This window comes from Apteryx mantelli, chromosome 22 (assembly GCF_036417845.1).
Source record: "Apteryx mantelli isolate bAptMan1 chromosome 22, bAptMan1.hap1, whole genome shotgun sequence".
NCBI lineage: Eukaryota > Metazoa > Chordata > Aves > Apterygiformes > Apterygidae > Apteryx > Apteryx mantelli.
Genome location: NC_089999.1, coordinates 7968057 through 8112235, shown reverse-complemented (window position 1 = coordinate 8112235; position 144179 = coordinate 7968057).

The window sequence follows — 144179 nt, the reverse complement described above, 5'->3', positions numbered from 1 at the left end:
TCCTCCCTTAGAGCATTTTTTTGCTCACATTGGTTAACTTGGTTCATTCACTATTATGCACTAATTGCTGTCACAAGCTCCAGCCTTTTTTCCCCAGGTAAATTTTTCCCCAGATAAATTGTTCTGATAGCTCCAATCCAGGGAGAGGGGAAAGGGGGAGCGGGAAATGTGATGGTGATCGATGGTAAAAGGGTCACTGTCGGATGGCGAGGGTCCCTTGGGAGCATGCTCCCCCATGGCTGTGGCTGGGATGGGTGCTGACCTGGGGCTGAGCGAGGAGAGAGCAGCTGAGATCTTTACTGGTAGCCATGGCCAAGAGGCTATGGCCAACTCAAAGGGAATTGGGAGCTAGGATGCAGCAGAGCCTGGGTCCAGACAGAGCCTGTAGCATTAGGACAAGATACAGGATCACCTGGAGGGTCTGGGGGCTGGATCCACTCCTGAAACATGAAGTGATCTCAAGAGTTCGGGCTCTTCACGGCTGTGAACAAAGCTACATCTAATATCTTTGGGGGAACACAGCCAGCCACAGCCCGAGTGTCTCTGGGCTGCAATAATTAGTGATGCAGGTAATTACACCTTTCGTTTGCACACGCAGAGCATTAGCCTAATGATGTATCTCAGAAATGACTGCATCTCCTTGGACCACCAGCTCACACGAAGGCAGGTCCCAGCCCCACCTTGAAACACCAGCGAGGGGCCACTGCCACCCCCAGATGAGGCAGGCTGCTGTGGAGGTGACCGACCAGGGTTGACCATTTTGCCTAATTTAGTCTCCTCTCCACCCTCTGCATAGCTTTCATTTCCCATGAGCCTCATTGTTCCTCGCCTGCGACGTCACTGCTAGGACCACAGAAGCCATCCTGGGGCAAAATGACAACAACTGAGCTGACTTGTTAGCAGCAACGTGATGTCTTTAGGTAGGACAAGGTTTAAATGGAGATTAGACTTTTTTTAAGTCAGAAAAACAGGGATGGAAGTGGGAGGCAAGTAAAGGTCTCCATTCACACCTTTTCCACAGAAAGCTTCCCCAGACACACCAATAAAAGATAAATTTGAGACTGTAAATAGGTGAAAAGAAAGATATTTGTTTCACTCTGAATTTCTTCTGGAGTTTAAGTTTTTCCTGTGAGAAATAGCACTTGTCTGTCATTCAGTGGTTTGAGGCAGTTTGCAATAGCCAGGTCTCAGCTCAGAGCTAAGGCTTTTGGTGGGGAACAATCTCGTGGTCTCTAAGCTGCGGAGTTGGAGGTGATGCTGAGAGAGGCCATGGGAAAGGGCAGAGATGAAGATGGTGCTGAGACACCACATTGGCAGGTACGTGTTGTTTCTGCTGTTCCCAGTCTAGAGCCCCTGGGCTTTTCCTGCCATGAAAAGGTGTCCGTCAGATCAGCAATCAGACCCCTGCCACCACTGCCTTCTTATTTCTGATGGAACTTGACCAGCAACATCTCATGCCCTGCACTTGGTTCATTTAAACAGAGGCTGAGGAGACTAATAAAAGGAGTGTGCTACTTCCCCTTTCCTGTCAAGGAGAGATCGAATCTAAGAATCAGCCCTTGTTCTTTCCCTTTGTTGGACCATTGTGAATGAGGACTTGCAAACTGCTTTTTAATTTGCTTTGATGTAGCAGTGCAAGGCCGGGACCACGGGTTGTGGGACTCATTCCTGTGGGAATCACTCTTGTGATTTTTCAAAGTGAGCTCCATTTGCTCTTGCATGAAAAGGCCCCGCTTGAAAAGTCTGCTTCTGCCTTGGAAGAAGGTGCTCTCTTTAAAATTAAAAAAATAAAAAAAAAAAGAGAGAGAAAAAGAAAAAGAAAAAATAAAGGACCCAGACAGCTTCTAAATTTGGTAGAACGTCCCAGGAGCCCTCAAAAATCAGTGACAATAAAATAGCAGGGGTGGTGCTCATAGACTGCAAAGTGCACTGGGAAGGACTGAAGAGGGTCTTTCGTACCTGGCTGGAGATTTAACATATTTTGATTTTTTACCTCATACTGATAGGGACTGAAAAGGAATTGTGAAGAAGCTGATTATTCATGAAGGGGAAAATTCTGTCCTTTCAGTCAGCGCTGGAAATTGGAGTCCATTCGAGAGCATGGAGTAGTAACATGGTGTATAAGAGCAACTCAAAAAAAACAAAACCGTAACAACATTTCTTCCCTACATGTTTGATGGCAAATTTCCTTCCAGCTCCATGAGATAACAGAGCACATGCATTTGCATAGGGAAGAGAATCATGGCCTTAACCCAATGTGTAAAGAAGATTTCCAAGAGCTACAAAACAAAGAGGAACAAATGGAGATGTCAGCCCCGCTCCTAGCACCATTTATCACATGGCATGTGGCAGAAGATGCCTCCCAGAACACCCTGGCTTGGCAGATGCTGACTGGCTTCTGACATCGCTCTTCCACCCATCTCTCCCTCACCATATGGCTCTCGCACGCTGGGTCCCAGGAGGCCCTTTCCAACAGCTGCTCTGCTAATGACTCCTTATTAATAGCAAGACTCTGGAAGGGCACCAATGATGCCCCTCTTGAAGGTGAACCTTTTAGGAGTGGATTTGGCTTAGGATCTTCACCTTTACACAGCCCAAACGACCTCTGCTGCCAGCAGCGATGGTTTGGGTTGCATTAGTCAGCATGTGCTGAACGGCTGGCATTTAGTGGCCAATGAATATGTCATTTTCCAGCTTTCCTGGGCCTCATGTATCTTGGTTGCTGATATTCCAGTGAAACTGGAGCTAGCCCAAAAAAGGCTAGCCACCAACCAGGAGTAACATTTTGGTGTCTTCTCCTTCCACACCACCAGCCTGCATCCCTGCATTGTCCCCGGCTGGGAGAGAGCTTGGGATGAAAATTGCTGGGACTGTTCACTTTGCTAAGTCATTGGCTCAGGTTTCAGACTTTACAAAACTCTTCTATATCTGTACAACATCTTCCTTTGCTCACAGAGATATACAGACAGAGCTGGGATGGGGAGTCGTATTCCCGTCCAAGGAGCGTGTTGTGTGGGTGATCGGTCAAAGTGAAAGAAGTGCTGGGCAATACTTGACTCTGTCCAGGACAGAGCAGGGAGAAACCCTCAGGGAGTGGTCAAAAGGACCATTCACAAAGCTTTAGTGCTCAGCTGATCTCAGAAGATCCCAACTGAAAAGAATGAGCACCAGCACCATGCCCAGCAAGCCCCAAGCAGCATGGGCTAATCATAGCCCCACACTCAGAGAAGGAGGCGTGGGAAGCCATGCTATAATGAACTTGCCCCATAGTATTGATTAAATCCTCAGGCAGCTGGGGATAGGTGCAAGCAGATTGCAAAGTGACGAAAAAGCCCACTGTCATCTCAAGAGATGCTGTGTACAGTACCTACAGCATTGGCAGTTTTGTAAGCCCAGGATTTGGGGGATACTTTGGCATTTTTGGAGGATTGTTGGGAGAACATTCCCAAGGCTTACAGGATTGACTGGTGTCAAGACCAGTGGGACAGGGGATGAAGGAAGGGAAGCTGAACCAACATCAGGGATTCAGTTAACCTTTATACAAGCAAATCCCAGCAGCTGGGCAGAGGTAGGACAGCATCATGGGACAGGGTCCCACTGGTCTGGACCGGGATGCAGAGAATGGCAATCATGTCCTTTGAGAGCCCTGGCAATCAGAGCATCCTGGAGGGAGCATCTCTCCTCCCAGTGGCTTCCCCATATGGTAGTGGCCCACCTGGGGCACCTTTGCCACCCGCTCACCCTGTTCTCACTCACCTGCGGTGGCCCTTGCTGGCCACGCCAACCTGCTTCCCGCACGGCCTCACTGCAGGCAGACAGCGCAGAGGAGAGAACGGCGCGTAGGTGTTGGGGGGGGGAGGGAAACGTGTCTCCATGAGAAACACTAGCATATGGTGACTCTGTTCCTGGAGGCACCAAAAGCCACAGCCATTAATCTCTATAAATAATTTTAGCCGTGAAGCCTTCAACGGCTGTTCCCCCCAACCCCGCGCATGCGCAAAAAAAAAAAAAGCTTTGTAAAACATTAGCGTTCATGAAACAGCAGAACAGCCCTCCCTCATCTCAAAGAGACCAGAGGACTGGAGAGCAATTAAGCGAAGCAGCTAATTGTTAACAAGCAATAGTGTTTCTCTGATGGGGCCACGGGGGCTTTCTCTGCAGGAGGAGCGCTGCCAGCAAGCTGGCTAGATGACAAACTGGGGATCTCAACCTGGAACCAATTTCCTACAGATGGGGTTGGGCACTGCAGGTATGCCGTTCCTTGGAGAGGTGCCTGCAGGAGCATCCTGCCTTGCAGGTGAAAGGAGGGTGGAGGCGGTTGTTCATCTGGTGGGGTTTGGAAAGTGAGTTGGAGAAGGTCTGGAAAGGCCCAGACTGGGGGGCAGTCACCCAAGGCTGTCAAGGGGACCGTCTCTCAAGGGAATGGAGGCAGGAGGCAATGTGTTGTCTGTTGGGAAGCAAGGTCCCACAGCTAGCGTATCTTCACAACAGCACCTTACTCACCCTAGAGCACTTGTACTGTGCTGTTACACTGCTACAGCCCATGCTTGACTCTGCCATTCCCCAGGGACGTCCAGAGCGATGGTCCCACGTGCCTTCCCAGTGGCTACTGCGGGCCCAGCCATTCCTGCAGAGCAGCCGGGCCAGCCCCTCACCAGGGGCTTTGGCTCATGTCCTCTGCCCATGTCTCTGGAGATGGCCACCACTCCAGGATTGCCCTTTTGGGACACTAGAGGCTGGCAGTGCCTCGAGGCAGATCAAGCCACAGCAGGACCAGCCCCTTCCTCCACTGCAACCTTTGCTCTGCCTGCTCCAGGAGGATGAGGGCCATTATCCAATGACCCCTTCTCTCATTGCTGGGTGCCCATCCCTGCTAAGTGACCATCACATTGTCACCTGAGCAGAGCAGGGGAGGACAGGGTACATGCCCTTCTGGGAGGGATGCTCGGAGAGCAAGCTGGGAGTGGAGATGGCAGTATCTGTCATGCATAACACCCTTTCCAAACTGAAGTACCCACTCAGTGAACGTCTGGGTTGCAGACACCTTTCTGCACGGCTGATACCAGAGGTGAGCGCTGGAGAGAGGCTGAGTGGGAATACAGGCGATGCACACGGGACGCAGCCAGCCCAGCGTGCAGCCATGAAGGGAGGTCAGTATGACTGTGTGGGCCTCTGGGGACATGGTGACAAGGTCATTAAGCGCAGAGAGAGGTGTGGGTATTTTTGGAAGACAGCTGACTGATTTTTCTTTTTTCACCCCTCTCCTCTTTCATGACTTCTGACAACTGCAAGGCAAAAACCGAACACCCTGATTCAGACAGCCCCGGGGCTGCGTGGGAGCAGGCCTGGCACAACAGCGGCCAGGAGATCTCCAGGCTCTGCCCCAAGCAACGTCTGAGCAGACAGCGAGGGTCCCCAGTCCAGACGCGGCGGGGACAGTCCCCAGGAGACCTGGCCACGTCAGGCACGACAGATGCACTCTGGCCTTTCAGAGCTATGTTGCAAGCTTGGACCCTTTAGTGCCCCAACCAGAGAGGGCAAGAGGAAGCACCCATAAATAAATGCCAGCTGAGCGACCCGTGCCCTTGCGCACAGAGCTGTTAAATATCACACACAGGGAGGGAAAGAGGGAGAGGGAATGCATCACCCTTATCACTTCCCCAGTCAATTACTGCCTCTGCCTTTGCCCGGCTCTGTCATTCCTCTTGTCAAGACTGTGACTGCGAGAGAGAAGTGTTTGAGTTAATCACAACTCTTCTCCATGCATAGATCAAGGCAACAGCGAGCACTAATGGCACTTGTCTGCGGCGCGTCCCAACGCCTGCCTTGATGGGGAAGAAGGATGGCAGGTTCTGGCCCTGCTCCGTTTCTCGAAGACGCTCCCTGAAGGCAGCAAGAGTGGCCAAGCTGCCCCCCGGCACGGGCAGGGGGTTGCTGGATTTGTACAGCAGCTGGCACGGTTCTGACCCCAGCTGCCAATTTGCACCCACGTAAGCCAACATATACCTGTTAAAATCAACGGTTCAGAGCTAATTCACCTTAGCAGAAAATCTGGCCCAGCATCTCCAGGATAACTGGGAAACAGCAGCTGTAGCACTGGACCTCGGTGCCAGGCATCCCTTGCACACCTGGGACCTGGATCCCTGGATGACCCCTCTCTCACCCACCCCAGCGCAGGGGCAGCGTTGCTCCGGGAGCAGCTCTCCCCTCGAAGGGTTAACACAGGAGCCACCCAGGGTGATGGAGTAACAAATTTCACTTTGCTCCTATTTGTAGTTAAAAAAAGCACTAATTCATTCTAAATCTGCCTCAAAGAACCTTAAGTGGTAATACGCCGATAAGACGACTTTATTTGGCTTAGCATTTAGGAAGTTTTATGCGTGTAAATGGGTGAGGATATCGCAAAGGCTCATTTTCTCTCTCTCTTTTAAAGCAGGGAGCTGTTTGGCTTCCCTTCTGCTCTGCTGCCGCCAGCATTTATACAGTATCCCACCGTTTCCCCCAGACACCGGCACTACCGTTTCCTCTTTGGCGGGGATTTATTGCTCAATTCAGGACAGGCACCTGGCGTGGGTGCCAGACAGGCTCACAACTCAGGTCGAAATGAGAAAGGGTTTTTCTTCCCTCCTCTCAGGAAAGGTGCTGCCCAGATGTAATAAAAGGTGAAGGGCCAGGCTGAGTGTGAATTTTGGGTCTGGAGCTGTGCTGCTTGGTGACAGCTGGGAAATAATGAGCTGCTCTGTGCCTACGTGTGTCTTTGTGCGCACGTGTCCCTGGGGATGAACAGGGTGGGCCAACGTCCCGGTGGGACGCGGGTAGTGAAGGGGTGCCTATGTTTGTAAGCGTGCCCCACGCAGGGTGTTCAACCGCAAGGTGCACGATCACCCCCCAAACTGCCCCTGCCACGCAGGTTCCCGCGTGCCAGCCCCGTAGCCCTGGGAAGAGGCGCCCCTTCGGCATCCCTGTCCCCATCCTCGTCCCTCAGCCTCCAGCTGCAGGGTGCAGTCGCCGTCTAGTTCTCCACGGCACCGCTAGCCTTTGGCCTTTAATTAGTGCTAATCACCTTGATGGGGCTGGGAATCTGATTTCATCTAGCTTGAGTCACCAGAAAGCCATCTGACAGCAGCGCCTTTACCAACCTGGCCATGCTCTCCTGCTTCTTCCGGGCAAACTTTCCACACCAGAGCCAAATCTCGTGCAAAACTACCCATTATGCACAGAGATTTCTCCTCCTGCTCCCTTCGTTTACTTACTGGGGCATGGTCCAACTTCCCAGCAGTTAATAAGGCTCATGAAGTGTTCTTGTCAAAGGTTAGCATGACTGTGAAGAGACTGATCATTAGGAATAGGAAGCTGGCTAAAGGAGAATAAACACCGCCGAGTGGTACTTGGGCCTTGCGAGATTTGGCACATTTCAAAAAGGTCAGTTATCAAATAAATGAGAGGAGATGAGAAATTTCAGCAAAATGTCCCCGCTTCTTGGAAACGTCTGAACGAGCAAAAGGCTCGATGGGTTCTAAAATGGGCTCTGTTATCTTTTGTCTGTCAGTGTCTGGCGTTAATTTCTGCTCTCTGAATATGAACATGCCGGCAGAATTGAGAGCATGTGCCTTCATGTGCTAGGTCTTTGCCAACATACAGACGTTATTGTGCAGCCTTAACACTTACTTCTATAGAGTTCATTCAGCAGGTAACAGTAGTAATGATTTGTAGTTAACCGGAGTCCGTTAAATCAGTGCAAACAGCTGTTTGAATGCTTGTATCAATGCAAGAGTCATTTATTCCAGTATTAAATAGTATTAACTGGTGAATGTCCAACAGAGGTGACAATTAGGGGAGTTCAGCTTCAGCAAGTTTCACTAGAAATGCACAGCAATGTTTCTGGGAGAAGCTGAAACGTTTTATTTTGATGCTTTCAAAATAAGGTATTTCACTTCAGGACACTCAGACTGTTCCCTTTAGATCATTTTTAAGAGAATTGTTTTGACTTCTTCTTAATGGAAGGCTTTTTTAATAAAAATTGTCTGACTTTAAAGAAAAAAAAGATAAATGCGCCCAAAAATGATGTTTACTGGGGGTAAAAAAAACCCTTTCCCACTGATCCACAGTGACATTTTTCATGTTCTTCCCTTCACATACTCCCCAGACACCCCACACCTAGAAAAATTGCTATTTCGGGTTGACATCAGCCAAATAAAACAGATCAGCTGAGCACGTCTTTATTCCTACAGCAACCCGAAAAGACGACAGACGTACGTGAGCAGAATGAAGCCGGAGCGTTTGCCTCGAGATGCCGCCGGGATGTCACGCAGCATAAACCGCGCGGGGCTGAAGCATCCCGAGCAGGAGCACCTCCGTCTGCAGGTGACCCGGCCCTGACGCGGCTTGTGGCCACCAGTCCGGCTGCTCGGGCAGCACGGAGCAGCTTGGTTTATAGGGAATTACTTCTAAAACATGTAGTCATCCCATCCGACCCTGAAAAATTTGGGTAAAGCTCCCAGTGGACACTAGCATGTTAGCTAGCGCTTGGGGAGTGAAAGTACTTCCTGGCTGCCATCAGGGATTTCCTTAAACTGCTTTATTGGGATTGCAAGCACGATCCTGAGGGCATATTTGCAGCTTGAAGGGTCTGTCAGTCTTCGGATGAGTTGACCAGAGCATCAGAGTGAGCTGGGGGCTTAATAAAACGCACAAAATGCAAAACAGAGCTGAGCTGAGACACGGTGAGCAGAGTTTCATGCCTGCCCTGAACCAGTTCTGACAGCCCAGGAGGAATTTGGACGGCTACCGTTTGGTTTGAGCATTATTCCTATTCCATTGAGCTAAATAAATACAAGCCGGGTTTAAACTAATTTAATCATGTGCATGCAACCAACTTGCACAGCTTACAGCAAATCATAATTTTTATTGAACTGGTGCAACTGTCTGCTACAGGATGAATTTTCAGAGGACTTTCTACCCCCTTCAAAAGGGCCAGTGACTAACGACCTAATGCAGGGAAATGACAGGAAGGACCAGAAAAGAAGGGTAGCAGTGCAGCCAGTTTTCCAGGAGCTGCCTAAATCCACAGGTATCTTGGGCTGGCATTAGTGTCTTTTCAATAGACTTGTTGGATTTGTCTGCCTTTGGGATTTTTCTAAAAAATGTTCAAAATAAAAAAACAAATAATTATTTAAACAGCAATAATGTGTCGGTATTAGTTGGATAACTAAACAGATCAATATATAGAAGTGACTGAATATTTGTATTTGCTGAAATTCCCTTGCTCCCCCACTCAAGGCCACCCTAAGGCAGACACTTGGCAGGGAAACCTTCATCCTGAGTGGTTCAGGTTTGGCGAAGACGCGAGCGGCCGGTCTGGTCCGGCGGTGCAAGCAGGCAGCCCACGAAGCCGCGGCGTGGCCGCCAGCGCTTGCTGTAATAATCCGGCGCTAACTTGATTACTTGCCACACTGTTACTCACATTTGTTTACTGCGGGAAATTTGTCTTTCCGGCTCATGCTGGGGATTAATTAATGGTTATGGCTTCTGTGACCCTGTGATTAACTCATTTTCACATAATTGCTTTAAGACAAAACAACGTATTTGTAGCTTTTCTCCCCCCCCCATTCCCACCTGCTATGGCCTCAGTCAGGAAGAACTTGTTTTTTCTTTCCCGTTTTCTGCTTTTCCCTACTTTCTGCACATCCAAAAGGGACCCAGAAGAAGAAAGTTGGTGAGAACTGGGGTTGAGAGCAGTTGGCCTTTGGCTGGGCACAGAGATCTTCACAAGGATCTCCATGACGAAAGCTGGCCAGATTTTTAAGGTTTTCTATCAAAGGGTCCTGTTGCCTAAAGGAAAAGGGTTGGCACTGCCATAAGACTGCTGCAACCCGGAGCAGGACTGCAGATCTGCAAGACACCTTTGCAGTCTCCTGATGACAGGGAGCGTTATTGCCCTCCATGTTTCGGTCACCTGCAAGCCAGGTCACCTGCAGAAGGCAAGGATCAAACCTTCCTCCTCCATCACAAGGCAGCACCTTAGCCACCGGGTGCAGGGGCTGAGAAAGCTTGGTGGCAGAGAGATGGGGAGACAGAGGGGTAGTGTGTGCATGGGATTCATCTCCCTTTGCATTAGTTTTCTACTGGACACCTTCCAGCAAATGCCAGGGAGCAATTCCTCATATCCATCTCATGTAGCTCTCTCATGAAGACCCAAATCCCCTCTACATGCCCCTCTTTCCCTCCCTGGGCACACCGGGGAGCCTGGGGTGATTACCTTGGTTCTCCCCCCATCCAGACCCCTGTGTCTATGGTCCAAGCTGATGAAGAGTGCAAACCCCATTTGGGATGCAGGGCTGGAGCCCGGGCTGTGCGGGGGGGAGAGGATGGATGGATGTAGGCAGTGCTGCCGACACTGTCACTCCACTCACCACCTGTTTGAAGGGAAAAGCAGCAGAGACAGAAGGAGAAGTTGCAGGGGGACCTGCTCTTGCTAACAAGCCTGGGCTGTAGGCAAGGGGACTGCGTGCAAATCCTCCCTTGGGGAGCGTTCTGAGATAGCACGTCATGCTTAGGAACCACTCTTAATTGAAATCAGGACGGAAGAACTGCTTTGGTGTCAGGACAGAGTTTATCGCTGTGCACAGAGGAGTGGGGTAACCCCTTGTCTACCCGGCAGGACAAATAAACGCCGCTGAGATCACGCAGGTGTGCTTGTGCCAGATCCCTCAGCGACACAGAAAAGGCTTCCTTCTGGGACACGGTGTGAACCACCACTGCCAGAGGATTTAGTGCAGGACCTACAGAAACCCCACTGTCCCCTGTGCCCACAGCAGCGCTCACAACCCCGGTGCCCATCCCAGGGGTGCCGTGGTCCTCGTGCCTGCCAGAGGGCATGAAGCCGCCACTGGGAGCCTTCACTTCCCGAGCACTGGGGACGCCCAAGACACAGGGCAATGCTGGGAGAGAGCAGACCCATCGCGGGATGACCCCCTTCACCCGTCTCCCAGCCGAACCCGGGCTGAGGCTCCCTCCCCTCCAGGTCTGCAAGATTGTTTTTCAAAATCTATCGAGAGGCTGAAATTCGTGGACTCTTTGCCTAATCCAAGCTCCTGCGGGAGCAGCCGCCTCGCCTCTCGCCGCTCCCTCCTCTCCCGTAAAACCATTTCAATCTGAGATTACTGAGTTAAAACACTCAGCTGACAGAAATAATAAGCACTGTGCAGGCAGCCGGGAGCTCGGCTGGGCTTCCCTCTTCCCACGCCCTTAATCTGTTTTTCAGGGAGAGTCTTTAAGCAATTTAAGCCTTCCCTTCAAAGCCGGGGAGCTTTAAACTTAGACACCAGAGTTGTCCCTGCCCATTTCCTGTCCCTCTGGCTCTCAGCTCTGCTCCGCTCCTGCTCGCCAGCTCAGGAGAGCCAGGGCAGGAGGGAGAGACAGCGCAGGAGGGAAGAGCTGTGATTTCATTTCGGAGCAAGGTGGGACAATCAGAGAGAAGGAAGCAGGGGTCAGACTGCGAGAGAAGCAGACGGTGGCGATGCACACGTGGAAAATGTGACTATGAGGATTATGGGGCTAAATCCCAGCTTCTTGCATCAAGAACAGCTGCAGGACATTGAAAGGCAGCAGACTAAGGAAAAGGCTCCTCGCACTGGGGGAAACAGCCCTGACGGCTCCCCAGACCCCACCGTCTCAGACCGCAGAGCAGGAAAACCAGATTAAACCACTTATCTCCCTCCTCTGATGGAAGGGAGGAGCACTGGAAATGTGGTTTCGATCCACACAGCCCACCATACGTGGGCCCAGCACACATGAGGGAGAGAATAAAGAAATGTGAGAAATGAGATTAAAGAAAGCAGAAATGAGAATAAAGTTTAAACCAAGCAATTATTTCCTAATTTCTCTTAAGCTTCAAATGGCTCAAATAATTGCCAGAGGGTGTTTTGTGTTTTGTTTTTGTTTTGTTTTGTTTTTTCCTTTTTTCCTCCTGCTTTTCCTCTCCCTCTTTACTGGTTCTAATTGTGTCATTAGTAATTAATGACTTTGGAGGGAGACATTTTAATTAAAGGAAGAAAAAGAGGAAAGCTCTAGCGATACGCACACATCATTCCACCCCTTGACGTGGCCAGGATTTTACTGAAGCAGTTTTTCTCTTTTGCAGCCACAAGAGCCAGGGAAGGGGCCAGGACCAGTCTGGAGACATCTCTACCATGTCGGTGTACCGTGGCCTGGAGAGCTTGTTTCCCCCTTCCTCCTCTTCCATGGCAGGGAGCTCTTTTGTGCTTTCGTCAAAGTAAGCTGGAGGGTAAATTTTAGCTCCAGGAGAGAGATGTGTGCAGGTTCACACACAGAAGCCAGGCTGGACAGTGCAAGACCTGCTCCAGATGTGGCTTTTCCCCACGGAGACCACAGAGAAGACTGCAGGCTCACTGGGTCCCCTCCAAACCTCTGGAGAACTTTCTGGGAGCTCATCCCTCCTCCCATCCCACTGAGGAGCCACTATCTGGACCACAGCAATGCCACGATGTCCCCACTGCTGGCAGTGGACCCTTTCCTCAGCTGCAGCAGCAGAACGTGGCTACCCTGGAGCCCCCCAAAGCATCGCTTGTGGACGTATCTTCAGTGGGGTTGGCCCCTCTCATCTCAGCCCCTGCTCCATGGCGGGGATCATCTCTGCCCCTGCTCCCCACTGACATGAGCTGTCCAGCTCCCGGGAAGGAGGTGCATGAAAAAGCACGTCCTATCTCATCTGGCAAATGGGTAATTATTCCTGCTGCCGATGCTTGCTGCTCCGTCCAAGTCGATGCAGTGCTCCATTTGTCATTGTTTGCGAGAGCAGCGAGGGAGGCCATGGCGCTGAATGGGAATTGATTGCTTGGATGCTGGCCGGGCTGGGCAGGCAGCCTGGGCTCCTGGTAATTGCAAATTATTCCTTTAGCTTTGGTAGGTGGGAGAGACGTGCGCCGGGGTCCCGACCGCCCTGCCTCTGCGTTGAGCAGCTCCAGAGCCCCTGGGAGGAGCCGGTAGGAGCTTGGCCCGCATCCTAGCACCCTACAATATCAGGCCATTCCTCAGGGAAAAAATGCCCCAGTGACTGCAGGGACTGAATCACGCTCCAGGATCTCCCCACACCTTCTCACACCATCACCAGGCTACAGTGTTATGGAGAAAGCTGAGGAGAAGCTTCTGGTCGCACAGCACGACCAGCACCCCAGCTCCTCCGGAGTGGCACCTTGCAGAGCTCATGTTCTAGATAAACCAATTTTCCACCGGATCAAGAAGGCCACATCCTGCCGATGTGATTCCCCTTGCCTCCCTTCCACCTCTCTTTCTTTTCTGCCAATTTTTTATTTTTGAAACTCTCCGGGAACCTCACATTAACTGCAGCTTGGAGAAAGTAATCAAGCTATTTCTAGGCAGAGAACTAATTTAATGCATGGATGACTTTAGCTCAAAAGAAGAAATAAGGACAATCAGGCATCCTAAGGGAGCAGAATAATAGGGTAATTTTCACAAGATGAGGAGAAAGGGGGAAAAAAAAGAGCCACTAGTTCTTTTGCATAATCTTCTTTATAAATCTTCTTCTTTCCCCTTTTTGCTGGTTACCACTACAGAATTTCCCAGGCTCTTAGCACTCAGGTGTGCTGTGTCACGAATGGTGACAGAGTTTTGCGCTTTCATAAGGCTGAGAGCTGAATTTAGCAAAACGCAATTTCTGGGACAGTTCTCACCTGGGTGGGAGGTGGCTGAGAACCAGCGCGGTTTTGTAGCTATCCTGGAGTGCAAGGCGAGCGCAGCGATGCTCCAGCCCACCCCGGAGGCAAGGCAGAGGGAAGGGAAGGGAAGGGAAGGGAAGGGAAGGGAAGGGAAGGGAAGGGAAGGGAAGGGAAGGGAAGGGAAGGGAAGGGAAGGGAAGGGAAGGGAAGGGAGGACTCAGCTCAGTCAAAATGTTTCCTTCTGACGGTGAGACTCTCTAATATTTGGAACCGTCTGATTAGATGGAACAAGAGAAATGTCAGGATGAAAATCATTTGAAAGTGAAAAATTGAAGCTTTCCCTTCCAAACATGTGGGAACAAGGATGTTTTCATGTTACCAAACGTGACATATTCTTCCCTTCCCTTCACTCTCCTAAGCAAAATTTGATTGAAAGCAACACTTTCCCATGGGGAGCTTCCATTTTGAGAAAACAGCCATTCTTGTCAATAAAATCATTCCCACTGAGGATTTTCAAGGAGCATGTGAATCTACAGGGATGGTCAAGTGTGGTGAACAATGAAGTCAGCGTGGCAGGGTCGCGTGGGGAAACGAGCCCCTGTTACTGGGCTGGACAGTGGCCCGGAAAGGCATGGACCCATCCAACCCTGCTGGAGCTGGAGACCCTGGTACACCAGGAGACACCCTGGAGACACCAACCAGAGCCGATCCATGGTGCATGGCGAAATGTGATGCTCTAATGGCTACGGGAGACTTTTTCACCTCTAGCTTGGACATGGCAAGTTCTTCCATGAAAGGAGATGATTTTTTTTCCCCATCCTTGCTTTTCTGCTGGATCAGTTCCCTTCTCGGAGCAGGTTCCTGGTCTGCTACATCTTTCGGCAGCCCTATGTATATGGCACACCTGTGCCTGAAGGATGCTGGCTGATGCAAAGTCCTTCCTGGCTTTCTCTTGGCAACCTTCACCTGAAAGCGAAAGGAACACGTTCCCTTTGCCAACAACTGCGGTCTCAGGATGGCATGAAAATCATTGACAGACTTCTCTCGGGCAATGCAAGCCTGGCCAGCAGACTGTGCAGAGCAAATATCACAGTGTTTGGGGATTTCCTGCACTGGTGGCAGGACAGATCTCCTCTTGATGGCTGTCTGAAGTGCCAAAGAGCCCTCTCGATCCCAGGTAGCATGTCGGGGTGGCAGAGCTCAGGGAGCAGGAGTTTCACGGTGGCTCTTGTAGTTGCTTGTAGACAGCGCAGGATCCACTGCAAGGAGGAAAAAGCCCATCATCCCCCTGCTCCAAGGAGCTCCAAGGAGCCAGGCCCAGGTTCTCGCTATTGACCTGTCTCCCTTCACCTCTGCCTTGCTGTCTGCGTGTGGCCTGCCCCACTCCATCCACATTGCATTGACTGAAAAAAAGAAAGTAGGTCAGAGCCCCATTTGTCAGTTATTCTGCACTGGGTGGAGTGACTGGAACCGGCAGCTTAATGGATAGATCTCACTTGTGAAATTATCCGGCACAGAAACGTGTACCTGCAGGGCAGAGGCTTGGTCACACAGGGAAGAGAGGAGTTTTGATCCCTTCACCACCAAAGAATGAAAGAAAAGAGCATATTTCTTTCCTCCTTGCTCTTATTTTCCTCTCCTCTGTGTCCAGGGCCATAGGCTGCATGGGGAAAGCTCTCTGGCTGTGTTTCCAGACATGCTTTCTCCTCTCTGATTGTGCCATAAGGAAGCAGGAGACAGCCTGGGCTCACCCAGGGATGGGATTGAGTCTTCCAAGTTTTACTCTGCTGGGCCGGTGGTTGGATTTACAGCCAGCCCAGGGATGCTCTCTCTAGGGGCAGCTGCAGCTATTTGGATTGGGGGGCTGTGCATGTGTGTGATGACAGTTTATTCATTAATTAATTTCTTGCCCCTTTATCAACTGAAAGCGGGTGGAGAGATGGAGTGCATACGGGTGAAGCATCTTTACTGTCTGTGAGCTCAGCCCATGCCGGGGCAGCAAGCTTCTCAGGGCTGCTGGGGATGAATGCAAGAGCTGGCGTTGGTGCCGGCGCCGCAGGATGGTGCGAGTTGCCGTAGCTCGTCTTCAGCTCCGTCCAGTGATCTGGAGTGCCTGCAGGACGCAGTTCCCAGGCTGAGCTTCCCCAGATGAGATGCACAGGGAATTCATGAGGCTACTGAGGACAGTGGTCCTGTTGTAGTCCCATCCTTCTCCAGATCCCTCTCTGTAGCATGGGCGAAGATGTGAGCCAGGGAATCTTCCCCGTCTCAGGTGAGGAACCACAACTACAGATGGGACAATCCTGACCTGGCCTCTCCGAGCTGACCAAAGAGCCTGGTGGGAGGCAACATTGCTGGGCAGGACCTCAGGGGCCTGGAGAAGGGAGCATCCAAACACAGGGCTTGTAACAAGCCCTGCTAAGGTGGGCCGGGGAAAGGCCCCTGTGAAGGGAAAGTGAGAACGCAGCAAAATAAATGTAGCATCTTATTAGTAAAGGACATCTGAGCCTCTAATTAAAATTTGCCTAATGACCTGGCTTCTTCATCATTTTCACTATTGGAGACATTAATTTAAAGTGACAGGTACTTAGGCAAAGACAAAATTAATTTCTCCTTTAATAAAAATTAAAGGGGCAGAGCATCCGCTCGGTGGTACCCCCAACCGAGCATCCAGCTGATGGAGGAGGTCGATGCCGGCGTTGCAGCGGGTGCAGCCCCATTGGGTTGGTGCTTACAAAAGGCCCTTGCAGGCGGCTGAGGAGGAACGGAAGGGCGAGCTGAATGGGCCTGGGGGCCACACAGATGCAGCCCTTGGGGGCACCAAGAGGGATGGAAGCACCTCACCTTGCATTTCGGTGAAGGGAAGATGAGGAGGAAGAGGAGGGAAGAGTCCTTAAAAAGGGCCCCAAAGGGGCCCAGTTGATGGGGCAGTACTTCCATGGAGACAGAGCAGAGGGCCCAGCCCCACCTTGATGGGTCTGCTGATGTTTGGGTAAGGGTTGTCTTAGTGTTGCCTGTGAAATGACCCCTCCAGCAAAACACACACAGGTAGTAGTGTTTTTTCTTAGTGGGTTTTTCTCAGGGGAAAAAATAATGACTCACAATCTTTCCTCCAAACTTCTCACACCTGCTCTGCTCCTATTCTCTACCTTTCCACTCCAAACAGGACGTTTCAGGTTTTTCAACTACAGCCCAAGGTCTTGACAAACCCCAAGCCAGTTCGCCTTCTCTCCTTCTTGCCACCAATTTCATTTGCAAACAGAACCTCATTTTAAACAACCAAACCCAGCTCAGCAAACTCCGTTTCCATTCCCTTGTGTTGCCCAGCCTGATCTACACTGGCAGGAAGAAATCCAGAAATTAACCTAATGGGCTCCCAGTGGTCCCCTTTTATCATCCTCAGACTGAGGCTGTTCCTCTGTGCTCCTCACAGACACCGACCCATGCACATATCCCTGCGCACAGCTACGGAGCCCTCTCGGCACCCCCAGGCACTGCAAGCCCTCTGGCTCTGCCCACACTCTTCCAGCTGTGGACCCATCTGCCATAGCGTGGCTGAGCTGCTAAGATCTCTGAAGATCTCCCGTCTCCACGTTGCAGCCCTGCCCACAGGCCGGTGATGTTCACTCGTTCCCAGTCCACCTCCTGCCTCGAGCAGCAGCAAAGCCAAGGCTGGCTCAGCCTTGGAAATCACACATTGCAATATTCCTCTCCATCCCTCTCTCTCTGTTAAATCAGAGGCTCCGGTGGATTTAGTGTTCAGCGTTTGTAGTCCATACCTCATCGTTCATGCCACATTGATTCTCAATTCCAGCCCTGTAGGTTATTTAATTGGGCAGATATCCCTTCAATTTTCTCCTCCAGCGATATTATTGATGGCTGAAGTCTATCCATTTCTTTGCACAGGGCTTCAAAAGGAGCCTGTTAACAATTATAACAATAGTCAAACACTTTGCTTTCGATTGTACTCCACAGGCCCAAATCTCAAACAATCCATTAAACCCATCTTGGAGGTATTAATTGTCCCAGGTTCAGTCCAGAGATAGCTTGTAGTGCCCTTCTGGCTGAAATCATTACTCTTCCCCCTCCATCACCCTCAACCAACTGCTTTTTGAGTTGTGAGCCAGACTGGAGGACTGTGCCCCCATGTAAATCTTCCGGCAGGAGCTCACAGCACAGGGCCGTTGTGGTCAGCAGTGGGCCCAGACTACTGCTCGCATAAATCAAAACAGCCCTGCTGCACCCAACTCGCCGGATGGACCGTGGGGGCAGGCGTAACACAGTGCTGCTGAAGGCAACGGGACAGATCCACAGCTAAATCAACACCGTGCTGTTCAAGTCCATGTAAATCTGCACAGGATCATTGAAATCAATAGGCCAAACACACAGAATAAATCACTGCTGTAGCACTGAAATCACTGAGCCATGGCCAGAGATGGTGAAGAGAAACAGTGAAATGTCCCAAATTAAATGAGCAGGGATCCAGGAGGGTCAGTTTGTCTACTGTCATGCTTTCTGGCTTCTTTCCCTCGCCAGGCTCTAGCCAAATCGCTGCATGGGAATAATATTTCCTGGGCATCCTGCATCCTGAAGTTATAGCAGTGGAGGGGGACGTGAGAGACCCAAGCTTGAACCCCCCCGATCATGCTGCCCATTCAGCCAGGCAGGACAGACCATAACCCTCCTCTGGGGGCCGAGGGATGAAGACGGATTCAGGCTCATGGAGAACAGGGCTATCAGGAAGAGACTTCTGCTACCAGGGCAACTCTGCTACTCCCCAGCTTCCTGCAGAAGGACCCCAGGGAAGAAGGGTTTTCTCTTCAGCCAGAGGCTGTTCTAGCCTGCGGGGTATGAAAGTGGGGAATCAGTCCTCTAGGCTTGCTTGTAAGGGGTTTTATTTGGAGCACGTCTTGTTTTGTGCGTGAGTAAAAGATACACCCCTGTGCCATGTTGGTCCCAACTTCATCTGTGCACAGGATGGTCATGCTTCCGCAGGAGCAGCTGTCTCTCCCCACCCAGGTCCCAGAGCCAAAGTCCTCTCCTGGCTCCAGGAGCACTGAGGCCCATCCAGAGAGGCCTAGCTCTCCTCCAACACTGCAAGAGGAGCTCTACTGCTTGGGTCCTTCGTCATTGGAGGGCTTCTGTGCAGAGCTGGGATTTGAACCCAGAACGTTTGAGGTCCCTGACCACTGGAGAGAGATCATTTAAAAAAGAATTTTTTTTTCCTAAAAGCAAATTGCAATCAATCATTTTGACTCTCTTCTTCCACTTCTCTGACGCTTGATGTCTTCAAGGGGAAGAAACATTTTATTTCAAGCTTTATCTTTTTTTCTTAATTTTTGATGGATGCAGTTTCAACCTTTATATTATCTGAAAATGAATATTTTACTATAGTATAAAAGCTGAAATTACATGAATTAATTGTATTTAAATATTACACTGAATATTTGATTTGCAGGGTGGAATAGCTGGTGTTGGATGGGAATGTTTAGGCTGTGCCTGTGTGAAGTTAGTCCACGTTTCCAAGCTGAACTCTCAGGTCGGAGCTTCTTGCACTTGACTTTCCCCTTCCCCTCAGCTTCCAGGTTGGGATCTCCTGCCCAGCCAGTTCTCAAACTTCAGCTCAAGTAAGGACAAGACTTTTTTCCCCAGGAAAGACAAAACCCTGGAGACATCAATATCTGCAATGGAGACCCCAGCAAATGTGATCAGTAGATGTTATTCCTTGACAGCTTCCATTTCTCTCATCCTTTGCTACCTCTTTCCACATCTTCCTGCAGATGCCTGGAGAGCAGCAGGTCTGTGGCTCCCTCAGGCTCCTACTCCTTCCCTGTGCTGTAATTTCACCCAAGTTAAAATCCCAAACCCCACCAGCTCTCACGCAGCTATCTCACCAGTCCCATGGTACTGTTTCATTCCCAACATGATGTCCCCATGGCCACATGCAGTGGGCAGGGGACGCAGCTCTCTGGGGCTGCCACGCGGCTGAAGAGCGCATGCCTTGGCAAGTGACACACCACAGAGAACATTCCTATTTCTGCAACTAATTATTTTCCGGCTGCTGGCCGTGCAACGTCTCGTTAATCACCCAGAGGTCACAGCAGTGATTCTTCTCATATGAAAGCTGCACCAGTAATTTCGTGTTTTAAATCAACTCTGGGAGCACACTGCAAGTCAGTCTTTGCCGGGGAATAGAGTGTAATACATATAATTAAGCACGACGTGGACGGTCTGACAAGAGAATGATGAGGCACTAAGGACAGATCGCTGGTCATTTCAGACACCCGGAGGGATTCCCTTCTCCTCGAGGGTTTTGGAGAGGGAGCGAGGAGATTTGCTGGCACAGCACAGTGAAGGACGCCGTTGTCACCTGCACACCGCGGGGAAAAAACGCAGCGCTGCTCCGAACGCTCGCCAGCCTTGGCAGGGTGTCCTGGTTCAAATAAATCCACATATACCGTGTGGGATTATCGAATGTGGGAGGGAAGGGAGAGCTGGAACAGCAAAGGGACACGGGTAGCAAGGAGCCCCCAGCTTCTCACCATGTGCATGCACTGGCTCCATCCATTGCTCCATGCTACCTCTGAATGCGTCTGACCGTTTGCACAAGAACGGGTGCTGGTTAATAAATCGTTGTGGCCTCACACTGCCAGCCACCTCCTGCCAAGACCTGCTGTAAGAGCTGAGAATGGGGGCGGTGAGTGAGTGAAGGTATTAGCTGAAGAGGAGGAGAAAGGGGGGAGCCTAGGACTGCAATAACCTCGAGGTGACTCAAGACGGAGGTGTTTTTACAGGGAACACAGCGTGAGAAGCTTGTTTGCCATCTGCTCCCGATTGCCCTGCATCCAGCGAACCAGTGTGTTGCTCTCTTTCCTACACGCTAAAAATACCCCCTTAAAAAAAAGAACAAAAATGGAAAAAGATGGGAAAATGAGAGGAGTATAAACAAAGAATCCATGGAGACCAGAGGCCTAATCGAGCTCTTCCCACCGCATCAGCCCCCTTCTCCCCCTTCCCCTCATTCGCTCTGGGTCTCTCTAACATTTCAGGGCACAAATATGCTATTAATGGTTTCCTATAATCCTGGGAGCAAACGCACACATGTACACATGCACACAGACCATCCGCGCTGTTCTTTAATGGAGCTTAGAAAACCGAGCCGTCCCTCTGGCTTCTCGGCAGCGAAGCTGCTGGGAGGGACAGGAGGCAGCTCCAAGGGGACTGAATCAATCCACGGCAAGAGGTGTGGGAGGGGATGCAAATCCAGGGCTTTTTTTCTTAAAAGGGAAGGAGGAAAGAGCCCTGGGGAGGGATGTGTTACGCGCTGGAGCTGCGTTGTCATGAGCAGGATGATGGGGACCGACCAGTGCCACCTGCCAGTGCAGCCAGAGGCTCCCCACTTGCAGCGTTGCTACTGCCCCGGCTCCTCTGCCCACACAGCACCTGGCACAGCGATGCCGGAGAGCAAGACTAGGGCCTTTGGCTCTACCACGATGCCAGCAGTGAGCCCCAGAGCACCCATGGCCCCCCAGGCCTACTGAGCGCAGACCTCCTCCCCTCCCAGGGCACTCGGGAGCAGAGATGTGGGTGCCCTAGGAAGGGAGCTGCTCCCCCACAGCAGCAGATCCCCAGATCTGAGGGCTCTTGCCTGAAGTGCAACCAAAGGCCCCTGCAAACCAATTTGGGACCATAACGAAAGCCAACGGGTAGTGCAATAGGCTATGACTAGGGCACTCAACCCTCTTCCCTCTTCTGCCACGAACTGGGGCAACGGGCTTTTGGCTGTCTGAGTCCCTGCTTCCCTTCCCATCCTGTGCTTGCGCTCTCCAAAGTAATGACCGCCTTTTACAGGGCTGATGGACAGCACAGAGCACCCACAGGCCCCAGCTGCAGCACCTCGACTCTGTGTGCCACCACATCACTCCAAGTGCCCAGCAACCACGTGGGGAGGCTGAGAAAATCCTGCTGGAACGATGTGCACGCTGGCTCTAAGCTATGGAAATTCTTCCTCCTTGGGCAGAGAGAAGTGAGAGAGGCAGAGGAAAGGGAAGGAGGGAAAAAAAAAGATGAAAAAAGCTCTTTCTGGGGAAATTAAATTGGACTTCAAATTTACAGGGTCTTCATTTTGTTCTGGTGATAATGAATAAAGCTCTTGCTGGCAGTTATATTGCTGCAGAAATAAGTACTGGTTAAAAGCACTTTTGGAAACTATGACTTTCATTTTAAAGCTGCCACAATTTACATTTAATTCATTCATTAATTCATTTATTTATGCTGCTCAGGTACAAGCCTCCTATCTCTTTCCTTTCCCAGGATTCACTGAACTGTCATTCCGACCCAAGACAAGTTTCCACGAGGACATGGAGGCAGGTGCAGGACACATTTGCCTGTGAATGTCTTGGCTCAGCATCACACATTCCGCTCCAGGAAATCTGGCTTGGAACCACTTTACCAAACCTCCCCTGCTTCCCAGGCCTGAGGACATGTGCAGAGGTACAAGGCCTATGGTGGAGTCAGCAGGGACCACCTCTGACAACCACGGGGGAGATGCTGCATCTGTTAGCCCTCCTAAAAGCACTTCACTTCAGATGATCTAGGAAATGGATGCTTCCCCTGCACGACAGGAGGAAAATCCCAGTGACCCTATTAATCTTCTGGATCTCTCTCTTGCTAAGGATCTCCCTGTTGATGTGGAGCAAGCCCATGCCAGCGGTGTGCATCCATGGCCACTGAGCACACGGGGCTGAAAGAGCTGGATAGGAGTTTCCAGTAACTCTGAAAGCAGGCAACCAAAATCTTACTGCTTTCAAGAATAGACTGACCAGCGAAGTTTGGCCAGTGTCTATGCTGGAAGGCACCTGCTCTTCAGGGTTATGTTTCTCTCCCGACCCTTCCCAGCCCTATTCGTTGATGGCCTTGAAAGGATGAAGGATTGAACAGGAGCCAAGAGCTGGAGGTGAATGGCCCATTACCTTGATTAACCAGAGAGACAGAAAATGCTGTGGCTTGCAACAATTTTACCTCCTCTAGGTGCCCCTCGCCCCCCACCTTGCATGATTGAATATAAACCCCATCGCCCTTCCCCATACACGCAACCCTTGTTTTTCACAGCCCCTCTCACTGCTAAATTGCAAATGTTTCATTTCTCCCTGCATCCAAGCTTCCTTCATAAGAGCCTCTGAAAGGTTACTGCTCTGCAACATGTGTGTACGGAGAGTTTAGCAGGGTCATGCTGGCCAAGTCAGGCTTTCAGGAACCAAACTGGACTCTTGTGTTACCAATAACGCTTATCATCTTCCCTCTCTACTCTTCAGGGAAACCGCTGGCCCAGCATAAAGCCAGCTTTCCCTCTGTTGTTTCTTGCCAAGAGGCTAAATCCATCTCTGTTTTTATCCCTCCCTGTGAGGGAGAGCAAAACAGCTGTTTTTTAACCTTTTTCCTCTCCCCCAGGATACCACTGGCTTAGAATAGCTCCCCAAACCTACTAAAAGTTTCCTAATTTTCTGACTTTGCCTGGATCTCTCCTACATTCAAATCAAGGAATGGCTGCTTGGGACAATTAGAGCTTCACCCAGCACCTTGTGGTCAGCATGAGCATGCAGGCTGCGGGGACGCAGCTGCATGGCAACACGCAGGCACGTTACGGGAGTGCTGTGCTTGCTTCATCTAGCTCATCTGGGCAGCCAGACTAGGGGCACCCGGGCTGCAGTGCACGCTCACAACTCGAGCGTGTTGCAAGGTTTGCTCCTGCTTCCAAGGCATGGGCAAGCCCCACCGCCCACTGCTGCCACGGTACCTGGTGCCGGTCAGGCTGAGAGCACCTAAACACGCTGCCGTGCATGGCCATCACACCTGCGTCATGAGTACGGCCCTCACAGCAAGTGGCAGCAAGGTCCCATCCCGGCGCCGGATGGGGACACGGCGTCCTGCTAGCACCGCGTGTGCACATGGCCCATGGTGACTCCACAGGCACAGGCAGAGCTCTGCAAAACAGCATCAGGCTGGCAGCCGAACCCAGAGCCTTGGGGAGGTTTTAATCCAGTCTGTGTGCTGCAAGCTGGGAGCAGGATCACTCATTTCGCCGCTCCTGCTGATTCCAGCACACATAAAAGCTCCGTAATTCCTCCTTTGTCTCAGAGTAACTTGACTAGCTCACTCTGTCAGAACAGATTACACCTACATGCCAGGAGGGACCTCGCCAAGCCTAGGGCCCGGGAGCAGCAGGGGACTCCGCCTGGCCATGGCAGCAGCAGAGGGGGAAAAAATATCTGGCTCGACGAAAAGGCCTGCCAGCCCCTTTCTCCCGCGGTGCTGCTGATGCTACAGGTCAGTAAAGCCCCACTCCAACAGGCCAGGTCAGCGACGTTTCTGCAGGAGGCACTCGCCCAGCTCTGCAGCAGACGAGGCTCCACCTTCGGAGCATGTTAACTGCTCTGGTTTCAGCAGACCCATTCCCATTTCCACCTGCCGCTAGCACGACTTTGCGACCCGTCTCCTCCTCGCTCCTCGGCGGGCGTCTCCAGATAGACGCCAGCTCCATTAGAGGCCGCGGAGCTGCTGCGCTCATGCCTGCAGTAGGGATCCAAATGCTCCCGTAATTTATATGGCAGTTTTCATTACTTCCCTTCTCCAAAGACTTGTTCAATAAATTACCAGTTTATGAATTCCAAAGTGCTCTGTGCAGCACTGAACAAAAGGGAAGGAAAAAAAAAATACAGTCCAGACCAGCTCTAATGGCAGAGCTTTTCATCCTGAAAAGAAAGCAGTTACTAAAATGATATCCCTTTTCCCCCATGTGGATCACACTGCTTTTATGAGCTGGAGGATAACAACACCCTCAGTGTTACTGTCGTGCCTAGAAGTACCAATAAGATCAGGGTATAGGAGCTCCCCTGTCCCCACAGTGCTGCATGGTCAGAGCACAAAGATGACACCTCACTTGAAGAGCTGACCACCCCAAGAGCCAAGGGCTGTGAAGAGAAAGTCTTAAGAAAAGGTTAAGCACACCCATAGAGCTGTGGGGTTTTGCACCCTCCAGGGGGCTGGATTTGCTTTAGCAGCATTCCTCTTGTCCATAGGAGACTGGGGCCCTGGTATCCCCCCGGCGCGGCTGCGAACCACAAGGGATGGAGAGTGTTCCCTGCGATCAGCACCCACGCAGTGCAAGCTTCTGGCCTCTGCCTACCTGTCCATAGCTGTCCCTCTTCTGGATGAAGCCTAAACTAACTAATTCTTGTAAATCACAGTGCGTGCAAACTGGGAGTGGTGGTGGAGAGAGAGAAGAGAAGAAGAAATGGGGATTGATTCTGTGATTAGAAGACTGTGAAGAGCTTGGGAGGAATAGCAACAGGGTGGGAGAAAGTGGCTGGCTGGAAGAGGGACGGTGGCAGGGTGGAGGTAGCTCTCTGGAGATGCTGAGGAGGAGATGTGACTTCGGCCAGAGCTGCCGTCTGCCCTTTTTTATCCCCAGCCCATCCATAGCTCTGCCTCCAGACCTGATCTCCCCCTCAGGCTCAAAGGCAGCCCCGGGCAACGCACAGCTGGGTTCAGGCGCAGGAGGCCACATGGACGGACTTTGTTGATGCTGCCACCCACGAGCACCGTCCTCCTGCAAAGCAACAACAAGGAGCGGGGAGGAAAGGCAGGCGAGCAGTCTAGCTGAGAGAACGGCCCCCACAACACTGCCTCTGGAGCCTTTCCACTCAGCAGGATGGCAAATGGGGGGGGGGGTGAAAAATCAATAACTGCCACCCGTTGTGTCTCCATCTGTCATTGATTTATGGCCCTGCTGAAAGGCCTTGTTGTCCACAATTATTGGGCAGTCAGCTCCTATTTGCCATGATTTCCTTGCCCCTCCTTTCCACTCGGCGTCCCCAGCAGGCCCTGTCCTGCAATGGGCCTGCGCGCGGGGCTGCGAGCGGCTCCTGCGTGCCCGAGGGCTGGCTCCCTACTATGCCCAGGGCCACGGTGGGACTGCGATCGCTTGTCAGGCCCAAATCTGACCCTCCAAAGCATGGGCCAGGGATGGCGAGTACAGTCCGGAGGTGGAGAGTAGGGATGGGGGCATCTCAGCGGACACAGAGCAGCAAGGGGGAAAAGAGCAGTCAGGCGAACTGTAAGTAAAGCCAACCAGAAAATTACATTTTGCCCTGAGCTGCCAAAAAGTCAGTTTATCTCACAAGAAACCATAAGCTGACCATGGGAAGATTTCCTTTCCAGCCTTCTTGAAAAACTTTTCAGCTCAATTTTGCTCTTTTGGACATTTCTATCACAGGTCATACTGATCCAAAAGGTCAAATTGATCCAGTCAGCCAAACCTAGTGAGAGCAAGAGCTTGTTGGATGAGTTCCCCAAGATATGTGTTTCAGTTTCATTATATCAGCATTTCCCCAGTGGAAAAAAGGTTGTGTCAGAAAATAATCAAGTATCCTAAGAGTCTGCAGTCTGGTGCCTCGATCTGCAAAGTCCAACTCGGCCACCTTCTGCCACCCTGCGCTGAACTGTGGGCACCTCCATTGGATTAAAGAGCCCTGCCTAATTAGAGTCACCCACCTGGCATGTGTTTGCTGGTCTCTTGCCCATGTTCTGGTTCCCCAACACTAGATCTCAGATAGTTGGCCCTGAGAATTGAGCAATTTGTGTTGTCTTTCCAAGGAGATGTTTGTGTTTGGCTAAGGGGACCCTGTGCTTGGCAGGCAGGGCTCAGACAAGGAGGCACAGGGCGAAGGGAATTGTCCAAGTACTGGCTCAGCTCAGTGAGGACAGAAAAGGATGGATAACCTGGATCAATTGGGCTTAAGTACAGAGTAGTCTGAAGTCTGTGATAACTATTAAGAGCTGCTTTGCTCCAGTGGGGTTGCACTACAGAAGCTGGGGCCTATGGAAAGCTTAATTGCTCCCAGTGACAACCCTATTTCACCGGAAATATGGAGGGGAGAGCGCAGAGCAGCTGAGGAACCCCTGGAGGTCAAGGCAAGTCATAAAGACTCCTTTAACTGTCAGTGTTGCAGGGCCACAGTGGAACTGAGAGTCCTGTGCTCAAATGGAATAATGTCAGGTTGCAGTGCAACACAAGTGGTGCAGGTCTTCTCCTCCAAAGACTCCCTTCACAAAAATGCTCTGGAGGGGATGCACGTAGGGGGTAAGTAAACAACCCAAAGGGATGCGAGGAGGAAAGAAGTGGTTTCAACAGCCAGGATAAGGTAATTCTCCTTGTAAGAAATGCTAGGAAGAGGGGGACCAAGTCATGACATCTTCACAGAGCAAACCTCCCCTTCTGGAGAGGAAGCAGCAATAATTTCTGGGTGACCTCAGCAGTTTCTAGGCTGATTTAAAAGGAGAGCTCCTGGCAGACAGCCACCAAGGGTTCTCCGCAGCCTGCCCAAAGCAGTCCTGTAGCATCCTCTCCTGCCAGCAGGGAGGCCGTTTCACAGCTGCCGAGGGCTGCCGGACATCATCTGTTCTGCCTCAGTGATGCCAGAAAGAGCTGCTGAGAACTGAAGTGAGAACAGCTGCCAGTCCTCAGGATGAAGGCACTGGGCAGCTGACAGAGAGCCTCCTGTCCCCTTCCCCTCCATGCCTGCCTGGCTGATCCAAGAACACCCTTCGGAGGACAAAGAGGTCTTCACACCAGCTGTTCAGCCCTTACAGCACAGTCAGGTTGACCCTAGGGACTCACTCCACCAGCTGGAGACCCTAAAGCCATCACTTCCATGTGCCAAGCTGAATATCTAAATATTTAATATCTAATATAGCTAAACTCAGGGGTGGATTCTCCAAGGCGGCACATATGATCCTGGAAGGATATCCAATAACCCTTTCACTCGGGATGTAAGAATGGATGTTTCATAGGGGACCTGCCCCCTGTAGCAGGCAACAGCTGATGCTCCAGGAAGTGCTTTCAAACAAGTTAGGCATATGGTAACGTTTCCCCAAGACACTTTCCCATGACTAAAAGCTCAGGGATTTTCTGAGCCGGATATGCTTTCTTTGTGTTTAATAGCCTTCAATGAGTATTTCTTCCATTATTTTTTCTAATCACATAGAATCTGTGTGACCATTTCACAACCACAGCGTCCTGCAGCAAGGAGCTCCTACAGCTTCCTACAAGCTGTGTGAAGAACCACTTCCTTCTGCTTGTTTTGAACCTGCCAACTTCCAGCTTTGTTTGATGCCTCCTAGTAATAAAAGAGATTGCTTCTGATTCACATTCTTCAGGATTTTATACAATTCTTCCCTATTCCTCCTTCTCCCCAGCTTTTTTCCAGACTGAAGAGTCCTGGTCTATTTAATGATTTCCCCCTGTGGAAACCATCTCACAGCTCTGGTCATTCTGCTTGCCTTTCTTTGTACCCCAGTGGCTAAGGCTTTGTCCTGTAAAGATGATCTTTTGGAACAACCAGATCTACATGGTCCCATGGCCCATCCATTAGCCAGGGGTGATTTGCAGGTCTTCTCCTCCTATCTGTGTTCCTGGTACAACAGAGATAAACGCAATCTGTTTCCTCACTTCCATGGTATCCAGACATCAATCATTCCTCTGTATGAGGCTCCAAAAATGCAGGAGATGGATATACTCCATGCAGACATGACAATTCCCAGGTCAGGGAGTCTGGAGAACAAATGCTGCTTGCAGCAGTGGAGCAGACGAACCTGGATGTGAGAGCTGGCAAGTTTTATCTTGAACCAGTGAGTCTATGCTTAGTTTTGGTAAAAAAGAAGGATATTATGGAGAACTGATTGCAGAAAACAGCCTTGAATTAAGTATTTTAACCTCAATCAATTTGTGATTAAGTGAATGAACAAATGAACATAAGTCTGCAACTGAGGATCTTGATTCCAAGAGCAGATACTGAAAAACAAAAGGAATTGTTTAGTGAAGTCAGCTTGATACGGGTCATGGACATGAATATTCAGGATGCCTGGAATTACATCAAGCAAAAAGGTGGAAGAACTGCAAGAAATCCCAAGCAAAAAGAACAGAAAAATAAAAATAAAAGCTTGCAGAGGAGAGCTTCCAAGGCAATGGGGTGAGCAGTCACTATAAAAAAGGTGGTAGGAAGAAGCAGAGACCCCGCACAGGCTGGAAGAGAGGAGTCCTGCAATCAAGGTTATGGAGGCCACAAAGTTTTCAACAAAGTGGAAATAGCACAAAGTTAAGCTGAGTTAGACTTTACAAAAAGGTATTGAAACAAATAGCCAGTTATATAGCTCCAGAACCTTTCTGGCTTAAAGCAAGAAATAACAAAGGCTGCTATGTGAGGAGAATGGGGAATGATTAAAGGATAACTCAGGGCACATCCCGGCACTACTTGGCCTCCATTTTCTCCCAGGATGAGGTTGCCCATGGAGCCAGAAGTAGTATGGTTATGAGGAGAGCAAGGTCTGAAACTTGAAATTACATCCAAAGGTAAAAGAGACATATGAGGAGGTGGAGTAGGGAAGTGAGAGAGACAGGAGTGAGCAATTCCCTGGAGTGCTGAAGAACAAGCACAAGGGAAAGCATTTCTGCTAGCAATTCATTTTATTGCCTCGAGACATTATTGGTTTGGAGTACAGCATATGTGGGGGCTGTATTTAAACAGAAGATACAAGCCCATTAATCTGATCTGATAGAGGATGAGATTTCACAGCAGATTCAGACGGCAAGACTAATCGTGGGCAAGAGTATATAGGGTATAACGTTACAAGGGCTTACCAACGGGAGATCACGCCACGAAGTGGATTACTATATCCCTTTGCCTGCAGGATGAACTGTTCTCATCCATCTGGGCAGAATTAAAGCACCTGAAGATGAAGACTACAGGAATACATAGAAGAAATGTTAGGTGGGCTAGGATAGAGAAAAGAGAGGGAGACAGAAACAGCAGAAAAGATCAGCCACGAACTGGCCTCCAGAAGGGATCTGAGAGGCAAGGCAGTTCAAAACTCCCCCAAAAGTGGCTTTCCCAGAAACAGGTAAAATGTCATTCAAAACCTTAACTACCCAACAGGTGGAGTAAATAAACAGAGCAATACTGATAAGACATCTGTATTTCACATGTGGCAGTAATATGGAACATCTGAAATTAATGTTTACATGGATAGTAAACAAGGAAAGAATATATCTATAAAAGGGAAGGAGTGAACGTCTAGTTTCCAAACTGAGTTTTGCTTTAAGAAAGTAATATCCAAACATTTAGGGAAGACACTTCATGGACTTGACATCAGATACCGCTTCTCAAAGAAGGTTTCAAAACAGCTGCAGATGGGAGCCTCCCCATAACCATGGCACTACCAGAGGACCATTGCCTCCATGTAGAAAGCCTTCTTTTATTTGATCACTAAAATAAAATCCTCTTAATGTGCCTAAGACATACAGTGAGACCAAATCTGCTCAGCACTTTTAATACAGCCCTTGTCCCCTGGGGGAAAATTCAGATGAGACTGGTTACAAAGTAGGAAAATGGGATATTGCACTGCAATACTTGAGTACCCTAGAAGTGGAATGAAATTCTAGTATAACAGTACAAGGTGTAAGGCCAGGTACTTGGATTAATAATATTCTTCTCTGCATTTTTGCCACTCCCTCAGAAAAAGGGCCTGGCTGATCAAAGGAGGATTATGAGACAGCTGTGCCATATGGCTGTGAATGAGACCAGTGCAGTCTGGATGCACGGAGGTGAGCAGCAAGTCCAGCATGGAGGGTGAGGATTAATGCCACTGTATGGAGGAGGCATAACCTGGGATCTGGCCACCTATGTTCAGGGAAGAGGGAGACCATGACGAAGGGAGCCTTCATTAGCAAAACAAAATCCAAGAGGGACTATCACTGTCAGCTATAAATACATCAGGGTCTAAATACACAGAAGGGAGAAAAGCTGTTTAAGCCAGAAGACAATGTTGGCATGAGAACAAATGGGCAGAAACTGGCTGTGAATAACTGTAGAAGGAAGCATCTAATTGTTCCAGCAATCTGGCTTTGTGGTATTGCTTGCAGAGACTCTGCCCGGAAGAGCCAGCTCGTGTCTGCACACTGCTGTTGAGGGCAGGGAGGGTGCGAGGATGGGGCAGGCAGGGCACAGGGTGAGCAGCCACTCTGGGTTAGGGCAGCAGATGCTCTCCTCCCCAGAGCAGAGGGGCAGGGCGGCAGCAGGTCCTCAGCGCCGCCGAGTGCACCGGGTGTCACCCAAGGTGCCCCCGTTCTCCCTCTGGCACACGTGCCCCAGGCTCCCAGTCCCAATCCAGCAGGCAGGCTGCTGTGCGCAGTGGTCCCTCCATTCTCTCTCTGCTGTTCCTAATAGGATTAGAAGGGTAAAACCAGCATTTTCTGGAGCAGGCAGAGCTGAGACTGTGCTCTTTAACAAGGCTGAACACTCCTGGCAGAGGGCATGAACACGAGGCTCTCTTTTCTCTCCTGCTCTAATCCTTGCAAGCCAGCCTGAGACCTCATATTTCCTTGTGCCTACTCCAATTGGATTCCCACAGAATTGCTAATAGCCTTTCACTAAAATGCATTTCACGGTGTGAAAAAGCTCTCTTTGGAGTGGCCAAGAAGTGGCCTAGCACCTAGAAATCCTGAGTGACTTTGGGTGCTACTCTGAGCACAGGGTTACCCAGCGGTGAAGACTGCCAAGGAGCAGGTCTGTGGCTCTGACGTGGTACTCTACAGACAGGGTACTGCCTCCAAAACTTCTGGCTGGCTGGAAGGAAGGAAAACAAGTCAAGGCAGGGGGGTTGTTTCTCCCTATGTTAAATCTTCACAGGAAATCTGCTCGGCAAAGGCCAGCGCTCGCTGTGCATTGGTCAGAGCAGGGGGGACGCTGTGTGCCGAGCAGGCCAGGAGTTACGAATGAGACATGGGAAGGACATCAAGGAATGGAGGGGAAGCCTGAGCCATCTTTTTAAAGGTTCTCAACAATGTTCGGTCAAGCAGCACCGAAGCTTTCAGAGCCAGGTTTCCTGAGTCCCTCTACTACAGGTCTAAAGGTCCGCCAAGGTCACTTGACTGCTTCTTGCTTGTCCTCCTGCATTCACGCTCACCGCTGCACCCTCCCCGTGCCCATGGAAGAAGAAGCTCCTGTATCATTTACACACCCAGCCGCAACAACGCACCCGTGCCCGCACGCACCGGGCATGCACACCCACAGGAAGCTTTCGTGCACGTGCCTTTCACCACGGCTGCAGCTCCATTAAAAGCAACATCTGCTTGGCTTCAATCTCCCCTCCGTGCTCCTGCTCAGGCAGACGTAGCTATGGAAACGCAGCGGCCGGAGGGAGGTGGGAGACAGGTTGCTTGGCAACGTGAACACCGGGCTGGACCGCGCTGCTGACCCCAGGCCCAGCAACCGGAGAGGGCGACCGGTGCTCACGGCAATGCTCCACCACCCAGGGTCCGAAGAGGATCACGGGAGAGTGAACCTACCCCACCGGGAGGCAACGGGGTGACCGGCTTCCACGGGTGCCCCAGCGGCGACACACTGGAGGTGTCTCTCCAGGGATGCTTCACTTGCCCGAAAGCAGCTTGATCCCTCTGCTCCCGTTCCTGGGCCTTGCCCTTCCCGGGCAAGAGACCCAGGGAAGCGACCCTGCTGATGCCTCAGGCTCTGCTCGTACACCGAGGGGCTAGAAACGGGGTGTGTAGAAACGGGGTGTGTTCGAAAGGCCTCGCAGAGTAAAAAGCCCGTCACATTCACCCCGTTGTCTCCTGTGTGCCCCACCATTCCTGGGGGCAAGTGGGGAGAAATGAACCCAAACCAAAGCCACGTGCCCCATGGGGCCAGAAGCACAGGCGAAGTGTGGCTTTCACCCAGAAGTAAGGGGGAAATACCAGAAGAGAGGAAGACCCAAAGACTTTGACCTGGAAGGGCTGTTTGGAATGGGATGAAGTGGGAAGTGGAAACAGGAATTCTGTACGTGGGACCCAGAGCACCTCAGCACCCAGAAATTCACTCCTGCAAATACCTTGGCTTTTTTCCTCATGTGTGTGGTGTGGATTGAGACATTATGAGAAATCTGCAGACACTGTCTGAGCTACCGCAACCTTCCCCTGCCTCTGCCCGCCTGCCCTGATCTCACCAGCACAACCCTCTCCCCACACACAATCCCCTCTCCCCATCCCCGGCGCACAGAAAAGTTTTCCGTGAGAAAACGCGGGGCCCTGCTGAACCGAGCAGCGAGCAAACCAGTTACAGCTGATAATGCAGGTAACTGTCAGATGCGTATCCTTCAGTGCACAGTCTAATCTCAACCAGATGAAACGCAAAAAGGATAATCACTATGGTAAGAGAAGTTAGCATTTGCAAAAGCCATCTGAAGAACGAGACTATCCAAGAGTGCCAAGGGAACTGATAAAAGCAGTAATTACAACCCGCCAATATGTGCATGTGATGGAAACAAAGATACGGCCAGCAGATAGATACACACACACACAGAGAAAACCACCTGCAGAATCCAGCAAAGGCTTTGTGATAGGTGTGGAATACATCATACAAAGTTAGATGAGGCCTGGGGATATCACACAAACTAGGATAGAGAAAATAATTTTGCATGAGCATGCACAAAAGAACAGGGTGCACACTGCATGCAGCCGGAGAACTTAGCAACATTGACTCTGAGGCCTTTTTGGCTCTGGTACAAGGCAAGAAAAATACAAATAAAAAAGGATGTGATAAAGCATGCATAACTCTTACTAGGGTCAGCAGAAACACAGAGAAATGCAGAGCTGACAAAGCAGGCTCAGGTGAAACTACATTTCAGGAACAGAATATGGAGGGAGAAGAGGCGCTGTCATCACAGGCAGCAGGATATGAAAGGCAGGTTTACATGCTGGTGAGATCAGGGAATGGTAGGTTTTGCTATGGCTATAAACACGCCAGCCCAACCAAAACACTGCATCTGCAAGTTTTAGAATCACTCGAGTAGACAGAAATCCTGATGGCAGGGAATCCATAACGACATTTCTCAGAGCGGAAGAAAATAAGAGATTTCCTAATGTTTTTGGAGACAGAGGATGTCTAAAGAAATCATCCAAACAAAAGCAAGTCAGCTGAAACCATCTCATTTTCTGGCCCAGCAGCACGAGTGCCAAGTAGCAGCAAAGCCCAACTTGAGGGGAGAACTGCAGCATGCGGGGACTGAGTGACCAGGGGGAAGCTGGTTTGGACTTCAGGTGCTGCCCTACAGTCAAGGGTGTCCCATGGCACCTTGTGCTGCTGGGCTAGAGCTGCGCGCTTGCTTGGCACGGCCACAGAGCCCAGGAGTTGCTGGATCTGGGGTGTCTCCTCTGAGTGCCGTGAGACTGACTCCTCGGGGTTAGCTGGGGGCTGCTGCAGAGACAAGCTGCTGTTGCAACCCATGGACCACAGGGCATTTCCAAACCCACTGGGAAGAGGAGGAATTACCTGCCTGGCAACCAGCAAGCTTGTTTCTTCTGCAGTTCTGCATCCTAGCTCTGGCCCTTCCCCAACGCTCCTTCTCTTCCACAGGGAGGGAAAGGGCACATCCCACTCTCTCCTCTTCCACCGACACCTCAGAGCAGCCCGGGGCTGCCTGCTGTTGCTCGATGGCAGACCTCACTCTCGATGCATGCACAGATGCAGAATCAGAGATTGCCACCCCCAGGAAAGCATGCCTGACAAATTTCCAGCTTCCTCCCCATCAAGTATGCTGCAGCTGATTTTAAAAGCTGCGAGATGGAAGTGGAACATAGGCCTGGTGAAGAAACTCTCGGAGCAGACTCCTCTGAAGCAATTTTAAGAGGGGACAAAGCAAAACAGGCTCAGAAGATGCTCTAACTCTGCAGTGAATTACACAGAGACCTTTTCAGAGAAAGCAATCACGATGAATTGCACAACCCAAGTAACAGGCTCCTCTGGCTATGAGAAACTTTGGAACAAGCGGTAAAAAAGAGCTGACCCCAGAAACTGGATTGATATTGAATGGAGGAAAGAAAGAGTGAGGCCAAAGACAATGCATCTGAAAGTGCTGGGAATTATATGAAACTCTAGCAGGGACTTTCAGTGTGGTATTGTATGGCAGAGAGGTTATTGCCCCTTAAAATGAGAGCATAAACAGACAGGATCAAGACAGCTGTATAAATGTGAAGCACCAGAGGCAGAACTGTGAAGGACCTCTGCTCATCTGTAATCCATCCAGGAGGGCCAGCCCACAGCAGACAGACGAACTGCTCAGACACCGAGGAAACCGTGGCCTGTGAACAGCTGATTATTACTGTCCTTTTTTTCACAGATGACTTTGGAGTGCACGTTAGCCAGCACTGCGATGAGTCACGTCGTGACACTGTTCTCCAGGTACAACATTACTGACGAACTAATCCCAGAGAGTGGACAACAATACAGAAGACACATAGCGCGGGGCAGCTATATTACTTACAGGCCACTGGACTCGCTTAAATAGACTAATAGCTGGGCAGCGACTAACCAAGGCGGGTAAAGACACCAGTTGTGCAAATTCAGTGAAACTCCACAAGCCCCTGGTAGGGCCCTGCCAGTTACAAGCCACAAGCAAAACCAAGTGACTGCACGGGAAAAGACAGGGATGCTGCGAGGGCAGAAATGCCAGCATTGCTGCTTCTCACAGGAGACGTCCCTTTAACGATACCTGGGCAGCTACAGGCGTGCGAAGTGAACCAGCAGAACGGGCTGGATCGGGCATAACACAGGCAAGGAAAAGAGACAGTTCAGGTCAAAATCAGATGGCGAGAATCATTTATTCACGCAGCCTGGGACCGGCAAGCCTGAACACCCTGAAATGCAATCAGTTATTTAGCCTGGGGACCCAGCTTCACTGCGGCATATCCAAAAACCCAGGTGAGACCTCTGCTTGCCTTTGCAGAGGGTGCCGTGCATGTGTACAGACAGACAGCCCAGACCCCCGCTCTCCTCGAGGAGCACAGGAATGGGCTCCGCGATCCGGCTCCCAGAGGCTGAGAGCGGCACCTTAACCTCAACAGCCTTGTTAGCAAAAGCCCAGGTGAATTTGCTCTCTCCTGGTTTCTGTTCCACATAGCAGTCCATAAAAATATAACAGAAGTATGGGACATGGCAGGGTCGGCAGGAGCGATCAATAATACATTCAGAGAGCAAGGGTGACTCGGGGAAGAAGCATGCCAACGAACAGCAGAATGCTGCTCTCCAAGGAAAGTCACTCATTTCCAAATCCCCCCCTGCCGCATACTTGGGCTTTCAAAAGTCACTCAGATGTTTCAAGAGGGGAGTTTTCCCCTGCTAAAACCATTTAGGTTTAGAGTATAGCTTTCTGATTCTTTTCCTTTAGAAAACCTGAACACTTAGTGAAATGCTTTTTTTTGGAAAAAAGATTGCTAAAGAGTTGATTAGCGACATTCTCCCCGCAACACATGAAGATGGGGAAGTGCTTCTTGCAACACTTCTCTTTGAAAAAAAAAATAAATAAAAGGAAAGAGCAACAACAGCTGCTCAGAGTGTTGGGTTTTTTCCCTCTCAGAAAAGCCTTCCGATGAAGTACTGGTGGGATGAGGATACACAGGCATGGTACGAGGAGATCTTAAAGACAGACAAAAAGGCAGCCACCCCCCCTCAAGAAAGTAGTTTAAATAAGCAGCTCTGGATGCCTGGCTGGGAGAAGTTAGCCAGCTTCCCCCGTGGCTTGTGGACCCTGACCCAGTTGGCTGAAATCAGCTTTTTGGAGACCATCTTTGCGTGCGCAATTGCTCAGTGCAGAAGGGCCTTGATCTAATTTAACCACCTCAAGTGAGTGGTAGTGCGGGAATACTGCGCTCAGAAAAGTCTTTGGGGAATCCAGTCCAAAGGGTCACCAGTGGATTTCTGGGGAAAAGCTGCATATGTTTTATTTATTTGCGTCGCAAAAAGAGTTCTTTTGTGGAGGTAAGCAGCTAACTGAGTTCAGGTTCTTCAGCTAATGAAGAAACGAGCTGAATAATTAATTATTTGCAAGTAAATTATTCATGGCTGGTTGTGATTTCAGTGTGGGAACAGGGGGCTTGGAGGGTTATTTATTTGTTTTCATCTTAAAAAAGAATAATGCACGTAATTCTGCGCTGCCCAGCCCCTCTGAATTACGGCTGTGATGAGAGACAGGCGACTCCGATATAGATCAGCCCATTTGCTACCGGGACCGCTTCCCGGGGGCACGGGAACAGCTGCTGTCAGATCCAAATTTCTGGGGCCAAGGCCTGTCCTCTGGGCTAGCCTTTCTCCAGAAGCCACGCAGACCTTAAAGCTCCCTGTCCCCCCCCCCCACACATTGCATGACGGAGACACAGACAATTTGCTCTGTCCCTGTTGTTCTGATCTCCTGCTTTTCACATGTTGCTCCCAGGCCTGACCTTGCAGCTTGTTGGAACAATTCACTTGACCTGCTACCGCACTGGATAATGAGCCATTAACCATGACGATCATTACACATAATGCTTATTGCAGTTAACAGACATGCCTATTGTGGAAACCTCCCCGTAGCCCATGTAGAGGCTCAAATCCAGGGCATTGAACTTTCCTGTTGCCCTCCCACTGAGGCCATCACCTGCTGGTGTCTCCCTGAGGCAGGAGCATGGAGAGAGTCCGTTCCCAGGACAGTAATCCACAGCCAGCTTTCTAATGAGTGTCAGCAGTGTGGAGACTGTATTTTCTTTCCTTTCCTGGAAAAACTGACATGTTCCAAGTTCCCAAGGCCTCTTCTGCACTGGGGAACTGACTGGGGAGAGCACCTCAATGAGCCCTGCCTATCCCCTAGCCCCCACGAGGCCGAAGAGCATGAGGTCCTCACCAGCGTGACTTGGTCAGTCAGTCTTTCCGACTGTCAAATTAAGTAGGCAGTACAGAAAGGGATATTCGAGAAGAGCCTGGTAGACAACTGGGAAGGGGGACATCTGGCTCATTTCAGACCCCTAAGCCACTCCATGTGGCGGCCCATTCCCAGTCATGGTCTAATTCTGATAATTCAGAGAAAAAGGCTATGTCCTCCCTTTTCCTGCTTTTTCCAGAATAATTAATTCTTTAAACCAGTTATTTGGGTAAGGGGACACATGCAGGCAACTGGGTGGTTAATTAAAATCTCTATTTCCATTACAATCATCTTAATGTCACCTTGGGTTTCTGCCTTGGTCTCTTCACAAGCTGTGAAGGAACAGGTCAAGGAGAAGTCAAGGTTCACAGCCCCCAAGACACCCGGCTGTGTTATACCTTGATCCACTCATTCTCATGAGAGAACTTTCTCTACGAACAGGATTTGAATCATCTCTTTGGAAAGCACGTGTAACCTCACTGAAAGCCTTGAAGCAATAGCAAATCCACCCCTTCCCCAGGAACGGTATCTGAGGATTCAAATCACCCATTCCTCCATGGGAATGCCCCTTCCACCCCATTCTGTGCACCACCTGCAGTGTACCAGCAGAGATTTTATTTTTGATTGATCAAGATATTAAATGACATTGAACCAAGAAGAGATCCATGGGAGATCCTGACAGAAACAGAAACATTCATCAATTCCCCATTAATAGTTTCATTTTGAAAGCCACCAATGAACCACCCAGCAAACAAGGACCCTTTAATGTTCCACAATATGTTTAAAGGAAACAAGAGCCCAAAGCCAAAGGTCTTGAAGAAATCCTAATACTTCCCAGCCATGAGGATGCCTCAAGACCAGAGACAAGAAAGACCCCACTCTTGTTTGATCTGTCCTTCACCAAACCAAGCTAACTTGCACCAAAGGTATTCCCAGCTTCTGCTCCTTCACAGATAGCTTTCCTAATTAACTGCCATATAACATTGCCTCAGGATGACCCAATTTCTTTCTGAAGTAGTGTGATGACACTTCAGCCCCTGGAAATTTCCCACTTTTCAAAGATCTGGGAGGAGAAGGAAGCAGCAATCTGGTGAACCGCTTGGCTGGTTCTTTTAGGACTCTACACTTTAAGTTGACAAATGTTAGATATTCTCCAGGCTGCTGCACAGCCTACTTTGTTACAAATGGCAGGTTTTATATTCCAGCCACAGCATTGTCGCTGGTAAATACATCCTCCTGCCTCATTTCTTCTGTATTTGGAATATCTATGGAGCGTTTCTACCTTTTCCACTCTGCTATTTACAGTTTTACCATCTGTCTCTAGCAACAGAGCCATTTTTGACACAGAAATAAATTCCTCGGTATATTTAAGTGCTTCCTTATTGTCTATGACCCTTGTGGTCATTCACAGTCCATTACTTTCTTTGACTTCCACCAACTACCTGCATTTTTAGGCAACATGTCCCTTTTTTAGCATTCACTAACATTTATTTGTCTTCTTCCTCCTCCCTACATCTGTGCACTATTGAGGATTCAATAAAAAAGCCCAATTTCACCACACTTTGAGTACATAACATTGGTTAGTGCCTTGTCCTGTCATCCTGGCAGATCCCACAAGGTAGGCAGGGGTTGTAATCAAATTATGCTCACTCTTACTTCAGGCAGCCACTTTTTTTTCCAGCCAGCAATTAATGTTTCTCTGTCTGTCAGGAAGAGGTTTATTAGTGAGATCTGCTGTGGTGGGTGCAGGCCCTACGCATTATGAAATCATCCATTATTTCAATTCAGTTCCAAGTTGTTTTGTTCTTGATGACATGAAGCGTTCCTGAAGTCACTCCTCTTTCTCCCCCAACTCTTGAATCATCTTCCTAAAGCTCACAAACAGATGGTTCAGCAATATATCCTGTTCTCCAGCAAAATCTGATAGCATTTAAAGATTAATTCTTACCCATTCCTCAACTTTTTAGACCCTAAGCCTCCAGACCTTTGGGCTCCTGCAGGTCTGCACACCTCCAAGGTCTCACCCTCTACCACTTTCCCCTCCTGTTCTGCTGCCACAGGGTAAGTTGCAGTCATTCCTTTTAACACACTAATAAACACAGGAGACATTCAGTCAATTTTCACTGCTAGTACTTCTCATGACCAAACATGAAGAGCTACGATGGTCCTCATATTTAAGCAAATTGAAGTTCTCCTTCTGTGCCCCATTTCTGTTTGAATCCAGACCCTGAGAAGGGCTTGTGCATCTGTGTATTGATAGTCCTGGTTAATATAAAATCCTCCTACAGTTAACTCAGGAGATTAATACTTCTTCTAGAAGATGGAGGCCACCAGAACAGCATGCTCCAATCACCTCTGTGTAGAGAAGAGGCAGGATGGAGCTAGGATGCATAGCTGGAAAGATTTATAAGCTGCAGGACACAGAAAGAAAACTATACCTCTATTTACTCTCCATCACTACTCTGAAGAGGTAAATGAGCACAGCAATTGTTCAAGCTCCATGTATTTCCCACATTCCTCCCCTAGCATCAAGGCAAAAGCCCTCTCGCAGAAAAGTCAGGCAATTCTTTTTCCCTGTTGTGTCAACAGTCTTTTGCAGGGAGCAGGAGAGAGAGGACTATTGTAAATTATACTTGATGGAAGAGTCTGGGAGTGGAGAGGCCGATTTAGGATTTGCCACTGACAAGCAAACCAGAGGCAAAGTTCATAGTTCTCTCTGGGGACATTCAGTGACATCCCTTAACCATGCAGTAGGTAAGAGCAGCTGTCTAGTTAGAAACCCCCCAAAGACTCCCAGGGTCTGAAGAGGCAGAAGAGCTCAGGTTTTGCAATGCGACTTGCCAGGCATCTGCATCAAGACAGATTTATCACCAAGAAGCAATCCAAGCTCCTAATCCAGCCCAGCATGAACCTAAAGCAGACAGGGCAGGCAAATCTAGTCTAAAAGGACCATGATGGAGGGCTTCCTTGCAAAGAACAAAATTAGAAGCATCTAATGGTTAATGCTCTCATCTCTTGTTAGAAAGGCTGTGAGATCCAGAAAGTGGCCACACAGCCAGAGGTCATCTCAGGCATAGGTCTGAGAAGTGCAAGCAGAAAGAGGAAAATCAAGAGTAGCAGGAGAGCTCCGGAGACAGAGCAAAACCACAGAGAAAGGAGATGGTGATGAGAGAAAAGAGGGAAAGTAGCAGAGGAGCACAGACGGGAGGGGAAGCAGAAGCCTAAGTAGCAGCGTACTGTAATGGATCCAGGCTCACATCGTGTCAGTGCTCCAGCAGCAAGGGCTGGCACTGAATTAACATTGCCAAGCTCCCCAGGAAGGGTCTGTCAGCACCAGCTGCTGAACCGTTACTGTGTTGAAATCATTTGACAGAAGGAGGGGGAAAAAAAATGCTGAGGGAGATCAAAACATGCAAAGTCTGCGTGCTCCTGCCAGCTCTCCCAGGGGGGAAAGAAAATATCCTGGTCCTGTTTCCTCATCTCGCACAGCAAGGTGGCACGAGGGACTATATGCTCTGGGACTGGCCACTCTGTATTGGGAATGGAGGGACAGCGTGCGCCTGGGCGCCCGTGGCACCCCATGTGAAGCTGGTGCCAGAGCAAGGGCTGGACCTCCCTCACAGCCCCAGAGAGCCACAGTGGCCCTCTCCGAGGAGACACCAGTACTGGGAAGGCCTCGGGGTGAGGAGCCTAATGCAGGTACTGAACAATTCTTTCTTGGCCTCCACAGGGGAAAGCAACAGGACTCACTCGTAAGCGAGAAGAGCCCAGGGAAGGTGCAAGGCTATTACATTCACTTCTGAGTTGTGCAGTGCCTTTGCTGGGTGACTCCAGGCAAATCCTTCTTCATGTAGTGCACCACTTGCAAGCTGAGATACCTATCTCCCTTTCCTCCATACAGTAGTGTTTATTTAATACATTAGACACATACCTTAAATATCTTTTCTAGTAGGAGACAGTTAGGCTTGTTAATCCTCAGATGCAATAGGAGCAGCTTAGCTACCAACAGAGTACCCGAACATCTCATCATTTCCTATGCATCTGTCCTCACAATCCCACAAAATGCTTTCAGATGAGGAAGGAAGGAGCAAAGACTTTCCAAAGGTCTCAAGAAACCTGGGATTGAGCACAGATATGCATTTGGTTCCTCCAGTTTCAAGCAGAGGGATTTGAGCACCGGACAGCCCTTCTCATTTGGCTCCCACCAGCCTCTGGTAGCCTATCCTTTGAAGCACTCCAGCAGTCCTTGCCAATGGAAGAGGTCTGCAAATTCCTTCCAGAACAGCAAGGAAGGAGGCTCTCGTGATCTACGGCATGGCCTCACACGGATGTGTAAGCCACCAGTGACCCCACCAGGCCACTTGGGTATTGCAGTGCCTGCACAGTCAGCCAGCCAGTCCATTCTCTCCTACTGCCGCCAGTGAAGCGCTTAACCAAGAGGAAGAAGAAAGTTAGCAGTTCGGTGGGTTTTTTTTCCCCTCTGTTCTTTAAGTGATTGAAGTGCATGAACAGGCTGGCTAGAAAGAGACACTTGAAAGCAACTTGAGTCTGGTTAAAGCTGGTTATCCATCTCTATTTGCATAATGGTTATGCAAATGGCAGTTTGCATAATGTTCCTATGATCTACAATCACTTTAGGCTTTTATTGCATGAAAAGACCACAGAGAAGAAATTGAACAGCTGTCTGTTCTTCTGATGGCCACTCGGACACCACCGGGCATATGTGCCCGAGATGGAGATATTTCCATATCTCACTTACAGTTCTTGATCCCCTGCAGGGGCTAAGTCTGACTTTGCAATTGCCCTTGGGTGATTTCAGCCTTCACACTTCAGCAGGAGACACTGGACTCCAGCTCACTTCTTGACACTAGTTTCTCAACTGAAAGCATAGGTGACTTTGTGGCTGCCTTGTTGGGTCCAGTCTGGACTATAGCTGCGAGTTTTCTCTCTCACTTTTATGAGTCCTCCACTGAAAGTCATGCTTTACAAGGCAAAACCAGCTAAATCCTGGGACAGGAAACCTCTGACTCAAACAGCAGGTCTCACTCCCTGCCCCCCCTCTGTGATTCATTGCAGCACATTTGAGCCAGGTGCCCTGAGCAATCAAGCCAAACCCTGCAGAACTGCAGGGAGAGTCACCCAGAAGAGGCACCCTCCACCCCAGCCCAGCCCCAGCATTCACCCAGGCCACCATTGGGGCAGACACGCTACCAAACTTGCAAGGCCCAGCTGGCTCTCTGGGCCACCAGCCTGCAGCAAGGCCCTGGCACATCGCACCCAGCTTTGGGCTCCCCGCGAGGACCATCACGTGGTTATTGCAATGAGGCGGCTCTGGCACGAGCAGCGCAGCAACCTGCCGCTCCCTGCAGGGCAGAGCCCCCGCAGCAGCACCTGCAGCTTTCCGGAGCAGCGGATAACCCTGCAGCAGCCACCCCAGAGAAATCCAATTAAACAAAATTACCCCCATCCTAGCCTAAAGCAGAGAAGGAAAGTGAAGAAAAAAAAGGTCTTTTTAAATTGATTTGGCAGAGGAGCAGAAGCAGAGACAGCCCCAGAAAGCCCCAAGACCTGCCCTCAGCCCCGGGCAGGCTTTTATAGAGGCCGAGCCTAGGCAGAACCCTTTGCAAGGCAGGCGGCCCAAGGGCTGCCTGGCTGATTGACAGCTTGCGCAGCACCGAGCTCCGTGCTGGTGCCATGGCTGTGTCTATGCTGGGGCCTTCCCACAGCCTCTGGTTGAGGTGCTGGAGGCTGAACGGGTCTTGGAGCTTCCCAAGGGCTATTTGCCACCTATTTACACCCTCGCCTGGTGTAAAAGCAGTCATAGGAGGAGATGGAAAAGACCTTCGGTCCGACACAAGAGTGGGAAGAGAGGGGAACCATCCATCCCCTTGCAAAATGTTCCCTGCTCCAGCCATCATAGCTCCCACCTCTCCAAGGAGCATTCGTTCTGTGGAAAGGAAGTCTTTGCTGAAGAAAGAGCCCTGAAAATCTCGGAAAGACAGAACAAAAGCAGGGAGGATTTATTTAACTGTTCAATTTATGTTAAAACAGAGTGTGGCCTTCTCTGATTAGTTAAGCAGCATATTAAATGCATGTTATAAATGGATAATTGCAAAAAAACCAAGCTGGCAGAGCAATAAATAAAAACAGAGAAGAAAGGAATAATGTGTCGTCTCTAATGCTTTCTGCAAGCAGAAAAGTCCGGGAGGAGGGATAGCTGGCAGGCAACCCATCCCCAGTACAGTGTCTTTCTTTTGTTTCTTTGGGTTATCCTGTAACCCAAATGTGTTCTCCAGTTGCAGCTGTCTGTCATACACCAGTCCAGACACATCCGTCACAGCACTGTTTCTACACCACAACCGTGATGTCTGAACACGGGTCCCAAGTGCGCGATGCACATATTATCCTACATGCCCCACTCACGAGAGATGATGAGACCCACCAAAACAGAGCCCCCATGTCTGCCACGCCAACACCACCCCCTGTGCCCTGCTCACCAACCTCCACATCTGTGACTTAGGCCTTATCTACTCCGTTCTTGCTAATAACATTGCTCTCAGGTCCTGTTTCTGCCGAAATGTGCAGTTTTACAAAAAAAGAATTTTAGTGCCCCCATGGAAGGAAAAGTTTAAAAATCATGAGCAGTTTGAAAATGTTGAGATATTTCATATGAACATTGTTTAGAAATCTGAAAATGAAGTAAAATCCTTTCCATTTGGAAATGGTTTGGGGGGAAGGGGAATGGTTTTGTTTGCAGCAGAATACAAGGGTTGGGTTTTTTTTTGCTTTACCGAGAACAGACAAACCCACCCCCAAATAAACAGAAAACACCAACACTTTTCTTGCAGTGTGGACCTAGGAACTTCTCCCCACTTGATGCTTTGCTTCTGCCAGCAAGACCAGAAAGGGTCCATTCTTCATCTGGGTCCACCGCACGGTCACTGTGCTGATACTATTTTGAGGATAGTGGCCTCTCCCACCCAGGTCCCTGCCTACTGTTTTGCTAAAACAACAGCTCTCTTTTACCACCATCATGAGTAGTGCTGCATACAAGCTTATTTTGAACCTGCTTCTGAAACGCACCCAAATCTTTCAGAACTTCATCGGATTTTGTTGAACGACAAAGAAACTGTTTGAGGGTGTGTGTGTGTGTGTGTGGGGAATCCCTCAAAGTCTAAGCATTTTATTGCAAAACAAAATACTTCCAAATGACCTATGGTTTTTGAAATGTTCTTCCAGTCTATTCTAGTAGAGGACAAACCCCACCCACTCAAGACCGAGACAAAACTTATAATGTTGCTTCAAGCAAAAGGTTTAATTTGACTGTGCAGCTGTTCGTGTAGATTCACACCCATGCAAATGCCTCTTGCCCTGTCGCCATTTTTGGAAAGGAGCATCCAGCCCTCCAGCCCTGCTGCTCTCCAGCTGCACCTTTCCCACCACGCTGGATGTGCAGGGTCCTCGCTCCAGTGAGAGAGCTAGGAGCGGTTTTTATCTCCTCTAACGTCAAGGTTACTACAACTACACCAAATGTAGCAGGACGGTAGCAAGCATTCTGGAACCAAACCAAAAAAATGGCAAAAAAAAAAAAAGCACTTTTGTGATCAATCCAAAACCTCTGGGATGAAAACAAAGGCGCAACACGAATTGGCTCTGCTTTGCTTCAGAGTGAGCGAGACCTTCCCGGAAATGCTGAAAGCTGAGTACATTCAGTAATAAAGGACGAGCTTCTCGAGAGAAGTTATGGAGCTGAGGAAGAGGGGAGGCTAATGGGCTCTCATGGTCTCTCCCTCAGATGTTCCTGCAGGAGATATATATAGATAGAAACAACACTGATCAAAAAGAGGAGAAGAGAGAAAAAGCTCCCCAGCTCAGGATTATATTTGGGTTCAAATCCCAACTCTAGTGAGAACTTAGTTGTTCAAACAAAGTGGAGCGGCTTCAAAGGAGACTCTGGGAATCTACCTATTGCTGTGGGCTGTGAGACCCTTCCCCAAACTCTCCCAAGCCCCACGCTTACTCTGCCTCCCCTCTCCGGAGACAGGCAGACAGCATCTAGAGCCGAACCTGCATCTCCTGCTTCCTGGCAAGTAGCCGAACTGACAGCAGGATGGAGAGACGGAGAGGGAATACCGCTACCACTGTGAGGATTAATATGCACTTCCCCTTGTGGCTACTACCCAGCAGAAGCTAATAATATAACTGTTCAACCCACATTTACAAGGCAGCTGAAGCTGTGTTTTTCAGCAAGTACACGATTCAGAAACCAAAACAACAGAAAAGTAAGAAAGGCTTGGTTCTAGATTGTAGCTCCCTCCCTGAAACGGCTCCTCATCAGCAGTTTACATACCAGCGCGATACGGGTGTCAAATGCTGAGTGACACGGAAGCTGGAAAACATGATAAAGAGGTGCTGCCACGTTTAATAACGTGAAGCTGAGCCAAACGGCTGGTGCGGGCACCTCCTTTACGCTTCGTTTGCTCCCGCGGCGTGGCTGATTACCAGCGTACCTGTGTGCAAAGGCTGTTCTCATCCCTCCCTAATTATTTTTGGCTGGGGGTTTCCCAGGGATGAAGGTATCCGTGCATTCCCAGGCAGTCTGATCTCAGCAGCGGCTCATTGTCTTTCGGGGGGTGATGATGTTTTGGAGGTGTGAGGATCCCTTTAGTTCAAGGACAGCCTTCTTGGAAAGGAGCGAGAATGAGGACCCCTTCCCCCAGGCAGGACAAGCCCAGGCTCTCTGCCATGTCTCTGATATGCAAGCAGCTTGTCCTCCCTGCTCCCCCGAGCTCTGGGTGTCAGGGGGACAAGGCGCAGCACTGCAACCCTTTTCCATCCCAAGGGCTCCCAACCTGGCCAGCTCCCATTTGAGCACCGAGCTTGGCTCCTCTCTCCTCCTACCAGCAGCATCTTCTGCCTGCCCACCTCAACAAAAGCCTTGCCTCACTTCAAAGCTGTGCAAACAGGGCTGCTGAGCTCCCCAACTTTCACTGACATCAAAAGTTTTATTTATTTATGTTTTACACAGCACTGAGGAGCCACTGAGATACAGCAGGTTTATTTTTCCTAGGAAGAAGACAGATCATGTATAAATTCCTCAGCAAGAATATCAAACAAAAAAAGAGGAGGAGGAGAAATATGGTGTTGGAGACATGAGCTTTCTCTCTCGCTTTCTCTCTCTCTCTTCTTGTTTTGCTTCCTTTTCTTAATGATGTCTTCGGCGTTGACCTGTTTAATGTTTCCTATGCTGTTCTGGTGGAATTCGTAGACAGTAGTTATTCATACAGCTGAGCCCGACACATGTGAAGCTGCTGAGAGGTGGATGGACCCCACCGTGAGCTCTTGCTGGGAACACACCGGAAGGACATGTTTTCTTCTACATGACTGAAAGGCACATCTTGCTTGGTTGATCATAGCAAGGCACCCCTTGGCGAGAGGTCATGCTGGAGAGCCGGAAAAGCAGCCAGAGAGCTGTTGCTAAAGCACCATGCAACAAAACTCATTTGGAAGCTAGCTAGATCCCCCTGTGAGACTGCCACCAGGGTGGCATGGAGACCATAGAGGGGACCACCTACATCCACCTCTTGGAAGGATGTCCTGAGTCAAGGAATCTAGCTGCCTGCTATTGAAAGCAACAAGGTCACACAATCATCTCTTTCATTAATGTATCAGCTTCCATCTTAAAACTGCATAGGTTGCTTTCTTCCTCGTTTCTTCATACAAAACATTCCTTACTCCTCCCAATTTTGAGCTTAAATGTATTATTGCCTAGTTTTTATCAAGTTGTTCTTCTGCAAAGATGGTCATGGTCCTTTAAACTAAAGAGCTCTTCTCCTTCCTTGATGTATTCTTAATATCCTTTTTGACAGGCCAAGGAAGTCATTCTTTGTGACTTCTCTCATCAAATGGGTGCTCTGCTCCCTTCAGCATTGTCATAGTCCTTCCCTGCCCTTTTTCTATTTGAATTCTCCTTCAGCAGGAGATCAGAAGAGTAGAGAGTATTGAAGATAAGATCCCACCACTGATTCAATCAGAGGCACTTGTCCTCCCTTCTCTACACTGATGGTGCTCCCCTGCACTGTCACTGATGAATTTCTAATTTTTCTGCTGAGGTCGGGAACCAAATTACTAAATTGTCCTCAGGACAGATCGTCTTTAAACCAGACACCATTGCACTCAGCACAGGAAGCTGTCAGCTCCTCTTTAGCAAGTTCTTTATGCACTGTACCACTCTTCCATTAATCCCCGTCCTCATTAATAATTTCCCACAAGGCACTGTATCAGACATCTTACTGAAGCATAGACAGAAGAGATCTACAGCATTTCCTATGTCCAGCACCTAACCTGAGATGAGCCTGACATCTCCTGCGCTGCATTTCATGTCATTTTCTATTTAGCACTGTGTTTTTAATGACTCTTTCCCTCCAAATTTGTTCTAAAGCCTTGTATACTCTGGGGCTGGACTAATGTGCCTGAAGTTGCTCAGATCATTTATGTTACCCTTCCTTAAACAGAGAGTGAAATCTGTATAAGAGCTTGGGTCAGTAAGCATAAAATCTAGAACCATGTATTCTCTGCTGTGCTGTTTATGTGGTTCATGGGGAAAGTTATGAGTCTCCAAATGGGGGGGCTGTCCATGGCGAGAAGAGTCTATGGATGGGGCTGTATTTGGGTCAGACCAGTCCATTGGACTTAGCATCCCGGTTGTGACAGTGGCCAAGAGCAGATGCCTGGAGAATGATTACAAGGACAGGGCAGGCATCAGTAATGCTTCTCTTGCTTTCGGGGGAAACAACATCTTAAATCAGAAGTTCTCTCTTCATTCTGGGACTTACCAGCTCATGATACCCCTCATCACCCTTTGAACCCACTTAACATTGTACAGTATAGTGTACAGATCACATCTGTGCTGCGAGGGCGAATCTGGTGGAAGTTACAAGATGTTTGGATATAGCAGGTAGCTTAGCTAAGAAAGGAGTGTTTTTCCCCTGGACACAGAACCTAATCTATAGTTTTACTTGATTAGGCAGCATCGCTCTGAGCTAATCATTAGTTGAGGATAACAAACTCACTGACAAGAGTGGGTTGGGATACAGAAATGCTCCAGGCAGATTTCCTGGAAAACAGAGGAGGGCTGTGGTACAAATTTTGAAAGGATCTTTTGCAAGGTGCTGTTGATGATTATGAGCAGGAGTTGTTTTCTGATACCACCTACAGAGCTCAGTATAACTTTTGATGCTGCTGAGGTAGGTGCTGTACCAAATTTGCAAAGAGACTATTGTTGGTTGAGGAATGTGCAATATAAATGCCATCCGTCTTCAGAAATACTGCACGGACCTGCAAGCCCAAGTCAGTCAATGTTTTGTGGCAGGGTCCTCCTGGATTTCAGGGAAATGGCTAAAAAAGGCTGGGACTGTTTAGGGTCAAAGAAATTCCTGCAGTTCTTTTCTTGTCCCTCATCTTTGCTTCCTCTTTCCTTCTGAATGTTAGTGAAAACATCTTCCCTTGAACTGCCTTGTTTGCAGCACAGTGAGACGAGCTCCTCGGTGTTTTGAGAAGCTCCCTGATGGCCAATATTGATGGAGCTTGGAAAAGAAAAGGGTTCCCAAAGACGTGGCATTTGGCAGGTCTTGACATTGGACACTGCCTCTCATCTGCCTAATCCCTCCCAGGGGGCCTGGCTCAGACAAGAGCAGAGACGGGACTTCGGAGGCTGTGGCAGAAATGGACTTTGGGCCAAGCAATTCAGGGGCTGCCAGTAATGGAGAAGGGCACAGATGGACAGAGAGAGAGCAGAAATGAGGAGGCTGTGCTGACAAATCTGCTCAAACAGTGGAGCTTCAAAACAAATGACAGATCTGACGAGCAGATGCCAGAAAAACCTTCATCTTTGAGGGAGGGGGGTGGGATTGCTTTGGAAGAGGACACTAAACAATGGCAAGACCAAACCCACCTTCCCCAGCCTCCTGCCTTGCTCCACGTTGTATTTTCCCAGCTCCATGCCCTCAGCAGGTGGGAGCGCCTGGGTGCCCTATCACATGGGTGGGCATCTCAAAGGCACCCTGGGCAGCTTTGTGGGGAGGAGACAGGAATACTCCTCTTTCCTTGAAAAGGGTGAATTTCCTCCCCTCAACATTTTTTAGTGTCTTGAAATATCATTCAATGTTTCTCCAGAAACCTCCTCCTTCCCACAGGGGAAAAACAATATATACTGCAAAACCCACCAGTCTGTTGGGAATTGCTTTTGATAGGTGAGTTTTAACCAACAGTTGTTTAAATTTCATCCGTCATTTCTGTCTCATCTCCATCAGTTTAATAGCCTACCCCAAGAAGGGCCAAACTGGCTGTTTTTGAGCTGAGCCTGCCCGGCTCCCGCAGCCCGTGGGAGCTGCTCCAGCAGCGCTGGCCGGGCTCCCGGCCCCTCGGTGCTGCCCACCCTGCGGAGGCAAAAGGCCACGGTTCACACTCAAGTGCCACAGCCCAGATAGATTGAGGGTGGCAGCGCTGTCACCCCCATGCCATCACCTCGTCCTTCCCAGCCCTGGCAGCAGCCCGGCCACGGCAGCAAGCCCAAATACCAACGCTTGGGACATGGGGCGAGCTCAGAGGAGCTGGCAGCTGAGGGGAGCGATGGCGATCGGCTTTGACGACGCTTGGAGAGCCATGAGAGACGAGGAAGGCCAGAGGGAAGGGGAACGGGGGACGGGACGGCGCTGACACGCGAGGGCAGACCCAGGGAGTCTTTGGGAGAGGAGACCTACAACCATGCGATGAAGTCAGGGCCCTGCCTAGTGAATCCCTAGCAGGAGGCCATGGGGATTTCAGGAGAAGACAGCAGAGTCTTCCCTGCTAATATCCTCCTCTTCCTGGCCTCATGGGATGTTACCCACCCCAGAAAACGTGGCTGGGGCATTTGTTCTTCCTCTTTATTTTTCTCTCTGTCTGCTAAGTCTGACTGGAAAATAAAAAAATAAAATTTTCTTAGTCAAAATGCTCCCCAAAATGAACATTTTCTACCTCCTTCCAATTTTGGTAATATCCTCCTTTATTTTTTCTTTCCCTCCATAGGAGACTTTCCCCTGGCTTCTCTGTTTTGTTTTACTGTATTTTAAAAGGGACTCCCTTTTAATTAAACAAAAAGGAAAAGGAAACCCTTCAGTCCCATTCAATTCAAACCAAAATGGTCTTTCTCTCTTTCAAAGAGACTCAAGGTACAGTTTAGGGTTGGACTCATTTCATCAAGCAATGAGAACATTCGAAGCAACAGAAACAGCTTCATGACAGATTTTATTTCCCCTTGACTCCTATTTCACAAAGTTTGAAATCTCCAATTCACAAAAAAAAAGTTCCCATCACTTGAAAGAGCAGGCTTTTGCCCAAAAAAAGAGCAAAAGAAAACATACCATTGAAAACCTTTCAGCCTTGCACATAAAACATCTCTTCCACTCCCTGAATGCGTGCTGCTCCCGCCGGGTGTCGAGAAACAATGCAAACTGATTTTGAAGTGTGCAATAATAATAATGTGCTATGCACAAACAGCAAAGTTTGCTCAAAAGAGCAGATTTCTGCTCAGAAAGAGCAGATTTCCTTCCTCCTCTGCTAACCCCACCCCTGCATGGCGGCAGGCGCGGGCAGCGCGGCGCGGCGGTGCGGTGCCGGGGCGCAGCGGGGCCGGGCTGGTACGATTGCGCGGCGGGTGCCGACGTGGCCGTGCGGGTGCTCTGCGTGCGCGTACCGCGGGGTGCGCGTTTGTGCCATATGCAGAGTCTCTAGCTCCCAGGAAAAGGGGAGAGGATGTTTCGGACCGGGCTGCGGAAAGAGGCAGCACAAAGCGGCTGTCGGGGCAGCGCGGCGGCCGGCACGCGGGCGCAGGTCCTGCTCCCGAAACGGCTCCGGTCAAAGCAAGTTGCCCCGCACCCCCGGCACGTCGCCAGCCCGACCAGCTCCCCCCTCGCCCGATGAAAGCTACTGCCCGCGCACGGTCGGAATTAGATATGCCGACTCCAGCCCTCGTTAAAAGGCCTTTTCCATTCCTGATTTCTCCAATGTAACGGAGCGAAAGTACGACATGTCAGAATGGTCTTTTGTTATGATTCATGTATGCCATTAATGTAATATCCTCCTCTTAGATTGCTTAGTTATGTATTAATATTTTAAGGAACTCGGCATTTCTTTCAGTTCTTCATTGTCTAAAATGAGTCCCAAACTCTTTGTGTGACAGGATTTTGATAGATGATGATATTTTTAGCTGTGATTGCATCTTGATACTCTTGTATTAGGGACATGTTTTTAAAATATCTTATCACATGCATTTATCTTATTTTTATTAATCTCTGTCTTCCTAGTTATCATTTTGTTTTTATTGTAGGCTCATTAGTGCTTGCTGTAAGTCTGATGTACGTATAAGGCATTCATTTATTTCTTGTTCTTCGTGTAGCCACAAATGGGAAAATAAAACATGAATATAGGAAACCCAAATGATCAGTGGATGTTTTTTTTTTTAATAAAAAACACTTCTAATGAATTGCCTTGCTGAGACCGGCGGCGCATTATCACATCTAGGCTATTTTAGAGGTTTGAAGAAAGATACTGAGGATTCAGAAAAGAGAAGCTGGAGAAAATGCTATGACGCGACAGACCAAAGGGCCTCGACCGGTTTGATTTATCAAAGCAATCGAGAACTATGTAAGTTAAAGTGCCAAATAACCTCCACGGGGGGGAAGACATTAAAGGGCTTTTTAAACCTCCCAGGAATGGGGCTAAACAAAACCACCACCTGGAAATTTCGCCTGGACACTGCGAATCAGAAACAGGCGGCGCGTGGTTTCAGCCGAGCGGCCCGGCCCGGCGGCGGTGCGCCAGGACCCCTGCGAGCCCGTCCCCTCCCCGCAGCATTTTCACGCCGCGACCAGGAGCCCCGGGCAAGGGCGGGCAGCTGAGGAGAGCTGCCGGGAAGGAGAGTTTACTCATTTCCAACTGAGCAACGCTGAGTTTATCCACATCGCCGTGCTTGGCTGGAAGCGCACGGATGAGTTATCCCCTGCTTTATATAACACGATACTACTGCAAAGGTGCATTAGTCCAACGCAAATTGCTGGAAAACCTCCTGTTTGCGTGGCGTGAGTCAACTCCTTCATTTCATGGTTTCGGCTGCCCTGAAAAGTGGATGAAATTATGACTATTCTGCTCCCTATTACAGTGGGGATTATTGTGGGAATAAAAGGTGTTTCCTTCTGGCTCTGCCGGCAGAAAGCGAGTGCGCAGCCTTCCCCGCGGCACCGAGCCAGGAGGAGCCGCGGCGGGCGCTCCCGTAACACCAGCGGTGACGCAGCTGGCGAGTCCCCCAGGCCTGAATCCCAAATCCCGGTGGTCTCCAGCGCGGCCGCAGGGCGCCACGAGCCCCTGCCAAACAGCGGGGCGATGATGGGGACGGACGGGCCAGGACGTGCTGCCTGGGAAAAGCCCCGCGCGCGAGGCCGCCCTGTCTCATCGCCGGGGGTAGCGGCGACGGCCCCGCTCGGCTGACGAACGGGAGTCCTTTTCCTCTAGAAAGGTGATGGATGATCCCAATTATATTCTTCCAGCACTGATTTAATGCAATGTTTTATTAATAGCAACAATCAGAGGAAAGCAAACAGCTTATTCCGAACACGCCATTCCCCTTCTGCATTCGCTTCCCCACATTCGACTACCCTCCGCGTGCTGCATGCCAAGGCGTACGGGCGTCAGGACGAGGGGGAGAAAACCACCCACCGAACAGGGAAATGGCTCATTAGAACACTCTTGACAAAATTAACACCATTGCGACAATATTGTCTTCGCTCTCATTCTCTACGGTTTATTTGGAGGAAGCTGCAAATTGCCGGTTCGTTTCCTTGGACGTTAAAAGACCGGCCAGAGCTTCTCGCTGCGATAGGCAAAAATAACCTGCGGTTTTGTATTGCTGTTTTTTTGATACTCTTTCTTTACGAAAGGAGCAAGAGGAGAAACACAGCAAGTCCATCAGAACCGGGAGCCGCTGCATGGAAAGCCTGGGGCCGGCTCCTGCCTCCGGGCCCCCGATCGGGTGCCGCCGAGCTGACCCGGCTCGTCCCAGCGTTTGGCACTTTGCTGGGGCCGAGCCCTTTCCTAGCCTGCGGGGGCAAGAGGCCGGGAGGGGGCTTCAACACCCAGACCAAGAACTTCTCCCGCTCAGGCCTCCCAGCACGGGGATTTTTTTCCGGCCTGTCGGAGAAGCGGGCCCTGCTTTGCATTACATTCCCCCTGATGAAAAAAGATGGGGGAAACTGGATTTTCTGAGTGCCGGGTGCTGGCGGGGCTGGCGGTTATCACTCCAAGGTGGGCAGGAGGCATCTGGCACTGCTGGCGGAGAAGGTGGATACGGGCGAAACGGGGGCAAGCCCGAGCCCGCCGGCCCCACCAAGGCAGGGGACAGTGCCCTCATCCCTAAGTACCCTCATCTCAGCTGTAGCTGGTTATTGCTAACACCTCTCCCTGCTGCATGCTTAAGAAAAACTATAACACAAATAGTGGCCAAGCCATCTTCAAGTCAGACGTTGTCACATGCCAAAACTAAATCCATCCTCTGGGTTCTTTCACCCCTCAAATCCTCCTTTTTTTAGCAGCTTTCCATCATCTCCCTGTCTGCTCTCGAATTTGGAAGCCTCGTTTGCTTATTTATTTATTTGATTGCTTGTTTTAATAGTAATACAAATCCCTCTAGGCGAGTGGTGATAAACTCAGAGGACACGAGCTTTATTTAGTTTACAATTCCACTTTTTGCTCCTGGCTCAAACATGGAATTTAAAGTTCTTTTCCATCAAGAGCGCTCTATATTGTGGCTAAATGATTTCTTTTCCCCCCAGAGAACCGTTAATCAGGCACATGATCTAACATCTCTCTCTCTTTCTCAAACTCTTCTGGTGAATTCTTAAAAGAAAGGGGTGAAAAAAAGGAAAAGGGAGAGAAAGATTAAATGGAGCAGGTGTCACATTTATCTTATTTCCAGCGCAAACACAATCAACAAGTGCCAGGCTAAAACCAGACCCTAAACAAAACCCGCAAAATGTTCTCTAAATAAATGATTCTTGGCCCTCCTCTGTTTGTTTTTAATTTGCAGGCATCCTCCGAACGCTTCTGCCAAGCAAGAGCGGCTTTGGGAATGAGCTCAGCCGAGCCAAGTCCCCGGGGGAGGTTTCTGCCGGCCGGGTCCCCACGTCCCCGCGTCCTTCTCTTTTCCCCCTTCGCCCAGGTCACTGACTGCCACCCCAAAGCCGCCCGGCACCATTTCCACCGCTCCCCGGCAACGCAGGAAATTCTCCGGACCTAAGAGCCAGCGCAAGGTCTACGCACGCATCCCGTCTAACCTCCTGCTGCAGGGAGACGGGGCTCACGCGGCTCGCGGGCCTGGAACGGAGCACGCACGGCTCTGAGCAGAGAGGCAGCCCCGGGAGGTTTTCTGAGCACAAGGAGCTCTCACAGCACCAGTGTGAATTCCTCAGCCCTAATTAGAAACTCCAGATGTACCAAAAAAAAAAAAAAAAAGTTGTTTTTCAATTGAAAAATTAGAGAGTTCAACAAAGCAAGCCTTTGACAAAGATGTCCAACTTTCTATGGAAGGGATAAAGAAAAAATTCAAACCACACTAACAGGAAAAGAAAACCGTAAAAACCTCTTCCCTGAGTCAAAATATTTGACTCAGTGCTACAAATTGAAAAGGAAATTGTTTGTGAAGCTTTTGTGAAGCTTGGCATCATCTTGAATCACTGCAGTGCCCCACAGGAGCTGCTGTTTGCACCTGGTGACCACATTTTCTTGTGTGTCGCATTCCCAGGCCAGACCACCTCTACTATAACACACTGGCCTTATATATATATATATGTATATGTATAGATACGTATGTACATATACACACAGGTCCTGTAGGTGACTGGTCTCTGTGGTATGGAAACTGCGAGGTGTTTCAATCCCGAGTCCAGTCTGAGGGTGCTTTAAAGAGGTGGCCGACCCTGGCAAGCCAAAGTTACAAGGCTGCAGTAAAAGCCATGGGGAAACGTGCTCATTTTGTCTCCGTTTTCTTTGAGGAATTACTAGGGCAGTGTGCGACCCCACGCAGCAGGGGCAGGGTGCAGACCCTCCCACGCATGTGACAGGCGGGTCACGTCACGCAAAGCGCAGGACACCTTCCCCCCCTCTCTTCCATTTATTTTTAATAACTCAACTACACGCAATGCAGAGGAGCAAGGAGTTCCTCCTGGATCCCCAAACGCCGTCTCCCACTTCTGCAGGCAAACGATCCCTAACCACGAGCACCGTGTAGGTGCTTCGGCTCAGATGAGCCGGGGACAGGCGTACCCGCAGGGGAGCCGAGGCCGGACTAGCGCTCCCTGCCTCGCTCGCAGCAGGCAGAGGACGGGGAAGCCCCCGGGTTGCCCTCGCGCGCCCTCCCAATCCCCTGGAGCGGCTGGCCAAGAGGAGGGTGAGCTACGGTGGCACTAAAATGATTTCATTTTAGCTGCAGGATATGAAGTGGATTTCCAGGAAACCTCTCAGGAGAAAACAGTGCCCCGAACAATACATAACTTCAAAGCAATACGCTCCTTAACGCAGGCAGGCGAAGGGAGTGCGGCATCAGGGGAGGCACGTAACCGGTGATCCGCGGGAATTACCCACACCCAGCGCCAGGACGAAGGATTCGGGTGGCAGCCCTGGCATGGGGGGAGCTCTTGATTCAGCTGGGGAAAAAGAGGCTATTCCCACGGCTCTTCCACCAGCAGCTCACTGAGCCCTTTGCGGATCCAGGGTCTGATGGGCAACTTCAGGGGGACATTTCGGGGCCGGGCCAGGCCTTCTTGCAGCCACCTGAGCGCAGGGGGCTTAGGAGATGGCCTCTGCACACGAAGACAGGCTGCGGATACAGTCGCTGCCCAGGCTGAAGAGTCCTTTTATTTTCAAACCTTTAACAACGTGAGGCTTAAATCCTGGGTCAGATTGCTAAGGGACCAGATTCATTACTGTCCCCTGGCAGCTCCGTGCCACTCCGATGGGGCAAAACGGCCATAAATCTATCTGAAAGGATTGCTCTTGGCCATTTCATTTCGCATCAGATGCAGCAGAGCAGGAGCCTGGTCCCAGAGTTTCCCTCCTTCCTCATGACACGCCAAAACAAGAGAAATTGGGCCCCAAAGGAAAAAACGAGGGGAGCACGGCAGCTTTGGTAGAAAGGCAAGGCTGGCTGTTCTGTTTGATAGAGCCACCTTATAATATAGTTACAATAATTACAATCTGGCAAAGAGCGGGGCCTGGCAGCAGTCCCTGCTGTCCCTTCTCTGCTAGGCAGCTGCAATTTACTGTTTGTGCCAAGACGCTCGATTCCTCCCTGCACCAGCCACTTCCCCGGGCGTTCAAGGGAGTGCAAAGTCCCCCAAAGCTGAACGCGGCTGCAGCGACGCAGGCTGAATTTCAGGCTTTAGAGAGAAGTCCTTCCCCCCGACGTGTTGCAAAGCTGAAGCTGAAACGCAGCGTTTCCATTTATAATTGAAATGTACTGTGCAAATCGATGCAAATAGCCAGCCTGCTCGCGATCGCAAGGGAACGCTTTTGTTCTGCCCCAAGACTGGAAATTTCTGTTAAGCTTTTTTTAAACGTCGGAAACAGCTGGATGTTGCAGGAGACGGAAAACCCAGGCTGTGCACACGCTCCGGCCCCCAGTCCAGCGCCGCGCGTGCCGTGTGCGGCCGTCGCAGCCGCGCCGGGGCAGCTCGCGCTCCCCGGGCTCAACGGCAGCAGCTTGTTCTGTTCAGCGCCCGAGGTCGCCGCTTCGATCCCCGCCGTGTCTCCAAGAGGGCAGCTGCCACGCGTCACCCGTTTACACAGGCAGCGGAAGGGCTTGTGCGCTCTGTGTCACAAAACCCAGGCGGAATTCAGCCCGGGCATCTGCCCTTGCTGCCCGCAGCCTCCCCCGTCCTCTGGCGCACGGGACTGCAGTGTTTTGTGGCAGGGACGATCTAGCAGCGCTAAGCAGCCGGCCGGGGCCGCTGTCGCGGGTGCTGGACCCCCAGGCGCTGTGCTTAAGGGTTCGACGGCAGCCAGAGCAGCTGCTGCCGTGTTTTATTCATGCACCTTGTCTGGGGATGCAGACTAGTTCCGGGCCAAGAGCGGAGGAAAACGAGAAGGAAAAAGCTGTCATTTCACAGGCACAGCATACTCCGCTTGGGGCTTTATCAGGCTTCTGGGGAGCAGCCAGGGGGTTTCTGGCTGCCCTTCCCTGGGCTATAGGGTGGCAACAGCATGATTCCCACACCTCTCCCTACCGTGCCATACGCTGTCCCTGTACCACATGCCCCAGTTTAAAGCCATCGCTCCCAGCTCCCTGGCGAGCCAGAGCACGTAAATCCAGGTTCTTTACGCCAAACAGGCAAAACACTGGGCGTGAGGGTTTCCCAGACCAGCAGGAATTATCCTCTTCCCCAGTCCTGCCCACTGCCAGCCCATTTCCATCCCCGTTGCTCTCCCGTGCATTCTTGCCCCAGCTCCTAACAAGCCCTGCTGACAAACCTCCCCCTTGAGCATCATCCCCCACCAGCTATTTCAACGCCAGGCCCCCTACGTGCTGCTGCCAAACTTGCCTTTGCCCCAATCTGTGGCAAAGTCCCGCTTGTCCCTCCAGCCAGCAGGGTCCGGGGGATGTGCTGCCTGCAAACTCCTTGTTTTGTGCTCAAAAGCACATGGCCATGGGCTTGTGGGTGGGAAATGATCCCACACTGCGGCATCTTGCTCTGCCATGACTGATGGCAGCTGAGAACGTGCAACTCATTTCATGGATGCATGATGCAAGGGGACCAGGAGGGGAAAGAGGGCCACTGATGCTCTAAGTGCCTTATTGATTTCGCTGATACTGGCAGATCCACACAGCCCATAAACTATATGATTACATTTATAGTTATGTTCTTACTAAGCGAGAGGCAAGGTGGAGATTAACCATGTGAAGGAGGAGGAGGAGGAGGAGGAGGAGGAGGGGAGCACGGCAGCAGGACCCTAAATCCTGGGGAGCTAATAAAGTCAAGGGCAACGGGGAAGAAATCTTGCTCCACCAGTGGTGGTGAGCTCCACCACTGCTGCCAGCTCCAAGATGCTGCCTGGGTTTGAGCCCCTCGGACACCTCCATTGCCCGCTCCAACTGTGCTCCAAGATGGACAAGGCTTCCCAGCTTGGCCTCCGGCTAGTGGGGCACGTGGTCGGCGAAGGCTCCGCTCTGCAGCAGCCTCCAGCCCTCATTAAACCTCTGCAGAAGAGCCCATGTTTCAAAAGTCTAAATGTTCCTTGCAGGGGGAGGCAGAGGGCTTGACAGGAGAGGAGGCAGGAGGAACTAAAGTGCTTTTATAGCAAAAGATGTTAATTGCTTGATGAACTCTTGTTGTACAGAGTTGCTGGAAAGCAGCCACATGCCGGAGGAAAGATGTTTGTCCCCGCACAGCAGCCTGCGCCCTGGAGGAGAAGTGAGCTGCAGAGAAGCGCCAGGAGCCCCCTCGCCCGCATTTGGAAATTCCCCCGTACTGCTGGTATTCGGGTAGCCCCTGCACGCAAGAGCCGAGCGCCTCGGGGCTGCTAGCTGCGGCGAGCCTGGACCCTGCCTCAGCAGCGGCTGTGCCAAAGCCCCTCAGGTGCTAGGGACACAAAATAACCCAGGGGAGGGTAACGCAAGCGAGCTATTAGGTCGTGGGCAAGGTGATGTCCTGTCAGATTCAGGGGAGAAAAGAAAGCTTAATGCAAACTGGTAGCAGGAAATAAATACAATAGTCCTGGTGCCTTGATGGAGGTTGCTTGATGGAGAACCAAGCCGGCCCGGCTGGAGACGGGATCAGACCCTCCTAAAGCCGATTCCACCCTCGCAGCCCTCACCGGCCCAATGAACAGACGCAGAAACACCCCGAGCCGAGCCGGCAGGAAGGTCGGCACGGAGAGGAGCGCGCAAGAGCGCTTCCCAGCGCTGCAGCCCCCCGGCAGCTCTCCGCAGGCAGCTCCTTCCCCGAGAGCTCCCGCAGTAATTAACAGGCTCTGGGAGCTCGCAGGGGAGCACAGCGCAGCGGTTCCCCGCGCGGCGATGAGCAACACGTCTCCAATCGCTGATAGCGCAACGACAGAATTATAGAGGGCCGCGTGCGGAAACTGTGAAGGGTGTGAAAGCAACGGAACAAAAGAATTATGCAGAAAATAAAGGTAGTTACAGTTGCTTCAAAATATTTTCTCAGCCAGGGCTCAGGGTTTTTAATCAACATTCTTTCTTTTTTTTTACTGCAAGTTCTCCGTTCTGCCAAATGTTTGCAGAAGGAAAAAGAAACTAAAGAAAAGAGAGAAAAACAGTTTTAGCGGCCAATCTGTTGCTTGCAGAGCCCTGAAAAACACCCTGAGAGAGAGAGACGGGCACATATTATAAAAAAGGAAAAGGATTTAGTGCATCCTCTATGCTGAAAAACCTTTTTAGGGGCCTTTTTAAGCCCCTTCCCTCCTGAGCCCTCCCATGTCCCTAGCAAGCTTTGAGTCATTAAAGAAGGAGGTTCCAGCCTGCACTAAACTCATCCTAAACTCCCTGCGTGCTCTTGAAAGCCTGGCTCACCCCTTCTCTCCCCGGGAAAGAGTTTATTCTGGTTTATGGAGGCCACAGTCCCTCACTCCCCGCCAGCTCTGGCAGAGGCTGCTTTCACTAGAAGCAGCTAATGGGGCTCTGCCCCTTGGGATGCTCTGATAACTCTATCCCCAGTTCAGCGTTGTTTTTTCAAAAACTAGTTTTCTTCTTAAATGCTTCCTCCTTGCTCTGTGCCAGGAGTCTAGAAGTGGTACGACTGCCTCCAAAGTCACGAGACTTCACAACCATTGCAAAAGAAGATGTTCCTTCCTCCCCCCGGTTGGCAAAATCTGCATTCCCTTCCGCTTGCTTTCTTGTTGCGGAAGACTGTGATTTCTCCCTTTTCCCCAGAACCACAGGGCTAGAAACACATATTTCTCCCCCCGCTCAGCGCAGGGACTCTCGCAGAGCCCCCCAATGCCCAGAGCTGGCCGTTCAGGCCAACCAGTAAGTAGGAAGAGACTTGCCACAAAGCTGCCAGAGGTGACAACGTTGGGTTGTCTTCAGTGGAGGGCAGCTGAGAAGTCTAAGCGCACCCTTGCCTCAGTTTTACTAGGCCAGAAGACCAAGCATGAGCCTAAGCACAGGAAAGTCCCCTCCTTAAGGCCACATGGGCAGAAGAGCTAAGATAAAGATAGACAGATAGATAGATAGATATAGATATAGATACACATGCATATATATATATATGCACTCGTCAGGCGAGCTGAGGCTCAGAGAAAGGAGAAAGCTGCCAGGCTTCCACTGCTTCACCATGCAGGGAAAGAGAATTAGAGGGGCAATGAGGAGAGAAACAGAGAGAAACATCCTCTAAAGCTTGTTTTTAAGACATTCCTTCCACCCAGGGGCTTGTTTTAACAGCCCGTGCTGCACACTAGATACGTCCCCTTTTATTTACGATGATTATTATGGGCTGCTGCGGGGTCCCCCGGGTCCCAGAGAGGCAGCGCTGGCTGCTATTAAGGCATTTTGTCTTTCTCTAAAATCACATAAAGACCTTCCCCGTGCTTCTCCCGCCGCGCAATAAAAAGCAAAAGACGATCCGCGGCTGAGCTGGCTGCTCTGTAGCTGGATCGGCAAAGCGCCTCGTTAGGCACAATAAAGCGCTCTCCTTAAGCCCAGGACGTTCACGAAGGCCAGGACAATTGGGCCAAGCCAAAAGGAGTCATATTTCGGGGAAGGGCTGGGCAGCAGTGACCACTGGTGCCTGTGAGCGGAGAGCCACGGGGTAGACACGGGTACAGACACGGGGTTTCAAGTCGTTTCCCTCCTTCCTGATCCAAGCAAGGCCACAAGGAGATGGGACCGGCTTGCCCGGGATGCATCCCTGTCACTGAGTGGAAAGCTGTCACACGAGGACGTGGGGTGGGGGCTGGCACTGCCGGCGTGGGTGGCAGCCGCGGCTCACCCAGCCCCTCCGCGCGGAGCTCGCCGAGCTCCAGCCCCGGCCTCGGCTTTGCTCCCTGAAGGCAGGAGCAGCACAGTGGAGCGTGTGGCCAAGCCAGCCAAGAGGCATTTTGGAAAATTAATCAGTCCAATTGAAATGTGATTGATTGAGGATTGAAAGCCACAGTCCACCAAACCCTGGAAAATGTAATAGTCTAAAACCCTATTTTCATGTTCTTTCTCTCTTTTTTTTTTTTCCCTTTTCCCCTTGTGGAGGTGGCTTCATGCCAGGATGCTTATGTGTAAACAAGTCAGCTCTCTCCCAGCTGACTTGGTGCACCAGGTCCAGGGAGGCTTCGGAGAAAGCCAGACCACCCCTGCCCCATGCTCCTCGGAGCATGGACTACCCTTCCTTGCCTGCTACCCCTGAACCCAGCTCAAGAAACGCACCAAGAAGGAGAAAACAGAGAACATCCTCATGGCATTAAGCTTGCCAGACACCAAACCTGGAAGCAGGAGTCCTGCTCCTCCCAAGTCTGCAAATATCGTGACAGCAATGGTAAGGCCAACAAGCCCATGCATCCCCTCCAGCCATGCAGCAGCCGTGGAGCCCCCGGATGTTCAGAGCTGGGCAACGGAGAGGAGCAATTTGCTTGGACATCAGTTTCGGTGGTGACATCTCCTTGACATTGAGGATTGTCCTCTAACGTAGTCAGTAGACCACTGCCCTGGAACTAAGAGCAAATCTCAGCGTCCGGCAAGTTAGCTGTAATCCTAAACGCAGCACCACAACCATTTGGTGCAGCAGTGAAACCGGGATGTCACACAGGAAGAGTGCCAAAAGCAGCAATGGAAGATGTGCCTTGGTTTAGCTGCTCTTTGAGGCTCAGCCCAGAGCTACCTGTCAAGTATTTTGCCATTGGAGAGGCTATGTAATCTGCAACGGATGTGAGCATAAGTTGCAACTGCCTGCCTGGTGTTATTAGTGTGAAAATATTTCTGTTTTTAACAGATCTATTTTGATTTTTGGCTCCAAAGTGAAAATATCTCTATTTGTTCAACATTTGTTATTGGTCTAGGTTTGTGGGTTGGGGTGGGTTTTTTTTTTTTTTTTGACATAGTGTCAACATTTCTCAAGTGGGAAATAAAAACAACATAGTTTAGTTAAAAAAAAGACCAATTTTCTGCCAGCAGCAATGGAAATGTTTCATATAGGCCCCTGATGAAGAAATCTGAACACATGCCATCAGACCCAAGCTCTGACCTCTTCCAATGGTCGTTGTTGGACTGGTTTCCTGGGGAAATGAGGCCTGCAAAATCACATCATCTCTGCATCTGTTTGTCGCCTTTCCACCATCAATCCTGTGGCATACCTGGGCATATTTCAAGCACAGATGGGATGAGATCGCGGAGATAAGTGGGTTCTGATGAACTTCTTGAAAATCAGAGTCCAGATCTGGATACATTTTGTTATCTAACTGAAGAAAAGGTGCTGAGCTCTTATTAGACTCAAAAGAGTCTCAGACAGATGACAGCCCCTAAAATTTCCCAGCTGGAAAGCAAACCAGCAGGAGGAGTTTGCACCTTCCCTGGCCTAGAAGTCCATCAGTGGAACTCAAAATCTAATTTGAGCAGGAGCAACAACTTCCTCCTGGGTGTCTGAAGTGCCCTGCCCTGTAAGAGCCCTGGTGTCACCAGTACGATGGTGTTTCCCTCTATAGCTTGGAAAATGCATCCAATGTCAGGCCAGCCTGGAAAACTCAATAAAATGAGGAAAAAGCAAGGGCTCTATCTTCAGCCTGGGGCCAGAATTCAGCTTGCTGCTGCGTTTTCATTGCGGATTTTTTTCTGTGGGACCATGGGGCTTGACTTCCTGGCGGTGCTACGCGACACTCTGGTGTTCCCGGGAACTCTTGCTCTTCCCTGCATTTTGGCCAAAAGACTTATCAAACCTGACTGTGATATTAAGGCCCCTGTGCATCTGTCACGGTGCTGGATTGCTCCAGCCTTTATTAGAACAGTTTATTTATGTCCCGCTTTGCCCCGAGAGCCTTTCTGAAGTGTCTTTGCTATCTCCGGCAGCTCCTGTTAAATCTGGAAGACAAAGCGTTAGCTCTTTCCGTGAGGGTTTTTTATTTTTAATAAAACTTGCTTGTGCTGTTCCCCGAGGGACTTGTTGAAGTTGCTAAAGTCAAAGATAAAATGTTCTAGCTGCTGTTTCCTGGAGAGCGATGCCGCGCTTTCTCATGAAACTCCTTTAATGAACATCTGTAAAGGACAGAGACAAGACCAAGCCTCAACACGTGGTCCAAGTACCTTTGAATTCTGGAGATGCCGGTGGCTACATCCAAGCTGCCCCGATCAGGCCTGACCAGATCATGAAACATCACTGCGAGCAAAGACAAGCCCAGGCCCAGAGGCAGCTTAGCTCTCGGTTACTCATCAAGGCTAATTAGCTCATACCTCATGCTGGGCTAACGAGGCCGTGCTCTTGCTGATCTTGGAGTTAGCAGTTGCTCAGGGGGTCTCTGCCCTGCATCATGCCGCGCAGGAGAGACATGCGCTTACAGAATGGGGCTCCTTCGCATGCCATTTTTGACAGGGAGAAAATGAATTTCATCCTCATCAAATCCTTGGCAGAAAATGTCGACTTGATGCCAACAGGAAAGAAAACCTAATAAATGAAAGGAAGCACCGATTCCTTTTGGATGGTTTGAACTGTCAATGTTTTCTGGGCTGAAAGTTGACTTTTTATTATTTTTTAAACTCTCTTCCTCTGCTGGGACCAAGCAACACCCCAGTTAGACATCTTTCCACCACTATCCATGAGTCTGCACCATGGGTAGCAGGGTTAATATTGCTTTTGCATGAAAATCACATATCCCCAGTGCCCAGGGCAATCAGTAGGTTGCTCGGTCAGGCTGCCTCTCTCGCAACACACACAGTTTCCCCTTTCAGCAGCTACCGTCTCCCCTCCATCAGGCTCGGGGCACTGGCACCTGCGGAAGGAGCCTGGTCCCCAGAGGCGGGTGCGTGTCTCCAAGGTTTCTCCCCAGGGCCACTGCAGCAGCCTGTCAGACCGAGAGTATTTCAGCAGCCATCTGAAAAGCGCTTCCACCCTCCCCAAGCCACCCAGTACTGGGGAGGGGGACTTAAAATGAAAAATCACATTTTCTATGGAAAACAGTACTTTACACACAGATATAAACTAAAGCTCAAACCCAATTTTCTATTCAAGGAAAAGTTTTGATAGGAAGGTTTATTCGACCCACTTCAAACTTCACACAGCCCCCAAAACCCTAAATTACAATGCCACCAGGACTTCCCGTTCAGCTTTGTATATGTCCCTCCTGATCCTAGGAGTCAGCTCAAAGGCTGGGTGCAGAAATGGCTTTCTTGGCACCCAGATCTCTTTTCTGATTATTATTCTGGTCATTCACCCTCTTTCTCTCTCAATCTTGAGGAAGGAGCAGTGATTTTGTGAGTTGGAATTTGGATGTTTTCCCAGCCTTTTTTTCCCCCCCCTCCTGTTAATTAAAACTAATAAATCTGCTCAACAGAGTTTGCAGAGCAGGAGGACAAGGTACAGTTATCTTGACACAGCAAGGCCATCTCGCTCATTTCTCCACACCTCTTACTTATTTAATTTATTCATCTATTTATTCAGTGCTTGAGCCCATTCCAGAAATATGCTGCTGATCTGAATTTCTCATCAACGCTACACGCTGTCTCCTTTCCTTGCTTTCACAGGGAACCAGTCCCACAGGAGCTAGTAATAATCAACAATTATCATGGTATGCCTCCCCAGACATAATCACAGATAATTCAGAGTAACCTGGAAGCAAAGAGAGTCCATGTAAGACAAGACATACACGCTCTCTTCCTTCTTATGTGCCATATCCTCTGGAGCGCAGAAGGTGATCCGATCTCAGGTTTCGGGGCACAGGCAGCTTAGTGCAGTGCTCAGAGGAAGAAATGTGGTTTGAACTCATTCTTGCCTCAAGGATTCATCAGGAAGGGTCAAAAAAAGGGGTCAGCTGCCCACGTGTGGGTGTCTAATGCCATCTGAGACATTACACAGCCCATCTGGTCTCCCCGACCACCCCAGAGAACCTGGGTTGCATGAGCCAGCCCCATGAAGATGGCTCGGATACACTAGGATGTCCCGAATAGCTCTAGATGCCGATCTTCAGGCACCTGAATTATCCCCCACATCCTTCTCCAGCACAGAAAACGCTTCAGCCAAGAGGACCCAAGCAGTGCCCGCACCAGGTGCCGGACCCAAGGGAGGATTTTGCCGGAGGTGCTGCCTGTCCCTGGCTTTGGACCAACACACCAAGGTCTCCTTCCCTTCTGGAGACGTTGCATGTGGTTGTCAGTGGAAGGCGGGTCGTGGTTTCTCCTCCCTCCTCCCTCTCCCCACGCTCAATGCCACGAGGCGCCCGCAGCGCACAGGAGGGCTGACAGGACGGGCAGCCGAGCGGGGCGCGCGGGCCCCATCGGTTGACTTCCAGCAGCAGAAGTTTGTGCAAAATGCCTTCGCGCGGAAGCGCAGCGCGGCCGGCAGCTCCGGTAGCTATGGCAACCAGCCGGCCCTCCTTCGCTGCAGCCGCCAAACTTCGCAGAGCCGGGCTCGCACGAAGAGACGGAGAGGGACGGCAGAATGCAAATGACCTGCAATCCCTCCAAGCCCTTCCAATCAATAGGATATTAATTTTAAACCGCGGGAGTTAGGCGAGACGTGTGTAAGGATAAAGGAGCGAATCCCAGGCAGCACGGATGAGCGGAAGAAACGCAAGGGGAAAGGCCCGTGGAAGAGAGACACGTTGACAACCCATCTCTTCCACCGCCCCGACCTCCAGAAGAGGCCGTGCTAGTGTCAGCCAGAGGGTAAAAGCTTTAATTGGGGATTAAAGTACCCTCCACAAGAGCCGTTGCTCGTCGATGCGCCTGGGAAACGGCTACGCCGCAGTGGCTGAGACAGAGCCCATCTGTCCCTCTTGCTCGCCCGTCGCTGACACGTCGGCGTGATGTTGCATGGGGTAGGAGCTCCCACTGAAAGGGGGCTGTGCCTCTCTGCGCGGACGCAGAGCAGACCGGCGCGGCCAAAGCGTCGCCAACGTCAGCCTTTGCGGCTGCCTTTGCCGGGGCAACAGTCCACGTTGACCTGCCCCAACGTAAAATGTCATGGTAAAACGCAAGTCGAGCAAAAGAGTGGTGAGGTACAGGATGGGCCGCCCTGGGGACCCTCTGAACGCTGCCCGCGCCCTCCCCTCGCCTGCCCTTAGCGGCGCCGCGGCTGCTCTGCCCTGTCGTAGTCCCTCTCCTGCGCACCAGGCTTCGCGTGGCTGGAGCTCCCGTCGCTTTGGCTCGCCAACGGCTGTTCAGACAACATCTAACACTCTTTTGGCCCTTTTCACCCCCAAAGTTCAAAGCACTGTGTGAAATCCTCCATTCCTGTATTACAGAGGTGGAAATTTAGGCAGAGGGCAAGTGACTTGCTCCAAGTCACCCACCGATGACCAGTGATAGATGTAGGAATTGTCCCCAGGACCCCGAGTCCTAGTTTTATACCCCAATGAGGCAGCTCAGCCTGGAAATCTTTTTATAAAATTATTTTTTCTTTCTATTTCAGATGGCTTTTCAGCAAAAACTAAAGGAAAGAAATGGAAACTTTGACTTTTGGAAGAAATGTTATTATTTTCTTTGCAATAAAGCCCTTGCCTTGGTTTTTCAATGAAAATTTCCAATACATTAAAAGTGCTTAACTGTTGATTTTAGAAACTTGGTTGCTGATTTTTGGAAACAATCGCTTTTTAGAGGAAGCTGTTTATACAGATAACCACAATCCTTCTCTCACTTGAAGCAGCATCTGTTGCGGGAGAGATCTGAAATGGCAAACACGCTCCCTCTCAATCCATCACCCAGACGCAAGGAAAGAAGAAGCACTTAAGGTAAAGGACAATGTTTGCATAAGAGCGGCTGGGCCACAAATCAATTCACACTGGAAATCTGGAGACAGTTTTAACCAGAGCGGTGGATTCCTGGAATGATCCTCCAGTGGGATCAAGTGGATAAGAAATATTATCCTTTTTAAGATGGAGCTGGAACAGATGAGTAAATTCATGAAGAATCGCACTTGATGGAGCTGTCTTTGGCTTGAATGAATCAGAACAGTCTGATTTTATATTTCTATTTTTATATTTCTGTTTCATGCCAGAGGTCTCTGGGCAGTTAGAGCTCTACTTAATGATCCATGGAAAGTAACTTAAAGAACATTTGCTATTGAATTTCCCTAGTCCTTCCCATCCTATTTGCATTTAAAACTAGCTTTCAGACGCTGTGCGTGGGACAAGACACATTTCTATTCAATATCTGTCCAATTTTCCCTGTTGCAGATTCAGGCTGGTTGCGCTGATTGCTATTGATACAGATGGAGTTGCGTGAGAATCCAGTGCTTTCTTGTATGCTGGCCCAGGAAATCTTACAGGGAAATAGTTGCCACAGTACTGAATGTGCTGGTAGAGCCAAAACATGGTAGGGTGAATACGGTGTTTCGATCACCGAGAAACCACATTATGAGAGGCTTGGGGGTTTGAATCATTCGCCTTTCTTAAATGAGGACAAAAAAAGAATTTCTGGCCAAACCATGAGTAGCTATTCCAAGAACTGAGCTCAGGTGGCAAGAAATATTGTGCTTTGACTGTTTCAAAGCATTTCTTTTCAACCCGTATGGCCTTATTAAAATGCTCCTATTTTTTAGAATAAATTGATTTAAATTTTAAAACAGCAGGAAAAGTCACTTTGAATTTAAAAAGAAAAAAAAACCATTTGAAAATGTCAGAGTGGCTGAAGAGGGAAAGCTATAAACAGGCAATGCCGAGAAGGCTAAAGCCTCTCTCACTTAGGCTTTACTAAACAGATCAACTGTGAGTTGGTGTCTGACACAATTAACGCTACAGAGTAAGAAATCAGTCTAAGAAGGGACAGAAGAGTTTAGAGAGTACTGAGCTAAGGCAGATGTTTTCCCGTCGGCTGCACCACGTCAGCTCCATCCCTGGGTGCTCAGAGAACCACGGGCAGCGACTGCAGAGCCAGCGAGGTGATATTTGAGAACATGACGAGGCAGAAGTGTAGAAAAGGGCAGATCTAACACCTGCCTTCTAAAAAGGGAAGGGAAGCGAATTAGTTTGCCTCTAATTTTCCAAAACATGCTGAAAGAAAACAAAGTCTATGCCAGCACCTGGAAGAACACAGGAAGATGAATAACAGCCAAAATGAATTTGCAAAGAACAAATTGGGTCAAACCAATCTAATTTCCTTCTGTGACAGGGTGGCAGGGCTGGTGCTTGGGGGAGATGCAGGGGATGTCATCTATCTTTACTTTGGTAGGGCTTCTCAAACTGTCTCCCATGACATTCTCATCAGCGCGCTGGGAAACGGCTCTATATTGCACTTTGGCTCTGCCTGGAGAGGGATTATCAATGGTTCCCTGTCAGAAAGGAGGGATGCATCTAACAAGGGTCTCTCTTGAATCTGGTACTATTTGATATTTCAATTAACCTCCTGGATGATGGAAGAGGGGAGATGTTTATTAGATCTGCAGAGGGCTCAGCCCAGAAAAGGCTACCAGCACTTTGGAGGACACAAAACCGATTTCAGATCAGACTTGGGACCCAGCGATGGGAAATTGGAGAATTGGCCTGAGATATCATATAAAGCTGATGAAATTCAGGGAGGACCGGCACAAGTTTCGACGTGGAGGCACAGCTTAATCGCTTGCACAAACACCAGATGGGTGAAGACGGGCTGGGCAGCAGCTCGGCAGAAAAAGATCCAGGGTTATATTTGATCAGAATGGGAACAGACTGTGGCAATAAAAGGCAAATGGCTGCCTGCAGTGTTGCCTTAGAAATGGCTTAGGAAGAGTTTTCTTTGGACAGGGTGTGAAATAAAGACGCTCTCGGGGACCTTCTGTCTGGATTTTCTGATCAATCATTTGGGTTCAGCAAAGGCAACCTTTGCTGCTGCTCATTTTGGTTTGAATACACAGATATTCCCACCAGGAAGTTTCCGATCAGCTCTATTCACCCTGTGGAGCAAGATTTGCATGCTGTGCCTGACACGCTCTCCCCCCTGGCTCTTTTGTTCTTTCACGTAGAGCCAGGGATTAGTATCGTTTCAACACCATTTTCAGAAAATCGACAAATTGCGCTTGCATCTCACCAGAGGACAGAGGTCCCAAACTGGCCGCCTCGTTCGGGGAGACGTGGTGCGACGGGGCTCCTCTGCCGGGCTGCGAGAGGAAGGAGAACGCAGTCTCTCCAGATCTAAGTGATGGCTCTATCCTTTAGCAAGTCTGCTGTAAACATACACAGAGCGTAATAACTGTGCATGCACAAAAAGGCTGCTGCTAATAGATTGTACTGCTTGTTGTTACTGTACTAAGAATGTCCTGCTAATTTTTTGTTTTCGCCAAATTTTCCACTTGAAATATGAGAGCGGAAATGCAGGCGTGAGCTGCATGCATAAGAGCGGCAGAGGCGCTGCTCCTCCTCCGGCTCTGGGGCACCGGTGGGGCCTGGGGCTCAGAGCCCGCGGGGGGCACCTGCACGGGGACCCGTGGGCCCTGCGCCCCGGCCCCTTCCCCACCGAAAAGGACAAGCGTTCGGGTGCCGGGGTAGAGGCTCTTGCTGCCTGGCTCGCCGCCAAGCAGCTTTTGCATCGTGCTCTGGGTCAGCGGTGCCCTGCGGTCTCTGTGCCACAGTGCCGTTCCCGCGGGACCCAGCGCCACAGCTCAGATGTAAAATGATCTTAGCCCCAAGCAAACTCCAGCCAGAGCCTAGTCCAGGCTGCGACAGGCGCGAGAAAGGAGAGACGCGGTTGGAAGATGCCAAGCCAGGCCACTCAGCCTCAGGGGAAGTAGGGGCTGTTCCTGGTGGCTTTGCAAGTATTAAAAAAGAAAAACAAAGTAAAAAAACACCAGCCAAAGTCAACATACAATCCAAGCCCTAAAAATAAGGAATGATGCTCCCAGTCTTGGGAGACAGTGGCTTCTTCTGAGAGAGAAAGAAAGGTGATAGCCAAGCAAATATCACCATTTTTAGTGGTGTGGTGGATGAGTGCCAAGGTCAAAATGGCAAATGTGGTTTGTACCACTCAAAACAACCTCTTTGCTTCTGAAGCACACCCTTGTCCAGCCATATTTCACGCAAAGCCCCCGTCCTCCAAGCAGCGGGAAGGACCTGGGCAGCAGAGCCGTGTTAAGCCGTGCCGCCACTCGGCAGCACCCGGCAAGGAGACTTAAAGGCTATTGCGGAGAAATCCTCTAAATCCATCCATGCAGTGTAGTGACAAGAAAGGCAGATGGGTAACTGGGAAGCGTTTTGATGACGCGAAGGCACGCAGATCAGAAGGGTTGCTGGAGCTCTCCTGGACAACTCTTAGCACGTTGTTGCCCAAATCCCTGAATCCTGCTGCTTTCAACTGGCTGCATCAGCTGGGGAACAGCAGCGGGGGCAGCGCGAAGGGGATGGTCCCGGCGTCTCCCTGCGCGCCCGCTCTCGGCACCCGCAGCACCCTGACGGAGCAGGCAGAAGCCCCAGCTGGCCCCATTGCAGCCCATGAACTGCCAGGAAGGGGGTTTGGGGGCCAGCGGGGCCCCTGCATGGGCTGGTCCCCCAAAAGGAGACACCCGGGCAGCCGGGCGAGCACGCACCAGCCAGCAGCTGCTGATGGAGGGGAAGGAGCGAGGGAGCGGCAGAGCCTGCAAGTGTTTAAACATGCAAACACGCAAACCCTCTTAACAATCAGCATGGATAGAAATATTGATGGTTGCATTAAAAGTAAATATATTTTTAATTAAATCATTTTCCCCTTCGCCATTCAAGGGGCGTGAAAGCACTCATAAAATTAAACCGCTGCTTGAATTTCTCTCTCCCTTGAATTTTCTCTCTCTCTCCTCTGACACATGCACAATTTACCCCTTTCCCTTCCCACCATCGCTACCCAAGGCACCGTGGTCTTTTGGCTCTTTAACCCTTTCCTGGCATCCTGGCAGATGTCAAGGTTAGAGCAGAGCGGTTCATTTTCGCCTCCTCTTCTCTCCTTCTTTCCCTCAGTCCTCAGCTCAGGCATGCTCTGAAGGGCTCATTAATCAAAAGGCAATTAATTCCCCATCACAGGGGCAAATAACAGATACAGACGTTCAATACCCTCCTTCTTCCACACTCGAGTGTTTCTCTGATTCCTGCAAACTAAAATAAAAAGAAGCCAAAGCAAGAAAACACCAAATGATTAAATGCTTCATTAACATCCCGCAAGGCAGGTGGTGGGGGGAGAGGCCACGGCTTATTTATCTCTGTCACCAAGGAGACAAATAGTTTGGAGGAGCCGAAAACATCGCCGAAAGAAGCGGGGTGCCAATCTACGGCGAGCATGACACGCGGGGAACCGGCACGGACGCCAGGCGGGACAGGGGCAAGTCACTTCACCCTTGTCTGTGTCAGCTCCTTCTCTGCAAAATGGGACTTTCCCCCCCAAAATAGGGAAAAAATCCCTTTTTCCTTCTTTCCCCCCTTCGCCCCAGGCGTTGAGCTGGGAAGCCTTTCAGTCTTCCTCCGCCTCTCCCGCATAAAGCAATGCTGCACTGCTCCCAGCACGAGGCCCCGATCTCTGCTAGCACCATTACACACCACGGCAACAACCCACTACCCTTAAAATATAACTAATGAGCAGATTCATGGTGTGGAAAAGAAGCTATTGCTCATTTTAATTTTGTTGCTGAGAAGTCAAGCAATCACGGTGAGCTTTGATATTTAAAGTTGTTGATCCACTCAACCTTTGTGTCCTGATCAATTAGCTGATGATCACTGCCTATAGAAAAATTAAGAGTAAACTATGATATTAGTTCTTTAATCACTGAACTTACAAAAAACACGGCACACGATTCAAATGCTCGGTTGGTATCATTAATCATGGTTTGTAGTGAAAAATAATTTTATATTATTAAAGCAATTACCATGTAATCATTTACGTTAGCAAAAATTCATTAATCTTTATTCATTATTCAATCAGATCACAGTATTTTAGCCTATTCTAACTTGCCATATCAAAGTGGTGCAAAAAAAAAAAAAAGGAAGCAAAGAAAGTGACAAGAGAAACTTTTCGTAACACGAAACGATAAGGCTTGGCAGAAATTAGTTCCAAACATAATTAATGTAAAGGCATTTGTCTGCAGGAGGGACAGCGAGAACATTGTCATTCCCATCGTATTTATTTGCTACTTTTCTCTGCCTAGGGCTGTTTTTCCCAAGGGCTCAGCACTCACAACCCGGAGCAGATTTTTTCCCCCCTCCTATTTAGTCACCTGAATACAGAGCCAGATTGTGTGTTTGGAAAGCAGCAGCTCTCCTCGCGAGCCTGACGGGCAGATTAGCAGAAAATTCAGCTGCATTTAAAGCGTGAGCGCAAAGGGTAACGTCCCCCCATCCAAAACCCGCCCCAAAGCCCTCCGGTCCCTTCCACGGCGCCCCTCCGAGAGCACCGGGCCGTGCAAGCGCCAGGCAGCTCCGCTTGTGGTCTGCAACCACCGGGTTCAGGGCTTGACAGCCAGCACTGAGCCCCCCCCGAAAAGCCAAGCTGCGCAGGAAGCTGAGCTCTGCCAATCTGGGTCAGGCTCTTATCTGCTGGCAAGCAAAAAGAAATTGGCCTGACTTTTTTTTTTATATCTTCTGAGATGAGTGAAACCGCAGCGCTCATTATTATAGCTATTTTACTTTAATAGTCGAAGAGGTTAGCAAAAATCTTTTGATTTTATATCCATTAATTTACCTTGATAGTTTTTCCTCCATGGGGGAAAAAAAGTAAAAAAGCAAGGAAGCTTCTCCCAGGGGATGGCAGTTGCAGACTCCTCAGCGTGCCGTTCACAACCTGGGCGGCTAAAGCCTGGTTTTGGTTGGTGAACAGGTTTTTCTCTGGTCCCTCTCACTAGAGAAACACAAATTCGCCTTCAGAACATCTCTGCAAAGCAGGATGGCAATGTTAACGCTACTTTGCAGCTAACGGAGCATAAGCAGTTTCCCCAAGGTAGCTGAGGGAGCGCGCGATGGATCCAGGAATAGGAGCTGGGTCTCGTGTTTTCCTCACCTTCCTTGGCACGCTCTGAAGTCGGGTTTCCCATAAAATTAGGGGCAATGAAATGCCCTCTCTGCACCAGGGGGTTTGCTCGGGCCCCTGCCCTTGGGGTTGGGCACTGGCCGCCCCAGCGCAGCCACAGCTCGGGGCCGCGCACGGCACTCACCTCCCCGCGTGGCTCAGCTCCGGCCCTCCGGCATCCAAGTTGCTCTCTGTGCCGGGCAGATGCTGCTGAAGAGCGACCCACAGCCCTACAAGTTCCCCTTTAAAGTCTTCGTGCCAGAATTCTGGGCTCAGATCCTGCCTTTCCGCGTCACCGTGAATTATCCCAAATTCAGCCCCCCTCTCCCCTGCTGCGGCCCACGGGGCTCGCACAGCGCTTCGTGCAATGCAGTCAAGCACCTGCGGTGTTTGTCTCCAGCGAGCAATTAGCAAATTTATTAATTGCCCCCCTCCCTGGCTTTGGGGCTGGCACGCAGCCCCCCTGGGCCTTTGCAGGGCAGCGACCTCTCAGCTGCCTTGGCAGCCTGGGAACACTTCTACAGCATTTCCAAGGCCGTCCGCAAGACCTCTCTGAGTGTTACCCCTTTCCAAGTAGGGGGTCTCCACCTTCTTTTCCTCCTTTTCCCCATGGCTGTCGAATTGCAGAACTGCTTCCTTGCCGCGTTACCCAGGTTTGCATCACTGTGACATGAAACAGGAGGAGGAGGAGGAGGGTTATCCGGTCCCAGTGTTTCCATTTTCCCTGCTCTTTTGGCCACCCCACGCAGTGACAAGGAAAGTCACCCAGCTCTCCCCAGTGCATGCTGGCAGAGCACCGCAAGGTCAATAGAAGTAACCAGTTCAGCCCACGGAGGGTTTTGGCTCACATCACCCCAAAAGTCATGATTCGGATTTACATGGCAGGAGAAGCAGCTTCACTGGAGGCAAGAGGTAATTTGGCCTCAATGTAAATAAGAAGAAAAAGAGCAATATTGTCTTCCTTTGGAGCATGTAACAGGTTGTCATGGGGAAGGCGTGTGGGTTTCTTCTGAAAAGGGAGCATCGCTGCTGACCTTTGGATAGCGTTTGCTCAGAGCCAGCTGCTGCATTCACAACGTGCCCGGGCTTTGTGAATCCACAGCCTCGCTTTCTCGTCCGCTTTGAGCGAAACGCTGTGCAGCCCTGATGCGCCTCCCGCTTCAAAACCTGCCTGTCACACCTGCATCTCTAAGCTTCTTCCTAGAGCCAGAAGAAACCTCTAATACACCATCCTCAAGAGCTTGGCATTGCACAAAAGTCACCGAGTCCCCAGGAAAATGTCCCTTTGCACTACAAGTCCAGGGAGCACCTGGAATTAGCCTGAAAGCGAGCCTGTAACATGGCTCCTAAGCACAGATCTGCAACAGAGCTGGAGCTGCTGCACCTGCGAGCCTGCGTTAAAGCACCGATACCTGTAATTGCAGCAAGGAGCCATGCTTTGCTTGGTGGATAAAGCACAGGATCAACAGATCATGTTTCTTCCCCGTTTTTGGCAATGATTCACCAGATGATTTCAGGGTCCTTCAACCACTTGTTCCTTTGGTTTCTGGGAAAACTACAGGGGATAAATGCTAATGGCCTGCCTCCGCCCAATGCCTGGAGATACAGAGATGGGCTGCACAGGTTAGATGGAGCAACTTAAGGTCAGTCTGCCTGGGGATACGTGGGACAATTCACACAAATCAGCAGAAGGTGGAAACTGAACAAAGACAAACCCAGAATGTCCAGAAAACACAGAAATTCAACCCAACTTGGGGGGGGGGGGGGAGGAGGTACAAGGCTTTAATGTGCAGTGAAACCACTTAATTCACCAGCAGTTTCCTTCATGTCCCCATGCGGACAAGCCTCCAGCCTTGCCCAGGGGCTGGGAGCGCAGACCCCCTCCACGCCGATTGCTGGGGGAACCTCTCAGCCAAAGCCGCTCCTGGCATTTGCAGATTACCCCCAAAAACTGTCTCCAGCAAAGCACTTTGAGCCAGACGTCCCTGGGCTTCCCTGCCCATCCCTCCCTTGCAAGTTCTTCCACACGCCGGCCCCCTGGCATGTGGAGACGTCCCTACGACATGTTCCTGAGGCATCTCAGGAGGGAACACGGACATCTGGGGCCGCCCGGCACGGCTTTCGCTCGGCATGGGGCTGAGTTGGGCTTCGAAGCGGAGGTGGGAGGTCTGACTGCAGTCACATCTCCCATCCATTTCGCAGGCTTGGTTTAGTGCCTCTGTGGTACGCTCTGGAAGCAGCTTAAAGAGATTTTGATAGCATTGCTGGGAGAAAATGAACTCGTTAATGCTGCTATTTGCTGCAAAAAGGATTCACGCCCAGAACACTTTCTCGCAGCAATGATCATTTTTAGCTGGGAGAATGAATTAGCCTTCCAGCGAAAAGCTATTTACATGGGGAAGAGGTCAGGCGGGAGCAGCAAGGTGATTATTTGGGGGTAAGGCCCTGGCCTAGCCTCGAGGAGACGCGGGTTTAATTCTCACTTTTAATTCTCAATTTCCAGCCACCCTCCGCGCCCTTGAAATCTCTTTGCCTCAGTGGCAAAAGCGAGCAGGGGCAGAGCCTAGCGCAGGAGGGCCCGGGGCGTCGCAAGGTCTTTAAACACACCTACAGATAACCTGCTACTCCCATTTTGCTAGTAAAAGCGGCGGGTTTATTCTGGCAGGACGGGCTCATTTCATCACCTCCAGACCGCAGAGCTTGCTCACAGCAATCGCACCACAGACAGTCTGAGACGAGCGCGACCAACCCCGGGCGCTCGCTCACCAGCAGCCCCGCGCCTGCACCCAAGAAACCCGTGAGTCCCAGCACGGGTGCAATCCAGCCGGGCCTGAGCACCGGCCGGGAGCTGCCTGGCTTCTTTGGTAGGAGTTAATCACGGGCAACATTTCAATAGAAAAGACGCCAAAAAGATGATTAGCCCTAAGGGCTGAGCGTATTCACCATCCCTCACCACAGCCCCCGAGGCCTCGGGAGGCCGGCAGGAACGGGGCCGGTTTGGTCTCTGGGGGAGAATAAACCGAATAAACCGGAGGCTCTGCCTGTAATTGCGTTTTGGCCTCGCTGCTGCGATCAAGCCGGGGATGCTGCTTGCTCCACTCATCCGTCCCCTCGCACCTGCCGGTCTGGCCTCACGCAGGGGGCTTTCTGTCTGGGCCCTCGAGGAGGGGGAATAGAGCACTTTTGGTGCCGCTCACTGCAGCAGAGCTCAACCAGCCCCTGCCCAAAGAGCCGGGACGCGCACGGGGCAGCCGGGGTCTCGCGAGAGGCAGAGCCTGGAGGCTCCCGCACCGGGGTAACCCCGCGGGAGCAAGCCCTGCCCGGCGCCGACCGCGAGCCCCTGCTGCGATCGGAGGGGACACGCTGCATCACAGCATCCCCAAAGCCTGTGCTAGTGCACGGGGCAAGAAATCCCCGCCTGGAGGGTGGGTTCGCCCCGGCAAGGAGGCCTTTGCAAGGCAGGAGGTGCAGGAGCCCGGGCAGACGTCGTCCCCTCCGCAGCCCAGCCCGGCACCAGCGCCGGGAGCCGCGGCCAAGGCCGGCTCCTCCGGGCTGCTCGGGATGAAACCCGGCTCTGCACTGCCTCTTCTGCCACACCAGGGAGCCCTGGCCGGGCTGTAAGCAAACTTTTCTCAACCGCACCGTTTATTTCCTTCTTCAGCTTCCTGTGTTACTAATTATCTGAAAGAGATTGATAAACCCGCCAGTTGCCGCTCTGGTTACAGGTCACTTACTGTGGTAATAAGAAGTGCAGAAATCAATAGCCATAAATAGCGGTTGGGAATCAAATTCCCTGAACGGTACTTTAAGTGAGGAGAAGGTTTAATTACGCAGTCATCTGGCTCCCGTAGCCCTGGAGGAGCAGGACGGAGCCGAGAGGCACCCCAGGATTTCAGCCCTTCCTTTATTTTCCAGCCAGGCTGGAGAAGTCCACAGGGAAGGAGGGACGCGGGGGCCTTTGAGGCTCTTCCAAAAGCAACACAACTTCACACCGCATTTAGCTGCAGGCAGGATTTTAACGCTGCCTGTGCAATCCAGAGCAAAAGCTGTGCGTGATCTAAAAACAGGCTGCTGCCAGCCAAGTAGGAACAGGTGGAAGGCATTAAAAAAAAGTAAAGATTCCTTTTTTAAAAAGCAAACAAGGGCTCAGACTTGGGACTGACTCAACCATACGTGCTAGCAGGGCTCGAGGACGGTCTGTACGGCAGAGGGGGCGGCTGTTTGCTTTCGCTTGGGATCTCAAGGCACATGAACGAGCGGTTCCCAGCCTCGGCCGCCTCGCCGGAGCTCCATGGTCAGCGTCAGGCTTTGCCTTGAGGTTTCCACCAGTCACGGAAACGACTGCCAGATAGGTTAAACCGGGAAATTGGGAGAGTTATTTTTTATCATTGTTAGAGATAAATTCCTGGAGCAAGCCAGGCAGGGGAGCAAGGGCTTTGCCATGCCCGGATAACTGGTGGCCTTTTGGGAAGAGGTTCAGGGGCGAGGGAAACCATCCAGCCTGTTCCCCACCACTGCTCCCGAACAGCCAGACTCCAGCTGGAGCGGGGAAGAGTTGCGCCCAAGGAAAAATTACTGGCAAAAAAGCCGAGGAAGATTGGCAGCGTTCACGTTGCAGAGCGACCAGCTTTGCCTCCAACATCTGCTCGAACACCTGGGCCCGCGCTGGGGTCTAGGCAGCTCCGCCTGGCTCCCGGGAGAACCGGCGGCGCCCGCTCGGTGCACGGGGCTGCTGGCTGCAGCAGCGGCAAAGTGACACCCAGCACCACCGTAGCACCCAGTAGCTTCTCCTCTGCCCCGTACCGGCAGGATTGCTCCCAGGTGGGATTCAGGACATAATCGCTCCAGCAAAATGCACAGAAACACAGCGAGCGAAGTGGGGAAATGTGCCCGCATGAGCAGCCGCTATAAAGTCTCTTGCTTGCGTGCAAGCGCGCCGGGGCTGGCCGCTTCTCTGCTCTGGCCCGCTGCTTCGTGCTGCCCCCTCTCCCCGGGGACGAGGACACGGGACAGAGGACCTGGCTTGGAGATGGAGGGCTAAAACGCTTTTCCCTCCAGGAGGAGATCCCTCTAGCTAGCAGAGTATAAATATGGTATGAGATAAATATTGTCACGGCACATTACCCTGGTCCTTCCTCACCAGTACACACTGCAGACAGAGTTATGCATCTATTTATATGTGTATATATATCTAATTATCCTATATAAACTGTATATTTAACTCTCTATTGTGTAAATTTAATTTAAATGCAGCTAATTGCCTTCAGTAAATATATGCAGGCATTAACCATATTGAAATTAAATTTATTGGTAATCTCCTTGAAAAGAAAAACACACAAAATAAAATAAACACATAAAATAAAAGCAGAGGGCACGGCAATTTTTATGTTTGGTCCTTGTAACCGTACACAAGGCTGGAGTTTTGCTGGAAAAGCGGATCACACCACTGCACCCCCCGCTCTTCCCAAAGACACCCCCGGGAGGTGGCAGCTCATCCCGACCCGGCCAGGCCTTGGTGGGCTGCAGCGGGATCGAGGCTCCGGCCGGCGCCGCTCTGCCCGCGGCAGCTCGCTAAGGCGGCCGACATCTGGCTGGGCAGATGGGCGATGGGCTCCGGTGCCTTCCACCCCGCGGTCACCGGTTCGAATACGGCCCCGATCGGCCCTGACGGAGAGTCATTACCGCCGAGCAGATGCTTGATAGCGTGTGCGCAATGGGCTTGGGGGGCTCCACGCGGCTGCGGCACGGATCGGCATCGCCGCCGGCAGACCCCCTTAACCCCATCAGCCGGAGGCCACGGACGACCATCCCACACCGCGTGCCGCCTCGGGGCTCAGCCCCACGCCGAACCCATCCGGGGACAAGGCTTTCTCCCAGCAGCGATAAAATGCGCTCTCTAGGAAAGGATATTTCAGCTCTCCCATCTCTTTTTCCACCCCGGAAAGATGTGCTGTTTGGTGCCTCTGTTATTTGCTGGAATATTTGGGGCTCAGGGTCCTACCCCGATTCACAGGCGCGAGAGGGATTTGCATTCGGCACAGGGAAACCTGTTCGGAGCAATGCTGGCGTAGGCTGCCTGCAGGGAGCAAGGCAGTTTTTAGCCTCCGTTACAAAACGTTTTACAGAAGAGGGTAGAGAAGCTTCTGTCAGGATTGGTTTAAGCCAAAATGGTGCCATATAGCAGATTTTACAGAGGGTTTAGCGTGCATAAGGACTTATGTAGGACCCAGATTAGTTGCTGACAATTCAGCATACGAAGAGTCCCCACTCTGGTCCCTTGGATCTTCCCCGATGTTTCCGGTGTTAACAGGAAAATCCTGACAACACTAAAATCCGCTATTTTAGTTTTGTAACATACCAGTTTAGGCAGCCCTCCCTGAGGCTGTGCTGCTAATTATTTTGTTGCAATAATTTTTGTCCCGCTCCTTCACGCTGGCAATGAGCATGCTGGAGACGAGGGACCCTGCAGAGTTTTCAGCCTGGATCTGGAAAGGACTGTGGGCCTTTGACCCCTGCCATAAATCCTCAATTCTTTTCTTTTCTTTTTTTTTTCCAGCAAGATGCTGATTTTTATCCACCTGCTTCAGATCATTAATTTATTTAATCCCACGCCTCGGCAGTTTGCAGGCCTCTGGCTTTGCGGTGGGGGGGGGAAGAGATGCTGCTCCCAGGCCTGACCAAAGGGCCCTGCAGAGCCCCTGTCTGCCCTCTGCAAGGGCAAAGTCACCCCCCTTTGCTCTCTGCCCTTGCTCTCCCCCTTTCTGCCCTCTTTTCTCCTCTAGAGAGAGGAATCAAGGAAAGCCAGGCAGCCTGCAGCCAGCCGTGCTTTCTTTCCTTTCTTCCCTTTTCACCACTTTTCCCTGCTAGGTGCCTCTCTTCTCTCTGCAAAGCCCTCAGGAAAAGGATGTGTTGACTATTTTGAGCCCATATGTTAAATTAATGTTCTGGCTACTGGCCTGGACTCTGGGTTAATTAACAGGAGCAAAAGGCAGAGGGAAGATCGGTGCTTCCCCAAACACACACACACACGTGCGTGCACATGCTCCCGTGCAGAGCAGCCCCGTCTGGCAGCAGGACAGATGGCTCCTGGGTCTCTCCCCTTGACTCGGAGACCTGTCTTTGGGAATGAAACACAAGCGAGATGGCAGGGATGATTCAGAAAGGTCACCCGGTCCAGACACCTGGAGGTGCTGCTCCCGCCGGGGGAAGCCTCAGGTTGGATTCGGCACTTGCTAGGAAAGCGTCGCTCTTGGATTCCTCTGGTCGCCTCACTGTGGACCTGCGCTCATGTTCCTTGGACAAGAGCGGCAGCTGATTTGGGGCTGTTTTCGCCCATACAAGCACCTCTCTTCAAGGGGCAGGTGTCTCACCTGTGCAGCATCTGGCTTCCAGCCGTGGGACTGATCCGGTGCTCTACCTACCAGGTGACGCTGCCCTCCTTCTCCTCATCGTCCCGTCCTTCTGCCCCCTCTGGACCAGCACCACTGCCATTTGTACACAGAAAAAGCCCATGTGTGGCCCCGTGCAGTGGTAAATAGTCTCCTTCGAGCCTCCAAAGTGAGCTGCAACAAAACCGATCTGTCATTCATGGAAGTCTCCTCTCCCTTTGGACCAGAGCAACTTGTTTGGCAACAGAGGAAAAAAAAAAAAAGAAACCCTTGGATCTCTTAATTTGACAGGGCTGGGAGCTAGCAGACGAATATCTTAAATAACTAATGGTGACTCAGAGGAGCGTTAAACAAAGATAACATTGTCACTTCTTCTCTGTTCCTCTTTTGTTTTTCACTCTTCAGCTTTCCTGCTGGTTTATTATCTCTTCAGTTTTCCTTCTGATGATCTTATTACTATGACAGGACGTATATTATCTTTGGCAGCCTCTTCCAAATGTACGACCTGTTGTATCAATGCGCAGCAGGAATAAACAACACGAATGCACGCAGAGGAATAAAAGCACCTTGCAAAAGGATGCAACTGCAAGATGAAGGCTCTGTTTGTCTGTTCATGGGTTTTAGTGGATTAGGCGTGTGGGCTCCCTGCGCTTGGCGTGTGCAAGGTAAGTATCAGCTCTAGGTGGGAGGGTTTCTCTCTTCCACTAGCCAGTCTCCAGCGTGGAGAGTTTTCTAAACTCCAGCCTCTGGGCTTCCCATTTCATAAATTTACTGTGCATTGCTAAATACTTCCTAAAGCTCTTTCCCAGAAGTAGTTGCGTTTTAGAGGGGCAAGGGTGATTCGTGTGCTGCACCGCGTGACATCCGCAGTTAAAGGCAGCCCTAAGCGACTGTGAGACGAAATGATAATATCAGCAAGTACCATTGGCAGCAACAGAAGCGCTCGCCTTCAGAGCATCATTGGCATCATTGATTACAGTGCTGTGTTGATTGCAAGGTTACCATTTTATGCTGTTATTTTGGTATTCCAGGGCCTGCAAGCCACAGCTGGAAGTCTGCAGTCACCACCCTCCAAACATTGCAAAGAGCCAAAACTCAGTGAGGTGGTCCCAGTCTTCTCTTATGATAAAACACATGCAACGTGGAGATCACCCACTTCAGGAATGAATCATCTCGCTCAGATCCAAGTTCATTGCTCCCAAGGACCACAGATATTCAGTTCCAAGTTCTGGGCTGCCCTGTTAGCAAAGTGCAGGCAAGTGATAAGGCTTGGCTCTGCAGAAACTTCTTCAAAACTGGGAAAGGTCTGGATAAAAGGCTCTGGTCTGGTCTGTACTTTTGTGTAAGTCAATAGAAAGCCTTGGGGAAGTAGGAAATCTAATTAGGAATTAACTTGGGATCAAATATGACCCCCTAGGTGATTCTAAAAGGCCAGGTCAGTCTAAGGGAAAATTGCTTGATGAACAGAGCTACCTCAGACTACTTTGAAGAGAAGTGCCGCAGGAAATTTTGATATTACTAAGTATTTAATAGATCTAATTTACAAAGCAGCATTGCTCCCAAATCCCAGAGTGCTAAAAATCCTGCAACCTCTTTCTTTACAAGAATCACTTCAATTCATTCATGGGTTTTGATGCAGCAAGCTGTTTAACAGCTGCAAGAAATGTTTTAGGACAGGAAGCCTGAGCCCTACAGGAGTGTACCAGGCTCCGCAATACCTTCGGCAAGTCTGGAAAGTTATGTCGCTTTGATACGACACAAGGTACCAGATTTTTTTCAGTCAGCCTGCTGGCAACCTTACTACAACATGTGAAGAAATCGTACAGATCCCCGTTCACTCAAGAGCTATCATCAAGACAGGCAACCTCTGCTCAAGGCCACTAAAAAACCCAAAGACTGTCAACAGAGTGAGAGGCACAGAAGGAAGAACCCATTTGCTTTGATGCCACACAATAAGTCAGTAGCGGAGGTGGGATTAAAACTAGATATTGTCCAAGTTGTTTGGTCAGAGGCTGGCCTGCCTACTAGAAGAGGGGAACCACTTGCAGCCCGTAGCCAGGATCCATCCTTCCCAAGCAATGCATGCAGGCTTTCGCCAGCCTCTGGGAACCCTCTACTCAGCTGGGAAGTGAATGGCTGGTTGTATGAATACTTCTGGGAAGTGGCTTCTCATTGCCCCCATTTGCAAAGGTCCCATAGCTGCAGCTATGCTTCTGTCATGTCACCAAAATACAGGTGTCCCTTTAGGTGATGTTTGCACATTTGGCCATGTGACAGAGGAAACTGGGACATGTGCTGACAGCCGTTATCACATCCTTTGGTGTGAGCAGGGATACATCCATCGTGTGACCAAAATGCAGATGTCCTCCAATTTCTGATGAGACACATGCTCTCCAAGTGATATGTGCTGTCCATGTTTTAATCAGAGGATGGTAGCATTTCCAAGTCAGGCAGTGGGAAGTCATCCTGTACGGTCCTCAGATCCCTCCTATCCTGGTCCAAAGGTTGTGCACAACATCTCAGCAGTGATGAAGGCACACTGCATTTGCACTGGTGCCTCACAAGATCAGAATTTGGTCCTTTGTGATCTGAGGCCCAGAATTTTGCCCAGGGTGGCAACATGATGTCACAGTGGCACCATACAATCCTTGCTAATATCCCCCAAAGTCAGGCTGGACTGCAGCCAGCCCCTTGCAGAAGTGTTTTGAGACATTAGTCGTCACGCAGGACCAAACAGAAAAGTACCTGGGATTTTGGTGAGTCTTCCGAGAACATCAGAATTTTTTATAGATGTTTGACTAGCTTTTCCACTGATGGTGGGTCCAGGGAGGCCAACATTGAATGCAGAAAATTCCCCATGCAACCAGATGGCCTCACAAGTGAGTTGCTCCATCTCCAAGTAGTGAGCAGGGCTAATTCAAATCAGCTCTCATTGACCCATCTCAACTTCCTTGCAGACAGATTTCTTATTGAGTTTTTCAGGTTGCTATTTGATCAGAATCACTCTCACTGCAGCTTTTCTTATGTCATTTTGGGTTTAGAAGACTTGGGTTTGGGTCTATACCACTAACCATTGGAAACGACTCTACAGACATATATGACATGATCCCCACATGCTCTGCTCCAAGGCCTACCTAGCAGCAAGGAAACCCTGTGCTCCTCTCCTGTTGAAAAGAGCTGTTGAATAAGTCAGCCAGAACTTCTCCTATGGCCTCCAACAATCGTGTAAGCTTCCCACCCTGCTTCCCACCTGGAAATTTGTTTAAAATTTAAAATTCATCTCACTGAACCCAACTGGAAATAATTTGCCTTTTAGCCTGACAAATCTCTTATCTATGAAGGCTGCAAGCATCCACAAAGAGTTTACACAAGTACCTTGATCAGTCAAAGACATTCCCTTTCAGAAGCTTTCTCAGACCAGAGTCTCTGAATGTACTACGTGACAGCGCCAGTTGAAAGAAGGTAATAAGCATGTTTCACAACAAATAATGAAAAAAGAAAAAGACAAGGACTTCTCCTTTCATATCAAATGCTTATGAAGAATTTCAAAAACAATTTCTATGCGTTCTGGAACACAAACAAGAAGATAAAAGAAAAAAACCTGCTCTGCCCAGTTGGATTTCATTTTGACCAAAGAACAACCTATCTTCTCACGATTAATTCTCCCTAGTCCCTCTGTTATCATAAGCTGGAGAAAGCAAAAATACAGAAGAAACGGAAATTAAAAAATCACTGCTTGTTTTACTTCACCAGATGTACTCGGTTTGCATCTCTTTTGGAAGTGGAAGCAAACCCATATTCAGTGCAGGAATGGGATAGCAACAGTGAGAAAATGGTAAGGAATTCAGTAGACTTTCCCCATGACTTGCTATTCTCTGCTCTTAAGTTTGAAGCTATGGAGGCACATCCCAAAGCAATTTCATCTGTATTTCTTACTCAAAAGAAGGTGCAAGAGCAGGTATGAGGCATCTCTGCCCCTGAAGCCATTGCCAGGGGTTGCCACCTGTACTGAACAGGCTGTTGATCTGTTCCAGGATGGTGAAAAAAACCATTCTGGGAGCAAGTTCTGATCCTTTCTAGGAGGCAAGGCCAAAAGCCTGCCAAACTAGGCTGGCTGGAATGGTCCCTGCCTCTGTGATTGAGGGGATTCATAAATATTTGACATTTCTTGGCAGCTGGGAGTGCTTCAGTTGTTCTGAGTATCTCAAGGGGGATGAGAAAGGCAGAATGAGCCTTAGTATTTCTGACACCCCGCAGAGACAACAAACCAGGCAAAGAGAGTGCTCATCTTCTTGCAGAGAAGCATTTCGCGTAGGGTGATTTTAATAATTCAGCCTTCAACTGGTCTGTTTAAATGTTTGATGCCTGCAAGTTGTGCTTTAAGATCAGGCCTCCTATGAACCTAAGGAGCTGGATGCTGGTTGGGTGCTATCTGCCTTCCTTGCTGGTGGTTTAAACGTGTTATCAAGGTACAGTCTAAGCTCAAATAAGGGCACAGATTTCTTCCCACACAACATGAAATACTGGAGCTCTCATGCCATGGAAAAGTTTGAAACTTCCTATTTTGGTTTGTATTTGGAAGAGAAAAAAGAAAGAATAAAGTAGTAATGATGAATAAAAACGCCACATTCCACTCAGCTCATATTAGAGATACTAACCTATGCCCTAGCAAAATGGATGGAAATATAGCAACAATCATGAGAACATCAGCACAGAAAGGACCACTGGGGCCCTGGTCTAGGCTTCCCTTGCCACAATTGAACCATGTTGTAGTTAAGGATGCTGGTCAGTCTGCGATTGCTATCTTGTGCATCATTCCTGGGCACATCTAAGGTAACAGTCCAGCTGCTGCTGTATTCTGCTGGGAGAAGACCTAGTCCCTTTGGCAACCTCGTCTCTCTGTTTACTGTAACTGGGCGTTCAGACTTTGGAGGAAGGTGCTTTTTCCAGATTTCTAGTCAGGCATCAACATACTAAACCTCCTGCTTCCACATAGGAACAGGATGTGGAGTTGGGATGTTCGGTCTCCTTTGACCACTCTGGTGTTGGTCATTCTCACAGACAGAAGATTGTGCCAAATGTATTCTGAGTGAGGCCAGGTTGGGAGATTGCAGCATTCAGGGAACTGCGCCATCGCCAGCTCTCCCAGCCATGGGCATCTTGCCACACTCAGAACCTCTCCATCCCACAGCTAGAGTTTCCCATCAGCTATGTTTGCGAGAGACCCTGCACTTCCATATCAGATCCTGATCCCGTAAGCCCTTATTCTAAATTATCCATGAAATGTGTGGGCATGAGTTATGCATGAGATGAATTATCCATGAACTGGGTTGGTCGCCTTCTCTCCCTGTCAGCTCTGTAGGTTTCAGCCAGGTATCAAAGCATAAGGGAGGAAATGTAGGCCTCATAGCTTTTTTCCCCAAAGAGTCTGCATTTTACATAGCCTATGCACATAATCTGGGATGGAGCTTAAATATTCAGTGGGTCATGACGGAAGAACAAAAGGGTCTGATTTAGAGTGCAGAGGGTCAACCTTTCCCTGAAGATTCAGTTTCAAATCCTAACCCATTCAGTGGTTTTTCATTCCTATGAAGAGAAATAGCTCCAAGAATGACTGAGACAAGTTGCCATTCTCTGACAACACACTCCCACACCCAGGCTGGTGGCAAGCGTAGTCATCTGCAAGTGGATCCTGAGATTCAAGTCTCTTCTATATGACAAACAGAGGAAAGTCTTAGCTTAATTTTAGGTGGATACCTACTTCTGCTTTTGACCTGAATGTCTATGCTGGAGCCATGTTACTGTTCTTGAGGTAAATTTTGTCAAAATTGGTCTGTTTTGAGAAGGGAGGGTAGGAGATAATTCTCAAAACCAAAGTTTCTCTGCGCAAAAGCTGTTTTTTTGTTTGTTTGTTTTTAGAGAATTCCTGACCAGCTCCATCACCGTGCTATCTTGAGGCCAACCCCCAGGCAAGGCCACAACAATGTCAGCACCAGCTCCCCAGCGAGCGCGGCAAGTGCTCTCCCACTGTGCAGCCAGAAACCTCTCCCCTTTCCCCGAGCACACCCTCTCCCACACGACCAGGGCCATCAAATACGTCTTCCTCGACGGCTGCCAGAACGTCGCTGCATCTCGCGCCACAGCCAGTGCGGGCACCCACGAGGTCTACAAGCAGTCCGTCTCCTGCCACCCCAAGGCAAAACGCATCCCCAGGGCAGCTGCCGACTGCTGGCTCCCCCTCTCCGAATACCTCCCCGTCTTCCACACCCTCCCCACACACCCAGAAAAGCAAGCCAAGGGTTTGGGGCACTCTCTTGCCTCCAAGAAAAGGCTGCCAGTGTTTCGGCAGCTGTGCGGGGAGGCTGTGCCAGCCATGGTCCTTGGAGACGTGTGTCTTGAAACCTCCAGCCAAGAGCTGAAGGAGCTGTCTGATGTCGAGGCACCAAGGGAGGGAGAAGAAAGGCTGGAGGCTGCGGCAGGCAGTGGCGTGCTCCCCTTGCGACATGGCATGAACTGACTCTGAGATAGCTTGTGAATAAACCATGGGATCTGTGATGTCCTTATGTTATAAGGAGGTCAGTGGAGACGTGGGCCCAGCTCAGATTCATTGAAAGCTGAGGGCTAGTAAAATGGGAGGAAGGAAAGGTATGATATGGCTAATTGGGATACACCTTCTAGCCGGTAACACCTTTCTCTTCTGGGTGCCTTATATAGTATGATAGACTGCAAATTAAATAGATGGGAAGATTGAAAAGGGCGGTCATCCAGCCCCATCCCTTTTATTCAATCGTCTCAGCATGCTAGAGAGAAAAAAAAACTTTCCTTCTCTACATCCTGAAATGCAGCAACATCTCTTATACTGATGCCCAGAGCCCCGTCACTGAGCATCCTCTCCAGCTGTTGCTCTGTAGAAAAATATATTGAATATAGAAAAAGCATTGAATATATATAGGCTGTGACAGAACAAGTCCCAAACACTACATGGGAAAACAAAAATCATGAAAGGGAGAAGAGAACAAACAAGAGATCTCATGTGAGAGTTTCCAGGAGGGAATATGGGAGATTTTCAATGCTTAAATCTAGGGACAGGAAAATGGTGACGATTTGCCCTGCAAAGAAAAAGAGGTAATAAAGATAACTGAATTCAGTCATTTTGGCACATATACCACTCTTGGATATGCTCATGATAGAAAGTGTTTACATTTAGAACATCACAGCTCCAGACCTACAGGCACTTTCTGACTGGGAATGTCAAACCAGCCTCAGCAGAAAAGAGGAAGAGACAGTGGAGATCACACTGGCTCGAAGCCCAAAGAGGAACAGGATGCTACTCAGAGAACTTCAGGACAACCAGGACAATTTGAAAACAGGAGAAAAAACAGATGGGGAAAAATCCTGAGATCTCCACAGCCTTCAAAACAGGCTGTGTTTGGGGATCTGTGAGTGGGGACTTTGTAGGAAGAAATGATGAGCCTACTGCTAACCTGGAACTAGACAACAGAAGGCTATGGTATCTGCCAAGGGCAAAAGGACCCAAGAAATATCTCGATGGGTTTAAGTTAAAAGCTATTGATGGTCCTTTATCTTGGGCTAGCGGCAGTGGCAGAAACCCACTGGAACTCATCGCAGATGCCAACAACAAACTGGAAGGCATTCAAAAAAGGAAAGTTTGAGTGATTGTCAAAGGTGTTCTTGCAGTTAGCCAAGGAGGCCAAGAGGATCCAGTTCAACAGGCCTACCAAAGGCTGATGCTGTGAAGGAGGTTTGAGGGTGTTGAGCTATTCAAGGAAGAAGGATTCTTTTCAGAGAATATATTCCCCTAGTTAACTTCAGATATTGCCGAAGATCGCCAAAGCTAAGGCAGGCAAATCTCAGAAGAGTACTTTAAGAAAGAGAGACCAATACAGAGAAAAGGAGAATCATGTAATCATCATACCTACTTCCGCAGCATAAGGAGTGGAATCAGACTAGCAAGGATAGACTACAGAAATAGGATAGGCTAGATTGACGAAAATAAAACTTTTTGGGGGAAGGACTCTACCATGAGTTCTTAGGTCGTGCTGGAGATTGGGTTTAAATCTCCTCAGTCAGAATGGGACTGAGTCATCACAGAGACTTTAACTTTTGAGGCACAGATTGCAGAGCAAATGTTGCTTATTGCAGGCACCACTTATTTCTGAGCATGATAATAAACAGACTTTGTCTCCAAATGGTTACTGATCCAGGAAAAGGCAAGGCTATTTTAGCTGCAGTTTAGTGAGTGTGAGGACATTACAGAAGAGGTTGACCTAGAAAATAAACATGGATCCAGTGATCAGAAGTTGATGCCATTTAAATTAAATGGAAGGAGAGATTAAAACAGGTCAGTAGCAGAGGTTATCTGCAATGAATTAGCATATGAAATTACCAGCATGGCAGCAAGGAATTTTAATGCATGTAACAAACTGGGAGTGGAACCATATGCCTTGAGTTTACCAAACATAGCACCCACGCTTAAGCAAATGGGGCAAAAGTAATCATGACAGCTACGGATCCTTTATTCTGACCTTGACAGCATGCTTGGATTTCTAGCCAATCTGGGAGATGAGTGGAGAATGGGGTCCAATGTAACATGCTTTTATGGAAAATAGGTCATGCCACACTGTCTATGTGACCACACCACCCAACAGCCACAACCCGAACACAAGGCCACACTCTGCAGAAAGCATCCCAACAACATGTCAAAAATCAGACTGGGCTTGAAATAACAGCCAAACTTCCTCCATTGAACAGCCCAGGAGCAAAAACTGCCTTCACAGAGTTAGTGCCCTTGGCAGACAGTCACTTAGGGTAGCTGCTCCTGTGACGAAAATGAGATTCTCTGACAGACCTTGAACTGAACCACAAGGACATTAGTCCAGAGTCAGTGGACCTGACACTAACTGGCACCCTTTGAGAAGAGGTCCAATTCTTTTAGACAAGAAAAACCTAGTACATCTAATCCATGTGGGCATCAGCATAAGCTCTGCAGTAGAGGAGATGAACTCGACAATGAGTGCAAGTGGAGTTCACCAAACACTGGCCAAGGGACATGTCTTAGGCATTTCTATTGATGGATTTGGCACAGAGAGACATACTGGATTTACAAAGATTGCTAATGTCCCAAAGCTGAGAGGAATCTATGCAGAGAAGAGCTGCAACATCTTGTGGGAGAAACTAAGTGACCTTGAGAAACAGCAATGGCACAAAATCTCCTGTAAAAGGAGTGTCTGCACTAAGCTGGGAGCTCATCCACTGGTAACAAATGAGGGGGGGAAAAAGGCAGAGAAGAACTTGCCAATCATGGACTGATGATAAATCCCTGATTCAATGTGGCTCTGAAAAAAAAGGCAAATATGATAGTAGAAGGTGTCAGGAGAAATATCCCTCTAGAGAAAGGAGACTGTTTCTGTCACTGCACAAAGCCCTGAGGAGACCTTGCTTGGAGTCCTGTTACAACTCTAGTCCACCATCTTCAACAAAGCTTAACTGAGGCCAGAACAGCTGGGAGAAGGGGTGGGATGAGGATCAGAGACCTGAAGAGCTTGGCTCATTCAGCCTGGCAAAAGGCAGACTGCAAAGCAAGGGGATGCGGCTGCTGTGTGAACCAATAGCTAAGAGAGGAACGTTTTGGGGAGAGGGTGAAAAGTTATTTGAGGCTAACATTAGGAGAGACGGGGATAAAGAGCCCAAGGACATGTTTCAGCTGGCAATAGAAGATCCTTTGCCATTAGAGGAGCAAAGCTGTGGGGTACCCACCAACTCAGAGGAGCAAGGGGTGAGAAACCAAACAAGAAACTAGATCCTTTTAGGAAGGGGAGGACACAGCTAATATCTATCATTGAGAGGAATTTTGGCTTGACGACCAGGAGATTTTGACCAGCACATGATCTCAGTGCCCCTGAAATAGCCAGTTGCAAGATTCCACTCTTTTGGTAATTCTGTCATGTTTGCATATATATTTGGGTGTGGGTGTGTGTCTCCCTCTGGCCTGAAATTTGCTCTATATACTAGATTTTCTCATCCTGAGAGGCAGTCCTGTTACCGGGATCTTGCAAACTGGATGAACTCTCCTTTCATTAATAGCCATGTGAAAAGCAAAGACAACTCTCTCTTTCCCAAAATCTAAATCAGAAACCTCTTTCTCTACCAGCTGGGCAGCCCAGCCTTCCCTCCTGGGTAAAGTGTTGGCCTTGCCCAAATAAACAAGTGACAGAGCTGCTCACACTTTACAGCTTGGTTTAGGGAATATGAGTTGCCTATCTCTCTCCACCAAGAAACAGCACAGAGAGATGATCTCCTCTGCCCCAGATTTAGGTGGTGTAAATACAGCTCATGTTGCTTTACATGGCTTGGTCCCCCTGACTATACTGTTCCTGCATTTCTAGTTATAATCAAGATTGGTCTGTAAGAAAGAAGAGACAAAGCTATTTCTTCTCCTGTTCTGTGCTAGGCATGTGTGCATGAATCTGGGCACATGAGCCAGCTCTCTGCAAATCTGGCCTGCAGTGCATTTGATTCTCTGCTCTCCATGAAGGAGCTGAAATCCTAGCTTTCCCCATACTCGGAGAAATCTCCCTTTTTATCTGTTTGCTACCAAAATCCTTTTCCTCCTACCAGGACCCAGCCCAGTGATACTCTCTTCCTCTCAGTCACTGCTTCCCAACCTCTGCTATCTACTTCTCACTCTCTTTTCATATAGATCTTTCTTTTTCTCTGCTTTTCTCCCCTTTTCATTCATCAGCATGCAAAACCTCCCACCATTTCCCCCCCCCCCCCCCCAAAAACACTTTTCACCCCCCAAGGTCTCTGCAGGTGCCTTATATACATGTGTGAAGAGCAATCAGAGCCTCACCTCCAGTAATTGGAGTTGAGCCTCTGCAGCTGAGAGATGAATTTGATCTCTGCTGTTCTGTATGTGAGGGATGAGCCCAGGGGGTGAATTCTGCCCGAGTGCAACATGCTTTGGTGTTCAGGAGATGTTACACCATGCCACGGAGATCAGAACAGCCTAACAGGGGCTGACACAGCACTGCAGGCAGAGACCTGCCTCTGCCTTGGTTTCTGCACCTTGTGCTGTGCTCCTGCCCTCTAAGGGGGAATGTTTGTCCAGCCCCTTGTAAATGAAAAGCACCGATTGCTCTAAAACTATTTTACTCCTCTAGCCTTTGTCACCGACACGAATGCCAGGGAATTATTGGTGCATGGTGCAGGACTGCTCTTTGCAGTGCAGCTTAACCATTTCATCACTGCATCACTGCAGACACATGGCCATGAACAGAGAAGGCCTCTGTGGCCACAGAACTTTGCAGAAAGCCACCAGGTTTCAAGAATAAGCATAGCAAGTGGGCACTTGTGCAAATCTCTGCTGACTTGTATATATATATATAATGTGACTATTTTCACCTCCAAATGCCCCTGCAAAGATGGCCTCATCTGTGAAGGTGTGCAGACAGACATTTGGGTGTGAATAGCTAAAGGTGTTTATTTGCATGCCTTTGCTCACGAGTGTCCACCAAACAAGTGCTCACAGGGGAAAGCAATTCACTTTTCCCCCATTCAACAACATCCACCTGTGGCAGGCTGGAACTTGAACAGGGCTGAGATCTGTATTGGGAGGAAAGACCTATTCCCCACAGGTGCCATCACATTTAGACAGGCGATGGTGTGTGCAAAAACATGTTCGTCTGTGAATACTGGAGCAAATCACCATCTTGTGATTATTTATACGAAGATCTGTTTGTAGATGAATTATCAACCAGCCTGGAGCAGAGCAATGGAGCAGTCCGCTCCACCTAACATGTCAGCAGGCAAGCCAACAGCCCACTTGGGATAGTCATTAACAAATTAACTGATCACCGAGGTCCCTCCTTCCTCTCAGGGGCTCTGTGTGCCTTGAAACCCAAAGTAGCAGATTTGCATCTGCAAAGGAGGCTTATGGGGACGACCACATCAGTGCATCAAAATCAGTCGAGGGCTGGCTGGTCAGAAATCAGGGTTGGACAGGGCCAGGCCAAATCAAACTCGCAAAGTATAATCTGTAAATAAGAATAGAACAGAAGAAAGACCAAAGAAAGGAAGGGGGAGAGGCAGAGAGAGGGAGTGTAAGATGAAATGGGGAAGTGAAAAAAAAATTAACAGCTTTCTTTATTCCTTTTCATTTATAGACAATATTATGCTTCTGCACAGAAGGACTAATTTAGCCCTCCACAGAGCCCCAGTGACCCTTTCTAATAGAAACCATTTAAATCTTTAAACAATTTACATGAAAATGTAACTTTGCCGCGAATATATTTCTTCCCCCTCCTGTTCCCATCACGAGTGCAATCCTTCAAATCTCTGACAGCTTCCATTATCTCTTAATGAAGTGAGAGCATCTTTCTTAGGAGACGCGCTGGCCCTGAGGTTAATCGCCGAAACGAGGTTCACAAATAAAAATCAGAGGAGGGAAAAGAAATGGAAAAGAAAACACTTAAAACAGCTCAAGGGGGCGGCTCCAACACCCAGAGCCTTGAGGTCCGGGAGGGGAGCGCTCAAATCCTCCTAGAAGGCCAATGTGGGCAGACAGGCGACCCTGTCGCTCTGTCGCATCTGTCTTTAGGAGACTCCTGAGCCACCCTTGTGGCGCTTGGAGCGTGTGGATCCCCGCTGCACCCCATCCCATGCCCGTGCCAGGGTGGCACCTCACCCAGACGTCTGACATGGTGCCTGAACCACCACTGCCGCTGAAGCACGGTGGGCTCTGAGACAAGGAGGGAGCCACCAAGGGAAGGACGGAGAAAGCAAGCCCTGAGGCTGTAAGGAGAGGAACAGGAGAGAGGCGCTCAGACAAGGCGACCTATTTAAAGTGCCAGGCTGGGCCATGCAGGGCAGGTGGGAACGGGGCTGCAAGCATGTTCCCATGCACTGAGGAGAGACCACTTGTGGCACTGACTCGGGTGTCCCAGCACAGGCACCAGAAGACCTCCAGTCTCCTGGCATAGCCTTCATCCTTGGACACACCAGAGTCATAACCAAAAAGCTCATGGAGGACGGCATCAGAGTCACCTTCAAAACCAGGCTCCATAAAGCTACAGAGACAGCAAGCCTGAAAACGGGAGTTCAAGAGCATCTTCCAAAGCATATGGGATTCCGCAAACCCTCGTAACACGTTGCCATACGTATCAGGAGAAAACATCTGCAACACACCTACAGGGACAGGCTGGGACGCAGTGACACACAGACGCTCTGGGCGCTTTGTATTTTGCAACGCGTATTTCCAGCCCGAGCACCAACTACAGACCTTACTGTATATTTGCTCACTGGAGAACATAGGAGCCTCTGGGGCTCATGCACAGGCCGTGGTAGATTTTGGGACTCCTCTTTTACAGGGAGAGAAGCAGAAACTTGGAAAGGCCGAAGAAAGGCTGTCGCTCTGGGCTCTGCCCTCCATCAGATGCTCCTTGCTCTTCTCCAGGCTGGAGGACTGCTTTGCACAAGGCTTAGTGGGGATGCGGGGGAGGTTTAAGAGAGAGGACATAATGAAAAATAAATGTAAAGGGCTGAAAATGAGGAGAGAAAGGCTGAAAAACTATTGAGCTGACAGAAGCCAGAGTGGAGAAACAGAAAAAAAATCAGAGATGTCTCAAGGGAAAACAGATTCACAAGAAGGGGGACAACCAACTTGAACAGAAGAAAGATGAAAGCAGAAAGTAACAGCAGAGGAAAATAAATAGCTATTTCTAAAAAAACAATAAAGTTTGAAATATTCTGGGCCGGAAGGAAGAAAAGAAAAAAACCCCAAGAGTTAACAATTCTGGTTGTTAAAGCTGCTAAAGTAAAGAAAACAGAGACGGAAAAGGAAAGTACGAACACAAAAACGAGGAGATGAGCAAGGCAGGGAGCTTTTCTTTCAGCGGCAGTTTGCTCCTAATGGTGTACTCCACTGGGGCGGTGTGGGACGAGACAGCCTCAAACCATGACTCCGTATCTCTCTGAGCAAAGTACCGTTTTCAAGCACAGTACGTGAACTGATACTGTGGGGCCTCAGCACATTCCGCATCACATTTCCTCCCGGCCAAAGGAGCAATGAACCTTTGCCCATAGCTAGCGAGTAATTAAGTCCTGTCCAAGCTTACACAACTTTGCTGCTGCCCAAAAAAACCCAACCCTGAAAATACTTATACAAAAAGTCCGTCATCTTGAGGAAAGCCAAAGTCTGTGAAGAGACAGCACAAAAAGTCTTCTTTATCCTGGGACACTGCACTCCTCTTGGTTTCTGATTTTTCCTCTCCCACTCTCTCCTCTAGCCCGGCAGAGAAAGCCACACACAGAGGCACAGAGGCACACGGGGACGCATGCTCCCGGGAGGCCAACGTGCCTCATTTGCCAGGTTAAAAGCAACCCTTTGCTGGTTAGCCTGGAGAAGGAGCACCAGGAAAATGCTGCTCATCTCCAGACGAGGCCGGGACGGAGGGAGGAAGGTGCGAATATGGCCTTGGCTGTCACCAGCGAGCTGGGGGCTCGGTGACCCTGCAGCCCCAGCACTGCAACCCATCAGGCTGAGTCGCGGCTGAACGCGCCCGTCTTAAATCAAATCCTCCAGCTGCCAAACCTGTGGCCCTTGGGCAGGGGATGAGAGATCTCCTTGCTGATAACTGCACAAGACAGCTATCAATCATGACTAAGTGGAGGCAAATCGGTCCTGATCTGTGCAGGGAAAGCCTCGTTTGTCCAGCTGATGTCAGATATGAGGCTAACTCTGATTTACATCTGCTGTGATTACTGGTGCCCGACAGGTCACCCAGGGCAGGAGAAAGGTGCTTGTCCTGTTCTGCGGGCTGGAGCTGAGCTTGTGATTCAAAGGCACCTGCTGAGCTTGAACCGCTGGCCCAGCCCTCATTACTATGTTATTGCACGCGAGCTAAGAGGGGGAAGACAAGGACAGGACTGAAGCTTCAGACCACTCAGGGGCTGCCTGGGGCTCAGCATCACCTAGAGCAGCCTTGGGGCTGCTCTCAATTACCCTCTCCCTGTCCTGCGCTGGGTGACCCCAGCAGGGTCCCCTCCTGAACGGGACACCTCTGCCCTTACTTCCGTCCTGCCCTGGCCATGCTTCTGCAGAGACCCTGGCCCACCCTCCCGTCCCTCTGCCCCCTTGCTCATGGTTAGGGTGAGGAGCAATGCCATACAAACGCAGGCGCTTCCCTCTGCCCGGAACGCTGTCCCAGAGGCCTGCAAAGAGCCTCTGAGGCCTCACCTTTAAAGGCGATATAGGATGGGGCAAGGGTAGAGGTAACCCCTCCTCGCACCCAGGGACCTCAGGAGGGCAAGTCCTCTCGCAGGGCTGGATACTGCGGAGTGGAGGGGCTGGCAGGGACCCCAGGCCCGGAGAGAAGAGCCGACGGGACCCAACGCCACTGCGCACAGGCAGAGGAGGGTGCAGAGAGCGCAGGCTCTGCACGGGGCAGCGCGGGGGGACGCGGCCTCTTCCATCCCTGCCCGCTCGCTGCCGTCGCTAACCTGGCTCCTCACGAAGCACTTTTCCTCCCAGCGAGGAGAGGCGCGAACAGCTCTCCTCAGGAGAAGAGGGTGGAGGAGGGCTAGGAGGATGGCGGATAACAGCGGCGCATCAGGCCTGAGTGGCTACAGCCCGGCAGCCCTCTCAAAACAGGGCTTTTAGCCAGTCCCTTCCTCCCACCTTCCTTTCTCCCAGTCTCCGCACGGCGAACGGGAGCGAGTTAACCCCGTAACCTTTAATCAAGGGCTTGTGTACACGGAACAGGATTGATGGAGCTTGTCTCCCTCACGGGCTCACACCATGGCTCCGATTACACCATTAACTCCCCAAGCTGAGTGCCTGGGCTGGTATCGGCAGCCAAGAAATAATGGCCCTGGAAACTGCATTACAAAAAAATCACTTGGAAGCAGTGGGCCACAGAAATGGACATTTTCACCCCAAGGTGCCTGGGAGGTCCAGGAAAACCAGGAAAACCGACAGGAGGGAAAGGTGGGGGCCCCCTGCCTTTCCCGTGCTGCATCGGCAAGGAGGCAGCCTGGGTGCAAACACCACTTCCCCTGCATGAGTTTGGGCAAGTTAGAGCATATTGGGGTCAGATGAAGAAAACACATCCCCGAGAGCAGACGATCTGGGGGAAATCCCACCACCTGTGACCAGGCGAGCCAGTAAACCCAGTGGTCTGCAGAAAAGTGCCCCGGCCAGGGGGCCGCGAACAGGCCCAAGCCCCACGCCAGGAATGTTTCTGAGACCTCTGTTCTTCCTCTCTGTTTTGAGAACTGAGCTGATTTCAAAGGGTTTTGCATGCACAGAAAAGAGAGCTCTCCTCCCCAGATCGCCTGCTGGATGCAGCTGTGAGGTTCATGGGGCTGCATGTGGCGACAGGGAAAATGTGAGCAAGCATTTCATACCGCTGGCAAAGGCAGGACCAGCAGGCTGTGGAGACAGCCTCGTTTCAACCTAAGGACGAGTGAACTACCAACATCAGCCAGAACATCTCCAGCAGGAGGAAACAAGAAGACTTTAACTACAACACAGGAGGAAGCTCTTTAGCCAGGTCTTCACGCATTACATGGAAGACAGCGGATCAGAGTCTGACTCCAAATTAGGGTGGCCTTGCAGCTGCATCTCCTACCACTCGAGTGAGTGCTGGGATTATGGATTTTCTGGCTGTTCTGGGGTACGGGACTTTCTGCTCTTCTTGGTTTGGGCCAGAAATGTCATCCTCGCAGATGACATATCCTTGCAAAAAGCTTTGTTTTAATAAATTGTTAAGGGGGTGGTGGAGGACCCATGTAATTAGAAAATCCCCAGCCAGCTCCATGTCACGGGGCTGTGGGCTTCCTTCCAGCCAGGCTATGGGGAGTGGGGTGGTGGCAGTGATGCAGATGGCATAGGGACAGGGTCAGAGCAGAGCCAGGAGCCATAACGGGAAGAGAGGTGGCAGGGAGAAACCCCGGCACTTTGGGCCCGCCTGCAGTAACCGGCCATGTCAGCCAAACCAGACAGTATTCGACAGGGAGCAGAGGCTGCACGGGGTATCCTGCTCATCCCGGAGCTTACTGCTGCAGCTCCCAGCGCAGTAGCATCCCTCCCTGTGCCTCCATGGGGTGGGAGAAACCCAGCCAACAACCAGCAACTCGAGTGGGGTCTGGCTGTTACCACCTTCCCTTGAATACAGGACGGAGACACCTTCCCGGAGTCGCGGCCGCTCTGCTGAGTGACCGAGCGGGCGGCTGGGGCGAGCTCTGCCCTCCATGGAGGAAGCTCTTCCTCCTGCCTCCACCATCCGCCCCGGCAGGACGCGAGCGCCTGGAAGTGGGATGCTACTGACACCCAGTGGCTCTGTGCATCTTGCAAGAGGGGCCTTGCTCCTTCGCCCGTGCAGTGGCCATGTCCATGCTTTCCCCATTGCTGGGCCCTGGCCTTTCGCGGGGAGCCCGAGGCCTTGGGGGACTCGCCTGCGGAGGGGAGGGTTGGAGCCCCCACGTCGCCATGCGCTTGCGGCTGGCACGCAGACCCCGAGCATGGCCCTGTGCATGGCATGGTTTTACAGTGTGGCAAATCGGATGCAGATGCCGGAGGGGCGAGGGGAAAAGCAGGGGCACCCTGGAGAGTTGGGGTCCCACTTTTAGCACCGCAGTGCCTGCCTTGTACCACGTGGCTGGGGAGACGCTGTGCAGCCTCCTCACCTGCATCACAGCTGCATCCACCTCTGCAAACAGCTACATAGTTCTCTTCTACAAGCTCGTATGTGCCAGATAAATGCCCTAAATTGCCACAGAAATGCTGGAGAGTGGGAGGAGGAGAGAGCCTGGGTTTAATTTCCTCCGAGAGGTTCTGGTTGCTGCTTCCTAAATCCCCCTGTCAGCTCCGGATGGTGAGCTCTGACCTCTGCAGATCATGACTACTGCAGGGGGAAGCACTGGGATTTTGGGAAGGAGCTGCACAGGGAAGCTGCCCGGATGAACTATCCTATGCTAGCTCTGCTCACAAACATTTTGACTCTAGGCAATGAAGCAGGTTAGAACTGGAAGTGGATTAAACTAAGTGAGGAAACGCCATTCGCATTGCAGATGAAGGCCATCTACACAGGGAGCTATTTTAGAGCATCAATGGGGCTTTTCAATCCGCTCTGCACATCATTTCAGCCCCAAAGTCAAGCAAGCAAACAAACAGCAAGGAAAAATAACAACAAAACTGTCTGCATTTGGCACCCTGCAGTGCTGAACCAGAGAAGATAGAGCCTCTGACCTGAGGAACGGCAACTGATAAGACGGACACAGAATGCAATAAAAAAGGGCTCAGGAGCAGCGTTTCACTGCTGAGAAACACAGACATTTTCTTATGGCCCTTCACATTGAAAGCTCTTGTTTGAGCTAGGGAGAGCACCCAGAGGCTGCTGAAATGCATTTTTAATTGTTTGTTTTTATCAATTGCGGCACATTTAGAAGCTGCTGCTGCTGCTAACAGGAGCCCATTGAACTGAGCGCAGGGTAGGAGAGCAGCAGCCCTTTAGGCCAAGGACTATGCGAGCAGACACAGACTGCGAAGGGCATTGACATACCCAAGGAAGATTACCTCAGCATTTCATAGTGGCCTGGCCATCATCCCTATGGGATCAGAGAAAGAAGGCGTGCTTCCTCTGCAAGCGTATAAATCAAATTGTGGGTGGAGAAGAAGAAACAGAAAGAATAAATGAAAATCACTGTGGCCACAGCACACGGGTTGGCCCACAGATTTTATTTGTATTCCTTCAGAAAGGGTTGGTGGCTGATTAAAACAAGATAAGGAAACACTGGTTGAAGATAAGGCACCAAAACTGGGCTACAGATAGGGACGGAGCGCAAAGTCTGGAAGTTCATATCTAGATCCTATCTTCAGGCCTTTGCTGCCTCTCCTCTCCTAGGCTAACTGGGGCTGGGGGGAGCCTCCCTGACCATGATCTGGGGAAGGATTCAGCAGTGTCCAGGAAGTGCATGTGAATGCACTAGATGAATTAATGCATCATTTTCATCTGTAGTTTCTCAGCCCAAATGAGCCTTGTTGGCATACACTCGCACGCACGCACATCCAGCTCTGGAAACAAACTGGCTGATTATCACCAATTCTATTATCATCATTATGGGCACAGACAGCGGATCAATGCCTACTCAATAAGGCAAACCTGGGTGTCAGTCTCTGCAACGAGGCCTCCTTCCCCCTCTGTATGGACCCATGCATGTGGGGTGTCTTGCTGCCAGATGGTGGACCAAATGGAGAAGAAAAGGAGGTGCTGATCCACTTCTCATCCCCACGGGTGTGATGACTGCTTGTGTCTCAGCAGTAGGGACCTGATCAGAGCAGTCTTCCTCACAGCAGGGCTCTACCTGTCCCTTGGCAGATGGGTGGAAAAAAGATGCATTTCCCACACTCACATGTGCTTTAGCACATGGACCATACTCCAGCGGTGAGGATGAAACTCCTCTACTACCCAGCCGTCATCACATCCCATGCACGCTTCTCCAGCCTGGCTCAGTAAGCACCTTGTGCCTGAGGGATTAAACCATAAAGATCCTGAACTGCTCTTCCAGCTGGCCCTGTCCACCTGTTGCAGTCTCCAGCTCTGTGCATTAATAAATAGCTCTGCCCCATCTTCCTGCTCTTCCCAGCTCGACACTTTCTCAGTAGCCTTATTTCTTCAGTTTGTTTCATTCCCTGCAAATGCACTGAAACTCCTTGCTCCTATTTCTTCCACACAAATTGATTTTCTCTTACACGTTGTCTTGGAGAGCACTGAAAAAGGAGCAGAAGAATCACAGCCCAGTCTCATCTCAGACTGGCCACCTTCCCTCTCCCCTCATGCATATTCAGAAGCAGCAAGTGGGGACAAAAGCGAGGACAAAACAGCAAGCAACGGCTGCTTCGCAGTGCACCTGAGGATCATTTCAAGGCCACTGCTCCAGCCACGGGGGATGACTCACCTGCTTCAGGGGTGAAACAGCTTGTGGAGCTAAGAGAGAAGACGCACCGAATAAGCAAGCGGTGCTGGAGATGTGGGGAGAAGGAGCTGCAGGCCCCTGCCCGCTGCTCCCAGCTCTGCGCCTGCCTATTGGGTGCTGATGAGTTGCCAGTATCAAAGTGATACGACTCACAAATGAGCTGTGGCAGCGAGGCAGGAGGTGAGGAAGGTCCTGGAGACCCCCGGGGGGCGAAGGTGGAGGGAGGGCTGTAGGCAGTGTCTCTAGGTTGGTGCTATCCCTACGGGACCTATGGAGCGGAGGCAGAAAGATCTCGTGTGTCAGGTCCTGTACGTGGGTCTCGCACTACAGTTATGGGAAAACTCAAGGTCAGCTTCAAACCCCAGCGCAGACACGGCCTGAGTCTCTGCGCTGCTCTAAATGGCTGCAGAGTCTTTATTTTCTTCACTTGGGCTGACTCATCGCAGCGCGGGGACAGTCTCCTCTCGGGGACACGGGGCACCAGGAGCTCCAGGCGCAGACGTGTCCTGTGCTGATTTGGCCACCTGAAGGGCAGGAGCCGGACGGGCTCAGCGCCGCCACGCTGCCTGAAGGCACCGTGCCCAGGGAGACCGCATTGCTGCAGTCTGGCCAAGGGGTGATGAAGTCATGAATAGTTGAAGCCAGGTCTTTATCTGCCAGGATGAGGTAGGATCTCCTTGCCAGTTGGGGATGACAGAAAACATCATTCACGGCTGTTCCCAGGCGGGAGGAATCCAGAAGCACAGCTAAAACCCAGCGGCCATTTGCAGACGTGAACCTGAGGGAGCCGCGCGAGCGAAGCCTCCAGCCGCGGAGGCGTAATCCTGAACACGAGGACGTGTGTGTGCCGCTGCAGAGCAGGCTCGCGCTGTCTAGCCCATTGCCCTGGCCCGGCACCACCGCTCCCGGATGAGACACCACCATCCTGCCTGCTCCAGAAAGACACAGGAGGCTACACACGAATGCCTGCTGTCTACCGACGGCAGAGAGCAGCCGGCAGTGGCACTCCGGCCGTTTCGGCTCACGGCCTGGCCCTCAACCAGCCGCTGAGAGCTGGGATATTAGCTCCAGTCAGATGAGCTTGTAGCTGGCCTTTGAATAACATTTGAGATACTGGTTTTCAGGCGTCTGTGCAATTCATTACTCTCCAAATAAACACAATATGCGTCACGCCCCAGGGCAATCTGTGCACCAGTAAATCCCAATCCCTCATCTCCAGAAAGCTGTAAAACCAGTAAGCTGCCAGCACCCATGTACGGAGCTTTGATCGCCCCGACAACACCCTGGACATGGTGCTGGCTGCACAGTGGGATGTGGCCTTGGACATGGGGCCTGTCTGCACTGGTGGAGGTTTGTAGGCTGCAGGAGGGGCAAGTGGTCACTGGCCCTGACTGCTGAATATCACGTATTTTGGGCTCGGAAAGGTGTGCTCTGGAGCCCAGGGCATAACATACAGTGAGGAAGGCATGCTGGAGCATGGTATTTTCTACCCCTGAGAGCTGGGCCTTGCCCGCGCACGATGCACCTCTCGGGCTCTTGAAGGGTGTCCTGGGACGTGGCGTGTTTGGAGCGGAGGCTGGCAGGGCTCAGCACACCGAGGCAGTCACTTGGACGGGAGCAAGTGGTTCTCCCCTCCCTCGGTCACACAGTCCTGGGAAAGCAGCTCTCTTCGCTGTCGGCACAACCAGAGGAGCCTCCCTGGAAGAAGGGGATAAAACCCAGGCGTGAACTGCCAGCACGGCTCGGCACCTTCTCTCTTTTTAGACTGAAAACAGGAAGGGAAAGGGTGGAAGTGGCTACAGACATCACAAGAGCCGTAAATCCAAGATACCACATGCAGTCGTGTCGTAAAGGGGAAAAAAACCCTGCAGAAACCTTCCTGTATTTTAGGCAAATTTCCCCCTCGGCCCGCAGCACCTCCCAGGGGAGCTTCACGGGTGCTTCGACCCCGTGGCGGGGCTGGGCCGTCCCGCTCGCGAGCGGCTGCTCCCTGCCCCACGCGCGGAGCCTCCTCGCCACGAGCCAGCAGCCGCCGTAATCTCACGCTGCCGCTTCGTCCGACGCGGCAAGAGGATTTAATGAATGAATCAATTTTGCTCTCAACTGGGTGCGACGCGCATTCAAAAGCTAGAAAATAAATGTTTCCCTTTCCTAATTTATCACGTCCCTTTTGATTTGCCATACACGCCACTGCATGCATACCATCTCTCCGTCTCTCCCCCACCAACCGGGACCTCGGTTTTCCATCACCGCAGAGATAAACACCTTTCCCAGCACAAGCTGATACTGCCGTACCGTGTGTGTTTCCTTCCACCAATATCCGCCATCCCTGACACCGTACGGTACCACAGGTTGCTTGGGAGCCCAGAACTGATACTGGATCACTTTTGTGGGTCATTACGGCCAGAGACAAGCACCTCCCTCCTTCGGATAGCAGAATCCTTTTTTAAATTTCCCTCCGAAATGCATTTATGCCCGTTTTCTCCTATGACAATTTTATATTTAAGCTTCTGTATCCTTCTTCCTCCATGGTGCTATTCACTGTGATATATATATAGAGGGAATAATCCTGTTCCCACTCAACTTCTGTTTTACTCAGCTTAATAAGCCAAAAGTCTCACTGCAAAACACGCTTTTCACTCCTCTGGCCAGCCTTTTTCTGCTGTTCCAGTTTTTAGATGGATGCCGCAAAAATGGTGATCACATTGCGAAAACTTTTAACAAACTACTTTTAAAGGAACGCAACGCATCCAAGCTCGCACATTTTCACAAGAGTGTAGGTGAGACTGTAATTATATCCAAAACCTGGATGCAACCTTAGCAGGGTGCTGTTTTCTGCTGGAAATCTCCTAAGGATCAGGGGACCATTTTGCTCAGGCCAAATCTAAGATCTCAGCTGGACAAGTCCTGGCCTCTCCATTTCCTAGTTTGTTCCCTCCACATCAGGAAATCATTCCCTTTCCCATTCACTGCCCTGAATCCTTCAGGAGACCTTAAACGTCTTCTGTCCTGGCCAGCAGGTAATATAAGCTGTGCACAGCTGGGCTGGAGACTGTGCTTCCTCGCATGGTTTCCCAGCTCTACCATGCTCTGTGAACCTAGGACCTAGCTTTACCAGATCAGTAAAAGATCCCCTACAATCTTCCAGCACCCTTTCCTAGCAGTCATGAAAGCCAAGCTCTAAACCCCGCACATTTTCAGGCAAACCACTTCTTTGCCTCTTTCAACTGCAATCTTGCTATGCACTCAGTTCCGTGAAGCCTGGCAAGTCAATTAGAGCCATTAAGAGTATTGCCACTGTTAAAAAAAAATCATATAGAATTACTTCTTCCATGGCAGACTTAGAAAGTAGAGCAGCAGTTAAGTGGTTAAGTGTAAAGAATAGTCTGCTTGCGCAGTGAAGGAGCTTCCCAGGATGGAGCGCAGAGTGTAAGCGTGAGAATTAGCATTTGCAATCCCTCTCATAATGGGAGGCCATAGGCAGTCTACTGGAACAATCTCTCTCACTAAAGTGTCCCAGACACAAAGCTGCTCTGGAAAGCATGAAGCTCTTTAGGAAGGAATAATCGTCAGAATTTGCAAAATCCATTTTTTCCATTGGCTCTGCAAATCCATTTTAGAATTTGTAAATTTGTTCTAGGATTAGATTAATAGGTTTCATGATTTATAAACCTTTTCTTCTCTTTCCCCCTCCCCTTGACTTTAGGAAGCAATTGAAGACTGTAGCTCAGTCCAGGTTTTAAAAGTAATAATTTCTCAATCACGGCCTTGCTGCTGAGATGTCCTAGCAGGTTTTGGTACGTAAGAGGGGGAAATTTCCCATCCAGAACATCAAGAAATCCTAGTGCTGTACCCTCCTTACAAACCAGACACTGATTCTGAGAAATATTAGACCCAATCCTGATGCTTGCTAGGAAACACCTTCCTGAAAGAAAGTGCATGCCACGTTTAGCAAAGGAAAGCCAGCGAGAGAAGCTGAGGCTTTGCTTTGAGTTGCCTACAAACATAATTACAGCCGTACTGGGCCAGAGCAACTGTCAAAGTCAGCTGCCTAGGAAAAATGGAAGAACAGGGAGAGCATGGTGTGCTGTTATCCAGAATATCTCACAAACTCCAACAGTTTCAGCGCAGGGACTTCCTGAGCCAGTGACGGCAGGCTGGTATCCATCAGCTCTTGAGGGATTTGTCTTCTGCGTCCATGGCCAGCTGTGCCTTGAGAAAGGTCCTCTCCTTTTGGTTGTATAGGGGTCCCAGGGAGACTGTTCTCCTCACACAGACGTCTACCTTTAGTGTCTACAGCTCTGCTGGCTGAGCATCCCTCTCTGCCCTTGGATATCCAGGTGGAATCAAATGGGACATCAAGACACGAGAGCCGCAGTGAACCTTAACTCACTCTGGGACATACGCCTGGTGAACCCGCTGAAGCAAATCATTTATCAGGCTCCAGTAAAAGGTCCCACTGAGTAGCCCCAAAGACACTGTCTCAGCTCCACTTTGCTCAGCGTCCGCATTTTTCCCAGCTTGGGCTGATGTATTCTTAATTAGCATCTTAATGTGAAGAGCATATGCAATGAAGCATGAAAAGAAAATCCCCATCATTTAAATTCATTAACAGTCATTGAAAGTCTTCAATGCAGAGGTGGAATTATCTCTGAACTCCTTCTGAGAGACCAGCTGTGCTCACTAAACTGTGGTGGATGTTGCTGCACTGGCTTATTTATTTAGCTGCCTCCGGGAGGTTTGCCTCCCCCCCTAGATTACTACAGATTGCCTCACCACATCCTCTGGGTGTCTGTGCCAGTGTGCACATACAAGCGTAACCACAGCCATCATCATCAGTCCAGATACAGAAGCACCGTTCACATGTTGGTCATGCAAACTCTGCCAGCACATCCCTGCTAAGGATGTTTACCAGTCATGTTTGCTACAGGAATTACGCTCTCTCCAGTATTTGCTCTTTTTCTTATACTTGCAATGGGGAATATCTCCAGCAGCTACTGTGTTTCCATACTTAACCCCACAGCTGTAATGATTTTAAGGCAATAGATGCAGATGGTGTGAGAACGCCCAGCCCGGCCGTGTCCAGGGTGCATCCCCACGCCGGGCTTGCAGGAGGGTGTGAGAGCAAGAGCTGGATGTGTCTGCCCAGGTGTGTCTGTGCCCAGATGTGTCTGGGCGTGCAGAGCTGGGTTCATACCTTATGCTCCGCTGCAGAGTGGGATGCGTTTGGCAATGCAGAGCAAGGGCTGGAGTGACTCTGAGAGAGACAACATGCCTGCCCTGCTCTGGGAGAAAAGAGGGACGGATTAGCTGTGCCAACGCATTCCCAGTGCGTAAGGCGAGACAGGGTTTGACTGATTGTGCAAAATTTGCACATTTGGGTTGGTAAGGCAGGGTTTTCTCATCAGCTGGAATCAGGGAGTGCTTATTTTTCCACCGTACTATCCTAGTCTTCTGTCCTCTTCCAGTTTGCCATCAGCCTCTGCCATCACCCCAACAAAGGCCAGTGGTTGTAAGAATTTGACTCCGTTCCTTGGTCCACCAGGCTCACACAACACTCCCCACTGAGAGTCCATGAGCTGGGGCACAAATACTTGATTACTGGTGGAGTAACTGAGGCGACAGGTCTCATAAGTCATCACATGAGATACTGGGTTGGGCAAAATCTTCCCATGTAGGGTCCTTCCCATAATGTGCCTGACAGAGGCAAAGAGCTGGTCAGACGTAAGGTGGGACTGGGAGATGTTAGGAAAAGCTAGTGCCAGTGAAAGTGCTGGAGACTTGTGCTACTGAGCATCCTGCTGCCTTTCTTTGCGTTTTGTCTGTCCTGCATGTTTTGCTGGAGACAAATTTTCAGAACCAAAGAGGCAAAGGAATCAGAATAAGCTATTCTAGAGCAATTACAGTGAAGGTCTCATTTACAGGAGAAATCCTGGTTGCAAGGAAAATGGGCTTATAACCTGGAGCAGACTAGTCCGTTTTAGTGTGTTTGAAGCTTCTTGAATTTCTTTCACTCAGCTAAGGACTGGTTTTATAAGCTAAACCCAAATTAACTGTTAAAAAAGAATAAAGCATCCTCAAAGGGGTTTGAGTCAGTTTAAAAAAATTAGATCCAGGTCCTATCTGAATTCAGTCCACGCCACTTTTGGAGTTCCTGAGGTGGAACTATCTGTGGAAGGAGAGAGCAACAAACCAGATAAATCCAGAAAGCCCATGGAAATGTCAAATTGTCCACATGTATGTATTCTTGGAGGTCAGTCTCCATATGCAGGTTACAATCATATCATCTTTCTAGTGACAGAGCTGCAGGAGGAATGACAGGAGTGTCTGAAGAATGCTGTGACTTGAGATTCTTTCAGCCATCTTTAATAAATGATATAAGGAACTTTTTTCCTCTGTGCCAGAAGATTTTCACATTGGGTTTCAAAGAGATCTTTTATTTCCAGAACAGGAAAATAATACCTCTTCCATTCAAAATACTGTTTTAAGATCACATTTGCCACAAATTAATTTTTGAAATACTTTTAAAAGTGAGGAAAAAGAACCTAAAACAAACAGGAAACCATTTTGTTTCAAACTCCTTCATTTCATCTCAAGGGCTTTGGGAAGGTAGAGAAGGCTGGTGTGCATATGCTCCTTATGGCAAGAAAAAAAGCTGAGAAACTTTCTATTTTGGGCTACTCCAAAAAAAAAATCTCATTTTACATTTTTTTCAGGTTAGGCAGTAAAATGAAAAAGCAATTATTCATGCAGTTCTCATCAACCATCCATTTACAAGTTGTTTATAAGTGATTAGTCAATCTTAAACACATGTCCCAGACAGGAGCAGCATGTGTTTATTAAAATCATCAGTGGAAGGTGTCGCATGCAGTTGTAAGCCATGGCTGAATAGAATCAGTAATCCCTACAGCTATTGATCAGTTCTTTAGCTAGTCCATATTTATTACAATATCTCTTCACGGTGTACTAATGAGTATTTATGAATAGACCTGTAATATAAAACTGAGTTCTTAAATGGCAAACTCAGGTCCAGATCTGAACTATTGACAAATTTTAGCCTGACCTTGTCTGGATCTCAAGACATGGGTTGTCTCCTGGAGGTGAGGCACATTCATCTCCAGGCCCTCCAGGACAAAGCTGTAGAGTATTTTTCATCCAGGACCGTACCCTGTCAGCTTCCCAGAGATGGAGCCATCATGCTCTTTCCCATGGAGGTGACTTTGGTAAAATTACCAGACAGTCCTCAGTATAGATTGCATGGTCCTGAGCTGAGGGTGAGCAACATGTGTATGAAAAGACCAGGCCTTCAGATGCTGCTAAATAAAAATGGGAGGATTTATTCTAGAAAATAATTCAGCTCAGTAATTCTATTTTTCTCTCTCCTACTCTCTTGCCCTCCCTCTTTTTCTTTCTTTCCTTATAAAATAGCCAAATGACAAGGACTGAATTCTGCAGTAGGAAATTTTTCAACCCAGGCCTCCTCCCAGGATAATCTATTATCTTCACAAATTACTGCAGACAGTTCTTTATTGTTTAAAACCTTTTATCCAAATAAATGCATAAACCTTTTGGAAGGGAAAGAGGGTGGGGAGAGATGAAGAGAACCAGCAATTTAACTGAAAACCTCCTTCTCTCATTGACTGTTGTGTGCTAAAAAAAAAAAAGAGAAGAAAAATTAAAAAAGAAAAAAGCAGGAGAGGAAGAAAAGAATGAGCCCAGGGGAACAGAAATTGGTGATCTGCAATGGATTCCATTAGAGTTTCCCCCTTTAAATATTAGCAGTGTTTGTTCCCGGCAGCCTGATAAATACCTCGCTGTGTTGAGATTGAAAATTGATAAGCCATGCGACATCAATCTATCCCATCGCCGCAGCCTCCCTGCACACTCATCACTTTGGGACGGGCCCCAGCTTAATTAGCTGCCGGGGTAATGCCACGTCAGGCAGCTACCTACCCGCCTGCGAGCATTTCCATGTTCTGCTACATTAGGCCCTTTCGGGTGGATATTTCGCCTACGCCCAAACACAAACACGAACGCGAGAGGCCAGACGCAAGAGCAGCCGCCTCTCCCCTCCCCGCCTGGCACACTTCATTATCCTCGTTTCCGTATTAACTCTCCGGTGGCGGGGCGAGACGCAGCCGGCCGACGCAGAGGGGCGCTTGGGGCCGATGGCCGGGAAGGCGACGGGCAGCGAGGTTGGGGAATTTGTCTCGGTTGGAGGGCAGGCGGCTGATTTCTAGCGGCGCAAGCAGAACGGCGCTGCGTGGCAGCTCTTCGCGACGCCCACCCGCCGCTTTCTGCCTCCAAGGGCACGCGGAGGAGCAAGGCGGCACCGTCCGAGCCGGCCTCCCAGCTCGGACCACCGCACGTGCATTTACATGTGCGGATGAGCGTGGCCGAGACAGGGCTGCAGGATTTTGCCCTCCATGCATTGCCAAGGGAGAGCCGTATCCTAATGCCCTCATGCCCTGCTATCCCCCCAGCGCCTTTGCTTGGGCATTTGTTTTTCTGTGCCCATTTCAGGGTCAGGGCACCAAGTGGGGGAGCTGTGCTCCCTCTCGGGGACCGAGCCAAAGGGACCCCTTCAAAGCCATCCAGAGGGCAGCTGAAGCCTGGCCAGGGAGGGGATTGAATCCTCCTCTGCCAAAATCAGGGCTGCCGCCTTCACTGTGCGGTGATACTTCACGGTGAGAAACGCCGTGGGTCACCCATGGTAGCACAGGCCAAACACCAGCGAGGTGGGAGAAAGTGGAGGTGACCTATCGAATTTCCACCACAGCCAGTCACCCGTCTCCAGATGCCACCCGCCTGCCTTCCTCCACCAGAGCTCCCCAAGCAGAGCACAGCCTGGGTCTGGGGGTGGAGGGAGGAGGCAGCATTGCACTGTTCGTATTTTAGAGGGGGGAAACTGAGGCAGGGAGAGGTCTTTCTTTGGTGAGGACTGCATGACTTGCGACATGACATTCCCACATGGTCCAGGCTTCTGCCAGTGCCTGCAACTGCAAGGGATGGAGGAGAGACCTGTGGTCGGCCCCCCTTGGGGACCATCACAGAGATGGTCACTGATGAGTAACTTAGTCCAAGGGCTGGTGGCAAACCACCACCAAGTCCATGACTTTGCTGATGGAGCCACTTGCATCACCTCTTCTTAGCACACCCAGGACCAACTGCCCAATTTGGGCATCCTAGCCATCGCTATGGCAACTCAGGACTCCCCTGGATTAGCTGGGGACCAAACCCAATTTCTCCTCTTCTCCTTTCTCTTCATTTTCCTCCTCCTTCTCCTCCTGCTCTCCCAGACCCAGACAGGGCCTCTGCCACAGCCTCAGGCTGCTCTTCCCCACCGCGGTGAGCTGGGGGAGCGGGGCCAGCACTATCTCACGCAGCATCGGGGAGGTGAGCACAGCGCTTGGGCAGGAGGAGACGACTCGCAGTCATACACAATGAAGATGTTGCCCGGGAGAGCAACTCCTCTTGTCGGGTCCCTGCGCTCTTTATCAGGGAAGCCTCGTTCACTCTGACAAAGCACGGCTAATGTTCTGTTTATTACCTTCGTGGCTGCATTTGGACTGTCAGGAGATGAAGAAATATCCCCAGAATTAACAGCAACATAACAGAGGGAGAAGAGCCAGGGGAGAGGTTAAGGCAAGTGCTGTTATCTAAGAAATAGGCTCATAAACCCTCTTCACTGAAAACGGCTTGTGCTTAGATAGCAGCACCCCTCCCAGCACCCGGGAAGGTACCGAGCTTTATCCTCTGCTGCAGCACCCAAACATGAAGCAGGCTCGGCGCAAGCAGCTCTACGGCGGGAGTACCGGGCTCTTTTCCCTGGCCACCTCAGCCTTAATGGATGCTAATGCTCCGACCATCAGGATATGTCTAATCCCATCAACCCAGAGAGAGTTAACATAAGCCCTTGAAGGCCTGAATTGTCTTTTCACATGTACAGCACTTAATATGAATTAGCCGTGCTAATTCATTAGCACCCAGCGCCAGGAGCAGCCTCCTGGCATGGCAAGGGCCCAGCTGTGCTAATGCAATGGCCCTTGGTTCCTCAGTGGCACCAGTGAGCAGCTGCTTGAACACACGCACTGGGCCAAAGGGTCCCAGGAGAATATTTCAGCATTGCCACTTCCTATATTTTTATCTGCTCCTGCAGAAATTCCTGATGTGCTTTCTGGGTGCTCCCATGTTTGTGTAGGAGCACACATGAGTGTGAACCTCATCTATTTCTGTGCTACTCAGGAGAGATTTTAAACTTACAGTAAGTGAGATTAAAGACTGGAGTAAAACAAAGCACAACTGGCTGACAAACCCACAGCCATCTGCCAGCTAGGGCTTTATGGATAAGAAAGTGGGGATACTCACAGTGTGTTTTGTAGGGTTCAGAACAGCTCAGAAACCTACCCCCAACATGGACCGGGTCTGCCAGATACGTCACCACTGCAGCAAGGCAGCTTTCTGCTGCCAGACACTTCTTTCTAGTTTTTAAGGTTGGGGAAAAGTGCGAATGTATTTAACTCCTGGGCTGGAGAGGACGGAGCCCACCAGGCTACAGGCTGACACGCTGAGTTGAAGGAGATACTACCAAGTCCAGAAAGCAACTAAATGCAGTGGAGACACTGGAGGAAAGCAGGAAGGGTCAAACTGAAGGGACAGGATGAAGAACTGAACAGGTCGGGAAAATGACACTGGAAAGCTTCATTTTTGCTGGTTGAGGCACTGGTATACCCTTCTGGGAGGGGCTTGCCTGGGTAGGATCAGCAGGAGCACAGGGAGAGGGCAAGATAAGCTTGGTCAAGTATGCAAAATCTAAAATAAAATAAACCCAGCATTGCTCACAGATCTGGAGCTATTAAGTCTCAAAGCTTTGAATTAAGAGTTTCCCAGTAGCCAGCATGGCATCTCCACCTATTTTGCAGAAAGCTTTCAAAGAACCACACATTGAGTGTCCTGCTTGCCCACTATACGCCCATCCGATGTGGAGAAAGCTCCACATCTCGCAGCGAGTGTCCCGGGGCCATCCAGTCTCTGTTTGCTGTGATCCTCCGGAAAACTGGTGCTGCCCCTGCCTTTCACAGCCGGGAGCAATGCCACAAAGTCTTCACAGTGTCTCCTCACAGTTCATGACCTTGTGATGCTGTGAAAGGGCCACAAGCTGCACTGTGCAATCCCAGTGTTGCCAGCGTAGCATACTGCACTTGTTCCTTCACGGGGTCCCAGCAGCAGCAGGAATACAAGCTCAAGCTACAAAAAGCGTCAGGGCTTAGTGTATTATTGCTTCCAAAGGGATCTGTACATGAACTGGAACAAAAGAAACTGGAAGGAAACGGCAGGATGCCTCTCCACATCCAGCAAACAGTGAAAAGTACTCCACAGAGCTGAGCTGATAGAGCTGTTACTTGAATTTGGCACCAGGAGGAATTTTCTTTGTGACATCCCCAAACCAAGAGCTTGCCACCTGCCCAGGTGTTTTTTGGCTCAAGCTTTTGTTTTATCTAGAAAAACAAGAGGCACCAATGCAGACACAGATTTGCTGTGTGCGTGCGAGCTCTGCCGAGCAGGCTGGCAGTGGAAGAAGCAGACAACACATCCTCAGCAGAAGTACACCACTCCTCTTTGGCCAACCAAAAAAGAGCACAGCTCATCCCAGCCCACCCTGCACCCGCCTAGGTCTCTTGGCAATGCAACCTGGGCCAGATCAGCAGCGAGACATCTACAACCAGCTCCTGTCCCTCCCCTCTGCAAAGCGTTTGCCACTTCCAAACTGCCTTTCACGTAAAGCACTTTACTAAAAGCTGTGCAAAGCAAAGCGCTTCCCCCCCGCCCCCCACGGCTCCCACAGTACATCAGCTCAGGGCCGTGCTGCGCTAATCCTCTGCAAATATGCAGGTTTTCAATTTGCTTTTAAAGCATCTCTGAGGAAGGAGCTGTCAGACGACAGTTCCTCAGCTGGAGTGCAGTGGAAGTCAAATGTTTCATCTAGCCTGAGCATTTGCTCGAGCCCTGCAGTGAACAGAGTGGCCGTGGCACCGTGTCCCCATCCATCCAGAGAGGATCAGCTTCTGGGTCCCCTGCAACAAGCCACAGGCTAAATCACTCACTGCCCTCCTTCTGCCAAGGAGGAATCGGCCCCGTGGTGGGGGGAGAGCAGGAAAGCCATTTCCAGACCTTTCGGTGTCAATCCAGGATGGCACAGATTGATTTGGAGATGGGAAGACTGCTTGAGGCATGTCCCACTGACAATTTATGAGAGAAGACAGTTCCCAGCATACACTCCCTTACAGCCTATCTCAGCAGCTGCCCTTCTCACCCTCACCCCAGAATTGTAGATAATTGTAGATAAGAATCCTCAGACCAATACCCATCTCAGGACTCTTTGACCTGCAAGTCATTTGCCTTTCGTACCTCCATCACGGGGCCTGCGATGAGGTTGGAAGGAGGCAGCACAAGTAACATCTGCTGGTATTCGCAGCGGTACGGCTGTTCCCACGTTTTCATGCCCAGACATAAGCAATTTCAATTTCATTTGTTGCCTGTTGCGTTGGAGAGATGCAACCTGCTCCCCAGGCCCCCGTGTGCCAGCCGCAGTCTGGTGGAATAGAAATGACCAATTAAGCTAGAGACACATGGCTTGGTGAGGCCGGAGGGAGAAGCACATCCTGGAGAAGAGGGGAGAGGTAGTGTCACCAACGGAAAAATGAGAGCTTGCAGAGGCAATATTTTCTCTTCACCCAGCTGTCCAACAGATCTCCAAGAGAGCTGAAATACCATTGCTGACACAGTTCTGCTCTGGCCAGGGCGATCTTAAGAAGGGAAGTCTCGAGAGTAAAACACTTCCTACAGCTACTACCACTCAGCCACTGCTCCACAACCCCTTAAGGTTGCCATTCAGAAAGAGGTGGGTTGAAGGGGACTGATCACTGATATGGGTCCTCGCAAACGGCAAGCAAGTGTTCTTGCTTGGTGTGTGCAAAGGAGACAAGCCAGAAGAAGCAGGTTTATGCACAGAAATTGCTTTGAAAGTCACCTCCATATGGCAGAAGCCAACAAGAACAGGCTGTGCTGGCCTCTGAGATGCCCAGACAGGCTCTCCACAGGGCTCTCCGTGCCCCGACACTGTTTGCTCCGAGGACTGAGTTTGCAATCCCCTCTCCGGACTCTGCTCCTGCATCTTTTGTGTAGCAGCTCCCCAAGCCACGCGGCCCTGCGGGGCAATCCAGCCACGGGGAGGGAGGCCCTGGTGCTCGGAGCTGTCTTTATACAAGAAGAGGCTCACTTGCTCCTTCTCCAAAGGCCATGGAGATGCTTTCTGGAAGTCAAGGGCTGCCTCTGTCTCTAAGCCCCTCTGGATAGCTCATATCAGTACAGCAGTGACAGCCATCTCCCTGCCACGCTCCCAGCCCTGTGATCTTAAGAGCTTTGTCAGGGATCCTCACAAACGCAGTTCTCATTATCTCAAAGATCGGGAAACTGAAGCACCATTAGCGTGTTAAAAGCAGGCAGCTGAATCCTTTGATACTTCAGAGCTCCTGATCCCTCTGTCTAATTGAATTCACCTAGACTAGGTGAAGACTTGTGAGAAAATCAGGAAGATCTCTAGAAATGCAGGGGTCATTGCGTGGGGAGATGACTGTTGTGTCCTCTCCTCTTCTCTTTAACTGCTATTGCTTTGCACAGACATTACCACTGGGCTGCAGAGGCTGAGAAGTAGCCACAGCACCTGCTCTGCTGCTTCTGCTACGGAGGTGGTGGGGTCCAGCATGGGGCCAGGAGTTGAGGCTGACCCAGCAAAATCCAGTGGGGCACCTGAGTGTGGGCTTCATCCGCCGCAGGCAGCACCTCATTTGCAAGCCAGCACTTTGGGTCCTTGAAAACCCTGTGACGCTCCCAGCATGTCCTGCTAGCACACATCCCAGTGGGTTGGACCCATGTGGAAGGCTGCATCCCAGGAAGGGCCCCTGGGGTCGGTGCTGGGATGAAACGTTCTCCGAATGCTGCCTCACTGAGGGCATGAGCCGAGCTGTCAGAACAATGCAATTAGCCACTTAATTCTTAATGTTAATTAACTTTTGCGTGCTCTTGCACCTTTGTCAAGGTATCGCCATGCTCTCTGGGGTGCTCTTGGGAAAGCAATTATGTGCTAGTTACTCTGCAATTAATTACAGCTTTAAAAAGGCCGTGGGAGGGCACCTCTTCCTGTTTGATCTTGTAAATGCTTCATTAAAGGCCCAACAAGGAATAGAATATGTCTGTAGTTGTGCTCACCTGACAACCCTGTCCTTCTCCTCTTTGAGGAGGCGGTAGTGGTAGGTATTTATACTTTGTTTCAGAAAAGAAGAAAGACCAAAACCTGTGGAGTTCATTTGGCATGAACATCGCACGCCACCTCAGTTGCTTTCCCCTCACTACACAAGCTGCTAAAATTAACACTGAGAATCTCTGTTATTAATAGGGAAGGATAGGTGATACTCTTCTAATGAAACAGCTTCTCAGTAAGAAGGTGAGACTGCAATGAAACCAAACTTTACACAGACAGTGCCTGCTCACCTGGAATACGTTGACTTGTGATCCATAACCCTGGGAACATTTTGACTGAAATGTTCGGGGTCAAGGGCTAACCATACTCAGTCAACCAAGAGAAACTTTTAAACCAAGAAATGGAAACTTTAGGGCTAGCCTTTGAGTAGTGTTTAATGAAAGATGTTGAGTCTTTGATTCCTTTTAATTAAGCCATCAGAAAAAAATGATCCTGTTAAAATTTTCTCAGAAAAAGTGCCATTTTTAAAGCCTGCTCTAATGAATAGACACAGTTCAATTATATAATAGCTCCTTTGTTTTCTGCATTCTCACCCAGTTTCACAGTGAATTGAGCAACACCCGTCAAAGAACGCATTAAATGAATAATTGAAACGGCTGTGTTTTCTGCAGCAAGGAGCAGAATCTCACCTCATGTACATGGTGCTCCTCTGGGCAAAATACCCCAGTGGAAGGTAACTGCGGCAGATGGGATGAGGTGCTGCTAGCTGCAGAAAGTCCTACGCTGAAGGTCTCCTCCGTGGGCCGAGGATCCTTGCCTACAGAGACCTGCTCGCGGGGCATCACGATGCGACAGCACCCCTGACCAGCTTGGCCAATGGCCCAAGACTCCTCACCCTGACTGCCTTCACCCCCACGCTCCCGAGCGCTTGCGGGCTGTCTTCTCCCCCTCCTTCGGCCCAGCCCGTGCAGGCAGTGTCTGGGCCATACGGCGGGTTTCTGCTCTCCAGCTGGCTCTTTCGCTCTGAGGAGCTGTGTTTTTTCACTAGCATCCTCTCAGGGAGCTGGGGGGGGATCACAGCAGCTCAGAAAAACTTCTTGCTTGGATTATTTTGGACACTGCTAGCAGCTGGAGTGTGTCGGAGGTGCTATGAAGCCTGGAAATGAAATGAGAGGGGAAAGAAGAAAGAACAGATGAAGAGAGAAAGTAAAGAGTCCATTTACTTGGGGCTGCCTTTGCTGTTTCTGCATCTCTTAGCTTATCTACCCGATGCTGAAAAATATAGTCTTTGTTATGCTAATATTGTTCTTGTCAGCACAAATGGAACGGCTGTTCTCCACCCTTCCCACCGTCAGCTCCTTCTCACATGACTGAAAGCACCAAGTCAGCAGAACAGATGGGGCCATTTCTATCCGCTCAGCTTGCGACTGTGGGGACGTTTTGTCTTTTATTTTAGCTTTCTGCTTTCTTCCTCTCTCTTCGAACTGATGCTGGGAAAAATGAAAGGAAGAGCTGAAAGGAAGGAGCACACGTGCCAGGGAAAGCTGGGAGGTAGCCGGGCTGCCGCGGTGCTGCCCGCTCCCTATGGGCAGCGCTGGCTGAGCTCCCTCCCAGGCGGAGGTGGAAGGAGAGCTTTGCCCTACGGAGAGCCGGCAGGAGGGCAGGATGCTTGTCCCATGCGACACCTGACAGCACAGGAGGTCTATCTGGGCTGTCAACAACAAAGAGGTAACATAGGCCATTGAGGGCCCAAATCCTCCCCACGTACACAGAAATGCTGTCCTGCGGACCCTGCACACGCAACAAACCCTGTGCAATGCCCTGCTGAGCAACAGGGCACCCTCCTGAAAACCGACGGGTCTGTTTGGCTCTGCCAGGCACCCTCCAGGCCCACGACTGCGAGACGTTTCTGTCCAGCTCCCCCAAAGCCTGACAGCGAGGACAGCATGGCAGAGCACCGGGGAAGATAAATGGGTCTCATCAGCATGTAACTCCAGCAGAGAATCAGGGATGGTCTGTGAGCGCGGAGGCTTTCACCAAGAGAAGGACGGGGGTTAACACAGGGCTCGAGGGGTGTCTGGGAAAGGCGATTTGAGGCGCAGTCTGCTTTCAACATTCATTAGCAGCCTCGTTAATCTACCCACCTTCTCCCCTCTGCCATAACTGCATAGGCTCATTTGGAGCCAGTCTGCAAGAGACGGATCTAACGCTGGCTCCGACAGTTCAACCCAGTTGCGAGCAGATGCCACAAGCTAGCCCAGCAGCCCGGTAACACAGGCGGCACCCAGACCCACCGAGAGGGCCATGCCCACCTCCTCCGTCCGCTCCCTTCTCCTGGGTGCTCCTTCTCCGTCAGGGCTGCCTCCGCCAGGGAAGCCTGCACGCCCGCTGCATGCAGGGCAAGGATAAATGGGAACCGTCAGTCACCAGGGCTGTCAATCTGTCAAGTCGCATGAAATTTGCCATAAAAGACGTTTAAAAAGAAAATTGACATTTTGTTTTATGGCGCCGCAATGTAATGAAAAGGGAACACAGGCTGGAGGACCCATGCTTCCTTGCCTGACTGCTCAGCGGGGCCGCACAGGACTTGTCCTGTTCCCAGCGTCAAGCAACACCTCCCCTTTTGGAGACTGGTGTCCACTAGGACTCCAGGGATGAAGGTCATCCTTGGGCATGAAGGTTATTCTCAGTATGGACACAGAAGCTGCTCAAGGCTTTGCAGCAGCATAGACAGAGCTGAAACCACTGCTCTGCTGACGAACGGCACCTCTGAGTCCATCCCACTAACCGAAATCTGTGTCTTGCCCCAGGACGAGTCACATCATATCCTACAGTAACTCACTTGGTGAGCAGTAAAGCTGGTGGAGGTGGCTTTCCTCCTGCCTGGTGTCTCACAGCTCAGCAGTGGCTAGCAAGGCAGAGATGCTGATCAAGCCTTTTCTCTCGCTTTGGGCAATCCAATGTCTTACTCCCAAGTGGGTTCTCTGGTGTCTAATAAAGGTTGAGCATGCTTTGCAGCCTTTCCCTCTGCAACAGAATTAATACAGCCTCTCTCTTGTTCCTTCACCTATTTCGGTGAACTGTGCAGAACCTTAAAATCTTTGTGACCTGTGCCTGGCTCAGCGCTGTGCAAGAGAGGACTTGCAGGCAGGCAGATAGCTGCTCCTTAAGAAAAATAGGATGAAAATTAAAGGTTGTCCCTCCTTCCCTTCTTGACTCTAACCCCCTCACCCTGACCAAACACAGCCCACGTTCTTGGGCTGACCCTGCCATCTTACACCATTTTTATGGAGGGGGATTCCCAAGGTCGCATGTTCCCATAAATAATAATAAGCCATAAAATCTGGGATTTATGGAGTACCTTTCACTTGGACACTGTCATGTACTTCATAACCATTAATGAATGGAGCTGTGTGGTGCCCAGTGAAATACATCAGTCTCTGCATGTTACAGAGGAAACTGAGGCATGGAGGAAGGCAACAATTCCACGGAGGTAGCTCAGCTGGCTGGGAGCAGGGCTGCAAAGAGGACCTCCCATCCTGCCCCTAGTTCCTGCTTCCTATATCAAGCTGTAACCTCAGCTGACATCAGTGATGTGGAAGATGATATGTCTATGGGCCACATCTGCATCTGCTCTTATTTGTTTTGCCACCCAGTATGGTAAGGCCTCCCCGAGAAGTCCCCATCCCCGGAACACCCTGCTGCACCAACGCAAGCATTTATTCCAACAGATCCTTCCACAACTCATTTCAAGCCATAGCTTTTATTCCTGGTCTTCAGCTCTTAATTTCTCTCTTCTTTGGCTATTAATTAATTCTACAAAGCACTTTGGGATACATTTATTACAAATGACACAGTAGCAAATAATCCCTCCAGTTTTATTACTGTGTGACTACAGCAGATCACCTGCTGATTGATGGCTACTTATCTGAGCGGGAGACTGACCAGCAGCCAACATGAATTAACCCCTCGCATCTGAGGATGTAGGTCACGTCAAGGAGTCATGCCAGTTTAATGGAAATCTGGGCACCGTCCAAGAGGACTGGAACGGCGTGTTCTCAGCAATTTGCCTCTTTTCAGGACCCGATGTATCCTGGGAATGGGGCTAATAGATCTGGTGCAAAGAGGATCACTGGGCACGTAGTGAGCTGTCTCACATAACCCTTTGGGTGCTGGGTTTCATGCCTCTGGCATTGGGTGCTGCACATACACCATTTGGAAATAAAAAAGCTGAAAACGCTGCAGGGTTGAAACATGCGGATTTCTCCTGGCTCAGTGCAGAGGATATTGTCAGTCAGGGCAGGGGCGATGTTTGCACAACAAAATGTGGAAGTCGGTGTGGGTGGAAATCAAACTGGACATGAGGTGTGCAGGTCTAGAAGAACAAGGGTGGTGGGGGACAGATCTAACTGGGATTTTGTTAGCTCTATCTGGGAGTAACTTAGCAGAGCTGTCTGGGAAAGGGACACATACTTCTGTGGTTCCAGCTCCCTCCCCGTTACAGTGCTCTGATGCTTTAGAGCAGGGGCTGCCTCTTAGGGTGCACTGCTGTAGGGACCTGCAAAGGCTGAAAGGTGTTGGGGGACTTGCAAAGGCTGCAGGTTCAGCTCCCCTCTGGCTGAAGAAAGACTTAACTATTGATTGCTGGATGCTCTGGGCTCCTCTCCCCCCTCCGCATTTAATGCCCTTTCCAGCTGGTGGCACCCTCCATAAATGCCCATCACCCAACAGCACCGAGACTGGCAGCGAAACACCCTGCGGTGAACGCCAGCCACGCAGGGGTTCAGGCTGGGCTCCCAGCTCCTTAGTCCTGCCAGGACTGAAACCATCTTTGGTGAGCTCAGAAGCAGAAACGTTGGCAACTGGGAAACTTTAACGTGGAGAACTGGGTTTAAGGTAGCTCAAGGTTAGACAATAACTGAGAGGGGTTTATAGGCTTTAGGTTTTAACTTTGCCATCTAAAATGGCAACCAAGCGCCTCAGTCCTCCAGCAGATCTGATTCAATGTCTCTTGTACCTCAGCTCTCCATCTACTTAATTTAATAAATGGAAGGATAATACTTAACAGAGGTGCAAAGAGGGCAGATGCACAAAAGAAGCTGAGGGGCTCAGATGCAAATTTTGCAAACCCAGTAATTATCTCATAGGAATGAAGACACCACATTCTCGCCTTGATCATGAGAGATCAAGATGAGAAGCAATGAAGGCCCCAAGATTCAAATAAAAAGTTCCATCAGCACAGAAAAAAACGAAGCCAAATGATCATCATCTTGACAGTAAATCTAATTAGGGTTGTTGCTGATGGTTTTCTTTTATTTCCTGAAGCACTTTTTCAGGCAGAAGGACAGATGTCAAGACCAACCTCTTAAATATCATTACCAAAGTAAGCATGTATATTGGGGACCAAAAACTGTTTATGTTCTTGCTATATAATGGCATAAAACAATACACTTTACAGCAACTATTAGCTGCCTAATGGCATCCCATCATTCCTCATATCAGTTAAGTGACAGATGGAGCTGACGGCATAATTAAGGCACTAAGAATCTCATAAATTACAAAACTACCACTGAAGCAGCAACCACACCGAAGGAACCATTGCAAATATGATGTATGATGAGTGTGAGTGAGGAGTCTTTATTAAGTGACTGAAACAAAACTATTATGGGGTTTGAGAGCACCGTGAAGAAACCTTAAAGTTGTCACACTGCATCACTAATGAGACCTGTTCTGTTGCCATTCGGCCAAGCTCCTGCTAACAACCAAGGGAGGGTAGTACTGTCCTTGTTTCACTGAGAAACACAGCATCTGCAGTGGCTTAAATGGTTGCAAATTCAGATTTTCTGTACTGGAGGTAAGGGCATTTTAGCGGGAAAAATTTGCACCATTGGAGTAGTACCTGCAAATGGGGCTCAGTTGTAGAAGAAGGTGGCAAAACTGAGTCTCTTCTCCACAATCTTCCCATCAAAATGAGGTGGCATCTCTATGTCTCTCACTCAGCTTTACTAAACTGCCTAATTAGAATGGCATAGTCCAGCTTTTGCACATGTAGCTTTTGTGTTTCTTGATTCACAGTAAATAAACCCTTTGTATTGCTGGCTGGACAGATCTTGTGGGACTGGAGCAGTTTTTTGGCAGTGGTGTAATTTCTAGCCCATTATAAACCTAAATGAAGTCATTCTCTGCCATCTTCTCTTTTCACTTCATTCTGATTTTCTACCATATGTAAAAGGAAAATGAAATATTGAGCAAAATTATCATGGATAATTCTGAAAGAAATTTTTTGCTCTTTCTGAGATGTGAGGAAATTTGAAATAACTTTTCACTCCACTTCTGGAAAAAATCAAGTTTTGCATTACTGGAACTTAGCATTTTGAGGAGCAAAGCTCTAGCAGGAAAATAGGATGTGGATCTTTTGTCTTTCCTCTTGGCTTTGCCTCTGCTTGTGACCACGGGTGTTGCAGTGATGGCGATTAGGAGCAAGGGATCCATGGGATTCTCACTGTTGTATTTCCTATAAATCCCAAACACACCACACTAAAAAGTAAAACCTCAGACCATGACCACTCAGCAGTCTTTCAAGCTAATTCCCATTAAGCCTCTTCTGTTTGCTCTCAGACAGGAATCCATTAAACCGCTAGGCTGGGGGACAGTGGGCTGCAGACCAGGCTGTCATCACTCATAGCCGGCTCTTGCAGGCAGTCGGCTCTTGCAGGCAAACCACGCCGTGCACCAACAGCCTGTTCACACTATACCTCTCACCTTCACAACCACAACTGTTACTCCTTATTCCCAAATTAAAGCTCAAACAATGGCGCATCGGATTTAAAAAGTCCACTTAGATAATCCTTCGGATACTGCAGACCCGAGGATACGTGAACATCTCCCTCTGTTATACAGAAAATGGACATCATTCTTCCCCAACACCTCAAATGATTCTACCTACCGAACTGTTGGTTTCTGGGGGAAGAAAGCCTTGTAAATGATAAGTTATAAGGCTTTTATTTTTCAGCCCAGCACTGACCTGCAACGATACAGTGGATCATTTTATCAGAACATTATCCCTTTGAATCTTAAATGAATTTAATTTACAAGACTAAGGGTAGGGGAAGAGAACTGTCCAGGAAGATATTATTTCATCAGAAAAAAAATCACACAGAGAAATCTGTAGCTCCAACAAACAGAAGCACATTAAGGCAGACAGTGAATGATGTGAATTTACCAGGGAATTATACGGAGAGGGTAAGGGAAGTGGCAGAATTTACATTTGGTGCCTGTGTTTATTGCTTACAGCTGAGCATTATAAATAATAAATTGGGTTCTTACTGCCTGTGCTATAAAGTTGTATTTTTCCCCTTTCTCCCTCTCTTCAGATCTCACGGATTTTGTGACATGTACAAAGCACCTTGGAGTAGGAGCCGAAGGAAGTGATTTGCTGGAGAGCGGGAGAAATGAGGGGCTAGGGAAAGGAGGAAAGAAAGGAGTCACAGAACAGGGGGAGAGGAAGAAAAAACACATTTTTCAACATGGAACTTGCTGGTAGATGCCCTATCGAGACGTGCTCCTCGGGGACTTGGCTTTCAGGAAATGGCTCTGAGAACCAGGTCCTTTGAAAGCTTCCTCAATCAGGCCTTCAAAACACTTGGATCTTTTTAGCCCTGTGGCCTCGGAGGTTGGTCCACTGGCCAATGGTCCCACGAGACTTTCCCGTTCCCCTGCCTCCCTTGAGCCCAGCTTTACACCCCCCGGTACCTCAAACGACGAGACACCGAGCCGGGGGAAAACGAGTGCTGGGAGCCCTCTCGTGATCCCCTGCCTGGGGCTGCGGGTGAGACCGGCAGTGCTTTTTGACATCCAAAAGCACCTTATAAATGAGACCAGTGATTTTGTGCTCAAGATAGGGATGCTGAGGCTGAGGCGTAGGGGGACGAAGCAGCACGACAACCCTATCTATTAAGTGCACACAGTTTCACTCGCACTTGCCAAGCAGAAACTCCCTGACTCACGCTTCTCCAGTGAAAAATACGTTTGCAGCCCCTGGCTGTTGGAGGTCATTAGAAACTCCCCAACAGCAGTGCACAACAAGGTCCTCCTGCTGACTTTTCCAGCCAAACTGTTTGCCTTTGGAGATGGCGAGCGGCAGGGCGATGCCCTGCTTGGCCTGTGTACCCGTCAGCACTGCCGTCTTGTGCAGTGCCCCCAGCAGCGAGCCACCCAGCAACCACACTGCAGGGAGTGGGTGCAAGGCTGCCGCAGGGACCTGGAAGCCACTGGCAACTCTGCTCCACGTAGGCCGCTAAGAAGAAGCTGTGTCTGCACCCCCGTCCTTCGTTAGCCTCCTTCCTTCCTTCCTTCCTTCCTTCCTTCCTTCCTTCCTTCCTTCCTTCCGCTTTGTCCTTCCAAGGGACAAAGCACGTTTGGGAGCCACAGCGCGTCTATTGATCTGCTGTGCTGTGATAACCCCCACACTCGAGCTTGGGCTCAGCGTGCTCAGGAAAGACCAATGGGAAGGGTTTCAGCTTAAAAAAAATAATCGTGTTTTGCTCTCATGAATGCCAGGGTCTAACAGTATCAGGGAAAAAGCCAGGTGTAATGAGAAACGCTCACTTCCCGCACATCCAGGGAGAGCGAGCTGATGGCCACCAGGTCAGCCCCCTCTGCCCCTCTGCTATGCCTGTCCTCGGCCCCGCACGGCCCTGCCACTTCCTTCCCTCCCTCAGCAGCAGTCTGGAGCTTAACCCGGCACATCTGCATTACGCTCAGAGTGATCACGGCCCTTCTCATCTGCTGCGCCTGCTCAGCGGACCTGTCTGTTACTGGCCCTTCCTCTCCCCTCCACGCGCAGGGACCCTGCTGCCGACAGCTTCCACCCCGGTGCTGCCTTCTGGGCTGGGACCGCGGCGCAGAAGCCGCACACGCAGTGAGCCGGGGTCTCAGCCCAGACCTCGGCAAAGCCACCCGGCCGGGCGTCTGGCCTTTTTGCGCCGCCGTGGCCCTGGGCGTACAAGGAGCAACGGGCACCGATCTCCCCTGTGAGCGAGCTGAAATCTAACCAGCAAAAGGGCCAGGCAAGATTTCAGGGTCATGAAACAGCGCCGCTGCTGCACTTCATTACCATCCTCTAGCCTCTCTGCTTTCCCGACCTTGCCCCCTTCCTCGGCTCTGCCGTGGCCCTACGCCCGCCCTTTGGTCTCTCCCGCTCGTCGCCGCGGCCTCTGCTCCCCGCCAGCTCTGCCCATCGCGGCGCACGGCAGCAGCAAGGCCACCGCAGAGCTCCTGCAGCAGCGGACGGCAAGTTATTTTCTTTCTTCCCTGTAGCAAGAGGGAAAAAGGAAATCCAATACCGATTTTTTTCCAGTTATTGTTTGCTCCTCTAGCAGAGGTGTATTGGGAAGGTTTAATCACTAGGAAGATCACTTAGCTTCTTCACAGAGCATCTTTCCTGCTGCGAAACCCATCACGTGTTGTGTTCAATTGCTAGCAGACTTTTCATGGAGTGAGCTTCTAAAAACGTTTTCCTAAACACTCTTTTCTTGAGTGTTTAAAGCTCTTTGTGATTCTCTGGCTGTCCTCCCTCACAGCTCTGGTTTTCTGTGTCTTAATCCTGCATGGTCCAGTCTAAAGCCCAGTGAAATCAGCTGATGGATCTTATAGTGGCCAAAGTCTTTGGCTCAAACCCCTGAGACCAGACCAAGCTGAATCGAGTGTGGGCAGGTTGAGACTTTGCTCAGCACACCAGATTGCTGGCTACTCTCTCCTTGTTATACTAGTCTCCTTCCAGTCCAGAAGAAAAAAAAAAGAAAAGAAAAACAAAATAAGACCCTAAGAACCAAAACCCATCTACCCTGATACATAAGAACTATCCCCACAGAGAGAAACTACCCCAAAACTAGCAAAGACAACTTTTTCATGAGTTGCTGCACAAGTGATTCATGCAAGTCCAGTAAAGCCTGGCATATCAGAAAAGCATCCTAGAAAGCACATTTCCCAAGCACAGTACATCTTGTGATTCCTGGAAGAATCAGATTCACTGCATGCCTGGTAGGTTACCCAAGTATACACATTTCACTTGGGGAAATCCCAGAGAGAACAGTGCAGCCCTGTGTTGAAGAATAACATTTTCCTTCCACACCTGCTTGGGGTGCTTACTAACACAATTCAGACGCAGAGCATCTGTCCGACCCTTCCACATTTCAGTGGCTGGACTTGATACATGGTCTGCGAGTGGGTATGTGCCTGTAATGATCTATTTGGACACCGTGTACCCAATTACGGGCACTGTATATTGGCGACACTCCTAAGGTCTTGGAGACTGTTTAATTAATTACACTGTAGCATTTCATCTACATTCATTTCAGCAGCCCTGGCCAGGAAAATAGCTTTCTCTTTTTCACTGAAAAAGGGACAAAGCTGCCCTGTGTGAGAAGCCTTTTGTTAGAAGGATTCCTTTTAATTTATCTTCTTTTTGCCTCCAGTGGCACTGGGAGGATGCAATTGGGTTCATTTCAGGTAAGGAATAGGAGGAGCTGTGGAGGATGAAGCTGTCCAAAAACCAGGTATAAGAACAAGCCGGTAAAACTCAATAGCGTGGCTTTTCCCACAGTTGAAGGTTTGCAGAACATAGCAGGCAGAGAGACTGCAAATATGGGCCAAGGGTTTATGAAAAGCCCAGAGCCTGGAAGCCATTCAAACCCTTTTCTTTTTAACCTTCTCTTGCCTTTCCTTTTCCTCCTCCCAGTCTTCTGTTCATACTGTATCATGGAAGAAGCTACAAACATGGTGAGGATGGAAAGCAAACACTCTGTCTTGGTTTCAGATTTGGATTCAAGAGCCTGTGATTAAGCCCTTCATCCCCACTAGAACTCATGTAGGTTGGGCTGAAAAAAATCACATTCAAGCTGACTAAGACAATTCATAAAGCTGTTTCAGGTTTTTCTGCATGCCAATGTTCAGTTGAAAAAGCCAAAGTGGAAAGCAGTATCTGCCCTCCCCCCACCAAAAAAGAAGTCTGAAACATTTTAGTTTGACATGTTTCATAAGGATCACTCTGATTTTTCAGCACACAGGGCTCTTTCTTTTTTCAAACACACTCCCTTCTATACAAGCATACTTGAAAGGGTCAAACACTCCCACTTTTCATTTGGTGTTGAACAAAGCATTTCCCTTAGCCCCAAATGAAACCATTGCTGATTTCTCCATTCACTAAAAACTCAAAACAACAAAAGAAAACTACCCGCTCTGGCTTGGTCTGAAATGAATTCATTTCCCAGCTTGTCTGGGAACCGCAGGTGTTAGACGTAGATTGCAATGCAGGTACCAAATGAGTTCATCAAACTTTGGTTAGCAAAAATTCCACTCTGGACTAAATGAATTTGGTCCTGACTCCTTCGATAGTCAGCCAAGAGCAGGTGAAATCCTGACAGCAACAGCTCTATGCAGTCAGCCTTGGGTGCTGGCTGCAAGAGTTGGACCGGGGACTTCTTGTTGCACCGGCGATCCCCTACGACCTGAGCTATTCCCCTTCCAAGATTTTTGGAGGAGACAACTGAGCCACATACACAGGAATGACAAACTGCCTCCCAGGAAGGGGTGCGCACGCCACACTTCAGATCAACTCCTCGTCTCATTAACGAGAAATCTTCTAACTGATGAGTGTCCTCAACTGCTCCACTCCTCTTTATTAGCATCTCTGGCTTTCTGCAAGCAAAGAGGAGGAATAAACAAAAGGTATAGCTCACAGACATGCCTGACTGACCTCGCTAAGTCAACATGACCTCGGCTTGTCTGTCTAATGAGGTAACTACATAATTACGGCTGCCTTACAGAGAAGCTAATAAGTCCCAGGTATGTCAGATGTCACCAGTCAGGGGGAACATGGAGAAGGGAGGACTGGGGAGAGGAACGCATGGCCTCCATCACAGGATCAGAGAGGTTACAGCTGCTCGGGAGACTGCGGGGGGCTGCAGGAGGGGAGGAGGAAGAGATGGGGGGCAGAGGGGTTCGATGACAGCCACCTCTGCCTCAGGAATTGGTCTGGACTATGAGGTCCACTGGGACGTGGACTTTCCTTTGTGTCATTTATGGTTAGATCCATCTCTTCTAAGAGGAGCCATCTAAAACGCAGGCGTCTGGGCTCCCTTTGCAACTAAAGGAGAGACTCTTCCTTGCAGTGGACATTTCTACAAGATGGAGGGGGTGACACAACTCTGGAGAAGGTGCTTCTGCCTCTCCACAGCCTGTAGAGGAAGCCCAGAGGACTTCCTTGTATTTGAACTCCAGATGGTTAAAGAGATGGCCCATCTAGCTAGACCTTTCCAGCTAGAAAGCAGCCTCACATAGGAAAACGTCTTTTAAGAACAGGCCTCTGCATCGCACAGCCCCTGCTCTCCACTTCCCTCTCACAGAATTTTGTGGCATCGGGATAAACACACAGAAACCCTGCTGCAGGAAAACACTAAATAACTGAAACATGGACCTTATTGAAGCAGTGAGAAGGTTTTGTTATATCGTGGGACATCTCTAAACAACCCTGACCTTCATGGGATCACATCCCTCATGTGGCAGCCAGATCCAATCCCTGGCTTACGGGAGCTCAGGCTCTACCTTCCTAGGTGGGAGCCTTCATCCCGTTACGGATGTGTAGGCAAACGTGTGTTTGTGACTGTGTGTAGAGAGCACGATGGTGCTGGCAACCCTGTGACCTCCGTGTATTCCCACGATACTGCCAGCAGTATCTGCCGTTTATGTCTTTGCCTTTCCTGACGAAAGGACTCCCAGATTTGCACATGATGCAATTTATTTGCCTGTTTTACAAATACACACCTCTTTCCTCCTCCCTCACTCTCTCCTTCCCTGAGATAATATTGACACCAATATCCATAAAGGAGAATATTAAAATAACCTCTTCCATTACATCCTAATTTAACTACTTCCCTGTGTTGCACGACACACCTGGCTGTCGTTGTCTGTTTGTAATGTGCTCCTTCATTCCTTCCTTGAGAGTCCCTCTATTCCATCAAATTCCTCCTCCTTGCACACTAAACTGCAGATTACTTTTTCATAAGATGCAATTTCACCCAGATCTCATTACTTACTCTCTTAATGTATTTTCTGTATTTGTTTCATCTACAATTTCTCTCGTGCTCTGTTCTGCTGATAAAATAGTCAGTTGAGGTGCTTTGGAAAGCAACTTGCTGGAGTGCATTAACTACAATTCTTCTTATTTATGATTCGATATGCATTCTTGGTGCCTTCAGCCTGCCAGACAGAATTAGAGCCAGTGTGTGTATGGTGCAGAAAGGACCCTCGAACGTAGCCCTCTTGATTTATTAACATCTATTTGATAGTGGCATTTGAGCTAGCCAGGAAATAGGGGCAAGAGGAGGGTGGGGAAGGAAATTCACTCAGACGCCGGGTTTTCAAGCCAACCTCAAGACATCGAAATTTCATGAGGATGCCGTAGTGCTTCATGGGAGGTGGAGTTCAGTGTGGACAGGCTCTCCTGCTATGGTCTCCCCGTCTCTCCACATTGCACAGCAATGCCAATTGCAATGTGTTGTCGGAGATGGGGTCCACCTGGGAGCCCCTGGCCCAAAGAGGACATGAAGGGCAGGCTGCCTCCAAACTACAGGTCTTGTCCAACATTGTCTCAGCAAACCCAAATGGAAATTGTTCCATTTTGTCTGAATTACAGCAGCTGTAGACTGGACATCTTCCACTTTTCAGGTGTTCTGGGAAAAAATTGACAGCACCTTTTCGGTGGAGAGATGACAAAGTTCAAGAAAAGAGCTCTTTACTGAGAAAAAAAAACACCAAAATTTTTAGATGAACCATCCTCATTGCTTAGGAACTGCAGTCGAGCACTGGGCTGTGCTGGACAGACTTAGAGCTATGGAACACATCTGCCATCCCACGCTCATAGAGAAACAAGCCTTTCCTCAGGCAGCCCCACTGAGATGAGCATAAGAGGACAAGAGAGGAAATGGGCAGAAGAACAGAAGTGTCTCTGACATGAGGGAGACAGAAGAGATTACAAGGTCTTTTTGAAGCTGAAGGTGGCAGTGGCAGGACAAGGGATCATACACATCCTTAATAAATCTGCGCTGCAGGTGTAGGACCATCCTTTCTTCTGAACTGCATTTTAGGGAGGGGGAGACCTTGATGCTCAGCATGGGGCCTTCCCCTGGGAGAACGCCGCTGGCCCTCAGCACATGGGCTCTGCTGCCTGAGACAGCCTTGAGAAAGGGAGACAGTCTGATCCAGCACTGGCTGTTGCCCCTCTTCAAACAGGAGACTGGGTCTGGTGACCCTCCAGGTCCCTTTCAGACAACTTTTCTATGGCTATATCCCTCTTCTGCTTGGTCTGTGGTGTGGAAACCTTCTGGTGAGGACCAACAGGCCTTTCATGCAACTTTTGGTTTAACATGCCCCTGTTTTGTCCAGAGATAATATGGGAAAACCTGATGCCAGCAGGCTGGATGGAACAAAAGTGCAAGCTGCTCCTGTCTCCGAGACCACAGGTTGGCCACCACTGCAGTAATGAGTTCAGTGAGGCATTTACTTTCCAGGCAGTCAGACTGGCATCTTTCCTTGTGGCTTTGAAGGTGTTTTGCTCCCCAAAAACCTGAGTATAAAGCCCACATCAGGGAACACAACGGCTACAACCAAGAGCAGTCTTTGCTCAGGGCCGCATGGCTCATCACCTTGATCATCACCAGGTGAATCTCTCAAATATCTTCCAGTTGCACTTGGATTATTCAATCTTTGTTGGGTTTACGTGGGAATTGCTGTCAAGCTCCTATGCTCAGAGCAAATTTAAAACCAGGTGGTTTGCTCTCTTCCCTTCATATTCAGTGATGGACCCACGCCCGTAGCAGACAGCAGCATTGCCGGTGACAGGCAAACAGGTCGCAGTGCCTCTGTATTGAGATATCTAGCTGACAGGGGAACATAATAGAACAGCCTGTTCTCAGAAAGGAGGTATTTGCCATAAGAGGCTTAAAGTGCGAGTTTGGGGTCTGGCCTGAACTCAAGCCAAAAAGAAAAAAAAAGAAAACCCTGTAATTACAGGCAATATTTTTACTCCCCAGAAGATTAACAGGTCAGGAGAAGAATTTAAGTCTCCTTCTTTCCTGAATTCCAATTTAATAGCAAATAATCTTGCCCCGAATGCAAAGAAAATATATTACCCTGGGGAATTCTGGTGAAGTTCAAAGGAGGTCAGACTACAAAAAGGTCAAAAATTAAACAGACGGCATTTTGTGACAGTGTACAGAAAACAAAAAAAGTGATCTGCCTTTCCTTCCCATACCGGCACTCCTCCCCTAATACCAAATACCACATATATACCCTTTCTTGTTTATTCTGCAGCTAAAATAAGAGTCTGGAGTCGATAACACTCCTCATTCTTCAGTGATGTTCAGGCAAGCACACCATTTTTAATGTGTCTGGAGGGAGGAATTTATTAAAGAGGCAGTGCATTAAAAATATGCAAATGTTCCCAGTAACTACACAGGCCCATGAGGAAACCAGATGAAATGTCATTCCTCCCTTCTCCTCCCCTCCCCATTTTTATGCACTAAGATGGTTTATGGCTCCTCCTGTTTTATACTGTAACTGGGAGCATGGCAGATATTTAATCTGTTTGGAAATAATTGCAGCAATAATGATTATTTTATTGGGTTTAACTATGTTCTAAAAAAAGGAAACACTGCAGCAATGATATGCCAAGAAAGGGAGAAGGAGAAAAGATGTTCTGTGTGTGTGTGTGTGGTTTTATGCCCACATATTCGTGTGTGTGCAGGCAGGCATGGGGTGAGGCATGCGGGATGCAGGCAGACATGAGAGAGCACATGAAATGTGTGTTTGGCTGAGTATGTAAAGGACTTACAAGGAACATGTGCCCAAACATATGTAGGTGCAAACACGGCCGGCTACATCTGTGTGCTCCTGCACGGGGTGTATTTAGGTGTGTACAAATATACTTACTATGAGCATAATTGGATTAGCTCCTATGTCTAACAGAGACTCTTCAAAACAACCAGGCAGATTTGCAAGTAAGAACAGTCATGACAAGAGCTGCGGGACATAACAAAACACATCTCCAAAGCCCATTAGCATCAAGCTGTGCTGTTCAAAGGTGTAGTTCGCTACCCTGGTATGCCAGGGGAAAGACCACAGTGACACAGGGATCTCAGGAGGCACCGCCAGACACGGCAGACGGGATCTAGCCCACTGCTGTGGATGTCTGCTTTTAAAAAAATTCTTTTCTAAGGCCAGAAGTTTCCTGTGGACCAGGAACAACTCTCCCCTTCACTTCAGGCCTTTATAGCTGAAGAAAACACTCCAACAGAATCATGAATCTCTGATTTCCTCCCTTTCCAGCTCCCCCTGAAACTCGCTTGGGCTACTTTGCAGGCCAAGAGCAGCTCCTGGAGGACAACAGGACCGGGAGAGCTGCAAGTGGTACTCCTAACTGGTATTTGTTTCTGGCACTTCACCCCATCCTATTCACACATGGACTCATCTCTGAAGAAGCAAGTTCTCTGCAGTAGGGACTTTGTGTTCGTAGTACATCCTATGCACAAAGACCCAAGCTGCCTGTGACCTCCAGAGAGGACCATAACTCTAATATTAATTACTCATGCTGAGTTTCTACAAAGTTCTCCCTTCCAGAGTGCAGTAGGACTGGCTGGGGGGAGAGGAAACACCATTAATTTTCTATTTCTCTAGATTTCCTCTTTGAAGATTCTGTGTTACACAGCCTCAAGGCAGCTAAAAGCCATAGTGAGATAGACTCTCTGGTCTTAATCCCAGAGAAAATGCATCTCTCAAATTCTTTTTATATCTTCCCAACCTTCCCAAATCCCCACCTAATACCAAGCTTCAGAGAGCTTTCTCTTTCACATGTTTTCTCTGATTTCCCCATTCCTCCCGGTTACCCCCTCCCTTCAGCTCCAGCCCTTTAGGCTGCCGCAGCAAAACTGGGCTGTCAGAGGAAGCAAAACTGAGATGTCAGAACAAACGAACATCAGTGTGGCCATGCAGTCCTCACCTAGCTGCAAGGACTCGGGGGGTCCTGAGTGAAGAAAGGACAGGTTCCTACATGCTGCAGCACGTTCATATCCAGCCTGGTTTGGTGGCACCGGCTCCATATCAGGAGGAACCGTAACGCACATCTTTGGCAGTTGCTCACTGCATACTAAAAGCAAGGGTCTTTGCCAGGGTCATGCAGAGAAACTGCAGTAAGACTCGAATTCAGGCCACCTCCCATCAGAGCTCCTGAGACATCATGGAAGGCAGTCAGTTCTTCTCCTTCATCCCCTTGGTTGGAGTGTATTTTCTAGGGGGTACAAGTAGTGACACATCTTAATTTGAGGACCATTTTGAGAGATCCGGCACTCATCTCCAGGAGCAGAGCTCAGTCAGAGCTCACTGGGATTAGGCCAAGCAGGGACTGAAACTGAGATGCCTTCTGAAATCTCCTGTGTGAAAAACAGGTATTTTGAAATGCAGTCTCCTTCCTCTCCCTATTAGCAGGAGTCTTTGCCATGAGTCTTTGTAGCAGGGGGAGCAACAGGATGCAAGAAGTCCGAGCAAATTTTGGACAGGTGGGAGGGAGGTGCAGGCTCCCACAGGGATGGTGGGAGCAGCAGGTGATACAGCCAAGTATCAGGGATTTTGGTCAGCCACCCTGAGCCCTGCAGTACTCACATCTGCAGCTGGTCTGCCCTGGGGATCCCGGGCTTCATGTCCAGCATGACTCTTGGAAGAGAGTTCCCTTCCAGAAGAATCTCTTGATTTTCAACTGCTCTCATCCAGTTGTTGGTCATGAAAGTGTCCTAAGCACCAAGTTCTGCCTCTCCCTGAAGTTTAATGGATAGTTGCAATACGTGCAACCCCAATCACTTCTACAGCATCTATTTATCTCTCACAGGCTGCAGTTGTTAAACCTCCATAAATATGTTTTGTGTCAGCAACTGATGCTTAATTATTATACAATAACTATCTTAAATTGAAATGGAGCCCTTATCTGAGGCACTTCATTTAACAGATGAGACACCATCTTTCCTCTCATAAATCTTGGAGCAGATCAAAATGTCGGAGGGTCTTAAAGCTGCCATGGAAGGTGAGGCTAATGTTTGTTTACAGGCAAGGGGAACATCTCCACAAAGACTTCTCAGACCAGCACAGAACCACTTGTTTGAATTTATGATAGTGTTTGGAGCCCATCAGGCCAGAACAATTTGCCCAATTACAATTTTCACACGGTTTAGATGTAAATTGTGTAATAGTCAACGTGGTGCAAAGAAAATTCTGGGAGTAGAAACGGCCAGATGATTCAATCCCAACAGTCCCTTCCAGAGAGGAAAATCCCTTCCTGTCCCCAAATCCAGAGAGCAGTTTGACACAGGGTGTATAAACAAGATGCGAGAGGTTTTCTGGGACCACTACAAACACAAGAACACTTGTCTGGGCTACTCCAACACACATTAACCAGAGCTTGTTGCTTGATGTCATCTCCTTTCATCTCAATTAACTTCCCTTCTTTTTTCTTCCTCCCAACACTCAATTAGAAGTGTGACCAGAAGTTAATTACTCTAATTCAATTTAGCTGCAATTCCTGTGGGGGAATAGAGAAGAGAGCGTGGGTGAGGGGCTGGAGAAGGAAGCAAAGGCAGTTGTGCTGAGTTGTGGAGGCTCCTGAAGAAAAAACAGGTCTTGCAAGCCTTAACTGTGCTTGCAAGAAGACACCCAGCACAGCTTGCTCGTGCCTGGCTGACGGGAAGCAGCAGTGTGCTGAGTCTGGGATGTAGGTACCAGCTAGCAGGGGGAAGTGCGATCCCAAACAGTCCTCCCATGGGAGGAGCAGTAAGAGCTATCCAAGAACAAAAGGTGAAGAGGAGGACAATGGCGATGGATGGACGGATGGACAGACAGGTATAGACAGATGGGTATGTATGGGGGCTGACAGAGGGCTGTGCATGGGGAGGGATAGATAGAGGAACAAACACACGAATCAGGAGTAAGAGGTGAAGCAGCAAGTCTGACTTCCCTGGTGAGCTGTCCAAATGGATTCTGCTAATTAACTTCCTTCTCACAACACCCTGGCAGGGTTGCAGACTAATTAGAAACCCCTCTCCTGCACCGGGAAGCTGTCCTGACTTGGCCACTCACGGCCGCAGCCCTCAGACTGGGGACATATGGCAGCTGAATGTGCCAGACAAAGCAGCATGCCTTGTCGGAAAATGTCGGCAGCTGGGAATGAGCAGCCCCGCTCAGCCGCAAGCCCTCTCTAGTCTGCTTCCCTCGCTGCCTGCAAACAAAAGGGCCTTGAGGGCAAATCAGAGGCACTTCTTGGCAGCATAGCTGGGCCAACTTTAATCAGATGTGGGAATTAAGACACCAGACTCGCAGGTCTGTTCAAGTTCCTCCCCGCTCCTTTTAGTCTTGAAAACAAATACAAAAATGTGTCATCAGCAAACTTAGCTACTTCTCTAGTCAGCTCTGGCCACAATCATTAGTAAATAGACGGAATAATATTCCCATCTAACACTGACCTGCAAGAACTCCTTGACAATCACGATTTTTCCTGCTGAGAATTGCCCATTTCCTCCTATTCTCTCCAACAGCCTTAATCTATCACAGGGATTTTAACTTGCACCCCCTGGTCACCATGTCGCCTTGATAGCTTTCTGTCAGGGTCTTTATCAAAAAAGGCTTTTGAAATCCAAAAAGAGGAGTGTGTGTATATATACTCTCTCATTCCCTTTTATCCACTGGGCTCTTAACTCATCCAAAGGATTTAAGCAGGTCGGAGAAACACAATTTTCTAAAGCAGAAACCATGCTGACTGTCCCTTGTCCTATAGAAAAGCCTAAATATAGACTCTGAAAGTCCCCGCAGCTGAGAATGTGAATGCAGCCATCCTACTTTGAAGCTGTCTGAGACCTCTGCAGTTGCCAGATGAAGGGCTGGCTGGCTCTGTCAAAGAAAGAGGCAAGCCTTTCAAAGATGTTTGGAGATACCAATAAAGATGTCAGTGGCCCACAGATTTTCCTTTTCTTCCTCCTTTTCTTGGATTCTCTTCAGCCTCTTTAGCTCCCTGACTCCATCAGTTAGTGCTGCCAAGGAGTTAGGCAGTTCCAGACTACACCCACCTAGGAAAGAGACCCATGAAGGGCCAGATGTCAGATGGCAAAGAAAGAAGATGCAGTGACAATAAAAAGTGACTGTTCTCAGACAGGTTCTGCCAGGCTTGGGACACAGCCCACGAACATGAGGCTATGTTGTCATTTGGAGGTCCCAAGACCAGGGTTTTGCCCCGTCGGGCCAACTTTCAACCTGAGGAGAGAGCAAAGTGCTGATCCACTGCCGACCACCTCAGATCAGGAGAAAGCAGCAGCCACGTCCTTTGGACTGACCGATGGATGTGCATCACCCACTTGCCTTGCGGCTCACTGGGGGCCCCTCCTAGAGGAGTCTGGACATTTTGCCAATTTAGTTGTCTGTAGACTATGTTCACTCCACATGATCCCTCAGAGTCTACTGCTGTACAGCTGTCCTGCCTGAACAGAGCAGGGGGTAGGCATGCAGGCTCTTTTCTTGCTGCTGACTTACTGTTCTAGCTTGCCTGTGCTTTGCTTTCCCTGCTGATAAAGGCAGGTTATCAGGATCTGCCTTGCCGCTGGAGAATAGCTAAGCATGATAGTTATTATTGGATCCTCCGACCAGTCAGTGACACATTTGCCAGAACAGCGCACCTGGATTAAACTTCCTTCTCCACATAGAGCTCAGATGTCTCTAGGATTTGCTATCCATTTTCTTAATGCAACTGCTTGACAGTTAAATCCATGCCTATGTCTATTAGGGAAATGCATGTGTTATGAGCACCATGAATTCAGGCAGCTCTGTTAAATCTACTTGATGTATTCACTTCAACTCTAGCCCTCTCCCTGCCGACAAAAAAAGTTACCTATCGGCCAGCCACTAGAGCTGTCAGGTCGTGAAGGATAACACCATTATGGGACTAACGGAGAGCAAAACATCAGGGAAAGCAGGCTCACTTCACGCTGCCTGCATTAGGCACAGGGCAGCTCTGGGAAAACAGCACTTCTGCATCAAGTGCGGGGGAAGCTTAGGAGACATCAGGCTCCACACGCTGATCTGGAAGCACTTTGGAGACGTTTGCTAATGGAGATTATGGCCCTGAGGGGAAATGGGACGGCAAGAAACTTAACAGCTTACATTTGTAGCTGATTTTAAGGCACTGGAGAGAGCCCTAAATTGGCTCTGTCTGAGCCAGACCCAAAGCAGAGTAGCTGTGTGGGCAGAGCTGATGAGTGTGCCCAGAGCAATGTGCAAGGGACCCTCGGCCCACGGCCAAAGCCAGCATCACTGCACTATGCGCCTGTCCTAGGGAATTTCAGGACTTCTGGTTCAATCTCTGGGCCCTAGTTCCTCGCTTGATCTTGGGATGCAGGTAGACCTTGTAAGGGCTCCAACATGTGGCTGGTGAAGGCCAGCCCCAGCTTTGAATTGCTCTCCAGAGAAACTTCTCAATCCTTTTGCTGGCTGTAGGGAAATGAACTTCCACTATTTGCCATTTATTGTTGAAGAGCAAAGTGCAATAGCATGAATAATCCTTCCCAGAGCATCCATGCATGTCCAGACAAGTAGATGGAGGAGAAAGACAGAAGTCTACATAGAGGGGAATTTCCCTGACCAGAGAGCATCCAGATGATGCCTTCGTGACCACGGACTTCTAGGACTCATCTACAGACTCTCTGGGTCCCTGTGGGCATCTGTTTTAGGGCCTAAATCAATGTTCTCAGATTTTCACCAAGTAGTATCATGGTCAAGAGATGGGTGAAATCTCTTGGACACTGGCTGGAATGGGCCAACATGTAGCAACTTCTGCACAAGTCACACAACCGTGTCTTGAACAAGTGGGCTGCCCATCCCACTCCAAGCTCTTACTGAGACTGGGATTTTTGTTGTTTCTTTCTTCTTTTTTTTTTAACCTTCCTTTGAGCTCTCGCTTGCTTCCTCAGCACCCAGTGTAATTGCTTGCAGTCTCTGAGGATCCTGGTGAGGATTTATGTAACACGCCAGGCAGCAATTTGAAAGGCTGCTTTCGGATATAAGAACTTAATGCTACACCAGCCTTGGGGAAAACGAGCTGGAATCCTTGGGAGGGTTTCACTGTGTTTGCTGCACGCTGGTTAAGCGAATGGCTCTGGGGCAGCGCAGGCGCCTCGGAGCTCCCACCCCCTGCTTGCACGGCGAGAAGGGGAGGAAGGAAGAGGTGTCTTTAGGCAAGTGGCTCGCTCCTTCCATGTCTCATTATGTTGCAGCTTTATCCAGAGGGGGATTCGGAGGCAGCCAGCAAACACTCAGAATTCCTAAGCAGTTCTGAGAGGGGAGCGGAGACGGAGGGAGCGTGGTTATTTTTCCACCAGATTGCATGGTTTTGCTGGGGTTTCTTTCCGCATTTCTGCTTGTACCAGGGTCAAAGAGCCTCCTGGGGCACCTCTGTGGTTTTCAGGATTGCCACGTGAGACGGCAATCAGGACTTCCGTGCTCTTAATTATTTAGGGGAGGGATTTGGACAGGGATGGGAGGAGGGTGCTTTTAGGAGGAAAGGGAGAGTAACAATGTTTTTGTAAGGCTCCTGCGTGGGAAGGCCCCGTAGCAACACTCGAGTGCCCTGTTTTGAGGGGAGGCGCTTGCCTGGTTCTGCAGTACAGGCTGCGCCTCGCGGGCGATGAAAGCACAGCTCTGCTCACCAGCGGAAACCATCCCCAGCTACCCCAGCCAGCCAGACCTGTCCTGCACCCCCTCTGCCCTTGCCTCCTTCTCCATCCCTGCCCACGTGGGAGTCTCCAAAAGAGACCTCTTCCGGGGCTTTCCTGAGGGAAAAGTGTGTTTTTAGGAAGGCTGAAATTTTTCATCTTAGCTTTCTCTAAACTAGTGTTTATAAGGTTTTTTTTTTTCCTTTCAAAATCCCATTTACCTTTATTTATTTTCCAACCAGGCTTCTGAAGGAAATAACGCTAGAGTAGAATCTGTCCATCTGTCAGTCTGTCTGCCCTCCTTCTCTCAAAGCTTTTGAACTCATTTCAAGTATATTTGACAGAGAATTAGGAACCTTAAAACTCAGAGGTGCCAACAAGCAAAGTGAGGATACAGAGCTGAGCAGAGGAGAGACACTCCGCTTGTGCTGTCTCTGATCCAGTCATTAGAGGACCTGAATGGGATAAAGATGCAAGAAACTCAACACGTCATTCAAGGGAACAACTTCTTTGTTTAAAAATTGATGGATTTTTAAGTTTTTTTTAAAGAAGATAAGAAAGAGAAAAGCCTTAGAAAAGTTGTACAATCTGGTAACTAAATAAAACCTTGCACCTCTGGACAAACATCTAACTTCGGGTTGGCTGGGGAAGTCCTCCCCAGGCACGTACTGCTGGTGGCCACAGGGTCTGCTGCAGCCGGAGCTGCTGTGCCCCGAGCGAGAGGGCTAGATGACGTGGTGCCACGAAACTGTGCTGGCCGACCTCATTAACTCCAGGCTCTCCTTGCATCAGCATTACGACTAGTTCAAGATCTGCAATTTTTCTGCTCATCTCGCCCGCTCTGCCCCCCCCCCCCCAACCCCGGTCCTGCAAGGGGGCCGAATTGCCAGGCGGCTGCGTGTGCCCTGGCCCTGCGGCGCTGCTTCCCCCAGCTCGCCAGGAGCGAGCGCTACCAGCAACATATCCTTGCCCTGCTCCCTCTCCCACACACACGGCTATGCTCTTGCTCTTGCTACGGCCCTGGGCCTCGCTTTTCTTCTCCTGAGCCTTTAAACTTTCGCTTGCAGCACCAGCAGCCAGAGCTTGCCTAGGAAACGCTAGTGCTAATGCATGCTTTACAGCAGCAAATAAGCACACTGCCATTTTCCTTTCTCATCCTTCTTGTATCTATAAGGAAACTGGGGGGGGGAACAAACAACAACAACCAAAAAACCCCAAGTAAATTTGCATTACAGCTGAGATTTTACATGCACAAAAGTCAGGAATTTCAAAGTTACAGTCCCCCCTCCAGCTGTAATTCTGGCACACTGCACATATATATTAAGACATTAAAGTTAGCCCCATAAACAGTAATACAAAATACTACATGCACGCAAGGGGGCCAAGCTACGATGGCCAGGGGAGCTATAATTCTAGCTAGCCTGACTTCTCTGCATGCATTTCTCCCTCAAAAAAGGAATAAGTCAGCTCTCATTCACTTGTAATTCAAAGCTCAGGATGCTGAAAGGGAAGAGAAAAGAGAGATTGTTCTGCCTGCTTCTTCTTCCTTTTTTTTTATTGCACAAGCTGTTGTCTAGTTGCTTGCGATCAATGCTCTGCCTCTGCCTGACTTTGATATATCAGGAGAGATTTCAGATTTCTGTTCCCATCGTCTCCTGCTCTGTAACCAATCCAGCTCTCTGAAGCACCCCAGTAAGGCATACGCACTCAATAGATAAGGGATAGCCTTTGATTGGATTTACTTAATTTATACGGGTGATGGGACACAGGAGGAATATTAAAATACAAATTAGCAGCTTCATATTTCACGTGCATTGAAATCTCTCCAGTAGCTAATGAGCTGCTGGAAACTTATCTGCCAAAGGTCTCTCCCCAGTCACACCTATTCCCCTTTCCCCTGAGAACCTCAAGAACCTCAAGGAAATGCGAGGAAAGTTGATAACTGAGAGTTACAGCTTAAGGTCTTAAAGGGACAATGACTCAGATCAATATGTTTAAACAGCTCTTCCTGGAGCTGCCATTGTGGAAGAGTTGTATTTAGAAGGCACAGAAGGGTTTTTGGAGCCCGTAACTACCTTCATGCCCTGCAGAACATGATGAAAAGGAGCCTCCTAGCATGAGGTGCTCCTGCAATGGAGATCATTAGCTGGATTTGCACAAGAGATCTGCCAATAGACCGAACTTTGAAATGGTCAGGAAGAAATGCCTACAGGTAAATTAAATCAACAAGTAAAATCAACCTGGAGGTCAAACTGGCATTGTATGTTCAAACTAAGTTAAGAAGGGCCCTGTTGCTTCTAAATCTGGAGTTTTGTCTCTGGTAACAGCCAAGTCAAATAGAAGTGAAGAAATATTCTCCTACTGGGATTTTCAGGAGAGAAGAGGCATTTTGAAGTTAGGCCAATAAGCACTTGAATTCTTTACACCAGGTCAGAGCAGCCGTCCCTCCTGGAGAGGCTCCTGAGATGATGATCTTCACTTAGCTAGAGGCATCAGTAACAGGAAAACCTGATTTGCTTCACAAGAGATTAGATACAGTTCAGGCCTTGCTGGCAATGAAGAGGCACAAGGTAGAGGATATTCCCCAGAAGCTCCAGGCGATGGAAGCCTACGTGATGGACTCGGAGGGGACACCACCTTGCTGTGATTTATTGCTGTCTCTTACAGGCTTAATGAAGGTAAATGGTTGGTAATGCAACCTGGGTGAACCAAGGATAAACGCAGAATTAGGAGGCTACCAAGAGCTGCAACCCCTGACAAGCAGTGAGCAAGCTGGAGAGGCGAGGAACAGTTTTGCAAGAGCATTCTGCCTTCCTCAGTTTCCCACTGGAGAGCTGAAAAGCTAAGAAACACTGGAAAAAAGATCTCCCTTACCTCCCAAGCAGGCACTTACTGACCTCCCACTGCCATAAAGTTCATTTCGGATGTTTACAGAAAGCCTATGTTCACCAAAACTTTTATATTGTTTTAGAGGAGAAGGATCTGGCTGGACCAAAGTCTGCCTGCCACAACCGGGGAATGAATAATGAATGACTTTCAACCAACCTCCCAACAGTCATGAATTCACCCCTTTTCCAGTGCTACAAAATAGCCAAATAACCAGGAACCCTCTTTCCCCATTAAAATCAGTCTGACCCTCTGACTTTTCCTCCCATTAAAAAGTAAAATGACCCAGGGAATGACAAAATTATGCTGTCAAAAACAAGACAGTCACTTTGAAAATCAATAATACCCCAAGGTGTTATTGTGAGTTAACAGCTCTCTTAGGCCTGAAGCGCAGAGCTGGTATTAATTCTGCTCTCGCTGCCTTTCCCGCCAACATCCCCTGCTGCTGCTGCTGCTACTTGAGAAAATCTCTGACATGGAATTCTACTTAAAGCAGTGCAAAGGACGGATTTTTCAGTTCGATGACCAAACCAAAAATCATCAAGAGAGATGAGAAAAAGAGAAGAAATGTGCTAAAGGCCACCCAAAATGCTTTATGTAAGCCAAAAACAAAGCATTATCCTTTTAGTTTGGGGTGATTTAACAGTTACTGACTCCCACTCCTTTATTTTTATTTGTTTGTTGAAAGCAGCACTGGAGGAAAGGGTGTTCATTATGAAAGGGTGTTCAGAATGAAATATCTCATTTGCAAAATGCTAAAACAAACTGTTCTGCTCTCTGCTTAACTTTCCCTTCCCTTTCTTCTCCTCAGCCAACACTGCTGCACTTACTGACAGAACCCAAACTGGGTCTGTCCACCCCAAAGCCATGAAAATGCACTTTCTGGCAAATTTAAAAATAAAAAGTGACAAACCCCCATTTTATGTATGGTTTCAAGAGAGAGAAAACATCTGAGACTGGTGAATCTCCAAAGATTCTGAGGTCCCCTCCAGAGTTGTGTCTTTATTTCCCAGAAGTTAGGGAAACGCGTGTCCCTCAGAGAGTGGATTTGTGCATGAAGCAGGTATGAGCTGCCTTGAATACCCCTTGGCTTCTAGACTGCTTAGGAGGAACTCAAAAAGCAGTGTATACAGCTGGGGCTGGAAGACTAGCAGGTAATTCAGGAGGTGGTGGTCAGCTCTGAGAACCTGCTACCCCCAGCTCCTGGTAATGGCCAGTTAACTGATGAGAAAAGCACTGGTGTTTCTTTTCATGCGCCCTGACTATGAATAGCCAGGGCAGAACCAGCTAGTGGCTCCAGTGTGGCTATTTTTCATGTGTGACATAAAAACAAGCTCCCGACCAGCTGTTGTCAATAAAGCTCTCGCTGCATTTTTACAAGAGTCGACGTGTTAGATCAGCCGCCCTGTCCAACTTCTGGGTTGGGGTAATTAGCTGCTGCCTAAATCCTGCTTCCGTGCCTTGCATATCAATACATACTACTCTTGCCTTGTCCTAAAGAGGAGAGCGGGCGGGCTGAGCACATGGACCAAGTTGCTCCACACCACCCCAGGTCTAGCTATGCAGGCATTCAGCTACTTGCCAGGGAAAATACAGTGGGAAAATGGCCAAGATAAAAGATGGGCTGAAAATGCAGAGGAGGATATTTTTTGTTACTATTTACTGCCTTGTTTTAGTTCTATCCATGCAAAACAGCTTTTCTTCTGTAGAGCTTTGGTGCTTCTAATAGAGGTCAATGCAGCCAGAATCTGAAAGCGCATTTCACAGCCTGATGTCTGAGGTGTTATGTGATGCAAAATGTATATGCCTTAACACAGAGTGCTAAGGAAGGAGCAACCATCCCTCAAGCCCACCTGGATAGTCAGTACTTGTTTCTACTCCTACTTAAAACCCGGGATCTGAGAAATTTGCCACTTGCACACTGGACACCAAAGGTAAGGTCCCTTGCTAACTACTCTACATCATTGCTGAAGTGAGGTCTTTGTTTCTGATAACTTTGAAATCCCTTTATTGAACCATGCTAGTGGAAAAGCAGGATATTTCTTATTACAAGATCCACCTGTTAGTTCCTTCTCCGTACGATACTCAGTGATGAGAGATGGGGACCCACATTATCCCAAAGTTTCTGCACCAGCCACACTGCTGCAAGGATCTACATATACCACAGGGTGCAGAGGGCTCCTAGGCTGCAGGAAGGTCAGGGTGAATTTACACATTAGTCTCATCTCCATCACTGCCTTGAAAAGGAAATTATCCAAAAGGACCTTTTCTCTTCCTCTTGTGACTAAGGCAACAATTGGAAAATGTCTCCCGCCTTGGACTCCTTATTAGTTTAATTAGATGATTTTCTGCATGATTTATCCTGAACGCTGCAATTGCGCAATCAAATCACAGATCAGTTGACAACTTCATTTAAAAAATTAGCGTTCAGCAGCTTTGCAGGCTCTAAAAGCCTTGTGGACATCTGTCAGCAATGACCCCTTCTGAGAATGACAAACAGACCCAGCCTGCCCCCCCACCTCCCATCCTGCCTGCAAGCTGGCATGTCAGAAGAATCCCCCAAGAACACAAAAACCCAAGCCACAGGGCATTCCCGGTTTGCATCTGACTGCACTGCCTGCTGGTCTGGCCTTCCTTCTCACACGTCAGTCTATGAATGCCAGCGAGCGTTACAAGCCTGTCAAAAAGTGAACAGATCCCAGCGCTCAGAGGGAGCTTGGGGTTTCAGATGCACTTGAATCAGGCCCCGTGCTTTTGCTAAATTACGTGGGAGTCGATGCTTACTATGAAGTTGCCTCACATGCTATCCAGCATCAGCAAAGGCTGGAGACCCTGCAGTCCCCTTTTGAGCTCTGCTCACCCTCATGCGTGTGGGTGGCAACAGAGGAATGACTGCTGCTTCTGACTTTTGCTGAAACCTGAAAAGCCTAAAGCCCAGCACAGAAGCCGTTGGTGGTGGATTTGCCAATTCACGGGCCTTCTGCAGGAAGCTGTTGAACCCACATGGGCTGGGTTGGAATCAGCTCAGCACAGGAAGTGTTAAGTTTTGGTGTGCTTAGCAGACTGTCAAGAATCATTTCCAGCAAAGGGAAGGGCAGTGGTACCCGCTGATGAAGGCAGTGAAGCCATAACCATGTTCCTTGGCTTTCTTGGGCAGATCCAGCAGGATGGTGGGGGGAGATGAGAGATTCAGCAATCATTTCCAGCAGGTTG